Source organism: Monodelphis domestica, chromosome 5 (genome assembly GCF_027887165.1).
Source record: "Monodelphis domestica isolate mMonDom1 chromosome 5, mMonDom1.pri, whole genome shotgun sequence".
Taxonomy (NCBI): Eukaryota; Metazoa; Chordata; class Mammalia; order Didelphimorphia; family Didelphidae; genus Monodelphis; species Monodelphis domestica.
In genome coordinates, this window is record NC_077231.1 from 50,112,322 (window position 1) to 50,256,500 (window position 144,179).

The following is a 144,179-nucleotide window of genomic DNA, read 5'->3' on the forward strand; positions in this document are numbered from 1 at the left end:
GACAATCTTTGGATTTTAAAGGAATAGAAGTTAAACCTTAACAGTGAAGCTACAACTTTACTTCTTCTTCAGCCCTCTGGTTGAATAAAAATGGAGGCAAAGCATTTTGTTTATCTGTAAACAAGCCTTTTAAGATAGTGGGGTAAAGAAAGATGTTCATGAACACTGTGCAGCTATTCTAAAGGTCTTGTGACCTCTCCTATCCAGAAGATCCTTGTCTATTGCCCAGATTCATTATGGTGAACCTATGGTACACATGCCACAAAGGGCATGCAGAGCCCTCTCTGTAGACATGCCTGCTGTCACCTGCCAGAGTTTATTACTAGAAAGCCAGAGGAACTCAGGGCAGAGTTGTTCCCCTTCTCTCCATGTTCCTGAGGACATTCCTCACTTCACCCACCCCTCTGCCCAGCAGCCAATGGGAGTGCTTCCTCTCTCCCCTATTTGGAGTAAGGGGGGGGTCAGAGAGGAGGAGTACAGCACTCATTCTCTTGGGGGGGGGGGCTGGCACTCCATCTCTAAAAGATTCACTATCAGTGGCCTAGAGTGAGATCAAAGTCCTCCAACTGGAGGGGTTCAGAAAGAGTATAAATTGGAGTTCTGAGAGGAAGTAGGGGCCCCTTTTTCCTAGGAATCCAGAGCAAGTAGGTACCTGTGCTATCCTGGCTTTTGTAGGAAGCTATTTAGGGAATGACCAGCCACATGTCACCAGTGCCTTTTCCTTCTCTGGCTTGCTTTTTTATTAAATATATATATATAGTCTCCAGAGAATTTTTTGAGAACAATAACGAAGTTGAATATTTCTAAATATTACAATATCAAAAATATCACCTCTGTGTATAGTTGAAATGGAGAAGAGGAATAAGTCATAGAAATTAAATAGAATGAAGATCTAGTCAGTAGAAAATTTGAGGGAACATGAATTTATATTCATATGTGTATATATATATATATACACACATGTATATGTATTTACATATACTTATACACACAAAGAGAAATAAGCATATGCGCTCACATATCCTTTAGCGTGAGGGCAGGAGATAAGATAGAAGCAAAAATTGTGACAATGGCACAAAGTAGGGTGGTGTGCTATACGGGTATATATGAGACACAATGGCCTAGATTATATGATAAAAGGCAATAATATAGACCTCAAAGTATCAGAAGTTACTTAGAAAAGGTGGTAAAGGGAGAGTCTGAAAGTGACGCTACGGTGTCAAGGAATATTCTGACACTTCTATCATGACCAATGAGTAACTAGCACTTGCAATAGTAGAGAAAGAAGAGGTATCCTATTGGGGAGAGGGTAGCCAGGCCTCAGTGAGAGGAGTAAGGGAAAGGGATAATGTGAAAGTTTGTTCACTGGCATCCCAAAGGCCTTGATGTTGTGGGGTGCAAAGGTGTACCCCTGGGGTTTGGGAAGGATACCTTCTGCAAGAATGCAAGACTCTGACACTTAACTGAAAGGTAAAGAGAGATTTATTAGTAATGTTGAATTTTTGGCAAGTAAGACAGCATGAGTGGAGCAACCTGGGAGGTTGCTCCCAGAATACCTCAGTTCTGGGGTTTTTATATTCTTTTACAGCAATGAGGACTTGACTCTAGGGCAAGGCTTTGGGGAGGAGGTTTCCCTGAAGTCATGGGGGTGGTTCTCATGATTTGGAAGACATGTGTCAACGTGGAATTCAGAAGTCCCCAGTTTATTTAGTGGGGAGGTAGAAACCCCAGGTATTGACCTTGTTCTTAGGAGAATTTTCTCCCAGAGGGAAGGTCCTACTTCATTGGTTTTGGGATAACAATAGACATCATGGTAGTCTGGGTGGAAATGACTACTCCCATCAGATGTTAAGTATCTCTTTTGTCCCAATGGCTTCTCCCCCTAAGCTAAAGTCCTTTACCAAGGTGCTCTGACCCTGGGCTGAGCCTTTCCCTTTTCTGTCCATTGTAAAGCAGCAGCCCTCACTGTTATTCCTGTCTGGAACTCCTCATTTTCCTTTCTTACCATTGTAAAGTCAATCAACTGTTCCTCTCATCCTAAACCCCTAAGTTTCACCTGGAAAGATATTTAAGCTTCCCACTTTAATGGCTCTTTGGAATTGTTATTCTCCTACATTTGGCATTTCCCAGGGGTCAGTGACCAGAGTGGCCAGAGTTCAATTCTCAGACTCTGTGCAGTGTGGCTCGTAGCTCTGTTGTAGAGGTCTACTAGCACTGAACCCCTTTTGCCCTCTATTAAAGAGTGATTTTGACTATTTAATAGTTCTGTGTTTTTTTCCAATCAACAGATGGATGAGATGTGTCTCTTTGTCCATCTCAAATCAATGGGACAATCAAAGGAGGATAATCCTCTCAGGGTCAGATGTTTTGGGTGGGGAGTCAGAGGGTGTAAGGGAGCAAAGGAATTTTCCCTGATAATAGTTTGCCAGAGTTTCTGGGAGTACAATGCCCATGACATTGATATAAAATACAGGGATAACTGGAGAGGAACTTTTGAGGGGGTAAGCCTGAAAGAGATAGGTAGGAAGTAGAAGTGAGTTTAGGGATAAGGATAAATTCAGTCATCTAGTATAATGAAGGGAAGCAAGGTGGCACAGTTGATAGGGAACTAGGAGTCAGGAAGACTTGAATTTAAATCTAACCTCCCCTGGGCAAATCATTTAATCCAATTTCCCTCAGTTTCCTCATTTGTAAAATGAGCTAGAAAAGGAAATGACAAACCACTCCAGTTTCTTTGGAGAAAAATCCCAAATGGAGGCATCAAAAGTCAGACATTACCAAAATGACTGAACAACAACAAAAAATATAGTAAACTCTTTTTTGGCTTACGAAGCCCAATCATTAATACTCTTCTGGATAAATGTTGTCATTCTCTCAGGCAAAAATAATGCAAATTATTAAAATGTGCTAGAGAAAGAGGTGAGGAAGGAGCAGATTCTAGACAAGAACACTTCCAGTGAATAGATGCAATGTCTGAAGAAATGCAAGAAGGCTAATGTCACTGGTCAAGTACATGGTGACTACTCAAATGTAATGAGTGGAAATGGAGGAGGGAATCAGGTTATAAAGGGTTTTGAAAGCCAAATAAAGGATTATATATTTGATCCTGGAGTTAATAGTGTGCCCCTGGAATTTATTTGACAGCTGAGCAGGAGATAGACCAGAGTGGGGAAAGTCTTTGAGAAAGGAGAACAACCAGAAGCCCACTGTAATAGTCCAGATGAGAGGAGAAGCAAGCCTATTTTAGTTTTAGGGTCTAGTTTGCCTTTTTGGTTAGAGATGCTCAGCATCTGACTTAAGAAGATGAAGGAAACAAAGGGCATAAGATGTGATGCCCACTTACTCTGAAATGGAAACTTGTGTTTTTGTGTGTGTGTGTGTGTGTGTGTGTGTGTGTGTTTTTAAGGAAAAAAGATGCTCTACCAGAAGCAGCAGAGTACATAAATTTTTTTTCAGACTCAGAAAACCACCATAAGAAGCCATTCAGTTGTCAACATGGAATCTAGAAGTCCCCAAAATAACTGCCCCCTCCCTTTTACTTAGCTTGAAGGTGAAAGCCCCAGGTTTGACCTTGTCAGAAGAGTTCCTCCCTGAGGGAAAGTCCAACTTCACTAGTCTCAGACTAACAGGAGACCTTAAAGTAGTTTAAGTGGGGAGGGCTAATCCCATCCATTGTTGTTAAGTATCTCTTTTGCCCCAGTGGTCTCTTCCCCCTTGGACCAAAGTCCTTTACCTAGGTGGCCCTTTTGTGTCCATTGTAAAGCATTAGCCTCTCACTGTTATTCCTGTCTGCGACTCCTCATTTTCCTTTGTTACCACTGTAAAGCCAATCAACTCTCCCTCTCATCCTCAGTCCCTCTAGAAAGGTATTTAAGCTTCCCAACTTTAATGGCTCCTTGGAATTGTTCAATCTAGGACATTGGCACTCCCAGGGGTCAGTGACCAGAGCAACCAAAGTTCAATCCTAGGACTCTGCCAGGGTGTGTGGCACGCAGCTCTGTGTGGAGGCCTCTTCTATCACTGTACCCCTCTCCTTAATTCAAGAGTGGCTTTTCTGACTATTTTATACTTCTGTGTATTTGATTTTCCCCGTCAACATAGTCAATAACTATTTAGTAAGTGCCTAACATGTGCCAGACACCTGGGATGTGTAGAAATGCAAAATACTCTCTGCTCTCAAGGATCTCATGTTCTAACTGGAGGAATAAAATACAAACAAATGGTGAATAAATAAGATATGTACAGGACACATTGGAGATAATTAACATGGAAAGTCACTAGTATTAAGAGGGCATAGGGAAAAATTTCTTTTAGAAAGTGTGATTTTAGTTAAGCACTTGAAAGAATCAAGGGAGGGCAAGAGGTGTTAATGAGAAACAGAGAGAATTCTAAGCCTGGGGACTCCAAAGGAAAATGACCTGAGTATGGCAGTTTAGGAAATTATGCTGCATGCCCTCTCATATAGGAAAAAGATTTTTAAAATCACTTAACCCAATCCAGATAGGAGTTCTGGCCTGGGAAGATCTTTGGAGAGTAGTTTAGCAGCTGCCTGAGGGCTCCATTTCCTAAACTATCTAGGGGGAGCTAAGAGACCTGTGTAATAGGAAGAATAAAGAATAAGATGAATAGCCCTTAGGCACAAAGGCCCTAAGGCTTTATTATAACAACAATAAGGGTCCTGGAGTAGTGAATCTAAAAGAATATTGGACAATAGCCCTAAAGCATGCAATCTGGAAGGTCCAAATCTAAACTAGCATTTACCTGCAGCAGAAGGAATTTCCCCCAAAAGGCAACAAAGAAGCCTGAAGCATCAGGTGTGGTAGAGGAGGTAGTGGTGGCAAATGGAATAAGCAAAACTAGGTATCATTAAGTGGCAGAACCAGACCCTTTCCCAGGGACAGCCAAGGAGACAGAGAGCAGGAGAACTACTCCAGTACCAACTGTAGGCATTTTTTCTAGATTCCTTTGAAGTGTAATAGGGCGGAAATAAATGATGTACCCTGAGAAGTGCACCTGCAGGACCACAGGGCAGGCTTCCTTCATTGTCTTTAGAATTTATTTTCCCATTAGCATTAGCATTCCCAACCAATTAGAGAAAAGATGTGTATACATACCCCTATGGACCTGTGTTCCTGCAATGGTAATGGTAGGAGAGTTAAGAATTATTTCATTGCTAAGCAATTAAATATCAGAAGACACAACTAGATTATACCTGTATCAGTAGATACAGTACTATGGCTAGTTGACCCTCAGAAGACACTTGCCCTCTGGCAGCTTTATTTACCTTAAATGTAAAATAGGGATAATAATATCAACAACTTCCTGGGTGGTTGTGAGGATCAGTAAGGCAGTTTTTAAGAAAGTACTTAGTATAATGTCTGAAACATAGTAGGTGCTTAATAAGTACTCCTTTCCCATACATGTTCTGTTTTGGTAGGATGGTTCAGTTAGATGCTTTATTCTTTAATTTCTAATGATTTTCTTGATCTGTGACAATTTGTATTGGATATCTTGAGCTGAGAATTCATTTCATTTCTACTCAATTTGAACCCCCCAAACAGTAAGGGAAAATTTAGGAAAGAGAGGAAAAAGCCCCATTAGAAATATATTATACTAGAGAGGGAATTTAGTGAGAGTTAATAAGGGAAATCAAAAGATGTTGCACCAGGAAGCAGTTTGAAGGAAGGAAGCTGTTTTCAGAGCACCAACTTTACTTCCTGTTCTCTTCACTAAGCAACTTGATGAGGTTTACCTCACAGATGGTAAGTCAGTTCTCTCTAAATACAACCTTCAGGACAGTTTTCTTTAGTTTAAAAGATCTATTTATTTCTCTTGGGGGAAGGAGATAAGGGGGAGAAACTGGGAGAGAAGGAAAAGGTTTCCCTAATTCTAATTTATCACTTGTTGAAGGCATTGAATGTAAGTCTCCTCAAAAGAAAAGTTTCTTCCTCAGAGGGAAAATAGCAGTAACCTGCTGTGGTCTTTTCTGGGCAAGACTAAATTAGAGGTAGAAAGATAATGGCCAGAGAGAAGATGAAGTGGTCTGTCTTCAAACCAACTCCAAGCAGAAGAATCAAGTCCTGCCAGCTGTCTTCTCTCTCAAGATTCCATGGAATTCTCTCTCTCTCCTCCCCCATGGGTCTAAATTCCATCTGTTCTTGAGCTTTTCTTGCTTTGCATTTCATTTCTTGTCTTTGCCCATTTCCCTCATCACAGTATTCAATAAGAGAGTTGGAGCTGTTTGATCTGGCAAACACTAAATAAATTAACAACTGTCAACATGGAATCTAGAATTCCCCAAACTTGGAGTTTGGAAACCCCAGATTTTGACTTTGTCACAGGAGAGTTTTTCTCCCTGAGGGAAGGTCCTACTTCACTGGTCTCAGGCTAACAATAGACCTTGAGTTATAGAGCAGTAGGTAGCCTCAGTCTCATAAGCCACAGGTCAGGAGTTGGATCCTCCAGGATGTGATTCAATGGGAGAAGCTTCTAAGGCAAAAAGAGTCATCTGATGGGATTAGCCATCTCCGCTCAGAACTAACTCAAGGTCTGTTGTTAGCCTGAGACCAGAGGGGAAAACTCTCCAGTGACAAAGTCAAACCCTGAGGTTTCTACCTCCAAACTAAATAAACTGGGGATCACCAAATTCCTCCAAATTACAAGTTTGGGGAATTCTAGTTTCCATGTTGACACAACAAACAAATGCATACATAAACAATAAACATGACAACAATTTCACAGAGAGAAAAAAATGACTATTTACTGTTAAAGGAGTCATTTTAGAATTAGCTGTTTCTATGAAATCATTGATTGGTGTTGAAATCAATACCAAATTAGAAGATAAAAATTAAAATAAGACACTGGGTAAAATTCTAGTGATTCTAACCTGATCTATTCAAATAAACCAACAACTCTAAAAAAGCAGACAGAAATAATACCATATGATATATTACTATTTCAGAGAGAAATTTAAGCAAGACAAAGTAGTAACTCCATCAAAGGGGCCAAAATAGATTAGATACCATCAAAGTCACAAAATATTTGATCTCCTTGTATCATGATAAATCTGAGATCAAGAGAAACTAAGGCACAAAAAATCTGAGCATAGTCTATTGATAAAGCTAGCAGTTACCAAAAATAGAGGTCAATGGATCCTCATGAACAGAGACATCTCTGATAGAGCAGTTTTTTATACAGTTTAGAAAAAAGCAGTGGATTATACAAGGTACCCAAAGAGTTAGTAGGAGTAGGCTACATAGGATGCCAAAATAGTCCAGTATCAAAAACTAAACTTAGACTTTAATTGTTCTATAATTAAAGTTTTTCTAGGAGGGATTTCCCCTAGTCCATGGTGGTTGTGGGACATAGAGTTAGTCATCATCCTCTGGAACATCCTTTGAAAAGTCCCCAAAGTGCTAGCTGAACCCAATGTCAGTGAAAAAAGCATCTTATGACTTTGCTGAATCATCCTTCCTCCATCTTCTTTATATCTCTCAAGTAACATGGTTGCTATTGGTTTGTATTGGTGATTAACAATTATCACAAGGCCCACATTAAATAGCTCTGAATTTTAGACTGGAAAACTTGGTTTAGTTACAATACTTAATATTATGATGAGTAAAACTCTTAAATAGTAATTAATCAACCAACAATCAATTTCTTACTTCCAAAGCAAGAACCGAGGCAGCTAAGGACATATGGACTTTAGAGGTTATTCACAAAACACTTAAAAAAGGAGAATGACAGAAGATTTTGAACACAGGTACCATGCAAGAGAGTTAAAAGACTTAAAGTTAAATTTAAAGGAGAAAATTAATGAGCTAGTGATTCCCAGAGTTTTTCATAGATGTCATTGAGATAAGCAGACAGCTTATGCCAGTATTTTTATGGGAGTTAATTCTTACCAATGGAGACACTGGAACCATTATGTTGCAATTCTGACATCTCTGTATTGTGTTAATGAGTCAGGAAAAAAAGAAGACTACAAATTTAGGAATAGTATCTCAGCCTGACCAAATATATAGAAGAAACATAATCTGTAGATGAAATAATTTTTTAAAATATTTGGGTATTAGTTTTCAAGATATAAAATAAGGGAAGAATCAAAAGAATATAAGGGACTATATTCTTCCAGATGATTCAAAAGTATTGACACTGCTAATTGATAAACCTGCTTTCTCATCCTAATCAAGTCTTCCTGTGAATGCTTTATGAACCTGGGGACTATTTGGTGAAAACACGAGAAGGAAAGAAACAGACGATTATAGATAGTTTCTTCAGCACATTACATCTTCAGAAACACATCAATGATTGAGAGGTATATAGCTATAGACTGCTGTGGTATGTAGAATATGAGACTGCTCTGTCTGTTGTTTATTGATTACAAATTACAAGAACAAAAATGTTTGATGTTGAAGAACAAAATGCATCAATAAACAAGGCATCTGATGCAAATATTATAAACATCTAAGGTTATATTATAGATGCCACCTTGGAGATTCTTTTAATAAACAATCTGCTCCAAGTCAGCTTCAAGCTAGGCATAAAACAAGGAAACCATTGCTCAACAAAGACACTGATTCATTAGCTAATAAAAGTTTATCTTGCAAAAAATCCAAGTAGAAAATTGAATTGGCTGAATCTAAGAAGATGAAGTTTATGATGATGTTTATTTGAATTTATCAGTATGGGTGGACCTTCTACTCATGAATTGAAGGAAACAATTCTTGTTCGTGCCTTTTCATAAACTCTCTAAAAAGAATCTAGATAAATTGGTAGAGATGGTTGTCTGATTCTTGTGATAGTTTCGGGACACTTGGATAGTTCTTCACTCTTTTTTTTTTTAAACATTATTTTATTTGGTCTTTTCCAAACATTATTCATTGGAAACAAAGATCATTTTCTTTTCCTCTCCCCCCCTCCCACCACCTCTCCCATAGCTGACGCATTGTCCGTTACTCTTTATTTCCATTATACTGAGTTTATTTCCATTTGTGGTCATACATGTTTTTGATAATGAGACACAATGATGTAGTAGACAGAATGCTGCCTTTGTATCCAGGATTTAAGTCCTAGCTCTGACCATCTATAGAACTCTGGGCAAGTCACATAGCCTCTAAGGGACCCAGAGAAATCTCCAAATAAAATCCATTCTAACTTCCAATTATATTACCAAGCACATAAACTGATGACATCAAATGTAAATAGAAATAGAGGCTTCTGATCCATACATAATGATTCCTCAAGGTGACCTATTCACTTAATTTGAAAATAAAATGGTATCTTTGTGGTAGTGTATTTTACAAAGTTTGCCAAATATCTGCCAATATTACATTTGTAATCTAACCATATATGGAATAAATTTGATAAGCATACATTATATCCCTTTATTCTCCTCTTCATCACAAGAATAAGTACCATTGATTTAGTGTTTTAGGATTTGCAGAATAAGAATTTTAAATACCCTCTGTATCAAGCCTCCTTTCATGACATATAAATTATTGATCTAAACATTACAACACAGATAAAGAAATCATGTACAAAAAAACAAATTGTCATTAGGCTCAGAGGTTTAACATTTTAACAGCATATGTAGGGGATTGGTGACCAGAAAGTAGTCTTTTATTGAGGGAAAACTCATTTGATCCTTATAAAAACCCTATGGGAATAGGTCATATTTTATCCTGATTTTATAGATGAGACAACAGAGCCTGAAAGGTTAAATACTTGCCTAGGATCACAAAGCTAGAAATACATAAAGTAGCTTTTGAACATTTTCTGTTTCTGAGGCCAGTACTCTTTTGATCCATGGTGTTACTTTCTTTTAAGTTATAAGTAGAAATGTTGGACATAATAGAGGCAAAGGAAGATCTTGTGGCAGTTTAATAGAAACTTCTCAAGATTTACATTCATTGATTACTCTTAAATTTTTGTCTTTCATGCATTTCAGAATTCAACTACTTAAATTTAAATAAAAAATTCAAAAATCACTACTTAAGCACCTACTTTGTGGCAGGTATTATATTTATTAATTAGCTATAGCATATTAGCAAATCAATACATTCTGCCACAGTCTTGAACAAAATAGAATTCACTCAATTTGTTTTATCTCTAAAATGACAGTTATATTAAGTAATATGTAATGTCTCATAGTTTTAATCTGTAAATACATAATATATAATCTTATCACATATCCTCTGCAAAAGCATATCAGGTAATACTGTGCCAGATAACTTTCAGAAATCTAGTTATGCAATATCTATAGCATCCTCTGACTTACCATTTTTTAAATGTATTAAAAATTTTTTCTAAACTTGTCATTAGAAATATGAAAATTTAGTCAAATAAACTGATAGTTGAAAAAATAAATAGTTTAATCAGTTTAAAATTAAAAATGAATTGGTTGTTGATAAATTGCTGTCCACCATATCAATTAATATATATATGTATATATATATATATATATATATATATATATATATATAAATGCAGAGCATGAATCCCTTAAGTCTAACTACTTGTACTTCACTAACCAACATTATGAGTATTAGTTTTAATTAACTGTAAATATAATACACAATGAAGCATGGAGCCAATTTTTGGATGAGCACTTCTAGTAGCTTCTACAAAAAAATCCTAAATCTATCACTTAAAAATGCTGAGACAGGTAGACTTTATCTCTCCAGATCTCTAGGCCAAAGGATGAGGCAAAAAAAGGTGACAAAAATATAGAAAGAAAATACTTATTTGGAATAAACTATCTTGATGAGGCACATAATCTCCATAGAGAATGGGGAACACATTCTATCTGGTTATCATAAAACAACCATTCTATAAGATATCAATGGGCAAAAAACAGTTACTTTATTATGGATGTACATTGAAAGATCATTTGAAAGTACTAGAGAGACTGCCATGTTTAAAAGGACAATGCTACCAATAGCAATTACTATCTTAACTATAATGAGTAGTGTAAATTAATAGGCACTTTAAGTCTTTTTTGAAAATGCCCAGAATTTGAGATAAAGCTCCCATTGTAGCACATATTTTTTCAGTTTATTTCCTTCCCTTTCTTAGAAATGAAATAATTTAATGACAATTAAATGAAGAATCTTTTCATATCAGTATATTAACATATGAGGTTTTATATTTGTACAGTAATAGATATACAATGATTAATATTTTTGTAAACCTTCCAACTTTGGGAACTTTAGGGCATCAGGATCCTTGATTTCATTAGCATAGGAAACTCTCGGTATGGAAATAATCCCCCACTGCAAAATAAGAATTCATGTATAACTTTGAATCTTAAATTTAAAAACTTTTCCATAGCCATGCAGCTAATATGTGTCAGAAACACAACATTAACCTAAGTTTTCCTTGATTCCATTGGTATCCATTATGATTTCTCCCATGGAAATTATTAAAGATAAAATAAAGACATATGTTGTAGAAATCTAATAGACCCTGGCTTTTTATTCAGCAATGGTATAAAGGATTAGTTATGTTCTAAATACTTAAACCCTTAACTCCATCCTTATTTTCTTAGGATACCCTATTTGTCACAAATTTTATCAAATGCTAATCAAGGCAGAATTAATTTCAATTCACTTATAATCAATATGTGCCATAAAGCACCTGAGGGGGGATTATATATTTTTTATTGTTTTAAATTTATTTATGAGTCAATTTAGAACATTATTCCTTGGTTAAAAGAATCATGTTATTTCCCTCCCTTCCTTCTCCACACCCTTCCCATAGCTGACATGCAATTTCACTGGTTATTACTTGAGTTCTTAATCAAAATCTGTTTCCATGCTGTTGATCTTTACACTAGGATGTTCATTTAGAGTCTACATCCCAAGCCATATCCCCTCAACCCATGTAATCAAGCAGTTGTTTTTCTTCTGTGTTTCTACTCCCATAGTTTTTCCTCTGAATGTGGATAGTGGTTTTTCTCCTAGCTACCTCTGGGTTGTTTGGGATCACTGCATTGCCACTAATGGAGAACATTTGATTGTACCACAGTGTGTCAGTCTCTGTGTACAATGTTTTCCTGGTTCTGCTCCTCTTCCTCTGCATCACTTCCTGGAGGTCATTCCAGTCTCCATGGAATTCCTCCACTTTATTATTCCTTTGAGCACAATAGTATTCCATCACCAACAGATACCACAATTTGTTCAGCCATTCCCCAATTGATGGGCATCCCCTCGTTTTCCAATTTTTGGCCACCACAAAGAGTGCAGCTATGAATATTCTTGTACAAGTCTTTTTCCTTATTATCTCTTTGGGGTACAAACCCAGCAGTGCTATGGCGAGATCAAAGGGCAGACAGTTTTTTAGCACCCTTTGGGTATAGTTCCAAATTGCCCTCCAGAATGGTTGGATCAATTCACAACTTTACCAGCAATGCATTAATGTGCTGACTTTGCCACATCCCCTCCAGCATTCATTACTTTCCATAGCTGTCATGTTGGACAATCTGATAGGTGTGAGGTAATACCTCAGAGTTGTTTGGATTTGCATCTCTCTGATTATAAGAGATTTAAAACACTTTTTCATGTACTTATTAATAGTTTTGATTTCTTTGACTGAAAATTGCCTATTCATGTCCCTTGCCCATTTAGAAATTGGAGAATGACTTGATTTTTTTGTATGATTGATTTAGCTCTTTATAAATCTGAGTAATGAGACCATGGTCAGAGGTTTTTGTTATGAAGAATATTTCCCAATTTGTTACTTCCCTTCTAATTTTGGTTACATTGGTTTTGTTTGTACAAAAAAAATTAATTTGATGGAATCAAAAGTATTGATTTTACATTTTGTGATTTTTTTCTAGCTCTTGCTTGGTTTTAAAGTCTTTCCTGTCCCAAAGATCTGACATGTATACTATTCTGTGTTCACCCAATTTGCTTATAGTTTCCTTCTTTATATTCAAGTCATTCACCCATTCACTCATTTACCCCAAGTCTATTCCACTGATCCTCCTTTCTGTCTCTTAGCCAGTACCAAATTGTTTTAATGACCACTGCTTTATAGTATAGTTTGAGATCCGGGACTGCAAGTCCTCCTTCCTTTGCATTTTTTTTTCATGATATCCCTGGATATCCATGGTCTTTTGTTCTTCCAAATGAACTTGGTTATGGTTTCTTCTAATTCAGTAAAAAAGTTTTTTGGTAGTTCAGTGGGTATGCACTAAATAAGTGCATGGGCAGGATTGTCATTTTTATTATGTTAGCTCATCCCACCCATGAGCAATCAATATTTTTCCAATTGTTTAGATCTAGTTTTAACTGTGTGGAAAGTGTTTTGTAGTTGTGTTCATATAGTTCCTGTGTTTGTCTCGGCAGATTGATTCCTACATATTTTATATTATCTAGGGTGACTTTAAATGGAATTTCTCTTTCTAATTCTTGTTGCTGAGATGTGTTGGAAATATATAGATATGTTGATGACTTATGTGAGTTTATTTTGTATTCTGCTAACATTGTTGAATATTTCGACTAGCTTTTTGGTTGATTCTCTGAGGTTCTTTAAGTAGACCATCATATCATCTGCAAAGAGTGATAGCTTGTTTTCATTGCCCATTTTAATACCTTCAATTTCTTTTCCTTCTTTAATTGCAACAGCTAGTGTTTATAGAACAATGTTAAATAATAGTGGTGATAATAGGCATCCTTGTTTCACTCCTGATCTTATTGGGAAGGCTTCTAGTTTGTTCCCATTGCAGATGATGTTTGCTGATGGTTTTAAATATATACTGTTTATTATTTTTAGAAAAGGCCCTTCTATTCCTATGCTTTCTAGTGTTTTCAATAGGAATGAGTGTTGTATTTTGTCAAAGGCTTTTTCTGCATTTATTGAGATAGTCATGTGATTTTTGTTGGTTTGCTTGTTAATATGGTCAATTATGAGGATGGTTTTCCTAATATTGAACCATCCTTGCATTCTTGGTATGAATTCTACCTGGTCATAGTGAATAACCCTTGTGATGACATACTGGAGTCTTTTTGGTAGTATCCTATTTAAGATTTTTGCATTTATATTCATTAGGGAGATTGGTCTGTAGTTTTCTTTCTATGTTTTTGACCTGCCTGTCTTTGGAATCAGTACCATATTTGTGTCATAAAAGGAATTTGGTAGAACTCCTTCTTTGCTTATATAGTTTGTCATAATATTCAAATATTTTGTATAATATTATGATTAGTTGTTCTTTGAATGTTTGATAGAATTCATTTGTGAATCCATCTGTACCTGGGAATTTTTTTTTCTTAGGGAGTTTTTTGATCTTTTTCAATTTCTTTTTCTGATACGAAGTTGTTTAGGTAGTCTATTTCTTCCTCTGTTAGTCTAGGCAATTTATATTTTTGTAAATATTCATCCATAACACATAGATTGCCATATTTATTGCCATATAACTGGACATAATAGTTTTTAATGATTGCCTTAATTTTTTCTTCATTAGAGGTGAGGTCTCCCTTTTCATCTTGGATACTGACAATTTGGTTTTCATCTTTCATTTTTTAAATTAGATTAACCAGTACTTTGTCTATTTTTTCAAAGTACCATTTTCTAGTCTCATTTATTAAATCAATAGTTCTTTGACTTTCAATTTTATTAATTTTTCCTTTGATTTTTAGGATTTCTAATTTAGTCTTCATCTGAGAATTTTTATTTTTTTCACTTTCTAGTTTTTTAATTTGCATGCCCAATTCATTGATCTCTTCTCTCTCTAGTTTATTAATATATGAACTCAAGGATATGAATTTCCCCCTGAGTACTGCTTTGGCTGCATCCTATAGATTCTTGAAAATATGTCTCATTATTGTCAATTTCTTCAATGTAGTTATTATTTCTTTGATTTATTCTTGAACTAACTGATTCTTGAGAATTGTATTGTTTAATTTCCAATTAATTTTTGATTTGTCTCTCCATGTACCCTTACTAATTATTATTTTCATTGCATTATGATCTGAGAAGGTTGCATTCATTATTTCTGCTCTTTTGAACGTGTTTGCAATGTTTTTATGCCCTAATACATGGTCAATATTTGTGAATGTACCATGTGGTCCTGAAAAGGTGTATTCCTTTTTGTCCCTATTTATTTTTCTCCTCATATCTACTAACTCTAATTTTTCTAAGATTTCATTCACTTTTCTTACCTCTTTTTTATTTATTTTTTGGTTGGATTTATCTAGTTCTGATAGAGGAAGGTTCAGGTCTCCCACTAGTATAGTGTTTCTATCTATGTCATCCTTGAGCTCCACTAGTTTCTCCTTTATAAATTTGGATGCTATGCCATTTGGTGCATACCTGTTGAGTACTGATATTTCCTCATTATCTATACTGCCTTTTATTGGGATATAATTACCTTCCCTATTTCTTTTAACTAGATCTATTTTTACTTTGGCTTTGTCAGATATCATGATTGTGACTCCAGCCTTCTTTTTATCAGTTGATGCCCAATAGATTTGGCTCCAACCTCTTACTTTCACCCTATGCATGTCTACCTTCCTCATGTGTATTTCTTGTAGACAACATATGGTAAGGTTTTGGTTTCTAATCCACTCTACTATTAGCTTGCATTTTATGGGTGAGTTCATTCCATTCACATTCAGAGTTATTATTACCAGCTCTGTATTTCTCAGCATTTTGATTTTTACTCCTAGTCCTGCCTTTTCTTCTTTCACTATTTCCTTCTACACCAGTGTTTTGTTTTTGATCAGTGCCCCTAACTCCCAACCTTATTTTACTTCCCTTTCTGCCTGTTTCCCTTCTTATTCCCCTCTTATTTTCTTTACAGTCTTTTTAAAGTACCCCCTGACACCCTCCTTCTCTTTTACTGCTTCCCTCCCCACCAACCCATTTGTTACCCTTCTACTTCCCAATAGGGCTAAAATCAATCCTCTGCCCCAATGTATTTGATTGTTCTTCTCTTTTTGAGCCAATTTCAATGCATGTAAGAATTGAGTATTTCCTATCTGCAAATTCTTTACCCTTCCAGTGCACTGATGTTCTCCCCCCCCCCCACCATGAGCTTCTTTGTGACATATAAATGTACCCATTTTTGTTTATTTTCCCATTTCTTTTAGTATTACACTCTTTTTTATCTCTAGTTGTGTGTATATATATATATATATATTTATATATTTATGCATACATATATCTATATGCATATTTATGTCTTGGCATTTTATCCTATCCAATTTGTCACTGTTCCCTCTAAGTGTAATTCTTCTAGCTGCCCAGATGATAATAACAATTTTTAAGAATTAAACAATGACCTCTTTTCTTGTAGGGATACATATTGTTTTAATTTATTGGGTCTCTTTAAATTTTTTTTTGTTTTTTTCTTTTTTTTCCCTCTTTCTTAATTACTTTTTGATGATTCTCTTGAGTCCTGTGCTTGGGCATCAAAAAATTTTTTTTTTCAGGTCTGATCTTTTCTTTACAAATGCTTGGAATTCTTCTCTTCTGTTAAATGACCATACTTCCCCCTGTAAGAATATAGTCAGTTTTGCTGGGTAGTTGACTTGGTTGTAGACCTAGTTCCCTTGCTTTCTGGAATATCATATTCCATGCCTTTAGGTCCTTCAGTGTAGATGCAGCCTGATCCTGTGTTATCCTCACTGTGGTTCCATGGTATTTGAATGACTTCTTCTTAGCAGCTTGTAATTTTTTTTCCTTGATCTGATAGTTGTTGAATTTGGCTATAACATTCCTGAGTGTTGTCAGTTGGAACCTAAGTACAGGAGGTGATCTGTGGATTCTTTAAATCTCCACTTTTCCCTCTTGTTCTAGAATATCTGGGCAGTTTTCTTGAATAATTTCCTGTAGGATGATGTCCAGGCTTTTTCTTTTGTCATGGTCTTCTGGTAGACCAATGATTCTTAAGTTGTCTCTCCTGGAATGATTTTCTAAATCTTCTATTTTGTGAATGAGGAGCTTCATATTTTCCTCAATTTTTTTCATTCTTTTGGTTTTGTTTTATAGTGTCCTGCTGCCTTGTAAAGTTACTTGCTTCTAATTGTTGTATTATGGTCCTTAAAGACTGGATTTTATCCCTAGCTTTTTGGTAATCCTTCTCCTTCTGGTCTGATTTTCTTTGGAGGTCATCTTTCGTCTTCTTTGCCTCATTTTCAAGCTGATTAAATTTGGATTTCAAGGCACTGTTTTCTGTTTCCCGATAACTTATATTGCTTTTTAAATTCTTTTCCCAGTTGTCTTCAGCCTCTCTTAATTATATTTTGAATTGTATTTTGAGTTCTTCCATAGCCTATATCCAATTTTCTGGGGTTTTCTCATTTTTCTTTTGCTTCATGTTCCATTATTGTTCTCTGTTCCATTTGCTCTTTGTTCATTGCCTGAATAGAAGCTGTTGATTGCAATTTCTTTTTTCTTTTTCTATTGTTTGCTCATATTTACCCCTTCTTTAATCACTGCAGTTGCCTGTGCACTTGCTCCTCTCATTTTTTTATGGGATCTGTGTGCTTTTCTGTCAGCCTTTACCCTTGGGGCTTAGTCAGCTAATCTCTCAGTGCAGTTGGTGGGGGAGAAGTGTTGGAGCTTGAGCTTCCCTGCCTTCTGAAGGCTTTGATGGACATAATGTCCAGCTGGGTTGAGCTCGATGTGGCCTGAGGCCAAAACCTGGGTAAAGGGGAGGCAATATTGAGTGTGCCCACTGCTATAATTAGGCTGTCCTCTCTGTGCTCTGCACTTCTTCTCTAACTGCTTCCCCACCAACTGTGTTTGATGCTCTGAGCCTGGCACAGTTTTGCCCACAAGGTATTCCCTCCAGACCAATACCCTTACCTGCCCAGAGGCTTCAGCTGCCACTGGAGGCTTATCGTTATAGGTGGGGCAGAGGCCTGAGACCTTCCTTCTTCCTCTTAAACCAATGTGTTCTCAAATTCAGGTTTCTGTGGGGGCATACCTTTTAAGGTGAGTCCAGCAGGAGGGTTCCTTGTCTCTGTCTTGTTGTTAGGTTTGATTTTCAGTCCCCCAGGAGCATTTAGTTTGTAATTGGTAAGGAAGGGTTTTCAGAGGTCTGAAAATTTACCACCTCTATGCCGTCATCTTGACTCCCCTAAGTGAGGATTTTAATGAGATATTAGAATTTAAAAAAAAAAATAGTGACCAAAGTCTCAGTTCCAAAAGACTTTGGGAAATGTTGGGATTTTTACCATACAGCAGTGAAGTCTGCCAGAGTGGAGTTATGCTACTGATTGAACCCTCCTTAGCCTGAAGAGGAGGATAGTTGGAGAGGTAGGCTTGTTTCTAAGGAGTTGTTTCACAAGAATATGTCAGTATCACAGAAAGAAGAAGAGATCAAGAGCAGTTGATGAGTAAAGAAAATTAAGAGTGTCAGAGGGTTGTATTTGATGTGAAAGTAGGATGAAGACCAGGAATTACATCAAAATTGTACGAATAAGGGTCACTGTCCTGTGCCCTGCACATGCCTCAGCTATAAGCCACTTTCCCCTATTATTGATAGGAGTAGCCTTCTATGATTGGCCATATCTTTGGAACGGATCATAATGAAATATTGGATTTTTCTTTCCTGTCTATTCTCCTTGTTGCACACTCTTTCTCTGGTGTATCCAGGGAGTAAAGTTCTCACACAAAGTTCACTGATAGCATGGGTGAGACAAACTGAACTGGGAAGAAAAATACTTTCCCCAAAAATCTTTTTTTTTCTTTCTTACTCTGTGGCTTAGGTGTTTGTCTTGTTGAGTTTCATTTGTCCTTCTTAGTTTCAAGGTCAAGTGACAACCCACAGGACTGCTCTTCAAGCCATTGGGATCTTGAAACAAGATTATAGATGTAATATTATAGCTGGACAGCTTGAAAGCCTGATGGGGAATCCTTGAGAAGTCAACATGCCTGGGACTCAAGCCCCAAATAGGTTTTAGACTTTGAAATGGAATTATGCTCTATAGGAAACTGAACTAAGCTATCTGTCTATCTGTCACTCTATCCATCCATCCATCCATTCATCCATCTATCTATCTATCTATCTATCTATCTATCTATCTATCTATCTGTCTGTCTGTCTATCTATCCATCCAACTATTTCTCCCTCTCTCTCTCTCTCTCTCTCGCTCTCTCTCTCTCTCTCTCCCTCTCTCTCTTTTCATAACATTTGGAGTTGTGAAAGCTAATGCAATTGTTAGTAGTGAAATGGAAATGGAGTCAGAGGACCCTGTCCCTCTACACTTGGGAGAACAACAATAATAGGGACTGCAGACATTTGCAGAGAGTTTCAATACCCTCCTGTCCTACCTAAATATAACACAGAAGGCAGGAAAGCAGAGAGATATAAAGTAGTTGGCCTCCAGGCAGTGGAACCAGAGGAGTTCAAGTGTTACATAAGATCTAGATTTATAGTTGAAAAGTGCCTTAGATGCTTTTCTAGTCTAATGGTAATTAAAATATAGTCTGGGGAAGGCTAGGGGTCCCTGAGATCCTATGAGGGTTTTGTGAGATTGAGACTATTTTTAGAATATTTCAAATCATTATTTACTATTTTCACTCTCATTCTGTCATGTGTCATGGACTTTTCAAGAGGATATGTGACCTGTGAATCACAGAATTTGTCACAAACATGAAGACTGAGTTAATATCTTCTCTGTAAAAACAGCCCTTTTGTTTTTCAAATGGATGAATCCTACAATCATTGTAAGACTTGCTGTTTGGCTTATATTCATCTACTATCAGTACCAACTAATCATTAAAGAAGATCTTTTATGTGAATGCTTGGCAACAAACTCAAGTGATATTGAAATGCCATTGAAATGTTGAATAATATTTTTTAATCTCCTGATTTATCATGGAACAAGTGCTGATATTTGCACTGATAGTGCAATAGCTTTTTGAAATTTACATTTGCCCAAATGCAAAATAATTTCATGGTAAATATTTTTGTTTCTTTTACAAAGGCAATTTTATATTAAAATGTGTTATTTATGTTAACATGCAGGGTTTATTGCTATTATCTCCAAAGTAATTAAAAACTAAATATTTTTAAAATTCATCAATTTAATTTCACTACAGTAAATATTGAAAGATATGACTGATGGGAATAAAAGCTTTTTGAGATCTCAAAAGTTTTTAAGAGTGAAGACCAAACATTTATAGTTTGTAATGCTTTCAAAATTTTATTCATAAGCTTCAATCATTTTTATCTGTTTAAGAATGACTCTTGACTACTCAGTAATTCCTGAACTCCATGAAATCTGCTTTCCTTTTTTGCCACTTTACTGAAACTAGTCTCCACGACTACTAATGGCCTCTTAGTTACTAAATCAGATGATATTTTATGAGTTCATTTTTGGGGGGCAGCATTTGATTCTGTTGAACAATTCCCCATTCTCTATATTAGACTCCCTTGGCTTCCATAATAATAATGGTAATTTAAATAGTAACAGATATTTGTATAGTACTGGAAAAATTACAATAATATTGATCTCTCCTGATTCTCCTTAAAAAATGAGTTGTATACCAGAATATACTAGAAACCCAAAATGTTTGAGCATCAGTAATATAATTGGACCTTTTACTTTACGGATGAGGAGTTTGGGTCCAAGTCTTAGTACCAGTTAGTAATAGGTAATGTCTAAGATGTGGACAGACACAGTTTGGTGCTATGGTAGTAGCAGAATGTCAAGAGAAATAGTTATTTCAGTTTTCCCACAGCTGGTTTGAAGGTATATGCTTGATCTGGTTCCTGACTTTCTATAACTGGCCCCCACATCTATTACAATTTTTTTTAAAACTCTTACCTTTGGTCTTAGAATTATTATCTGAGGCAGAAGAGTGGTAAAGGCTAGGCAGTTGGGTTTAAGTGCTTGTCCAGGGACATACAGCTAGGAATTGTCTATGCCCAGATTTGAACCCCTGTCCTCCCACTTCCAAATTTGGCAGTCTATTCTCTGTGGTACCTAGATGCCCCAAACTATTATCTTTTGAATTTGCTTTAGAGTGCCCCTGCCTTCATTGTTCTCCATGAGCGTGGTCTATTTCACAGTTTCAAAAAATAGTATTTTTCACTATCTACGGAACTTAAAAACCCAGTTATATCCTTTACTGAGCTTATATCATATAAAGGTGGATGAATACATTCTCACAACAAGCAACCTGTGCCAAAATTTGACCCTCCTTCTTTTAAGACTCAGCTAAATAGCTTCCTCCTTAAAGGTGCTGCATTTAAGCACTGTCAACTCTCAATTGATCCAGAGGTTGATTTATTAATTCTGATGATTAACCAGGCTTGTGGCTGCTGCTCCTCTTCCCTCTAGCTGAATGTCTATTGACTGCTTTACTCTCACACCTCCACAGAAGGAGGAAAAAGGATGTGGAATTTCAATTAGTAAAATATGGTTACTTGTTAGCTGCTCTCTAAAGATTTGAAGGTTTATTGAGGTGAGAATCTATAGTCAATAGTTGAATAGAAGTGTTTGGATATCTTAGAACTTCATCCTCTCTGCCTGCTCCCAATTCTGTAGTATTTCACATACTTTATTTGTAGAAAAAATGAAGGTTTGGATATATTATCTCAATCAATAAGGAAACCATTATTAGGTGCCTATCAAGTGTCAGACCTGTGCTATCTTTCCTTTAGGCTCGTCTGGAGAAAATAATGGTCCTTTTTAAGGTGCCATCTTCTTTTTTCTTCCATTGGTTATTTTCTCTCACTCTATTTTTTCCTTTTTTTCTTTTTCCTCTATATCTTTATGAGATAGTTGCACTTTAAGACAAAAAGATCTAAGTTTATATCTTGCCTCAAGTTTATGTCCTGGTACCCTCAATAAGCCACTTAACCTCTTCTCTTGAATCTCTTTCACCTTATTGCTGACTTTGCCCTGCCAAGCCTCATTCTTAGATTGTTCCTATTATGCTGTTGTATTTACTCCTACTCATATGATATTGAATGAAGCTAGAGAAAATCAATAGATAAGACTGACTAGAATGTCAAATTTGTTATGTAATCACAATTGGACCCTCACTGCAGGAAGGCAATCCTCCCATATTTGACTAATTGACTTACCATTTCCCTCACCACACAGATTTTTACAAACAAGTTCATATCTCCTCATATCACTTCTCTCTTCCCCTTTCTCCATCTTCTCAGTTAAAATCTTTCCCTCATATTTCAATGAAAATAATTGACTGTTCACTGAGAATATTTTCTTCTTCCCACCTCAGCTCAACATCAATAGCTGACTTCTCCCACTTTCTCTGCCTTCAACTTTCTCATATTCTGAGATATCCCTTTTTCTTGTCCAAGGGAATCTATCATACAAGCACAAGCGATCACATTCTACCCCAACTCCTCTAGAAATTGTATTTCTATTATCCTCACTGTCACTTATTTTCATTCAATCTCTCCTTGTCTCCTGTTTCCCTACTGTCTACAAGACTAGCCATAGTTAACCCCTCCTTCAGAAAAACCCTCACGTAACACTCCAATGTGTCTTCTTGCCTTGTAGGAGAAAGCCTTGTATAATTGAAAATCTGTAACATTTCCAGGGGGCCCATTAACTTCCTGTCATTACGTACTTCCTGTAGACAGGGGATATTAGGCCAGGACATTGAGCATCCCACCTCTTTACTTCCTGTCCTGAGCTTGGTGGTTTAAGGAGGGCATTTAATCTGGCTGATTAGCCATGGGCATGTGGTCTTTATTTTGTATCCTTTTTATTCCTTGATTTCTAATGATCATTAATAAATCCTCAAAAATATAATATTTTTATATTTGAAATTTAATTTGAATTTTTACAGCCTATAATTGATGTCTTTATTTCCTTTCTCTTCACTCTCTTCTTAATTCTTTAAAAATTGCCTTCTGATCTTTTCATTCAACCTTTAAGAGAGTTCTTTTTAGATAAGATACTTACAATCTCTTTTTTTACATTTAATTTTATTTTTTCCCCAATTACATATAAAAAGTTTCCAACATTTAAAAAGTATTTTGAATCTCAAATTCTCTCTCTCTCTTTCTTCTTCTACACCCTGCTGAAATGGTAAACAATATAAAATAGATTTTACGTGTGCAATCATGAAAACATTTTTTCCACATCAATTCTTTTATGGAAGGAAACCAACAATAACAAAAAACAACAACAACAGCAAATAAAGTGAAAAAAGTTTGCTTTTGATTGGATTTAGACTCCATCAGTTTTTGATCTAGATGTAGATGACATTTTTTATGATGAGTCCTTTGGATAAATTTTTGATCATTGTATTGTTGACAATAGCTAAGTTCCTCATAGATGTTCATAATGTAGTATTCTTATCACTATTTTTGTTTGCCTTATTCTGCTTACTTCATTATATTTCAGTTCATTTAAGTTTTTCAAGTTTTTTTGAGCTCCTGCTCATCATTTCTTATATCACAATAGGATTCCATTACAATCATATGCTCTAATTTATTCAGTCATTCCCCAATTTATGGGTATCTTTTCACTTTCCAATTCTTTGCCACCACCAAAAGAACTGCTTTAAATAATTTTGTACATAAAAGCCCTTCCAATCTCCTTTAAAAAATCTCTTTGGAACACAAACCTACTAATGACATTACTGTGTCATTATGTACTGTTTTATAGCGCTATAGACATAGATTCAAATTGGGAGAGTTCACAACTCTCCCAACAGTATATTTGTGTCTCAGTATTTCCACAACCCCTTCTCCAAACCCCGTCATTTTCCTTATCAATCATAATATCCAATCTAATAGGTGTGGAGTAGTACCTCAGAGTTGCTTTAATTTGCATTCTAACTAATAGTGATTTGGAACATTTTTTTTTTGCATAACTAAAAAGAGTTTTAGTTACTTAGTCTGAAAACTGTTCATATCCTTTGACCTTTTATGGACTGGGGAGACTCATATTCTTCTACATTTGACTCATTTCTGTATACATTTGAGAAATGAGGTCTTTATTAGGAAGACTTGTAAATTTTTTTTCTATCATTATGATTACTGTATATTAATCTTCATCCTATTTCCCCCCTGTTAATTTTCTGACTTATTTTCCCTCTTTTTCTATAAACCCCAACCTCTTTTTTATTCTCTTCCCTTGCCACTTTCCTATAGGATAAGATGGATGTTTTTACTCAACTAATTGTACATTTTCTTTCCTCTTTGAGTGAATTCAAATGAGATTAAGGTTTAAGAACTGTCCTCTCCACATCTGTCATCTTCCTCTCTACAGTAAAAGATCTTTCATGACTCTTTTATAAGAGATATTTTACCACATTCTATTTTTCCCTTCCCTCTTCTCCCAGTGCATTTCTTTTTCTCATGCCTTAATTGAATTTTATTTTTAATATCCCATCATATTTAACTCACACCTTTGTCCTGTTTACTCTTTTTTCATGATTTTATTCTATCACTCTCATTTCTTTTCTCAACTTTTCATCTAACTCTCTTATTTGATTTTTAATATCCCTTTTGAATTCCATTAATTCTTTTTGGGCTTGACAACAATTCCTATTATTGTTGGAGCCTTTGGATGCTGTAGTGTTGGCTTTGTTGTCTTCTGAGTTTGTGTTTTGGTCTTTTGTCACCAAAGTCACTTTTTATGTTGCATTTCTTTTTCTGTTGTTTACTCATTTTCTAGCCTTCTTCTTTTCTTTTAATTAAAAAAAATGTGTTAAAAGTGGGTTTTGTAACTGTTGTGATGGTAGCCCTGTTCCAAACTTCAGGTTCTTTGAGCATCTGCATTCAGTGGTAGATCTGGGGATTTATTTGTTTCTAATTCTTCCATAGCGATTCATGTAAGGAGAAGTGGATTTAATATTCTGGTCTGTGTTCTGGTCTATGAATAACTACAAGCATTTTTTTTTTGCCTTAGAACTATGAACAGTGTCACTTCCTACCATGCAACTGCTGGGATGTGCTAGTGCTCCTTTACACCCTGAGGCTGCATCTCAGGATTGTAACCTGGTTCTTTGTGTGGTCAATGAGATAAGACTCTTTTATCCAGAGCCACCAAAGAGACCCATGTAATCTCCTTCTGAGCAATTGTCCAACTTCTATTACCATCTGTGGATGAGAGCTCTGGGAGCTCTGCTGCTGTTTCAACTACCCCCAAGGTCTGTTGCTGAAATGGAAAACCTTCCTTGGTGTGTTGTTTTGTGATCTATCTCCACCCAGGCACAATATATCTTTTGTGCCAGACTTCTAAGTTGTTTGGGCTAAAAATCATTTCCCCCTGCCTTTTTGTAAGTTATGCTGCTCCAAAATTCATTTTGAGGCTTCATAGCATAGTTTTTTGGAGGGTAATTTGGTAGAGATCAGGTGGATCTGTGTCCCTTCCATGCCATCTTTGCTTTGCCCCACTAATGATCTCTTCATAATAAAATCTAGTGGCCTTTTCTTGATTTTCATCCTTCTTGATGGCTTTTGTAGACTTTGTGACTACCAATCACCCTTTTCTCCTTGATATTTTTTTTCTCTCAAGGTTTTACTGATACTATTCTCCCTTGGCTCTCTTCCTGTCAATCTGATCATTCTTTCTTAATCTCATCTTCTGGATCTTCAACCAGGTAATGCTCATTAACCTTAGTTTTCACTCAGGACTATCTCCTGGGCCATCTTCTCTAATCTTTCTATAGAATTTTTCTTTGTAATATGATCCACTTTCCTATATTCAATGATCATTTCTGTGATAACTCTCATATCTGCTTATCCAGTCCTACTCTTTCTTCTGACATCTTCAATGGAGCATTGAACATCTTAAATGGGATCTCCCACAGTTATAAAAATATCATGACTTAAATAGAAATCCTTTTCTACATCACCTCCCAAATGCTCCATTTTTCAGAATTTCCTTAGTATTCTCCAAGGTATCACCATCCTTTTCCAGCTCATTTCCAGATGAGGTAACTGAGAAAAACAAGATTAAGTAACTTGCCCAGGGTCACACAGAGTCTTCCTGATTCGAGGCCCATCAACTCCATAACTGGCCTCTCTCAAAACAACCCGATTTTTTATAATCTCTTCCTTTCAGATCTCAGAAAGTTCAATGTAATATGATTGCCCATTAAGCAAAGATGAATATAATGAGTAAGAAGAAACATGTAAAGATCTACTTGAACTCATGAAGAGTGAAGTTTATTTATATTTCAGGATACACTCATACATACATGCAAATATTTTTGCATATATATGTATATATATGCATATCGGTATATATGTAACATACAATATTCCTTTAAGTGTCAGTTAAAGTTCCACCCTCTACAAAAAATTCCCTTTAATTCTTGTACCAAATATTGTTATTTATTTCAAAATTTTTCCTCCATCTTAAAAAAAAAAATACCCATCATTATATGGGTTGATCCTTTTAGGGTGGTGGGGAAGGATACTGGGTTGAGTTATTTTAAAAAGACAACAATCAAAAGCTATTTAAAAATGCAACAATGCTCCATATGCCAAAACTTAAGAGAAAGAAAAGGCTAGACCTATTATAGAACTGAAAGTACTAGATATAAAAATGGTAACTGTGAAAATTCAAATTCTAACACTGAAGTTCATCATTATATGTACAATTAGGCCTTAAAAGAAAATGATATCATAGAATCCAGAAGTGTGACTAATTCAGTCTCTTTGACTGCTTATTGTGTACATGTTTTAATCTTTTTTGATTATCTCAAAATGGGGATTCTTTAAATAATACCTTAATGAGTGCTATACACAGGGGATAAAATGCAAAGCTTTAAACAATCAGGCATTAAATGCTGCAGTTCTTTGTTGCAGAGAGTGAATCAGATTTGTTATCCAATGAGATAATGTATCTTAAGAACTTTGCATACTTTGTAGATAGTAATTGTTTTTGATGATGACTGTGACCCCTGTTTACTTTAATATGAAATCTAGGATAATTCCTCTTTCTCCTTGACATACATATAATACTCCCTGCTACCATGAGACAGGATCAATGGAGTCCTGTTTTGTTCACCATTATAGAAAAAAAAAATTCTCTTATGTGATATACAAATCCCACCCAAACAGGAAGGACTCAGAGCTGCTGCTGAGTAAGTAGGTGTCCCAGTTATATGAAACTATATTTTTAATTCACGGATTCTAAATATTAGAGATGGAAATAAAGAATACAGAGAGAGAGAAATAGACAAAAATAGAGATTAAAAATAGAAATGATAGAGATACAGACTGTACAGATAGATATAAAGATACACAGAAAGTGATAAAGATATTTATATTCCTATAGGTGCTTTGAAACCTGTAACTGATTTGCTATTTTGATGAGCTTGTTAAAGCGAAATCTTAATTTCACCAAAATATCTGTCATCTGTGGTTCAGCTGCATTTTTCTTATTATTTTGGCTCTTGTAGGATTTGAAATATATTGTCTGAAAGCATACAGTAACACTAAATTAAAGATGAATTGGTGGAAAGTTCATAGAAAAAGAAACAGGAGAAATTCTGCTTTATCCATACTCTCCACCCTGTTCCTCCTCCACTTGATATAAAACGTTAAAGTTTCATTTAAAAATTACTAACACTCCTTATGTGATGTTGAATAGCTGCAAGTCTTAGAATATTGCAGTCTTTGAAGATTTGAAGTTGCAATGCCCCCAAGAGGCACAGGAGAGGTTCGTGGTTGATGTAAACAGGCAGCAACCTACTGCAGATGAAGAATTTCATAGAAAAAGAAATATAAGGTGTATCACTGGGGGGAAATGGATGGGGAAAGATGGTGTTCATCATGTGGAGAGAGCAAGGGGTAACTAACGGCTATAAGTATGTTCAGTTGTTGTTCTTGAGATGGCAGGAGAATTTGAAGAATGCTCTGAGCAAATTAAATAAATCCTTTGGCCTGAACCTATGGGAGGATAGGAAATAGAGTGCCATGGGATGAGATAACAGACAGGTATTTTCCACACAACAGCACATGGATGTTGAAGGGAGTTCCCACACTGATAAGATCACAGATAAACTGAAGGATTGATGTGTAAAATATTAAATACGCATATCACACAGCTCTTAATCACATCTCGGGGAATTCTAGGGGTTCTCAGAACAAAATGTTGGAGTAACACAACAATACAGCTTTTCTTAATTTTTCAAAGGCTCTGTTGTATCCAGGCAGCTGGTTTTAGTTTAGGAGGACAACCTACAAAACCAGGGGAAAAAAAGTGTTTTGTTTTTTTTCTTTTTGAAGCTGTTTTGTTTATCTTGAGGGGAGATAATTGGCTTCTGTTTCCCAGCCCATTCTCTTCACCAATAGACTGGACTTTATATGATGCAGCAAGGTCAATTTCAGCAATTGCATAGTCAAAATTCACTAGGACTTTGCGCCACAACTCCCTCCCCCCCTCCAAGACTCTTCAATGTGCCTAATAAACACACAGATGAGTGATTTGGGAGATAATAGGCAGGGATTTCCAACATAAGCAGCCCCTTTTGGACTTCAGAGTGGGGGGTGGAGAAGCATTACTGTAGTGACTAATTCCCCAAATTGCCTGATTATCTGAGAACACAGGCAATCAAAAAAGAATGGGATTTGAAAAATGTCATTTTTTAAAATGTTGTCAGAGTGTACAGGCAGCCTCTAGGTTGAATTTCTCCGTTGTTTTGAAAGCATTAGTCATGTTAATGTTTTCTTTTCATGAAATAACTGCATTTCAGAAATGTCTTTTATGCACAGAGAAACATAGCCATGGTAGTTGAGGCACGGGTAGGTCCTTGGAAAAATAGAGACTTGCAGGTTCTAGAGCTTAAAAGAAAAACCAGAAAATCATTTGATTTGCTAAATTTACTTATGTATGACTTATTTGGGGAGGGGGGGGAGGTATACATATTGAGGGTCTTTATTTCCCTTTTTTAATTAGAGAATTAGACAACCAGGGGTTATAGTGATAGAAGCCTGGAGTCAGGAAGACCTGAGGTCAAATCTGGCCTCAGACATTTACTAGCTGTGTGACTCTGAGCAAGTCATTGGTCCCTATTTGCCTCATTTTCCTCATCTGTAAAATGAACAGAAGGAAATACAAACCACTCCAGTATCTTTGCCAAGAAAAACCCAAGTGGAGTCAACAAAGGGTCAGATATGACTGGCTAAACAAATTAGACAATTGGGCTGGCTAGCTAGGATAAGTAACCTAAGAAACTATTCATTTTTAGATTGCTCCATGAGAAGTGATCCTTGATCTTCACTAACTAATGGATTCGGATTTTTCAAAGATATCAGTCAGCGGCATAATAAACTTCTACCCGTCTATATTCAATGGATAAGGTATATAACATAGTTACTACTGTCTATTCAACTGCAGTGTCCTTTTACAGGTTCTTAAGGTCACAAAATCATGGATATAAAGTCGAAAGGGATCTGAGAAGGCATTTAGTCAAACCCCCTAATTTTATGGCTGAGTAAACTGAGACTGAGGGAAGTGAAAAAAAATTGCCTTAGATCATACAACTTGCTGCTTTTCTATCTGGGCTCCTTCATCACCCATTTAGAAAGTCCATTTCCACCTCCTCATCCTAGGACAGCTTAACTTTGGAAAAGTCTAGCTTTTAAATGTTGACTAAAGATCTTGCCAACCAGTCTATGGAAGAATAGGAAGGATCCAGTTTACTTATCTTTTTCCTAATTCTCTGTGATGACCTCATGACCTTCAAAGGTCAAAACATTTATCATGTCTACCAGACCTTTTAGAAATCTCTCTTGAGGAACAGTGACTGATCGCTCTGGCATCAGAGGCTTAGAAACACCTGGAAGAAAAACTAGAAACTATATAAAAATGCCTTTTAGATTATACAAATGCACTAATAGTCAGACTCTTTCCTGAGAGCTATATTTAAGAGGAATTTCATAGGGAGTTCATGGAGCAAGAAAAAAATTTCTAATAACCAGGAAGTACTTTATTCCTTTGCTACATGAGTTCTTTACACATTTACCCCACTCTTTATGGAGGGACTTTTTAATGTGAGAGTGGGCACCTGGTTTGTAAGGGCATTTCTGTAACCATCATTCTTGGTAGTAAATATGTCTTCTGAAAGCTGTCGGTCTAATAATCTTTGGGAAGTGCGCCAGTGGGGGCTTGTAAATGACAGGACTAGAAAGCTTACATACCCTCAGGACAGGCTTCTCCTGGAGCCCTTTAGGGGATAAATCATTTAGTCCCTAAGTACCTGATAGAACAATTTGAATAAGAGTTGAGGAATTAGCCCTAGAAAGGGTAAAACTCAATGAAAACTTTCTCCTTCTTACCACACAAGTCACTTCATGATCTACCATTGAAAGTTACAAATTCTAGTCGAGTATAGCTATATAATATAAAAAAAGAGAGACTATTTTTTCTTAACCTCTATGGTCATTAAGACTTTCCTATTAACAAGAACATATCTCTAAGAGGGAGTATGATGGGAAGGGAAAAGATGAGCTAATGATTTATCCGGTCTGATTGTTTTTTGAATTCCTAAATGAAAGCAAGATCATTTAGGAATGGAGCTCAGAGAGAAAGGTGGTTTTGATAGGAAGTCAGGAGATAGGATAAGAACATAGACTATCTGGGAGACATGTGAGAGAAGAGAAGTTAAAATTTAAAAAGCTAAAATAAAAAACCAACAACAAAGAAACATGTCATGAACAGAAGAAAACACATATAAACTCGACTGCTTCAGAATTTTTTCTTAGGTTTTCCTTTTAGCTTTTCTCCACCTCAGTTATGAAGATTATGCTGATAGGGAAGCTAATACAGAAGGATTCCACTAGGAAAATTTGTTCCTGAGCGCCTGGCTGACTTCTCTCCTTTTATGTTTGTTCCCATTATAAGAATGAGTATTCTAAGGTGGACATGACTAGGCTTTGAGGTGACTCTGGGAGTTTGAGAAGTTTAAAAATCTTTGATCCCATAAGAATTGAACTGACTGGTATTAAGGCAAGAATTCCAAGCAAGTATTCTGATGCTTTAATTGAATATGGACACTGGCCACAAGATTAAATCAAGAATAGATATAGGATATGTACCAGGAGTCATTTTGAGAGCAAAAAGCTGAGCAGAAATGTAAAATGTCTAATTAGCAGTCCCCAAAATTGCTATACGAATAAATTAAAAGAGTATTTAAAGTTTTTACTATATCCTTTTTTGTTTCTTTGTTAAAATGTGCTGTTTTTTTTTTAATGTTTAGTATTCTTTGATTTATAGAAATAAACTACATGTCCCTTACTTGGTTCAAATGAATGTCTTTTCACAACCTTTTTTTTTTTGGGAAACCTTAGATGTGATCCATAATTCATTTGTTTATTTATTTTATTTTTATTAAATTTAGTAAATAAAATTAAAAAATTATTAAAATTTTATTAATTTTATTTAATTCATAATTTAAGTAGAAGCGAATTTGTTAAAAGAATGTGTGGGAGGAGTTTAAAATTCTAAAGAGATTGAGTACAGAGAGCCCAGCCTTATTTTCTGTATTAACTATAGTCCATAAGACTGAATTCAGGCTAATCTCATGCCAGTGTCCAGAGCATAAGTCCACTTTCTTTCAAGTCAAAAGATGTGATGCAGTGCCCCAGCCCTGTGACTCCAGCAGGCGTTCCTCAAGCTCAAAAACAAAAATGAGGCAATCGAGGCCCATAGAGAATTTACATCCCATTCTAGAGAAAAATAAAAAATAAAAAAATAAATAATAAATAAAATAAAATAAATAAAAAATTTAAAAAATGGACAAATATAGACAAAAAAATAGACCTTGTTTTATATGATGAAAATATTCCAAGACCCTTTATATAAGCTGAAAATTGTGCATCCTAGAGAACTCCATTATTTAATAAGTATTTCTTATAAGAACATACCTAGGCACTCTGTGACTCTTTTTAGACTTCTTCATGTTCCTTGAGACAATTATTAAGTAAATAATATTAATGAAACAAAGGGAAGTTCAGCCTTCCTGCGGACCTGACCTCTTCCAAATGAAAACTCCGGACAAAGACTGAAGCAGGAGCTGATGTTTGGCACAAAAGAATGTTCTGATTCCCATGAAGGCTTCTCAGAGCAAGAATGAGCATGAGTGGGTGAACTGCTGTGAAACTTGACCTGGCTTAGAAACATGGCACAGATTTAGCATGCAATTCACATGTTTTATTTTATGTATTTTTCTGCCTTTCTTTTTATTGGGTTGTCAATCACATCCAACTGAATACATTTGCATAATCTGAGTAAAATTAGGTCCTCCTGTAATTGCACATGCATGTGGACGTATAATATATACTACATGAATCAAAGGGGCAGGGGTGGCTGGGAGTATCGGGGGAAAGCCTGGAATGTTATCTAAAGACATATATGATGATATGTGATGATGAAAGTTGGATGAGATAAAGGAATCCATTTCAGACCAAAGTACAGAGGTGGCATGTGGAGGATTGGGAATGAGGAACAGCAAAAGGGCTAGTTGAATTAAAACCAAATGAGCATCCATAAATCCATTGATTTGAAGCATAGTGTGATGAAATAGAAAGGGCATATGGAATTTAAGAGTCTTGTTTTCAATACTAAGTATGTTATTTACTGGTGGTAAGAGCTCACTTGCCTTTTAATATTACCTAACTCACAGGATGGTAGGAATCAAAGATGGGGACAACTGGGTAGCTCAGTGGATTGAGAGCCAGGGCTAGAGACAGGAGGATCTAGGTTCAAATCTGGCCTCAGACATTTCCTAGCTGTGTGACCCTGGAAAAGTCATTTGACCCCCATTACTTAGCCCTTACCACTCTTCTGCCATGGGACTAGTACATAGAATTAATTCTAAGACAGAAGGTAAGGGCTTCAAAAAAAAAAAAAAGAATCAGAGAAGATGATGTAGTTAAAACTGTTTTGTAAATTATGAAGTAATTTTATTTAAATTACTTTTAAATAATAAAATTCTTACTTTTAAATTTGAAATTATTTAAATTATTCATATATTTTATATATAATACGAGAATTATATAAATAATAATAATTAATTAATTATATAAATAATTATTAAAATTAAATACTTTAAAAATAAAAAGTAAATTTAAATTTACTTTATTGTTACAAATGATTCAGATTAGTTTAAGCAATAGACTGACTAGCAAAATATATTTAAATATCAGAGAACTTAATAGGTATCCAAATCAGAGAAGGGCATATAGAAAAGAATGATTCAGCTGTTATTCAGATAAATCAAATGAAATAGAGATTTAAATCAATAGAAAATAGAAGGTTAAACAAAGGAAAAAAAGACTAAAACTGTACTTGTACTTGGGATAAAAAAGGTCTAAAGGCTCAGATTATCCACCAATAAACTTAACTGATATAATTTGCCAGACATATTCATTTAATTCTCTATGACATATCTCAATGACAGCAAAGCTTTGTAAATAGACTCTTCCCATCTTTTTAAGGACCAGAAACAAGTTCACTTTTCAAATGTGGAAGTTCATATTTATATTTATAATATTTATTATTTTTTATTTATTTATAATATTTATATTTATAATTTATATATTTATTTATTTTTATAATTTTGTAAATTTATATTTTTTACATACAAAATTTATATTTTTACATTATACATAATGTAAATTTATAATTTTGTAAAGTATATATATGCTTTATAAAGCTTAAAGCATTTTAGGAATTTAAATGTTATCATCACAGGATGATGTGATCTACTTGAGGGCAGGAACTATTTTGCTATGGGCTTTGAGTCCCTAGGAATTGGTCTAATATATTATACATTATTATGTTTAATGGATATCTTCATTGAATAGAATTCTTGGAATCACTTAAAATACCACATTCATATTAAAGTGAGATACAGAACTCTCCCTTTCCAGCCTAGATTTCTTAACTTTGGGCCTATTAAAAAATTCAAAACAAATATATAAAATCCTCATGTTGGGTTTCTAGACATCAGAAAATGCTTTGTGCTATAAAGACCTCGTGGCAACAAACCATTAACATAAAGAGAAGCTATTATTTTCAGATGTAGTAATTAGCAATAACGATAAGCCAGAAATTTTCTAAAAAATAAGTTAAAATAAAGCTCTAATGTTATTGCCAAGTTGTCCCTGGTCTAGGGATTTGAGAAAAGAGGGGAAAAAAAAGAGAAAATAAAAACTGACATAGGACTCCAAACTCATTTTAATAGTCAGTATCTCTATATTAGAAGAAAAAAAATAGAGCTTAGGGACTGGTCTAAGGTAAATAGCAGAGAGTAGTATTTCCCCCAAGGATTTCAGAGACACATTACAGAAATTTGAGCTAGCGGCATACAGAAGAATTCAGTTCCTAGAATGGTGACATTGCCATTTGATGTGAACAGAGCAGATGGGATTGAAGCTTTTAATGTATCTTCTGGGACAGAGATGGTCAAGATTTTGCCTGAGACCACCTTCAGAGAGAATATTACAGAGATAAAAATGAGATTAAAACCTTATTTTTGTTTTATTTCAGAGTAAGAAGAAGGCTGTTCTCTTTTCTTTTATCTACTCTTCCATTAGATTTAACTTAGATAAAAGATAATAAGGAATATAATTTTCTATTGACAGCTCTCCTGTAGGTAGAGCTGTTAACAACCTAAATGCTATGATGTATAATATATTCTCACTCACCCCCTTAGATGTTGTTAATTCCACACTGAAATGAACGTGGAGAAGTAATGCAAGTAATCCAATTGGCTAAGGGAGAACATTAATTGCCTAGAAATTCCCTGTTGAAATTAAATTGAAACTATATTGGCCATAAAAAAAAAAATCTATACAAGAATGCTATGCTGAAGTGTCATTATTGGAACACGGGCTCTTCAGCAAGAAGCAGAACCTGGCTTGTATTTCATGTGACAGGTCTTGCTTCATTTGTCAACACCCAGAGCTTAATGACCTTCCACTGTTGTCAAGCTATCACCTCCTCCCAAATTGCCACTAATTCTTAGGAAATGCTCTTTGGTGTGGTCATTATCACTTAATTGCATAATTAGGTCGGTGCCATGCAGTTTTTCCTGCTGAAGACTGTGAGAGACAAGGGAGAGCTTGCTGAGCCTTGAATGGATGTGATAATCTCCCCATTCTCTGAAAATATATGGGGGATTATGTGCCAGAAGTTATTACTCTGCAAAGCTACCTTGAGAACTGTAGAATTAAGAATTAACCAATCATAGAGAGAAAGAATTCTAGAAATCATCTCTAATCCACCCCCCCAATTTCAATTCAGTTGCATCCATTTCATTCTCTTCCATTTTAGCAATCTTTTACTAGATCTTACTACAAGTTTAGTACTGGGGATAAAAACTCAAATAAGAAATATACTCCAATGGCCAGATGACCAAATAGATAGAGCATTGAATCTGCCAGAGATACTGACCATGTAATCCTGATGAAATAATTTAGCCCTGATTACCTCAGTTTCCTCATCTGTAAAATAAATAGAAAAGGAAATGGCAACCACACCAGTATCTTTGCCAAGAAGACCCAAAGAGTCATGAAGACATGAAGAGTCAGAAATGACTGAAAAGACTGAGTAAGAACAGCAAAAACAACAAGAAATAGTTTCTCCTTTCAGGAGTATACTGTCTGACAAAAAGAAAAAATAACTAATAGTCAAACCATATACACCAGAGGCACTAAACACACCCACATACCACACTTTCAAGTGGCTGAAACAAATTAAAATTTAATTCAGAAATATTTAACAAAATCAATAAAACATGATAAAGCATGGAGAATTTTATATTTTAAAACTGTTACCATGCTACTCATAGGAAGCTTTACATATGGATTAATAGTCTCTATTTCTATTTGCATTTACCACATCTGTTGAACCCAGCAAGTAAATATAAAATAAAAACAAAATAAATAAAAGGGAAGGGTATTAGAAATGTGAAAATTAGGAAAGATGTCTTGTTGTTGGCATTTGAACAGATCTTTGTTGGAAGGTCAAGAAGCAAAAGAAAAGGAGGGAAAACTGGCTTAGGGATCAAAGTGTGCAAAATATTGAATTGAAAGAAATGTAATGCTGAGTATGGGAAGGATGGTTTTTAGAGGAGAAAAAAAGAGAGTCCAGTTTGGCTAGAACATACAGAGGTAATAAAATGAAATAATTTTAGAAAAAAAAAAGTGGAGGTAGATTTCAAAGGGATTCAAGTTTCTTAGAGTTTGCATTTTGCACTGTAACAGGCATCCTTAAATTTTTTTTTCATGTCATTGACCCCTCTGGCAGTCTGTTGGAAACTATGAATCCCTTCTTTGAATAATATTCATAAATACACAAAAGAAATACATAAAATAAAATACATAAAAATAAAAGGAAATTAATGAAATCAAAATACAGTTATCAAAATGTGTTTTGGAGGTCAATTGGCTTCATGTTAACAATTACTATCCTACAGTTTCATGGGAGCCCCTGAAATTTCTTGATCAACAGAGTAGCCTAGTCAGACCTGATCCAATTTAGTAGATATGTGGATGATAGCTTGGATAGGAGACAAACATATGGAGACTCATTTGTAGGGGTTTTTTACTTTCTTTTTTTTTATTCAAAGATATTTTATTTTCCCATTTACATAAAATAACAATTTTCAACATATGTTTTCCAAAATTATAAGATCCAAATTATCTCCTTCTATCTCTTTCCTCCTGCCTCTCGGGAATGGTAGGCAATTGATCTGGGTTATATGTGTATTATCATGCAAAACATATTCCATATTGGTCATTATTTTAAGAAAATTCTCATGTAAAACCAAAACCCCCAATAAATTCATAAATAAACTAATGTGGAAGATAGTATGCTTTTATCTTCATCTGATTCCAATGGTTCTTTCTCTGGAGGTAGATTCCATTCTTTGTCATATCCTTTAGAATTGTCCCAAATCATTGTATTGTTGAAAGTAGGTAAGTCTTTCATAGTTGATTATCATATAATATTGCTATTACTGTGTTCAATGTTCTCCCAGTTCTGCTTATTTGATTCTGCATCAATAATTGTAGATCTTTCTATTTTTTAAAAATAATTTTGTTCATCACTTCTTAGAATATAGTTGTATTCCATCACCAACATATACCACAATTTTTTCAGTAATTCTCGAATTAATGGATATCCTCACAATTTCTAATTCTTTGCTACCATAAAAAGAGCTCCTATAAATATTTTTGTAGTAGGGAATCAAGGTGGCAGTTTAGAAGCAGCAGAAGCTGAATCCTCTGTGACTTTCTTTCCACACCAAAAGCAGAAATAAGTGCTTCAAAATAGATAGATAGCCAAACTCAACAACAAGACAGAGCCACAGGTCTCCCCTACTCAATTTAACCTGAAAGGTACACAGATAAAGTCAAATTCTTGGGTATCAGGGATCTCTATGCAACACCCCTCCCCCACCTACTGCACTAAGACCTGCAGTAGGATATGGGCTGACTGGTATTCCAGGGCAAAGGCTGCAACAGAGATAGAGTACCTTGATACCACTACAGAAAGCCCAGGGCTCTGACCTGAAGGGTGGCAGGGATGCATCTTTCAGAGAGGAGCAAAGGAGCAGGCCTACTATACCTACCTTAAATCTCCACACCTTTACCTTCATCGTCACCTTTAGTCTCTTCCAGCACCAGGGGAAGATTTAGAATCAGGGCACATTAATATGACAGGTCAGCTTGATCAGTCTAATCCAGTTAATCAGCAGAGTAGAGAAGAAGCCCCTTCAGGGCAGAAAAGCCCAAACTCATAGAGCCAGCAAATAAACATAGGAACAGCAAGCAAAAACTCAGAAAATCCAGAACTCAGAAAAGAATTTAAAAAAGATAAGAGAGGTTGAAGACAATTGGGAAAGGAACTTAAAAAGCAAAACAGGTCATCTGGAAACACAGGCACAAGAACTAAAACAAGACAATAGTATCTCAAAAGCCAGAATTGACAAGCTTGAAAACAAAGCAAAGAAAGTGAAAGATGATCTACCAAGAAAAGTAGATCTAAAGGAAAAGTAGGATAAAAAAGCCACAGATGAAATTCAGACTTTAGGAATTAGAATTGAACAACTAGAAGCAAATGACTTCACAAGGCAGCGAGTCTATAAAACAAAATCAAAAGAATGAAAAAATTGAGGAAAATATGAAACACATCATTGATAAAACAACAGACATGGAAAATAGATCCAGGAGAGACAATTTAATAATTTTTAGACTACTTGAAAATCATGACAAAAGAAAAAAACTAAACATCATTCTACAGGAAATTATCCAAGAAAACTGCTCTTATATTCTTTTTTTTAAAATATATTTTATTTGATCATTTCCAAGTATTATTCATTAAAGACATAGATCATTTTCTTTTCCTCCCCCCCCCCACCCCCCATAACCGACGCATAAATCCACTGGGCATTAGATGTTTTCTTGATTTGAACCCATTGCTTTGTTGATAATATTTGCATTAGAGTGTTCATTTAGAGTCTCTCCTCTGTCATGTCCCCTCAACTGCTGTATTCAGGCAGTTGCTTTTCCTCGGTGTTTCCAATCCCATAGTTTATCCTTTGCTTATGAATAGTGTTTTTTTCTCCTAGATCCCTGCAAATTGTTCAGGGACATTACACCGCCACTAATGGAGAAGTCCATTACGTTCGATTATACCACAGTGTATTAGTCTCTGTGTACAATGTTTTCCTGGTTCTACTCCTCTCGCTCTGCATCACTTCCTGGAGGTTGTTCCAGTCTCCATGGAACTCCTCCACTTTATTATTCCTTTTAGCACAATAGTATTCCATCACCAACATATACCACAGTTTGCTCAGCCATTCCCCAATTGATGGGCATCCCCTTGTTTTCCAGTTTTTGGCCACCACAAAGAGCGCAGCTATGAATATTTTTGTACAAGTCTTTTTGTCCATTATCTCTTTGGGGTACAGACCCAGCAGTGCTATGGCTGGATCAAAGGGTAGATATTCTTTTGTTGCCCTTTGGGCATAGTTCCAAATTGCCCTCCAGAATGGTTGGATCAGTTCACAACTCCACCAGCAATGAATTAATGTCCCTACTTTGCCACATCCCCTCCAGCATTCATTACTTTCCTTTGCTGTTATGTTAGCCAATCTGCTAGGTGTGAGGTGATACCTCAGAGTTGTTTTGATTTGCATCTCTCTGATTATAAGAGATTTACAACACTTCTTCATGTGTTTGTTAATAGTTTTGATTTCTTTATCTGAGAACTGCCTATCCATGTCCCTTGCCCATTTATCAGTTGGAGAATGGCTTGATTTTTTGTACAATTGATTTAGCTCTTTATAAATATGAGTAATTAAACCTTTGTCAGAGGTTTCTATGAAGATTTTTTCCCAATTTGTTGTTTCCCTTCTGATTTTAGTTACATTGGTTTTGTTTGTACAAAAGCTTTTTAGTTTGATGTAGTCAAAATTATTTATTTTACATTTTGTGATTCTTTCTATGTCTTGCTTGGTTTTAAAGCCTTTCCCCTCCCAAAGGTCTGACATGTATACTATTCTGTGTTTACCCAATTTACTTATGGTTTCCTTCTTTATGTTTAAGTCACTCACCCATTTTGAATTTTGCCCTTATATTCTTGAGCAAGAGTAGAGATTGAAAGAATCCACATATTACCTCCTTCATTAAATACCCAATCAACAGCATGCAGGAATGTTATAGCCAAATTCAAGAACTTCCAGACCAAGGAAAAGATACTACAAACTGCTAAAAAGAAACAATTCAGATATGGAGCCACAGAACCTGGCTGCATCCACACTGAAGGAACAGAAGATATGGAATATGATATTCTAGAAAGCAAGGGAACTGTGTCTACAGCCAAATATCAACTACCCAACAAAATTGCCTATATTCTTGCAGGGGAAATTATGATCATACAAATATTTTTGTATAAATAGCTAATTTCTACTTTTTTATGATCTCTTTCATATATAGATCTAGTATTGGTCTCACAGGATTGAAGAATATACATAGTTTAATAGCTTTTTGAGTAGGGTGCCAAATTTTCCACCAGAATACTTGGATCAGTTCACAACTCTACCAATACTATATTAGTGTCCCAATTTTACCACATTCCCTCCAGTATTTATCACTTCATGGACCTTTGTAGAAGAGATATAGTGGGGAACAAGGCTATTTTGTTTCTTCTTGCTTCTCTAATTTGATTCGATTTCCCATCCTATTGTTTTGTTTTTAAATGCGAAATCCATCTCCTATTTCAATGACTTTGCACATTTGGACTCCCATGATGAGGGAATGGACTCTCTCCTCACCTCTACCTAATAAAATTCATACTTGTTCAGGGAGGGCTTATACCTTTTGGTTTTCATTCAACTCTCATCTGTGACTCCCAGAAGCTCTAGGATATGTAGTAGATTTACTCTGGAGAAACCATTTGGGTGGACAGACTAAACTTGATTGAAGAAAACCAAAAGGCCTCAAACTAGTCAGTGAGTTAAGGGAGATTCTTACCTCAAGCATGTGAAGCCTTCTCCCAATACATCTTGAATAGATAAGAACAATCTGTTCCATTGGCCACGGAGGCAGCAGAAGCACATACAATGGAGCTCTTAGAGTTTGATCAGATATTGAAGATACCAAGGAGAGAGAATACAGAACTCAAAATTAAAACACAATTAAACAAATATTACACCTTTTTGTGAAAAATAAAATATTAAATAAAAATTGAGTCTAAATTGACTAAGAGACTCTTTTTTTCTAAAACTGCTTATTATGAATGTAGTTCATATTATAAAACTTTTGGCTTTTGGTGAAATAGTTTATCCACTCTGAAAAGAGCTGGCAGAGTGTGTCAGACTATAGGAACTCCATAGTAGGAGAGGAAGGAGTACAGTAAAGAATTGGTCTCCCAGCTTGGTGTCAGTAGAAAATTACCCAGGCAAACAGCAGTCCAGTCTCCTAAAATAAACCAGAGAGTTTTCCGTTTTGGGATTATCAGACTTCCACACAGAACAGAAAACACATTGATTGAAAAATGGAATTTATAAAGAGAAGGTCCTTAATATTAATTTGTAAGAGTTATCCTGACATAAATCCTATTTAGAGCATTTTCAAGTATGTTCTAGGTCAATGATCTATGTTTTAAAGGTTTTCTGACAAGTCAATAATACTACACAGTCTATTATTTCAATAATAAACATATACAAAAGAATTCATAAGTATTCAAGTTTCATCATAGATCATAGTGACAATAGTGTTCAATAGTATATATTAATAGAACAGCAATTACTCCAGATGAGTAAGTAAATTATGCGCACTTTCAAAACCTGATTTTTTAGATTGATGCAATACAAAATAAAATTAGTTAGATGCATATTAAAAATGTTTTCCAGTCATTAAAGAGAAGCTTAACAACTTGGCACATAGTAGGCACTTTTAATTAGTGCCAATTGATGGCTTAACTTCATTTGTATTCATATATTTCAGAGATGTAGGGAGAAAGACATCTTTCCTTATGAAAATTAGTTTTCCTATGACTGTCATTTGTATTAAATTCAATCCATTTTTGAGCCCTGGTAATGGTATTTTCACCCCTTTTAAAAATAACTGAGAAGTCCTTGTAAACTTTATCACATGTTTGTCACATCTATTATATCAAATGCTGTCTACCAGCTCACCAATTAATAACAATATTAACAATAACTGGCATTTATAGTGCACTTTAAGTTTTGCTAAAGCATTTTACAAATATTATCTCATTTGATATTCATAAGAATATTGGGAGTTAAGTGGGATACTATTCTCATTTTATAGGTGAGGAAGTCGAGGCAGATAGAGTTTAACTGACTTACCCAAGATCACCTTGGTCAAGTTTTTAAATCTCTTTCAAGCCTTAATTTCTACATATATAAAATGGAGATAATAATTTCATCTCCACAGGTTTGTTCTGAGCTTTAAATGACATGATATTTCTAAAGAATTTTGTAAATTTTTAAAAAAAAGTTGAGTCAGTGACAATAAACATTTGTTAAATATCTACTATGTGACAATTGTTGTTCAGATATTTCAGTCACATCCTACTCTTAATGACCCCATTTGGACTTTCTTGGTAAAGATACTGAAATGGTTTGTCATTTTCTTCCCAAGTTCCCTTTAAAGATGAGGAAACTGAGGCAAACTGATTTAAATGACTTACCCAGGGTTGTACAACTAATAAGCATCTGACACTGTATTTGAACTCAGGGAGATGACTTCCTGACTATGTGGTAGACAATATGCTAAGTTCTGGGAATACAAAGAAAAGACTTAATAGTACCTGCCCTCAAAGACCTCATAATTCAATGGAGGATGATAGAATAAAGAAAGAAATTGAAAGTTGGAGAGGAGCATGAAGTCCAGTAACTTTTAGGAAATACTGAAGTGACTCTTCTCTGTCACTCTATCCCTTTTAAATGGAGGATTTTGGAAGAACTCTCCAATGCCCATCTTCTACCTGCTCCAACCAGAGAGGGGGAGCATCCTCAGGAGGAAGAGATTGAGAAGTGAGTTTCAGAATTGATTTTATCTTTCCAAATGATAAGATTCTGGAAATCATGAAGATTCTGGAGAGCAGAGTGCAAAATGATAAGTTGGATACTCTAGATAAGCAATGGTGAACCTTTTACAGACAGAGTGCTCCCACTTCACTCCCCCACCCCCGACTGAATGCTGTGAATGCTTGCCTAAGACAACATGCCATGCCACCACATGCTTGGTGTACCCCATCTCCTGTTTACCCCACACAGGGAAGGAAGAAAGAGCTCCCATTGGGCTTCTGGGAGGAGTGGCAGGTGAAGTGAAGAATATCCTCAGCAAGTGTAGAGAGGGGGAGCAGAGTGGCCTAGGCACCCTCCTCCCCTCTAGCTCTGAAGCCTGTGAGCTGCCCACCTTACACCCAGTATGCTCCCATTGGGCTGCTGGGCAGAGTGGTAAGTGATGTGAAAAAATGTCTTCAGGTAAGGTGGAGAGGGAGAGAAGAGCAGCTCCTACTGAGTCTCTTTGCCTTTCTAGTAACAAACTCTAGGGGTGGAGGGTGGGGAGAGAGAGTAGCCTAGTGCCAACAGAGATCTCTCTGCATGCCATCTTTGGCACCTGTGCCATGAGTTCACCATCACTGCTCTACTCACTCTCCTGAAATGGAGTATATGAAAGGAGCTCTCCAACCAGAGAGAGAGAAGAGCTCCAGGAAATAAGGAATATAGAGAAAATGTGAGTTTGTGATTTGGTTTCATCTTGCAGATTTATGAAATTCTAGAGATTATGAAGTCTATGAAAAAGTTTATGTGGGGAATAGTGAGTAGAATAATTTTGGTTAAGCACTTGACATTATTATCTCATTTGATCCTTTCAACAACCCTCTTGAAGTGACATTATTACAATCCCCATTTTACAGATGAGAAAGTAAGGTTTTTTTAAGAGGTTATATAACTTGCCTAGTAGGATCACATCACTAGCAATTGTTTGAGTCAGCAATATTTACCATTCAGCTGCTTCATATTTCCTAAGAATCACTTTCTAAAGTTCATTCAAGGGACACCAAAAAGTTACATTTTTAAAAAATGAGATATTCCTATATAGTTCAAGAAGCTGATGCTAAAGGGTTATGAATCACCATCTATCTTGAATCTTTCAAAAAAGTTTCACATTTGTGACTATAGGCTTGTACTAACCATAAGTATACTTTCCAGAATTCTCTAGCATATGTGGTATGATATTAACAAATAGTACATAAGATCTTAAAAAGCCATCATTGCAAATCATGTATATGGCAGCAGGAAATAGACTTTGGGGAATCATTTTGCAATGGTAGGAATAGAGGCTAGGAAAGGGTAAGGCAATTTCATTTTTCTTACTTAAATTTAAATTTGACAAGTTCTTCATGGTGCACATATTTACCACCATTTCCATTTCTTTCTTTACCTGCCAAACTTAGATCATTTTCCCACCCAAATTAAATGGAAATAAGGAGTCACAATCTTGAAGATGTATTTTAAATAATGCTATAAAAACCATAATGGATTTTTAGCCTTCCAAGTATCTTTTTTTTTTTTTTTAACTTTCAGTGGTACTAAAATGCTGTTGCATAGCCATTTTCTCTATTATACTTTAGTGGCCATAACTAGATTCAGTATACTAATGGCAGTAGCTAATATTTGCACCAAATTGAAGATTAGACTTATACAGTGTTTTATTTATTTAAAATAAATAAAAATCTTCATCTCTCAAGGGCAGAACACTAGAAAAAGCACATAAAATCTTGTTAGCTGATAAACTTAGCAGATCATAAAAGAATATTAGCTTCATAAAATTTTTAAAAGTGTAAATGAGATAATTTGAGGTGGGATTTACTGATCAAAGAGAAAGAAGCTAATGTCAGTCGTCTTATTTCCTCCCATAATACACTAAGGATAAAAATGCAAATCTTATTTTTAATAAAAACAAAAACAAAAAAACAAAAACAAAAACAAAGCACTGGTTGCCATCAACTTTTTTATCTCAAGAGGTAAAAATTTAAAATTGCTAAAAGTATATGGAACCACTACAGCCACTATTTAAGTGGTTCTGAATTTAAACATATTTTTTATTAATACTGCTGAGCAACGGGAATAATTAGAATGGTTTTCAGAAAGGCTGGAGGTTTGAATAATTAAAGAAACAAGATTAATTTCAGGAGAGACATCATTATCCTACACCAAATATTAGATTTTATTTTATTTTTTAAAGATAGAGGGTTAGTGGTGTAGTCATAACCAAAGATTTTAGTGAGAAGGCTCATTAAATCTCATAGTTTGTATTTTTCTTTATGTGTAAGATTTCTTTGAATAAATGTTAAATTTGAGTGTATTGACCTGAAGCCAGAAAATCATGTAATATTGTTCTTCAGTTTTTTCGTCATGTCTAACTCTTCATGAACCACATGGACCATAGCACTCCAATACTGTACGAGGGATTTTCTTGGGAAACAGACTGGGATAATTTACCATTTCCTTCTCCTATGAATTAAGGCAAAAGAAGTTAAATGACTTGCTAGAGTTAGACAGCTAGTAAGTGTTTGAAGTTGGATTAAACTCTGGTCTTCCTGACCACAGGTACAGTGCTCTATTCACTGAGATACTGGGCTGTCTTAATTTTTTTCCTTGAAAATATTAATTGAATAATATTGGTCATGTTAAATAGGGTAACTGGTAGTCACTTAGTAGATATAGGCTATATTAATTTTAAAGAGAGATAAATTAAAACAAAAATCACGTCTTGGTGAAAAACCAAGTACTTGGGTTGATGGTAAATAGACTTTTCCTGCTTGTTGAGGCAAAGAATTAATTCGGTTCAGTGTTTAGGGGGGATCCTTTTGGGAAATGTAGATATTATCACAGGGCTAAATTTCTCCAGTAAGGAAATTTAGACAGGCTCTTGTCTATTTGTCTGCTTGTTTCGTTAAGTGTTTTTTCATTCACTTATCTACCCACAGATCAATTAATTGATTGGAATATGCTAGTGATGCTGCATGCTGTAGTGAAATTCTAAGATAGAATGGCATCAAAATATTTTCATGGTAGTTAATCAATTACACAGAAGCAAGCCTATGTGATTAGTAAACACTTCAAGTCTTCTTTTCCTTTCCGAAATGCTAGTTTTTATAAATATTTGAATTTGATCATGATAATCATAACTATTACATATCTTTGTTTAGTGCGAGTGAAGGAGATTAAATTTAATTGATACCCCCTGAGGACTAAATGGTAAAGGTGCATGACATAGGTGTGGCTTCTAAATTAGAAAAGCTTCTCATGAATAATAAGAATATAATTTGCTTATTAACACTAGGAAAACTTTACACCACCTGCAATCAGCCTGCAGTTTTAGGTTTGGACCCCTATTAATGCGGTAAAAAAAAGTATGTTATCTTTAATGATTGGGTTATATAGTTTCTCAGTGGGTTCTAGAAATTCTTAATTTGATTGTCCTATGCTTTCTTAAGTAAGATTTATAAGGAGATGAGTAACAAATCCCAAAAATAATCTTTAGGCTTTAAATAACCTTTTCCATTCTCAATGATTCCAGAATTCTTGGAATTGAGAGGAGTTCAGTATCCAACTTTTCTAACATACATTCTTTCAATGACACTGTAGCCAAGTGACTGTCTGGTATTTGCATGAAAAGTATTCTGTGAAGGTAAATCTACTACATTTTCTGGGAGCCCATTCCCCATTCCACTGAGGAATTGCTATAATTATTGTGTAAATTTCTTTAATTCAAATTTAAATTAGACTCTCAGTACCTGGCAAGTGGAAGTACTCTAAACCCTCATTTCATGTCAGAATCAGGGAAATACCAATTCTCAGTATTAGATGGTCCCTAAGTTAACTTACAGATGAACCATAGCTGAAAAAGAATGACTTCTACAAAAATCCAAATGAATTCCCTTCAAATGCAGGAATGAATCTACTGTCTTTCCCCTAAATCTTTTCTTCTCCCTACTAAACAATAGAATCTTCTTCAATGATCCTCAAATGTCACAATCTCGAGGTCCTTCACCTTCTTCCAGGACAAAACAGCACCCTAGTTTCAGTGGGATGTGAATGTCAAGTAAGCTATCACCTATCTATTCATATTGGGTATAACCAATTTTAGCACATTACCAACAATTTCATCATCGTCAACATATATGGTTAGAAAAGTAGGAGAGTTAATCATGCCATTAGAATAAAATGAACTGAATGTGAGACTGAAGCACATCCTGTGAAGCTGAGCATGTGCTTAACCTTTTCCAGTCAAAGATATGTTTTGGCGACTAGCTAAAGTACATGTATTACTAGGGATTCATCCCTTGATACTGTTTTCTTGATTCCTAGAGAACATCAAAGAATACTGGAAATTGAGCTGTCAGTATGCACCTACTTGATGGGATTTAAGTGGAATTGAGGCAAAACTCTCTCATCTTTATAGTTATATTTTTATATTTCAAATATATTTTTATATTTCAAATACATAACATAACATACTTAATACAAGACAGTTGTTAGCATGTCTTCCCCATTAGACTGAATTCCTTGAGAACAGAGACTGTTTTTTCACTTTTCTTTGAGTGTGTGTATTTATATATGTGTCTGTTTATGGGTATACATTTATATAATACATACATACTATATATGCATATATATGTAATGTATAAATAAATACTGGGACAGAGAGTCAGAGAGGGATTAAGAATTAAAGAAAATAAACAGAGAGAAGAGACTTGCTTTAGGTCTCCTGAGCTCCATTTTCACTCTTCCAATTGTCTGTTGGACATATCCTATTGATTGTCTCAAAGACATTTGAAATTCAATGTGTCCAAAATTGGACTCATTATTTTTCCTACATCCCCACCAATCTTTTTAACTTCCTTATTTTTATTGACAGATTCACTCTCCTAGTCAACTCAGTTCAAAGACTTGTAGTCTAGTCACAGCTTACTTCATTCTCTCTCATCTTCATAAAGCAATCATTTGCTGAGTGGATTCTTCCCTTCAATGGATGTCTCATATTCATTCCCTTCCTTCTCCTAAAAGCTATCACTCTAGTTCAGAGTCTCAGTGCTTCTTACCTGGATTACTTCAATATTACACCAATTTATAACATGCGACTCCTCTTTATGTTTTCTACCTCCTGTTTAAACTGATCTATGGCTATTGCACAAAATTTTATCTTCTTCCTCCTTGACTTTTCATTATTTGGATTCAATGCTTGACTCCCCCTCTTCTCTGCTCTTTTGAATCCCTAGTAACCATCCAAACTCATTTCAAGTGCATTCATTTATGTTAGAACTTTTCTGCCTGCACCCCCTGCCATTACTGGTAGCTCCAACCTCCTAAATAACTTTGTGTTTACTGAGGGATTATGGGGAAAGAACATACACTTATATGGGTGCTTATTTTTCCCCTAATAGAATGTAAATTCCTTGAGGGTAGAAAATACATTATTTTTATCTTCATATCCTCAGTGCCTAATACATTACCTGTATATGAGACATTAAATGTTTACTTGCTTAATTAACTGATTCTGTGTATCCTCCTCTATATGAGCTCCAGTTTATCAATGTCCTTTCTTAAATAGAGTGCTCCAAATTCAGCATGAAACCTCAGATATGATCTGACCAAGGTTGAATAGATTTCTTATTGTCCAGAACTATTATACTAATTTAATCATTTATAACTTTAATTCTTTGCTCATGAAGCTTTTATAAGAGAAAAAATATATACAGCATAAAATAGCCAGGGTATCTTTGGATATTTCCTTTCTTTCTTTACAACAGCAGTCAGCTTACTTAAAAAAGAAGTTGGGATGTAAAAATTGAAATAAAAAAAATGGGTTTGTGCTTGAATTTTTGTTGATTAGCTTCATCACTATTATATACTAAGAAAAATTAAATGCAACCCTAGGGTAGAACCCTGAGCACTACTGGCTCTTCCTGACACTATACCTTGCTCAAAACAATGTGTTCCCATTAGGTTGCTTTATCTGGTAATCCCACTTTGAACAATTTTGACTGGCATACTACAAATTTTTGTTATATATCCTTAATTTGGTCCTCAATGATTCTAGGAAATCATACTTAAATTTCTCCTACAACTCACCATCCCACATTCTATTGTGGATGTTCTAAACTTTTTCATCTATCCAATAAACTCATCTTTCCTTCTCTCCTACCCTCTCACCTGAGAAGCTTGCTTTATATTTAGTAGATAAAATTGATGTCCTTCAGCATGAGTTGTCTCTTGCTCATATCCTATCACTCCTGCCTTCTGCCACTATCTTTTCCATCATCCCTGTCTTACATGAAAAAGTAGCCTTACTTTTTACTGAAGCTGATTTCTACACCTGTATTACTAATCCCATTCCATCCTATTTCCTCCAATGGATTACCCCATCTCTCATCCACACTCTACCTATTATTTTCAATTTCTATGTCCTGGCTCCTATCCTAGTATCAATGGCTTCTCCATTCTAAAAAGCAAAACAAAACAAAACAAAAATCCTTACTTGATCTTTCCATTCCAAATCCAATATCCTACATCTCTTCTGCTCTTTGTGACTAAACTCCACGAGAAGGCTATGTATAATGTGTCTCCATGCTCTCTCCTCCCACTTTCTTTTTAACCACTAATATTCTAGTTTCTAACTTCATCATTCCATTGACAATCCTCCCTTCAAAGTTATCAGTGATTTATTTTCTACCTGTTACTCCATACTACATTTACAAATTATAAAAATGATCTCTGGAAGTCCTCTTTCATGGTCTTTTAATTACCAAATCAATTGGCCTTTTCTCAATCTTCATTTTCCATATATACAAAGTAACAGCAATAGTGTATGATGATCAACTGTGATTTAATGAACTATTTCATTTCCTTCATGATATTTTCCTACTTTAAGTGATATGTGTCTTCTTTCGCAATGTGACAATTTATTCCAAGTTTTACAATACCAAATTTTACAAAACATGGAACTGTGTATTGCATGATAGCACAAGTACAAGCTGTATCATATTTCCTGCCATTTTGTGGGGTGGAGACAGGAGGGCAAGAGGGAGAGAACATAGATTGTAAAGTATCAGAAATTATTATTAAAAATTATATCTACATGTAACCTGTAAAATATGATAGTAATAAAAATCTTCATTGCTCTATACTTCTCCTATCCTTTGAAACTGCTGATTGCCCTCTTCTTTATATTCTCTTCTCTCTAGGTTGTCAGGTAACTTCCTTCTCTTGGTTCTTCTTCTACCTACAACACTTCTCAATCTCTTCCGATAGACTCTCATACAGATCATACCTTTTCACTATAATCATTCCACAGAAGTCTGTGGAGGTCCAAGAGGTCTATCTTGAGCCCTCTTATGCTATGAACTCAATAATTTCCATGAATCTAATCATTTTTAAGCTTATTCTTTTTAAATTTACTTATATAGTTATAACCTCTCTGCTAATATGATATCATACATCTCCACCTGCCTTTTAAACATCTCACACTGGATATCCAGTAGACAACTGTGAAAGAAAATTCTTTACTCTATTGTCCATCCTGAGTTAAGGCTAACTTACATATCTCACTAGATTGTGAAGACAGGATTAACTCTCCTTTGTCTACCTTTTGATTGAATCAATACAAGCTTGAACTAGGTTGAAGAGCTCCCAAACCACCTGGTGAATTCACACTCTAGTTATTGCTAGGTGAGAAGCCAGCAAGATACTTGGAGAGGTCCACCCTTTTTTCTAACTCAAATAGTCAGAAACTTGAGAATTCTTTTAGAGTTCACACCCACAGAAACTGAGAACCCTTTTTATGAGTATTCACCCCTCCAGACAGTGCAAACTGGTTCCCACTAACACTGCCCTCTGGGCAGTGCTAGACAATTTGGAAGCTATGATTGGCCCCTGTGAAGAGGGGAGGAGACAAGAAACAACTATAAAAGGCCCTGAATTTCTGAGACTAAAAGGAAGTCAACTCCAAGAAGGAGGTCAGCTTCAAGAAGGAATTGGACTTCAAGAAGGAAGTCAGCTTCAAGAAGGTCGGCTCAAGGAAGGAAGTTGGCCTCAGGAATCACCTTCAGCTTGAGTCATTGTTTTGACCTGCCTCTTGGAGGGAACTTGGATGAGTGGATAACTGGTTTTCCCTTCCTGTCTTCTGGAGAGAGTTTAATTCCAGTTATAGGTCAACAAGTCCTGGCTGAGTAGGTTAATGTCTTCTCTACCCTTTTGTATTTCTCTACTTTCACTCTTTCCACCTCTTTTATAAATAAAACTATTGAAGGTCGCTTAGACTTTGAGCAATAATATTTTGAATCATATCAAACCCTTAATTTTAACGCTTATACAATTTAAAATCAATATCTCTAAAATTTAACTCATGTTCTTTCCCCCTAGATCCTATTTCTATTCTCCTCCATTTCCTATTAGTGATTAAAAAAAAAAGTTTCAAATTTTACAAAACAAGTATTTCCATATGTAAAGAAAAAGAAGATAGTACACAGATGAAATCACAAATCTCCTGTATGTTTATCTTGGAAAAGTATCTATATAATAATCTTGTCCACTAGTGTCCCAGTCCCTCCCTGCATAACAAAAGATTCAAGGTGGCCAACACATGCATATAAATTAAATCTTTTATATTTTACCTATCTGGAGGTAGCATTCACAGTTTATTTTTCTAGAATCAAATACAGAAATTCACATTATTCAAATTCTTTCAAACCTAACCCCACCTACTTTTCTCATACTTTAATTCCTGATGCATACTCTTCAATCAAGTGACACTGGCCTCCAAACCATTCCAAGAACAAGACATTTTATTTCTTGCCTCAAGGCATTTTCTCTGGTTGTCTTCCACCTTCCACTTCCACTCCCTCTCCTCCTCATCCCCATGCCTAAACACGCTCTTCTGCCTCATTTTTACATACTGGCTTCTGTGGTTTCCTTCATGTTTCAACTAAAATAGCCCCTTTTAACAAGGAGCCTTTCTAACTCCTCTCCATTCTAGTATCTTTACTCTTTTATTTCCTATTTATCCCATATAAAGAGTATATAATTTGTATGTATTTGTTTGATTATTCTTTCCTCCATTACATTATGAACTCACTAAGGATAGGAAATATCTTTGGCCTCTTTATATCCCCAGAGATTAGTACAATGCTTGCCACATAATGAATCCTGAATAAATATGTATTGACTAATTAAGTGACCAACTAACCCCTTTCACTTTTTGATTCATTCTATATTATCCTTTCTCTTCCTCTTTCTTTTTCCTCCTTTCTTCATCCTATCATGCTTTTCTCCTTCTCCTCCTTTCCCTTTCTCTTTTCTTCCCTCTCTTATTTTAATTTTTCTCCTCCAGCCTCTACTAGACTCTCCTTTCCTTCAAAAAGTATATGAACTCAAGGAACATGTAAGCCTATTTTGCACAAACCTGGGACAGTTTTGGGTAGAGGGTAGCCTTATCATCTATCTGTTGGATACATAACTCCAGGTTGAATCCCAGTGCTCCCTTTGAAGAGAAGGGACTTATTTCAGTCTGTTTTAGAGACTTTGTGGGAGAAGACTATGGAGATATAAAGGGAAAGGGGAAGCTCCAGGGAAGGAGTCAAAAGGGTTATAGAATTCTGAATGATGGACTGGAACAAATGACATATATGCTGTTGTTGTTCATTTGTTTCAGTCATATCTGATTTACCTCATTTGGGAATTTTTTGGTAAAGTTAATGGAGTGGTTTGCCATTTCTTTATTATTTTACAGCTTATTTTACAGATGATAAAACTGAAATAAAGTTGTGACTTGCCCAAGATCACATATAGCTAGTATATGTCTGAGACCAGATTTGAACTCAGGAAGATAAGTCTTCCTGACACGTCTTAGCTACCTGACTTCCCCCTTATACATACATACATACATATGTAAGTATTTGCCTTTGTTGAAGAAAGGCATAGGTTTGAATTTTTTTTTTTTAAACCCTTACCTTCCGTCTTGGAGCCAATATTGGCTCCAAGGCAGAAGAGTGGTAAGGGCTAGGCAATGGGGGTCAAGTGACTTGCCCAGGGTCACACAGCTGGGAAGTGTCTCAGGCCAGATTTGAACCTAGGACCTCCCGTCTCTAGGACTGGCTCTCAATCCACTGAGCTACCCAGCTGCCCCCAGGTTTGAATTTTTTAACCCTTGCCTTCTATCTTGGAATCAATATTGTGTTTTGATTCCAAGGCTAGGCAATGGAGGATTAAGTGACTTGCCCAGGATCACACAGCTAGGACTTGTCTGAAGCCAGATTTGAAGCCAGGACCCTCTGTGTCTAGGTCTGGTTCTCAATCCACAGAGCCACCCAGCTGTGTCCCTGGGTTTGAATCTTACCTCTGACACTCATCTTATGATTAAAAGTGAGTCATGTTGACAGTGTCCTCAGTTGTACAGTGGGGTTAGGAGCACCTGCCAGAACAGTTGCGTTACCTCTTTGAAGGAGTCATTGTGAGGATCAAATATATGCCAAGTGCTATGCCAATTTTAAATGGTTGATAGATTCTAATTATGACTTTCTATCCCTTAAAGGCTCACTCCAGGTGACACTTTCTCTGAGTATGGTAAAATCCAAATATACCTGAATTTTTATTCAAAGAATCTAGATTCTAATCCAGCCTTTGACATATTAACTATATAATGCTGAGAAACTCTTATCAGCTTCTCTCTGGTAAAATGGTTGGAGCTAGATAGCTAGCCTTTAAAATTCTCTTCTAGTTCCAAACTTATGATCCCCAAATTGTCTAAGCTAAAACAATTCTCTTTTCATATCTTCCTTGAATACTTTATCCCAATCTTTTTCACTTCCATTATTCACTACTATTCTATTCTATTCTAGTTCCCTATAGACATGTCATATTCCCCTTCTTTTAATACATGAATTCTTAGTCCTCTACCCTCTCTCTCTCAGAGAACTGTATGGATTTGAATGGAAAAAAATACATCACTATTTTCATTAACCTCTAACTGATATTCAGCATTTCATCCAATTATTCAAAACCATTTTTTTTTGAGAGCAGGGTCCTTCAGCTTCACCATATGGCCCAAGGGATCCGTGGTCATTAAAGAACAAATAAATAAAAAGGATAAGACCCCCTTGCCTAGTAAAGGCAAACTTTTTTTTTTAACCCTTAACTTCTGTCTTGGAGTCAATACTATGTATTGGCTACAAGGAAGAAGAGTGGTTAGGGCTAGGCAATAGGGGTGAAATGACTTGCCCAGGGTCACACAGCTCGGAAGTGTCTGAGATCAGTTTTGAACCCAGGACCTCCCATCTCTAGGCCTGACTCAATCCACTGAGCCACCCAGCTGCCCCAAAGGCAAACTTCTTGAACAAAGGAGAGGGCCATTTTTATTTATATGTACTACATATCTAGCATAGAACTTCATGGATTGTAAACATTTAATAAATATTTGTTGAATTAAGTGGAATCAAATTAGAATTCTAACTTACCTTTTTGTTCGAAAGAATTAAAAGTTATTGCTTTGGTTTTTCATAATTTTTATAGTATTAAGTACATGGCAACCAACTTTAAATCAATTCTTTTCACTATATTCATTTCATTTGTTCCTCCTGCCTGCTTCATTTAAAGAGTAAGCTAGGAAAATGCCTTATAATGCCAGAGTAAAAAGCATTAAGTTTTCCAATAAAGCCAGATTGCTCTCTGGTTTTGTCTAGGCCCATATAATGAAAAACTAGCAGGAAAAGTGAGTGTGGCTCGCATAGGCACATTCATCAGGGAGAGGGGGGAAATCTAAAGTCCCACTAATAGATTTGCAAGCAGCAAAGAGAAAATGAAATAGAAAACAGAAAAGAAACATGAGGAAATTAACTCCACTACATGGGAGTAACTATTCATTTTAAAAGTACCTCTTGGTATAGATTTCTACAGAGTAACCCCTTTGAATATTTAATCGAGTTTCCCCGCGGGGCACTCCAGGGAATGGACAAGATCTACAAACGTTTCCAAACCGCGGGATGGTTGCGCTCTAATCTAGCCGGACAGAAAGTCAGCCAAGCTCTCCTACTGGAGCACTACTTAAGGGGACTTGAAATGACCAGGAAGGGACCCTCCGAAGTGGCTCTCAGCGGCTAAATGCACATCACTTCAGAAGTGAAAAAAGGCTGCAGGAGGGGAATGATGAGCGAGGGAGGCGAAGGGGGAATAGAAAGGAGCGCAGCAATAAGGGAGTCCGAGGCGACCTGGTGTGCAGGGAATGGGCTGTGGGCTCTTCCTGCTGAGCTACTATTAGCAAACTAATTAGAGTTGGACCCAAGTTACCAGACTGGAATGGGAAAGACGGATCAGGATTGGAAGGAAAGGAGATACAGTAAGGAAATGCATTCAGGAGTCACAGATAATAGCATCTGATTGGCTATGACAAGACCGCCGTGATGCCAAAAGGAGGGAGAATCGCTCAGGTTCAAAAATATTCTTGGGATACTAGAAGGATGAAAGGCAGAGAATTAATGGAAGGGTCAATGCCTGGGGGACTTCCGTGGTTGCTGATATTTGTTAGCATTTTCTTTCATCTCAACCTCTCTCCTCCATGGATGCCTATTTGGATTCGAAGCTCTTGACCACCTGTTTCTTACAACATCCTTGAACTGGGGGGAGTCAAAAAGGTGGTCTTTCTGTAGGGAAGTGCCATGATTTTTTAATAATGCTAGTAGTACTAATAACTAGCAATTACTTGGCTCTTTCAGGTTTTGCAAAGTCTATCACATACCTCATTCCTTTTGATCCTCACAGTCTGTGGGAGAGGTGCTATTATTATCCCCATTTTATTTTACAGATGAGGAAAATGAATCTGAGAGAGAGTAAATAACTTTTCCAGAGTCATATTTCAGTGAAAGTAGGATATGAAAGGGGGCAGTTGGGTAGCTCAGTGGATTGAGAGTCAGTACTAGAGATGGGAGATCCTAGGTTCAAATCTGGCCTCAGACACTTCCTAGCTGTGTGACCCTGGGCAAGTCACTTAACCACCACTCTTCTGCCTTGGAACCAATCCACAGTATTGATTCCAAAATGAAAGGTAAGGGTTTAAAAAAAAAGAAAGTAGGATATGAATACAGAATTTCCCTAATCTAGTCCTAGAACTCAATAATTTTGCCATTTAACTTCCTTAAATTTAATTTGTCTTGTTTCCATTCTTTGTGACCGCAAAAAATATGGTTTTCAAGACTGTGAATTGCCAAAACTGTAAAGATAATTTTAGTGTCTTGATTTTTATAAGAAATAAGTGGTCGCCATGGGAAAAATTCCCAAATATGAAATACCCAAGTCAGCTGGGTTTTATGGAGATTTTAATTAATATGGATGAAAGAATTTAGGGAAGGGAGAGAGACAGAGTAAGAGGAAATAGAAGGAAAGCCTTAAGGGAGACTAGTCAGTCTTTTATCCACTCACCACAGGATTTTGTCCCAAGCAAAACTCCAACTAAGTTCAGAGAGCCAGCTGCTTCACACTAACTCCCAAACTCCAACTACCCCATCCCACCTCAAGCTCCTTCCTTTGAAAGAAAATTTTCTCTTATGCCACCTCCCCATAATTTTCACATCTACCAATCACAGTAGACGTTTTCCCCAGGACTGACCACTCTTAGTTCACATCTTCTTTTGTTATCACCTTTTCTGATTAGATTATATCTTCTGAGTATTTCACATCTCTTTGCTAAGCTTGCCCTTTGTAAATTGCTTGACCTTTTAGTGATTAATTTAACCTTTATAGGTACTTAGCACCCTTTTGTATTAGATCTAAAAATAGACCTAGCTTAGGGTTTTTGCTCCACTATAAGTATGAGTTGGGGACTTTTCGTTGTTCAGTAAGGAATGTACAACTTTTTTTTTTTTTAAATTTTATAGTATTTTATTTGATCATTTCCATGCATTTTTCATTAAAGACAAAGATCATTTTCTTTTCCTCCCTCCCACCCCCCGTGGCCGACGTGTGATTCCACTGGTATCATATGTGTTCTTGACTTGAACCCATTGCCATGTTGTTAGTATTTGCATCAGAGTGTTCGCTCAGAGTCTTTCCTCTGTCATGTCCCCTCAGCCATTGTAGTCAGGCAGTTGCTTTTCCTTGGTGTTTCTAAGGAATGTACAACTTTATCTTCCCCTAAGGTACTGTCTGAGCAGGGTGGAGTAATTTTAAAAGTTCCAAATACATTCCTGATCAAGTACCTCTATTTGTTACAATAAGGGAATAGTCTTAACCAAATGCTCTAAGGTAGAGTCTGAGCAGTTTTAAGATTCACTTCTTCATTTCCTAAAAACCAGATCTTAGATGACTTTATTGAAGTTATAATAAATACTCAGAACATAGAGGTGAGAAAAAAATCTAAAAATCTTGCCTTGACTCTGTAGGTATCTGTGAATCAAGATTTTCCCACTGTATGCCAGTTGCTTTATTAGCATATTGATAATGAAGTTTGCTTTCATCTCTTTGGGAATGATTTATTTTCCCCAAAAGATTTTATGATTCTAGGAATCAGAATTTCATGCAAGAGGCTGAACTGTTTTTACCAGCAATGGTAGAGATGAAAGTGACAAGAATAGTGTAGAACTAACTTGAATCTATAATATAAAGGTATGTAATAGGAGGCCCATGATACAAAGCAGAGTGGGGTAGAATTAGAGCCATAAAGAGCTGCCTTCACATCCTCTTCCTAGAATGCAACTGCATGACCATATTATTTCATGTTTCCCTGTCACAGGGAACTCTAAGACTAAAAATTATAGATAAGTCAGAAAGTTTAAGTGACTTCCAGACCTCTCACCAATTCCTCTCATTTTCCTGCTCATTTCCCTCAGAATGTTCTCAATTTAGTCAATGTCTCACTTGAATGTACAACCCACAATCCAATAATTTATTTCAGATATGTTCTAACAAGAACTGTGGGGTCTATAACTTTCTATTACCTAGATATATTTATGTTAAAGTCTGAAGTTGCATTAGTTTGTATTTTTTTTTTGGCAGCTGCCTCATAAAATTCCTCATCTTAAATTTGTGGTAAACTAATACCCCTAGATTGTTTTCATGTGAATTATTATATTATGATTCTATGCCCCACAGAATGTTAAGTGAGAAAGCATTTTACTTAATTCAACCAATTTATTTTATATACAAAGAAATTAATTAAAAAGGCTAATAAAATAGATGATTTTTCCTAAAACATACCTTGGGTTTGTGTTGTCAAAGGCATGGCACAGGTGCTCTGACATGCAGGAGGGTACTGCTCTGCTCTCCCTCTCCACATAACCCAAGGACATTTTTCACAAGGTCCTCCTCTTTGGCCAGCAGCTGAATGCAAGCACTTCCTCCCTCTGCTGCCTAGGATAATGCAAGAGTCTCACAGGCAGCTTGAAAGTGCAGTTTGGGCACAGGCTCTCAAAAATGTTCACCAATGCTACCTTAGGCAGAAGTACATGACACAGTTTAAAACTTATTCCAAGTTCAATGGTCTTCCTGTAAACCAGCCAGACCGTAGCACTTTAATGGATTAAAAAAAAAAAACTCAATGAAATACATATTTCTATTTCTAGAATTTAATGGGTGTAGAAGATACCTTCTGTGATTATCAGGAAAACTAATTACTTCCTTTTGACTGGTCACTTTCCCCCACCCCCATTTTCAAATCCTCTTAAGAGGAAGAAATGAGAAGAGTTTTTTTTCTCAGGGACTCAATTGACAAAAATAGACATCAGTCTTCCAATATCTCTTTACATTTCCATTAAATTTTATCTTGGTTTCTGCAAAGCTTATTGAAATTATTTTGAGTCTTAATTCTGTCATTCAATGATTCAGTGATTTCTATCACTTTTGGATCATCTGTCAATTTTTGAACCATCCCTTCCATAATAATAATTAATAATATTATTTATATAATGCACTTTTAGGTTTTGCCAAGTGTGTTATGCTTTTTTTCTCATACAGGGGGATGGCCATTCAAAATAATGTGTGTTCATTTATTCTGGAAAGTTGGCTTTATATCATATATTATTTAATTAGCTTCACATAAGAGTCCTTTGATGGAAGTACTATGATTATCATCAACTGACAGGTGGGGAAACTTAGATAGCTTAGTTAGATGATGCCACAAGTGAAATTCAACAAAAACTGGTTTGAGGCACATTTTTCCTAGCAAAATATCAGTTTATTAATAAGAAGCCTACTGGTAAAATGGTCAATGGCTGCTTTAGTTTAACCATAAGTGCAGATAGGAAGACAACTCATTTTTATAAGGCTAGAATGAAAAACAGAATAGGTTAAGTGAGGAAATAATATAATTGATGATAGGATTGGTGAAATAATGGAATTGAGGACAACATAATTGTTGCATAGCTGAGGCTTAAGGGAACAATATGATTGGTTGGAATTTGGAAATAAGGTGGCAAGCAACATCCCCTTTTCCCTCCTGAGACTAAAAAAAAAAAAAGCCATCATCTGAGTCTACCTTCAAGGTTAGAGATAGTGAAACAGACTTCGTTAAAAAAAGTTTTTTTTTAATTTTAGAATATTTTTCCATGGTTACATAATTCATGATCCCCCTCCTTGACTTAGTACTTTATTGGTAGGGATCTTTTTTTTTTCTTTCCATTGGTAGCATTGCCAGAATTATTGGTATCTTCAAAACACTGAGTTAGCCCTAGCTGCAGCTTTATTGTTCTTCACCTCTTGGTTTTCAGTTGTACTCAGGTAGTGTAAAGGTGGCCAGTGACAGGCCATCCTGTAAGGGAAAAGTTCATGTTGAGGTCTTTAAGAGTGCCCAAATTGGTCTCCTTGGCATTATTTTCTGTTCTGGAGATCTTGGGAATTTCAAAGGTTTAGAAATTAACCATGTGAATCTGGGAGTCTTGACCCACATGAGTTTTTGTAGCCACATCGATATCCATTTCCCATGAGTAATCTTTGGGAATAACCTTACCCTAGTCCAGTGGAAGGATTCTCCCATGAGCAATGATGCCTTTAGGTGTGAACTTGCTTGGACCAATACTATGTAGGAATTGAGTCAAGTTATTCATATATAATAAGGTGATATAATTGTCAAATACTTTGCCAAAAACAAAAGTTAAAGGTAGGCAGAAAAGAGGAGACAGTTCATGGAAGAACAATAATTTAAACAAGGTATAGAAAAAGTGAGGAATGGTCAATTGAAAAGCATAAGGCTGAAAACAGTCCTACATTCCATTTGTTTTCCATTTGTGTCCCCCCAAGACAGATGCCTGTGGATGAGGCCAGAGTTTTAGCCAAGTCTTTATATTCTACTCGTAGCACTGACTGAGATGGCTAAGGGCTTTTCTCTACCTGCCTCACGTGGATTTTGAGAGGATTGATCAAGTTGAATAAAATTCTGTTAGTTGTCTTGAATACTTTGGAGATAGGCCATGATTTTTACAAGATTTTGTTTTGTTTTTCTTGTTTTTCTTTTTTGTCTTGAAGAAATCCTCATGTCTGTTCAACTTTCCACAGAGAATTTCGCAACTTTGCCACAGATGAAACTTGGGGGTTTTGTGCTTGTTATCTTTCTGCACAGCTTGTCCAAGCACAAAGGCTCCCACTCCTTGCACAAAATTATACAACCATGGCAACTGCCCTTTGAAAAGGAAATCTTGCCATGGGGGGAGGCAGACAACTCACCCAGGCTCCACTAGCCTAGAAGTGCTAAGAAGCTACAGAAAGCATTGGAGGGGGTCTGCTAGAGGCTTGGGGCACTTTCAGAAATTAATTTGAGAGCCTTTTCCTTTCTTCAAGAACCCCTCCAGTTGAACACCACTTTTCAATGCATGCTGTTCCTGCCTGTGGAATTGATGGTATCAGGAGGTCAGCAGGTATGCCAGGGTGGCCAGCTTTCAAACAGTCTGATGATAGACATTGCCTGGTAATAACCCTTCTGCTTGTTCACCAGGGTAGGAAAGCATCTGGCATGAAGGGGTTTAAATGTGTTCTCTGTGGGTGTTGGGACGGGTTATTTTCTCTCCACCTAGAGAGCTAGTCCTTGAAAATATTGGAAGTGTTCACTTTATTCTGGAGTTAGCTTTAGGCCACTTTTAGGAGTGGAACATCAGCTAGAATACATAAATTGTGTGATTGTGAAACTCTCAGAGAAAGAGTGCTTGAACTTATTTACAGCTGCCATGGATTTTGCCTTGAACTTCGACAAAAACAAGATCTGAAGGCTATGGGACAGGCTTATTTTCTTTCCCCTAAATAGCAGTGATTTCATACATTTTGGTATAACTCTCTATAGATCTTATTCCGTGTGAATATGTTTGTATGTGCATGATGTCTCCCCTTGACAGTCTGGTGGAGACGTCCTCAAAATTATGCCTTTAAATGATCAAGCCTAAAGACAAGAAGACCTGAGTTAAAGGCACTTACTAGCTGTGTGAGCCTAGGCAAGTCACTTATGTTTACTTCAGTTTCCTTATCTGTAAAATGGGAAGAGTAATAATACCTACCTTACAGGGTTTTGGGAGGATCAAATGAGATAATTATAACACAGCACAGTCTGATGCATTATAAACACCAAATGAATGTTAATTATTATTTATATTAGTATGTGCATAAAATAATGTAAAATATACAGATATAAAAGAAACTAATTATATTCCAAATTGGTCACTAAAATATAATTTAAAAAGCAAGTTCCTGGGTCCTTTGTGAGAAGTCCCTCTTTGGAAATATTGGATATATGCATATTTCATATTGGGAAATAGATGCTTCCCTCTGCTAAATTTTTTAAATAAACTGAATCATAATTTGCAGCATTTCTCTTAAATTTATATTTTGTGTTCACTTAGATATTCAGTTAGATCAAAATCTTAATTAACTGAACCCTTCCCAATTATTTGGAATCCTCATTTAGCCAGAGTGCTTTTTATTTTTCCCTTTTCTTCTGTTTTCAGGACTCATTCAATACATCTTTTATACATACCTATGGTACTGTGTTGTCATAATTTCAGTGGATTGCAATCACCCTGGGGCGCTGTAAGATCTTCATATTCAAAAGCATGACCACTGACAATACCGATTCCTGTGTTAGACTTTCCACTATTAGCAGAATTTATACTCAAGGCTTTTTCGGTGATGTTGCCTCATCTATCATTAGGACTGCCTTTAAAATGAAATAGATAGCAGTGTACATGTTCCTTTTGGGAAAACAGATGTGCACAAAGAAATGAATAAAATTAGAAAAGGGTAAAAGTTTCCAAATGGGAAAAAATAGCATTTCTCCCATCATTGTGCCAAGAGTTCTGAGATGCATTTTAGAACTAGCTCCCATGGGGAGGTTAGAGAATCCTATTTTTTTCCATTCATATTTACAAATAGACTGCAGAGATGGCTCTTTGGCACATTATCTGAGAGAGAGAAATTATAATCTGGCAGATAGAGAGCTGACCTTAAAGACAAGGAGACATGGGTTCAAATTCCATATCTGACATACATTGGGTGGATGATCTAAGACATTAAGGAAGTTCTTTAACTTCTTTGTATCCTAGGTAAAATAAGACTATAAGTTTTGAAAAGTGCCAACTCGTATCAGAAGAAGATGACCCCTAATTTGGGAGTTTCACAAATAATGACATAACAAGTCTGATCCTTATTTTAGTTGTTATCCATCCATTCCCAGGCTCTATCTGTTGAGTAGCCCCTCTGTATTTTGCATGAATGAAATGGAGAGAATCAATCTTTAAGAGGACAACAACAACAAATTGAGTCATATGCTCACACATTTAGATGTTCATTTTAATATATAACAACAGGGGTGTAGATGAGTAACTATTTTAAGGAGATTCAGTCTATAGAGTGGATAGAAGGCTGGTCTTGGATTCAAGAATACTTGTGTTCAAGTCCTGTATTTGACATTCTCTGAGTGACTATAGAAAAGTCTCTTAATTTTTCATTGCCCCAGATGATTCCTTAAGACTAAAAGTTAAGGATAAGTTGCTGTACTGCCTTGGTGGAGAGAGTTTCCACACTAGGAAATCTCATACTATAACAGATCAACAAAAAAATCAGTTAAAAACCCCAAACAAACAGAACATGCTACATTATTATATTGAAGGAAGTGAAATTAGGCATGACTAGGTATGATCTACTAGTGCATTTTTAGATTGTGTCTAAATATGGAATTTGCAAATTCAAAGAACATAAATTGATAACATTCAACTATTGCTTGTTTTATTGAAAACTATGCCTTTTGAGGTCTTATGGGGTTGTTTTCTCTATAAGTAAAACTAATTATCACAGTATCTTAATAATTTCACATAATTAGATAAGAAGATCAAAAGGAACTTAATTCTTTAAAGGGTTTAGCAAAGGACCAAAGCACAGAGACAAGTACAAAGACAAAAGTTGTTTGAGAGTATTTTTCTTCCTCTTAAATGGTTTTACTGGCAAGTTAAATATTATACCCATCTCATGGTAAGGGCCCAGTAACTGCCTGAATGTCACTTGTCATGTTACAGAACACTAAATTTACATCATAAAAGAGATTTGTTATAAAAATCTATTTTGTCTTTAAGGGAAAGTAGGATGGAATTTTATTATAAAAGAGTGTAATGAATGATTACAAATTATGAGAAAAAAAGGTTGATGTTTAATGGGGCGTAGTTTAGGGGGGTGATTGTGAGTGAGTGTATGGACTTTTGTAAACCTCCTGAAACATGTAAAATTTTTCATGTACTTAATATAACCCTTTTTCCACCCAAGCCCGGGGCCATTTCATAGGTGGATAGTCTTATACTGCATGTGTGGAAAGAGACATCATACTTGATTGATTGATTGATTGAGAGTGATGCTATAGACCTGCTTAAGGAATTTATTTCAGTTTATTGCAGAAACTTTGGAGATATATATGGAAAGGGAGTTCCAAGGAGTTGAGTAAGATAGTGAGCCTTTTGAATGGCAGATGAAAACCCTTGGATCTATGGATATTTATGGAGGTCAGACCCATTATACATTTTACTTCCAGGACTTCCAGCTTTGGCTGATGAAAGGGAACCTTTCCTGGGTCAGCTCTATCTCCTAGTTTGAGCTCAGATCTTATCTCATTTCTAACTAAAGCCCTTATTTATTTTTGCAAATTTTTCAGTATTTTCTAATCTGTAGAGTTCTGATTGCTGGTTATTATTTTGCTTGGACAAATAGGTTTACTCACTTTTCTATATTTGTGATGTGATGTGTGTGTGTGTGTGTGTGTGTGTGTGTGTGTGTATGTGTGTAACTAGTATCTGGGGATAAGATGATGAGCTGGAGAATATAATCTAAGGACTACCCTCTCTCACTTTAAGGGTGATCAGGGAAGCAACTTTCTTTCTAAACCCTTTCACATTATACACTTAGACTAGAGATATTTGAAGGGTGGCAGATAGATATGAGCTTTGGGAATAGTGGAACTTGCCTACCCTTTCCCTAATGGTCAGGTTGGTAGCATCCATGTGGACTGACTCTTGCTTTCTAAGAAGGTGTCAGAGCTCAGATCATTACTAACAATATTAACAATGACCTCTCTCTCTCTCTCTCTCTCTCTCTCTCTCTCTCTCTCTCTCTCTCTCTCTAGCTCCTTCTCTCTCTCTCTCTCTCTCTTGCTCCTTCTCTCTCTCACTCTGTCTCTGTCTCTCTACTATACATACATACCTTTCACTAGTGAAAAACTAGTTTTTCTTCATTTAAATTATGTATATAATAAGTTTTCTTGCCCAATTGTAAGTACAAATAAAAGAACCATGTTGTCTTTGGAATAGAAGTACATTTAAACACGCATACACAAAGAATAATAAATCCAGATAAAACAGCAATAGCAATGGCCTGATCAAGACTTGAATAATTAAGAATTATTTACTTTAATGAATTGGTTAATTCTTTTGGACTGATATTATACACAGATGCTATGCCTATATAACTCCAAAGGCAATTGGTTCATTTAGTCAACTGATTAGATGAAATTGGTTGTGAAGTGAAGCTTCAAAACTGTGTGTACCCTCTTATTGAGTGGTAGTACTACTACAATCATATTTTTAATGGAGCAATCTACAGGAAAAAGAAAGACAACAAATATTTGTTAAAAATATTCATTGCAGCATTATTCAAAATAACAAAAAGCCTGAAATTAACCCCATGACTAAGCAAATTGCAGTACATGAATGTAATAAAATTTTACCAAGATCTAAGAAATATGTAAAATAAATAAATATAGTGAGGATTTTTTTATTATTTAAAATATTTTTTCTACTGGATCTGTGACTTCACTGATTTGGGGGAACTCCCAAGAAGCATTTTCCTCTATCTATTTCCTCTTTTGTCTTCTGCAATTTATAGTCTTGAGAGTTAACTGAGTCACTAAGAAGTTCAGTGACTCACCCAGGGTAACAATCATTATGTGCTGAGGCAGAGTGAACTCAGGTCTTCTAGACTCTGCTCTCTATTAAATATTCTATACTATTCTAGTTAGAAGACTTATGTGAAGTCATTCAGAGTGAAGAAAAATGAATCAGACAATATTCATGCTGAATATAACTTCTTACTGTCTGTGTAACATGTCAGATGCTCTCATATAACATGAAGGGCTGGAAAGATACTTTTGGGAATTTCTCACTTTTTTGGCTCACTGCCCCAGTACAGCTAATATGGAAATGACAGTTTATGACAGTACCTTGGGTGGTATCTTGTCCTCAACTCCTTTTATACATTTAACAAAGGAAAAAAATAGTCTAATCCTTCTGTCACATCATAGTCTTTCAAATAACTGAAGACAGCTGTCATCCTTCCCTTCTCCCTATTCACTACAAAACTTTTTTCCAGACTAAACATGCTTGGACAGAAAAATGACATAATGGCTAGAGTGCTGAGCCTGGAATTAGAACGACCTGAGTTCAAATACTAGCTTTGTTATCCTGGGAAAATGAATTAATCCTGTTTGCCTGCATTTCCTCATCTGTAAAATGAGCTGGGGAAGGTAATTCCAATATCTTTGCCAAGAAAACCCCAAATAGGATCATGGAGAAACAGACATGGCTGAAAAATGTCTAAAACAACAACAAAGCATGCATATTTTTTATTAGAAATTCTACTGTGGTTTGATCTTAAGACTTTTCACAATAACTTTAAAATTCAGAAGCTTAGATGATATTCTTTTGTGAAAGAAGGAAAAAGGAAACAGGATTATCCTTTCCCTGGCATTGAACAATGGGATTCTTTTCATGTATCCTAAGATCACATTAGCCTTTTTCTCTAAGATTGCTTTAATTTTTTTAGGTGAAGATATTTGATCGGGTGATTTTATGTGTAGTTAATGTCAACAAGATGAGTAGTCTTGGTACTAAAAGCAGTCACAATATAGGACGCAAATAGACATCAATCACTTAAACTTTGTCCCAATGGCTGTATCAGGGTTACAGTCTAGATTCTTATCGGAGAATGATTCATTCAACCTCTGGTTCAATACACACACACACACACACACACACACACACACACACACACACATATACACACTTTCTTTTCTTTTCCCTTCAAATTGTTTCATTATAATATTTTAAATGATCATAGTTTAAACAGTTTTATTAGCTTAATAAATGCTTAGTAAAAGAAAAAAGCATAATTCTTATGTTAAACAGCTATTTCCTTCTGTTTACTAACAGGGACCAAAAGCACTTTTAGATGAAATTCTGTTTCCTTGTGTTCAGTTTTCTAGCCTTACTTAACAGGGGTGGGAGAGAGCCAGTCAGGAGTTCAACGTCTCTCCAGTGAGTGGGGTAGACAACTATCTTGTGAAAGAAGGATTAGATGTGCTCTGCTTGACCTCAAGTGAAACTTAGAAGCAAAGAGTGGAAGTTGTGGAGACAATTTGAGGATCAGTATAAATAGAAACTTTCTAACAAGTAGGAGAATACATGAGGAAAACAGATTGTCATGAGAGGTAGTGGGTGCCCCCTTCTGGAGACCTTTAAGAAAAGGAGAGATGATCAAAGAAGAGATTCTTATTCAAGTAGAGGGTGAACTAGCTTGCTCTCTGAGGTCATTTCTAACTTTGTGAATTTGGTTATAAAAAATAATATTTGAAACTTGCTAACTGTCAACAAAAAAAAGGCAAGCACATAATCATAATTTTAGAAATCATATATAAAATCATAAAATGTTTCTTATGGTTTAAAAACAGAAGTGTGTATTATCTCTACAAATAGATCAAACAAATCCTCTATTCAATTTTTATATCTTCTCTCTCCTTTATTTTCCTATAGAGTTCTTCTATTTCTAGGTCTTTTATGATCCTATGAAATTAGCACACATTCATTTACTTATTCATTTTTTTTTGTCAATATTCAAGCTTTATTAAGCACTAAGTGCTATCCTCTGTTATTTGGTGGGAATACAGAGAAAAAAGCAAAAACAATCCCCACCAATCAATGAGCTTATCTTCAAAATAGGGAGACAACAGAAAGAAATTAGAATATAGAAGGTACATACACAGTAAGTGCAAGGAAATTTTAGAGGGTGAAGAAAATATTTTGTAATGAAAATTGATCTTTTAAAAATACTGTTGTCCTTTAGATGGTTCCTGATTCCCTGCAAAAGGAAAATATACTTTGGATTTCACCATTAAGAATTATAGGTACTATTTAATCAGGAAACATTCAGAAATTTTACCAAGATTAGTGCATAAGTAAATGGATGAATCAATGCATTAATAATTATATTTTAAAAAGCTACAATTTTAGTGATTTAAAGGAAATGAGTCAATTCAGTATAGATGAAAAGAAGAGTACTGGACTAGGAGTCATAAGACTCAGGTTCAAGTCCTCATACTATCATTAAATAGTTGAATGAACTATAGCAATCAAATTAAACGTTTTTTGGATCTTAGATTAATCATATGGAAAATGTTAGACTAGGTGATTCTATAGCTATCTGTCTATAATCATTTATATAATATTTTTATGATATAGAAGATGAAGAATCACTTATTGGCCATTAAAAAAAAAAACCTGATAGTAGATGGAGCATACCACCATTACCATAATCATATCACATTTATGCCATTCCTCAAGATTTAAAAAACTCTACATATCATATCAACTACTTTCATAGGTTTAATAGAGATATTAGATGCATTTAAGAAAATTTATTGATGTCATACTTTTTAATTTATTTTAAAATTAATTAATTTAGATAATAAATAATATAAGTAATATTATATTATATATAATAAATAATATAAATAAATACATTAAAATAAAAAAATTACTTTAAAAATTCACATTTATTTATTTTCTAATATTCATTTCTTTTAAAAATTTGAGTTACAAAACCTCTCCACCACATTTATTTATTCAACAAAGATTTATTAAGTTTATGTTATCTGCTAATCACTGTACTGTGCTCTTAGAATATATAAAGAAAAAATAAAATAGTACCTGCCTTCAAGTTTACATTTCACTAGTAAGGGGGAAGTAAAGCATATATGCATAAGTAAATTTTAAAATAACTAAAACCAGATAAATACAATAAATCAGCTTCTTACAACTGGGATTGATTTTTCAGGGATCAGAAAAGTCCTTTTATCATAAGCGAGGGATTCAAACAAGTATGGATAAAGTTGTATGTTTCATGCATGGGGAAGAATAGTTTTGGGATATAATAGGAATTTTAGGTAGCATGATGGTTCATAGACAGACAATTAAATAGGAATAGAGGGTTGCTTCTCCAAATTCCCAATCCCTTCTTGAATATTATCAACTTACTTTTTTAAGTCATATGCATCATGGGAAATGCCAGGCTGGAGGAATTAAAAGCCAGAATTAAGGATGCCCAGGGAACTTCATGGCAAATAGAAGAAGGCATTAAAGTTGTGCCAGATTTATATTTTGGGGCTCAAAGATCACTGTGGATAACAACTGTAGCCATGAGATTTGAACATGCTTGCTCCTTGGAAGGAAAGTTATGGAAAATCCAGACAGTGTACTAAAAAGTAGCAACATCATCTTACCCAAAAACACAAAAGAACAGAAAATAAACCCTCCATATAGACAAAATTATGGCTTTTCCAGTTGCAATATATGGCTATAAGTGTTAGACTATAAGGAAAGCTGAACACTGCAGAACTGATGCTTTTGAATTACAGAGAAGACTTTAGACTCTCTGGGAAAGCAAGGAGATGGATAATTTATGAAGATTATTCAATGGAAGGTCAAATTTTGAGACTGAAGCTTATTACTTTGACAACATAATGAGAACGCAGGACTCAGTGGAAAAGATTCTATTGGTAAAAACTGAAGGTGAAAGGAAGAGGGGACAGCAGAAGATGAGATGGGTAGCATCATGGAAGCAATGGACATGAGATAGGGCAGACTTTGAGAGATAATGGAGGACAGAAGGATCTAGCATGCTATGGTTCATGGGATCACAAAGAATTATACATGACCAAATGACTGACCACTACAAATGTTCTGTCTCTGTCTGTCTGTCTGTCTCTCCTCCCCCTCTTTCCCTCTCTTATTTATTGACCTACCTATACAGACCTATATACTGACAAAAATTCACATACATACAAATTATTTATAATATATGTTTATAAGTGCATGTGTATATTCATTTATATGAATATGCACATGATATCTTTTTTCTTTTCAGAGATGTTCTTAAATAAGTAGAAGAAAATAGAGGAGAAAAAAGACATAATAAACAGAGTAGAGGGTTTGTTTTTAATGATGCAGTTACAACATTGAAATTCTACTCAATAAACACTAGCCCCTGGAGTTTCATTATTTCTCCCATTGTAGTAAGTGCTACATAAATATATGTGTATTTTTATGTTGATCCATGAATAATGAATACACTTATGGTTCCAGGTTCTATTAGAGCCTGAAATATTTTCTAATTGTTACATGTAAATACTGATCTAATTTCTGCCTTCTTCATATGAAGCTGAATGATGTAATGGAATGAAAGCTCAACATGGAATGATGAAACTGGACCACTTCAGATTTGGCTCTGCCTCTTCCCCTCCATGTGACCTTGAGAAAACTGCTTACCCTCTCTGGTCCTTGGTTTTCTTACGGGTAAAATGAGAGGGTTGAACTACAGCATCTCTAATGTACTTTTCCAATTAAGATAATACTAGATACAATAAAACAATTTTAGTTATAGAAAAAAGTCTTAATGTCCCCAAAACTTAAAATGCCATATTCAGAGTGTACCAAAAATCTTGGTGCCATTTTCATACTTTAAGAACTTAGATAAATTAATAATATTCATTAAGCTTACAATGAAATATAAATGGCTTGATAATCACTGATTCAGCATCTCCCAAAAATCTTAGTGTTGTCTTAAGTTATTAAAGCTTCAAATAATTTAAAATATTTTTCAGCTACTAAGACTTTAAAAGTATATTAAGACTTTTGGGACAATCTGAATATAGCATTTTCAGTGTCACAAAAAGAAATGAAATTTTTGCATATGTTTTATCCTCATAACAACTCTGTGTAATAGGAATTTTTATCCTCCTCATTTGACATGGGAAGCATATTTACATTTTTGACAGGGAAATTGGGGTTTGGGGAGATTAACTTGGTCATACAGCTGATAACTCTCGGAGTCAGGATTTGAAGACTGCAACCTAATAATCAACTCTAAGACATTATCCATTTGGCCATGCTGCTTCTTTAGATTGGTGATGCTGTGTCAGATATACTCTTGGTCCTCTGGTATCAGGGAGCATAAATCAATGGACTGCTGAGGCTTTTGTTCAAGTTGGAACTAAAACTTGTAGCATCATTTCTGGTGGCAATGTAGACATAGGCAGTAAAAATTATTCCATTCTTGATAAATTGTCTGCTCTGGCATGAATGGTGTTAACATCTTTGACTTCCTGTTGACCTTGCCCGGAATTCACTTCCATTATCCCCTGCCTTTCAGATTTACTTGTTTCCTTCAATACTTTGCTCAAGCAGCATGGTTTTTATGAAGCCTTTTCTGTTCTACCACCTCCCTGAACCTGATAGTAGTACTCTCCTCACCAAAAAAATAAAATTCTTTGTGTATAGACTTATTTATATATAGATCATAATATGTAATAATGCATAATATGTAACATAACAATAATTATATAGTCATAAATATATAATGAATTATTATAAATATGCTTATCCAAGAGTAACATATTCTCACATTAGCTATGTCCAAAAATCTAAATCTCACAAAAAATGTTCCTCTCTCTTTCATCTCTTCCCACCTCTTAAGAAGACAGGTAACATTAGATAGGTGATACATATATTTTCATATAATATATATTTCTCGGTTCATCATGTTGTATAATAGGACATAGATGCTTATATTAGAGTAAGATTCATGGAGAGAATAAAGTGAAGAATTATATGTTTCAATCTACATTCTGACTCCATCTGTTCCTTCTGTGGTATTACATTTTTTTTTCATGAGTCCCTTTGAATTGTATTGGATCCTTTCTTTGTTAAAAATAGTAGTCATTCACACTTGATTATCATACATTATTGTTACTGTGTATGTGTACTCTTCTAGTGTGCACTCTTCTCATTCTGCTCACTTAACTTTGCATCACATCTGGTCCTAATGCTTTGTGCTTAAGGAAGTTTATTTATGGCCTTATTTTTCTAAAGTAAGTTTATTTACTTTATAGCTGCACTTTTTGTGGTGGCAAAAAAATTGGAAAATGAGGAGGAGTCCCTCGACTGGGAAATGGCTGAAAAAATTGTGGTATATGATGGCAATGGAATACTATTGTGCTATAAGGAATGATGAACTGCTTGATTTCTGTATGAACTCCTCCATGAACTGATGCAGAGTGAAATGAACAGAACCAGGAGAACATTGTAAACAGTAACCGAAACATTGTTGGATGATCAAATATAATAGACTTTGCCACTAATAGCAATAAGATGATGAAGGACAATCCCTTGGAACTTATGAAAAAGAATCCTATCCATATCTAGAGAAAGAACTCTGGAAATAGAAATGCAGAAAAAATAGGATTTATTACTTGGTTATGTGGGCATATGATTTGAAGTTGTGGTTTTAAAAGATTACTCTTACAAATATGAATAATATGGTTTTGAATAATGAGACACTTATAAACCAGTGGAATTGCTTGTCAGCTTTAGGAGAAGGAAGGGAGAGAACATGAATCATGTGACTATGGAAAAATATTCTAAAAAATAAATAAAATAATGTGAAAAAATAAAATGGTCAGATCAATTCACAGTTCTACCAATAATGTATTAGTGTCCCTATTTTTCCACAGTCCCCCAACATTTGTCATTTTGCCCTTTTATCATTTTAATCAGTCTGAAAGGTGAGATATTATCACATTTTTTGATTAACATTTCTCTAACAATACTGATTTAGAACATTTTTTCATTTAGTTTTACATGGCTGTCTGTTCCTATCTTTGACCATTTATTAATTAGGGAATGACATATTTTAATATATTTGAAAATATTCATTTTAGGTGTGAGACCTGTATTTGAGAAACTGTCCACATTTTTTTCTTTAACTTACTGCTTTCCTTCTAATCTTGGTTGTATTTTTCTTATTTGTGTGAAAACTTTTTCAACCCAATATATTCAAAATTATTCATTTTACATTTCATAATGTTTTCCTCCTTTTGTTCATTCATAAATTCTTCCCCTATCTATAAATCTGACAGGTAATGTGTTCCTCATTCTTCTAATTTTTAATAATATCTCTCATTATATCTAGATGTTTTATCTTTTTTGATACTATCTGGATATATGGTGTAAGACAGTGGTATGTATCTAGTTTCTTCAAACCACCTTCCATTTTTTCCCAACAAATTTAAACAAAGAGTGAATTCTTAATCAAAAACTTGGATCTTTAACTTTTTCAAACACAAGTTACCATCCTTAACAATAATGTGTTATTCTCTTCTACTGATCTACTTTTCTGTTTCTTAGCTGGTACCATATAGTTTTGATATTTACTACTTTATAATAGAGTTTGAAATCTGATTCTGGTAGACCTCTTTCATTTACATACTTTTGCATTCTTAACCTTTTGCTTTTCCTAATAATTTTTTCCTAATTCAATAAAATATTTTTCAATAATTTAATCTGATAAATAGATTAGGTAGGATTGTCAATTTAATTATACTGGCTTATTCATTTATCTACAATTATTTAAATCTCATTTTGTGTGAAAAGCATTTTCATATAGTTTCTGGATTTGTTTTGGAAGATACACTTCTGATATTTTGTTCTATCTATGGTTATTTTAAATGGCTATCTTTTACTAGCTCTTTTTGCAGAACATTATTAGTGATGTATAGAAATGTTAATGAACTGTATAGTTCTATATTGTCGAAATTACTGATATTTTGATCATTTTTAGTTGAATCGCCAGGATTTTCTATATATGTATATATTTATATCTATCATCATATCATCTCTGAAAAGAAGTAGTTTTATAATATTTGTCCATTCAGATACCTTTAATTTATTTTTCTTTTATTACTATTATTGACTTATCTAATACAATATTAAAGAATATTGTTAATAATGAGCATCCTTGTTTTACTCTTGATCTTATGAGGAATACCTCAAAGTTACTCCCATTGTGGATGATTCTGGCTGATGGTTTTAAATAGAGATTTCTTTTTAATCTAAGGAAAATCTATACCTTTGCTTTCAAGTGTTTTTAATAGCACTGAGTATTATATTTTGTCAAAAGCTTTTTCTGCATTTATTGATATAATCACATGATTTTTGTTGATGTAATCAATTATAATAATTTTCTTTATATTAAGCCATCCCTGAATACCTGGTATAAATCTTGTTTGTCCATAATTTTTGTGAAATATTATAGTCTCATAGCTAACATTTTGTTTACAACTTTTGCATTTATAATCTTGAATGAAATTTGGTATTTAGAGTCTTTTAAAATTCCTTTAAGAACTCTTTTTAGGTTTTGTACATTTACATTTTACAGGCTGATGCTTTAATTTCCATATCTTGAACTTTGACCATCTTTATTTTCTTACCCATTGTTTCATTTTTATTTTTTAGCAGCCCATTTCTTAATTGTCAATTTTCTGTGTGTCAGGGGCTTTCTCCCTGTGTGTGGTAATAATGGCTTGAGGTTTAGTTTTTTGTTGTTTTTTTCTGAGTTTTTTGGGGGGTATTTGATCTTGCGGTTCTTTTAATTTCTACATTGCAATGTTATCACTTTCAAGATTCTTACTCTCTGTGGTTTCTCCAGAGGCTGATAGGTATCCTCTTACCCCTCTGTCCTGGAGCAGCAATCAGGAAATCTATTTTCCCAGGGCTCACTGACTTGTGTATTTATTCCTCCTCTTTTGTTGTCACAGTTTGATAAAATGGCTAGTCAGCTCACGTAGGCCTCACAGTGCTCTTTCAATCAGCTACCTACAGTTAGTTGATTGAAGCTGAGGCTTCAGCCTACACAGCTGCCTCAAGGCCCTGTCATCTGTTCATTTGGTCATTAGACAGTCATCTAGAGCCCTCCCAGCTTTTTCTCAAGTTGTCTCATGTTGGACAATTATTTCTTCCTGACTCTTAACTACTTTTGCTGCTTTAAAGTTCATTTAGAGGCATTATTTTCAAATATTTGTGGGGGACTTTGGAGACTATAATAATCGTTTGACCTATTCTGCTATCTTCCCACAATGTAATACTATAGTCTTAAGAAGTATTTGTTAACAGAGTGATTATTTTCTAACAGTGTGTGGTACTGATTGAAAATACTCTTTAGATTTCATTTTCTTGAAGGTGGATATTATATACTAAGAAATACATTTATAAAAGGTCTTTGGTATGGTTGCTTATATAGGATAATGTGGCAGTCATTCATAGAATATTTTCTACCTTCTTTTATTTCTCTTCCAAATATGAGAAGTCTATCCAAGCAAGGTACTCAAATTAGTATTGCCTTCCTAAGAATATGACTGGCACAAGATGATCTCTGTCTCTGTCTCTGTGTCTCTGTGTCTCTGTGTCTCTGTCTCTCTGTCTCCCTGTCTCTCTCTCTCTCTTTCTCTCTGTCTGTCTGTCTGTCTGTCTATCTATCTATCCATCCATCAAACTATCTATCTATCTATTCATCCATCCAACTATCTATCTATCTATCTATCTATCTATCTATCTATCTATCTATCTATCTATCTATCTTTCCATGTATTGATGGTATTATGCTGGCTTCTTGCTATTAATTGTCAAGGAAAAATAGCACAAGTGATACAGAATTGATCTGAAGTCTGTGCATCTCTGCCTCACTTGCTACATTGATTGCACAATTATCTGTGAACAAAATGTTGTTCACTAACTCTCCTCCCACTTTAGTCTTGGCTTGTCATCTTTTCAAGCTAAATAATTTACCATCTTAGTGCAGTAGCTGACCTTGATATCATTTCCACCCTTATTGAAGGTATCCAACAACATCCCTGAAAACATCATGTTAAAAAATGCAAGAGAGCAAACACACAACCTTGCTTCATTCCATTGATGGCTGAGAAAGAGATAGTTCATTTTTCTTGGCAGTAATCTTTCTAGAGATGTTCATACTGATGATGAGGTTGATACAGTCATTATCAGAGCTAATTCAGTGTTTGGGAGGCTTTGAAGCTACATGTGGTAGAGAAGAGGTATTAGGCTACCTACAAAACTGAAGGTCCATGGGGCCATTGTGTAGACCTCATTTCTGTATTCTTGCAATACTTGTACAGTATGCCAGTGCTATGGCAGGAAATTGAATCATTCCCATTTAAGTTATTTTAGCAAGTTTCTGAAGGTCACTTGATAAAATAAAGTCCTGGACACTGAGGTCCTTTCTCAAACTGAACTGTCAGGCATTTAAACCCTTCTGCAGTGTGCAACTCCAAAGGACTGATCAACTTATTTAAATGTGTAAAAGGTTATGGAGAACTCACACAAGACAAGCTTTCACATGGAGTTCATAAGAAGTGATAAAAGGACTCTCTAGAGCAAAGCCTCTCTGATGAACTTTGATATCAGTCACAAGACATTGGAGACACTTGCACATGACTCTCCAGCACTGCATGCTCACAAGGTACTGTGCATTATATGCAAAACAGAATTACAGTAGCTAAAAAGAAACATGATATGTACAAATTTAGAGACATCTGCATCCCATATTTTGCTTGACCTGTTTAAGAGTCTTCGGAGCTTGTCTGATCTGACATAGTTATGATGAGTGACATAATTGTATCATTTTAGTCCTCTTTGAGTGTGAAGGATAAGAACCAACTTTTCTTCCTTCCTTCCTTCCTTCCTTCCTTCCTTCCTTCCTTCCTTCCTTCCTTCCTTCCTTCCTTCCTTCCTTCCTTCCTTCCTTCCTTCCTTCCTTCCTTCCTTCCTTCCTTCCTTCCTTCCTTCCTTCCTTCCTTCCTTTACCTAGTGAAAGAAAATAGAAACATTTGAGGACAGGATGAGATAATGTTATCCTGGTTATCTTTTTGCTAATAGAGTTGTCTCAAAGATGCTTTCAGCAAAATCTATAAAAGATGAGATTACATCCTAATGTCCTTATTCAACTACAAAAACTAGTCATTTTAATCACCAGTAAGATTTTTTTAAAAGCATTAAATGTAAAATAATACTAGAAGTCTATTTACTTGTTCCTTTATTATTAGAGATAGCTAAATGTAGATAGATAGAAAACTGAACCTGGAGTCAGGGAGATCTGAGTTCAAATTTGGTCTCAGTTACTTCCTTATTTGATGACAATGGGCATCACTTAACCTCTTTCTCCCTCACTTCAATGGTAAAATGGGGATAATAGCACTAACCTCCCAGGTTTTTATGAGTATCAAAAGGGATAATATTTTGAAAGGATTTAGCATATTGCCCTAAATATAGTAGCATTTAGTAAAACTCTTCTTCCTTTGTTCCTTCCTTCCCTTGTTCCTTCCTTACTTTATTTGTTCCTTTATTCCTTCATTTGTTCATTCGTTCATTCATTCATTCATTCATTTGTTCCTTCCATCCTTCCTTCTTTCCTAATCTTTACTTCATTCCCTCCCTCCCCTTTCTCTTTCCTGTCTTTCCTTCTTTCCAAATCTTTTCCTCCTTCCATCCCTCTCCCCTTCAATACTTCCCTCTTTTGTTTTCTTCTCTGAAACAGAAATTCTTTGACATTGCTCCAAATTCAATCAGTAAACAACTTCTAAATGGTGACTATGTGCTAGGCAATCTGTTAAATGTTGGGGATACAAAGGAAATAAAAGACAGTCGTTGTTCTTGAGGAACTCATAATCTAATAAAGGAAAGAACATACAAGTGTTATATAACAAAGCTATATAGGGTATAAACTATGTACAAAGGGAAGTCATTGGAATCAAGGATTCTGTAGAAGGTGAGATTTTAGCTGGTATTTGGAATCCAAGGAAGTCAGAAAGCATTGATGATTAAGGAACATATTCCAGATTTGGGGGTCTAGCCAGTGAAAATGTCCAGAATCAGGAAATAGAATGTCTTATCTCTAAAACAGCAAGAAGGGCAATTCCACTGAAAAAGCAAGAGTGGAGGTAGCATAAAGTATAAGAAAATAGGAATGATAATGTAGATGATATTATATCTGATCTTAGAAATAACAGTGAACCACCACAGGTTTACTGAGTAGGGAGGTGACATGATCAGTCCTTTATTTTAGGAAATTACTTTCATAGCTGAATGGAGGATTAACTGGGGAACAAGGAAAGACTTGTAGCAGACTGACCAACCAGCAGTTGGTCATGTTCTGGCATGAAATAATAAGGACCTATACCAATAAAATGAAAAGTTCCATCTGAATATCTTAAACATTTTCTCTACTCATCTTTTATCACTTTATCAACTTTACCCTTTGACCTATTTTCCTGGAAGTTTTACATATGATATCAAACCAAATAGAAGTGAACGGGGCTTTATATTTGTGGTAGCTTCTATTCTTGGTACCGTTGCTGTTTCCCATGTCTTTCACTGACTATTGCTTTGCTTACTAACAGTGATTGTTTTTCTTCTTTTACTAACCAGTGAAATTCCCACTGATAACAAAAGACCACTACTACCTTTCATTCTCTTTTCTTGCATTTCCAGTGCTTGGTCTCTGGCAATAAAGCCTCCCCCAGGTCCTTCAAGTTCTGTACTTGTTTGATTCAGTTTTCTCTTCCTAGTCACCAAGACTGTTTGGTTTTCCCTGACATTTCACTCTGACTTCTTGTCTTCTATTCTTCCATGATCCATTTATCAATTGCTAATGGGAATATACTGCTTGGGGGAGCTTGGAGTTGCTGCAGTGGTAAAGTTGTCATCTAAGACATTTAAAGGTTCACTTTAGTGAACTTAATATGACACATGTGCTCCAGGATCAATTCTACTTCAAACACTTTTGTAAATATTTTTGTTAATATTTTGTTAATATTTTTCTCCATCTTTTTATAGACTTGGGTACATTTTAACATGCCTTTTTTGTTATAGTTGAAAGTTTGGCATGGAAGACCCCAGTGCTCTAACATGATAATCTAGTGTCCTCCAGCAATCATGTAGTGTAAGAGAAGAGCTATCTATTTTTTAAGATATGGAATACTTGATGCACTCCTAAGGCTCCCTAGCCATCATTGTCTGTTGCTCATGGAATTTTGGAAGCATATACAAACTAGGATTCAACTTTCTCTTCTTTTAGCATGATTTAGTTTTTTTTTAATTTTATCTTCGATGTTTGCTGACTGTGTGACCATTGTCAAGTCTTTGAACCTTCATTTCCTCTTCTGTAAGGATTTTACAGGAGGGATTTAAAATAATACCTGTCATACCACTCTCATGGAGTTTCTAATTAAACCCCTGGATCTATGATCTAAAGCATTTAACAAACTCAAAGTGAAATAAAATATCAGCTATTAATACCTGTCTAAGTTCTTGTCCAAGCTGAAATTTGAACCCATTGTCAATTTATATTTTCCCTTTTAAAATATCTTCAAATTAGGTTTGGCTTATTGATCTAGTTTGCTAAGATCTTTTTCAGTCCTGACTTTGTTTTCCAGAGTGTCCTCTACCTCTCACATATTTAAATTTAATAATAAATATGCCATCTATGTTTTTATTTAAAGCAGTGAAAAAACAAACAATATATACCTGAGAACAGATACCTGTGGCATTTCATCACTTACCTCCCTCTACGTCAATATTGATCCATTACCGACTACTACTTTGGTACAGTCATTCAATGAGCTAAATCCATATAAACGTACTATTATTGAACCCACATATTTTCACTTTGTCTATATGGGATAATATGTGAAATTTAGTTAAATCCTTTGCTGAGTTCTAGTAAACAGCACCTATAAGGAGAAATTAAGAAAGGGCCTACTATAACCTCTTCTTGATGAAGATTTGGATGGCTATTAATGATCACCCTCATCCTTCTTAAATGGTTAGAAATTATCATTTCATTAATATCTATTATTTTCCCTGGAATTGAAGCTTCATTCGCAATTTTTACTCCCTGATGAAAATTGGAATAATGTTGGAAATCATCTAATGAGATAATTGAGTATCATCAAACATATTTCCTTGTTCTTTTGCTATTCTGGAATAAATTTCAGCTAACAAGGTGACTTTAATTCAGGTACCTTTTCTTCACTCATGTTACATTTTAACCATGCCTTTTCTCTTTCAATCTAAATATTTTTTTTTTTGTAAAGGAGACAGAAAATAAAAGATGGGATTTGAGTAGTTTCACATCCTATCTTTTTTCATTAGTTATCATTGCCCTTCTACCTGGACTGATTGAAACATGCCCAGTTTGACTAATATGGAGGGAACTTTGGTAAGTTTTTAGATTGCTTAACTTGGAGGCCATTTCATCCTTTACAGCATGGATAGGGATAGTCTCCCTTTTTTGGCTGCTTATGTCTTTAAAATTGGCAAGACTGAGCCACTCACTTTCTTTTCCATTGTACCCTTTCTTCTCTCCTTCTAGCCACTCTTTGCTATTTAGATGTGTATATCTGAGTTCACCAACAGCAAGAATGCCATGAATTGAAAATGAGAAGGTGAAAACTTTTTACTCCTGGCTCTGAAAAGTGGGTCTAAAGGTATTTGTTTCTGTCTGTTGTTGTTTGCCCTCAGGTTCAGGTACCAGAGGGTACGTCCATGGGACCTGGTAGTAATAGCCCTGTTGACCTTAAAGCCAATATTGCATTCAGGATATTACAGTCAGCCAGATTGGCATGACTTGGAACTGGAATTGTGCTCTATGGAAACCTGAGCTAAGCTATGAACCTAATCCCCTTCTCTTCCTCAGAGACTGAATTAGTGTAAGGGAAGAAGTAGGATTAAACAGATGATGTTCCAGAGCATGAAAAATTCATGATAAATGAATGTATTGAAGCCAAAAAATGTGTTTTGTTAATCAAAGCAATAAAAAATTAGTGATATTAAGCATAAAAAGTAGATACATTCAAATTGAGTCAAATTAAGTAACAATATACTAAATAGAGGGTCACATAACAAATCATAATAATTAGGGTTATGAGCTCTTTTAATATATATAGAATTCAATTAAAGTAGTCTTTGGGGGGAAAATTGAGTTCCCAAAACATCAAAAAACCAAGAGAAAATAGGATTAATCAACTGAACATTCAATACATAAAATTAGAAATTAAAAAACAATTCAAAAGGAAAATACATAAAACTGAAGGGAAAATACTTTTGAACTGATAAATGTACTATTTTTGAAAAGATTCTACAACTTTAGAAATCATGTTATTTGGAATTTTTTAAAATGAAGAGACCAAATAAAAATGATTATGATTAATTCATATTTGAAAGAGAAAAAATAAAGAAAATAATAATAAATGCAATACTTAATTCTAACAAAAGGGAGAATCTAAAGAAAATAAATGACTATATAGAAATATTTTAAAAATGTTAATTAAGAATTTAGAAGATAAAATTCTAAATAAAATAATTTCAGATGCAAATAAATCTACTTATAATTCAGCTTCTGAATGAGATAGGTTTATAAATAAATTCAATCATATACTTAAATAGAAATGAATATTTCTTTTCATAATTTTTTCAAACATATAGTAAAAAGAAACTTAAATAATTTTAAGAAGCAAATTAAAAAACAAACACACAAATACCAGGGAGGGAACAGGGAGGTACAAAAAATTATAAGTTAATATCACTGACTATTATAAATGCATACATTTCAAATATACATCTATTAAAGATAAACCAGTAATAAAATTAAAACAATCTCATTTTAATCAACACATATTTACATGTTGGATGCACTGAAAGCTTAACATCAGAAAAACTATGTCCATATTTAGACATTCTTCACAATGACTTCAATAAGGTAAATCAAAACAGAAATTAAGACTTTCAGAGTTCAGGAAAAGAAAAATGGCCAAAGTTTGATTAAAATACTGGTTAAAAATATTTTTCTTTTAAAAACAGATAGGCACTTCAATATAATTTTATATGTGTTTTTAGTCACAATCATTGCATTAGTTGATTTTTATTTAGTTGCTCTTTATTGGCAGAAACTATACAAGGGAATATTCATTGAGAAGTGATTATATTTTCAAAACAAAATTGTTAATCTATTACCTTACATATCTGTATCTATGATGCTATGAATTCCCTACCTTATGTTCCCCAAAGTAAAAATTTCTTCCTAATTTCTTCTAGTTCAAAAAATCCATTTCAGTGTGTCTAGAATTGAATGGCATCTACTTTAGCTCAGTCACTGCGTCTTAAAATGAGTTATGAAATCTAAAAAATATAGTACTAAACAGTCAAATATTTGGCTGTTCTATGCAACATGGAAAATATATATCTAGAAGGGTCTGCCAAGTGGATAAGTCACCTTGATCAAAATTCTAGTAACAGAGTTTTGATATGCTTTACAAGTGACCTGTGAGTTCAGCAAAATGGAATAAAGTTGAAGCAGTGTATGTCATCTTATAAACTCTGAACTTATGATTCTGTAGCTAGTGCATAGTAAAATTTTACATATGATTTTTAGGAGATTCTTTCCATTTTAAAAAGAATTATTATTGTTACATGAACAGGGGATTAAATTGAAGGGAATAGAAATTCTACCTAGATCAGAGTTGTCAGGATATCAGTGGATAAATCTAAACATCTTAGAGAAAAATGATTTAAAAGGTTTTGAGAATTGCAATCTGTGTTGTCACAGTGCATTTTCTCAATTACATTGCCAATCTAGTCTCTTGGTTTGCAGAGGAAGAATTTAGAGAATGATGAAATAAGTGACTGCATATTCTCTACTAAATTTCAACCTGGTTCCTTTGGATTTAGTCACTGTCACCTTTATTATCTTGATAGATGTATTCTAGGAAAGTGGTTCTTTTAAATAAATATCTAGCTATCCAGATGTAACTTCTTTAGTACTTTGAGAATTCATGATTTTGTTGATATGATAAGTATCCATCAGTTTAGGTGAAGTCTTCAAGGAGCAATGACCATCACATTCACTTCTACAACTAATGACAAGGCTTAATATTGTATAAACTAGTGATAGAATAACCATTACCAAAAAAAAAAAAAGAAATAAAAAAAAGAAAACATGTTTCTCTATTCATTACTACTTTAGGGTTGTAGTCTGTCGTAGTTGTGAGAATTTAAGACTGGCATATTATCCCAACCAAGGAAGCTGGCTGATAAATAGATTGATATAGAATGGCCTGAGGTAGAATATGATTGTGAACTTTTATAATGAGGTATAGTTAGGTGACTCAGTATATAGAACACTGGGCTTAGAATCAGAGAGACTCATTTTCCTCAGTTCAAATTTGACCTCTGACACATTAAAAATTGTGTGACTCTGGACAATTCATTTAACCCTCTTTGCCCAGTTCCTCAACTGTTAAATGAGCTAAAGAAGAAAATGGTACACATTCTAGTGTCTTTGCCAAGAAAACTCCAAAATGCAGACACAAAGAGTTGAACATGATTGAAATGACTCAACAACTATAAAAATAGACAAAAAGAGACTAATATACTGTTCAAGGCATCACTCTATTACAAATAAATTTCTGTGCTGACAAAAGCATAAAAATTACATTCAAGTCAAGAAGTACATTCTATTTGGTCTAATTTCTCTGGTTCTATGTTTCCCCTCTGTGAATACACTATTCACATCTGATGGGCTCCATTCTCTGGTCCCTCTAAGGGGAGTGGAAACATAGAAACATCTATGGAATTGGAAACAAATTCCTCCATAAATATCTCTACTCTAATAATAAAAATAAGTTTGAGGTAATAATACCAAAAAAACATAACCATGGCTATAACAATAATAGCCTCCTCAACATACAACCTACTACATGTATAACATGAATGAAAAAGACAATGTCAAAATAGGGAAATGCCAGCCAGACTGATGTACCAGTTGACTTTTCCTGAGTCCTTCAAAGGGGTCTTGCAGGAATCTTTTAGTGCTATTGAATTTGTTCATAGAAATAACAGTGAATAGGTTAGCACTTGGATTTTCATTACATAAGCTACTCATAAATCAAAGAAATAAAATGGTATAGTGATGTAAGCATGTCCTACTCAATATGATTATAATGATCAAGTTGACAGGGCAAGTCAAGAAATAGCAGAAAAACTCTGAAATATCATACCTCATCTTTTTGTTTGGCATCAATGTTTGTTTCCCTGACAATTACAGTTGACAAACTGTGACGATGCATAAAATTAATTGAAAAAATTAATTTATTTCATATGCACTGGTACTATATAATAACTAGAAACTGATCCAGTTATAGTTCAGGGTGCTGTACGGCTTTTTATAACAATAGTTTCAGCTACAAAAACCAGTTATCTTATCAACCTATGCAATAGTTCATATGTTACATATAAAATAACAATGGGAGAATTATTTGTCCCATATTGGTTTCTATCCAAACTTTATTGAACAAGAAGAATATAAAATTTAATTCCCCCCAGGCTTCACTCTTCTGTACTTCTCAATTATTGCCTCTCCCAAAAACTTTCTCTACTTCACTGTCTTTTCAATTTTCTTTTAAGTATTGTTTCCCAAAATACAGGCATATAGTTGGTTTGGGTCCATTTATTGCATAAATGGTTCTAGACCACCACAATAAAGTGAATATTACAATGAAACAAATTACATGAATTTTTTGGTTTCTCAATGTGTGTAAAAGTTAAGTTTATACTATAGTATATTAAGTCTGAAAAGAAGGTATTATGGAATGCTTAGAACTTGGTCAGACATTGAAGACATTAAGGTCACCCAATTCATCTTGGTCCATTACCAGTTGTCTTAACATTTGTGTTGCCACTGCACTTTGATGCCTGGGAAGGAGAGTGAGACCAGTGACTGCATAACTGTGCCTTCCTTAAAGTCAACTAATGCAAAAGGCAAGACATCACCCTCATGATATCAGTGGTCCTCTTCAAAAATGATGGATGAAGGAGACTTCCAGGTAAACATGGTGGCAGTCTAGACACAGGACGTTACCTCTCCTCAGCACCTACTGATATAGACTACCTTAAAAGACCAAAAAACCCAAATTCATATGAATGAAGGGACTCTACAGTAGAGTGCAGCAGTGAAGGTACATGAGATTTGGGCATTTCCACACCATAAGGGAGTGAAAAAGCTCCCACCAAAACTCAAGCTGATCTACCCTTCCCTATCCCACCTATGGAGCCAGAGTCAGAGCCAGCACATGCCAGAATCAGTGAGTGAACAAGGGGAACCTCTAGAGTGAGTGAGGGGCATATTTAGGTCCTTGGCAGCTGACTAAGACCACCAAAGACCTACCCCTGAGAGCAGCTACACCTGAAACCCCAGTAGGCTGAAGAGAGCAGACTGTGGGTCCTCGTGGGAAGATAGCACAGAGAAGGGAAGCAAACAGCAGAATCTATGGAGATTTGAGAGCTTACCTCAGGCAAAATCCTTGCTCCTTAACTCCATACACAGAGAGCCTGCCCATCTCACTCAGATTTCTGACTAAAAAGAGAAGGAAAAACCTCCACAGTGATGGCAAATAGTGCCCAGGAGCAATAACCTCATTCCAGCAAGAAAAACAAGAAGAAGGGGCTGATCATGGAAAATTTTTACAGAGGAAAGACTCAGGTTACAGAGGAAGTAGAAGAGGAAATTCAAATAAATGCACCAAAACCTTCCCAAAAAAATGGAAATTGTTCACAAGCTCTGGAAGAATTTAAATTAGAGCTTATCAAAAAGATGGAAGCCTTATGGCAAGAAAATTGGGAAATAGTTCAAAGAGAAAATAATGGTTTAAAGGACTAGAACTCCCAACTGGAGAAACAGCTAGAAGCCACAAAAAGCAGGATAGGCCAAACTGAAAAGGAAATTCAAAAGATTATAACAGAAAATCAAAAGATTAAAGCAGAAAACCAAAAGATTATAACAGACAACCAGGCCTTAAGGACCACAATTGGGTAATTGGAAACCAATGATGTTGCAACACAACAAGAATTAATAAAGCAAAGTCAAAAGACTGACAAAATAGAAAAAAAAACCCATAAAATATCTCACTGAAAAGATGATGGATCAGGAAAACAGAGTACAAAGAGACAATTTGAGAATCATTGGTCTACCTGAAAAGCCCAAAATAAACAGAAATCCTGACATAATACTACAAGAAATTATCCAAGAAAACTTCCCTGATGTTCTTGAACAAAGGGGAAAAATAGACATTGAAAGAGTTCATAGAACACCCTCTACACTAAATCCTCAAAAGACAACTCCCAGGAATGTAATTGCCAAATTCAAGAGCTTCCAAGCTAAGGAGAAAATTTTACAAGAAGCCAAAAAGAGACAATTCAGATAACAAGGAGCACCAATCAGGATTACACAAGATCTAGCAGCTTCTGCCCTAAATGACCACAAGGCTTGGAATATGATATTCAGAAAGGCAAGAGAATTGGGTCTTCAACCAAAGATCATCTATCCATCAAAACTTTCCAGGGGAAAGTATGGGCATTCAACAAAATAGAAGATTTCCAAGTATTTGTAAAGAAAAGACCAGAACTAAGTGGAAAGTTTAATATCCAAACACAAAAATCAAGAGAAAAATGAAAACACATATAATAAAGAGAGGGAAAAGGGGGGGGGTTTACTCAAACTTTCTTCTTTAAGAGCTACAACAAGATCAAATTATTTATATTAATATATGGGGGAAATGTTATTTGTAACTTTCAAAAATATATTCACTATTATAGTAATTAGAAGAATCATTCACAGGAAAAGATTGGGGTAATAAGTGCTATAAGATGATATGCATAAAAAAAGAAAAAGGAATGGGGGAATCGAAGATGGCATCAAGAGATACTTGAAGAAATAAAATAAATAGGATAATCTTTATCACACAAAGATACACATGGGAAGGGGGGGAATAATACTCTTATAATAATGAGAGGAAGAGAGTGCTAATAGGTAATACTTAAACCTTACTCTCAGTGACATCAATTCTGAGAGGAAAGAGCATCTAGATCCATTGGGATCTTGAATTCTAGCTTATCCTACAGGGAAAGTGAGAAGGGAAAACTAAGGGAGGTAGGGGCCTGGGGAGTACAAAAAGGGAGGGAAAGAGAGGGGGAAGGGAACTTAACAGACCCTAAAAAAATAAGAAGGGAACAAAAAGGGAGGGACCAGAAAGGGAAGCATATTAATGGAGTGGATTAGGGGGATTGATTAAAAGCAAACCACTGGTTTAAAAGGATATAGTGAAAGAAGAAAGAACAGAACCAGAAGAGAGTATCAAAATGCTGGGTAATACACAAGTGACAATCATAACTTTGAACGTGAATGGGAAGAACTCACCCATAAAACAAAAACAAATAGGAGAGTGGATTAGAATCCAAAATCCTACCATATGTTGTCTACAAGAAACATACCAGAGGCGGGTAGCCACTAAAAAGGTTAGAATTGAAGGTTGGAGTAAAACTTATTGGGACATAACTGAGAGAAAGAAGGCAGGAGTGGTAAACACGATATCTGACAAAGCCAAAGTAAAAATAGATCTTATTAAAAGGGATAGGGAAGGTAAATACATCCTGATAAAAGGGATTATAGACAATGAGGGAATATCAGTAACCAACATGTATTCACCAAATGGTATAGCATACAAATTTATAAAGGAGAAACTAGTGGAACTGAAGGAGGAAATAGATAGTAAAACTATACTAGTGGGAGACGTGAACCTACTACTATCAAATATAGATAAATAGAATAAAAAAATAAATGATAAAGAGGTAAGAGATGTGAATGAAATCTTAGAAAAATTAGAGTTAATAGATATATGGAGAAAAATAAATAGGGATAAATAGGAATATACCTTCTTTTCAGGAGCACATGGTATAAAGATTGGCCATGAACAAATGCAGAAAAGTAGAAATAATAAATTCAAACTTTTCAGATCATAACTATGTCAAGGAAGCTCATCACCTCCCCTTTCCTGATTAACTTTACCTGTCCATCAAACATTCCTGACATACCACAGTTGCACTAAGTTTGTGTCAGCTTGTGTTGGCATACATTCTAGACATCAATAAAAGTTAAGGTTTGGGGCAGGATAGGAGAGACCAACAAGAGAAAGGGAGAGATGGATGAGAAGACCATGAGGGAAGCCTGAGGAGAAGGGACAGTGCAGGAGGTAAGGGGGAAATGAGAGAGAAACTGGCAGTCTAGGCCCCACATGGTCAGGTTACTTAGGAATGATTGTTTACCCTTAATAATAAACTTTATAAAATATATACCTCTGGGTAGCAAGAAATATTATTTAATTTTAATTATTACATAACTCAATAAAAATAATGATCAGTAAGGGTACATGGAGAGCCAAATAAAAATTAATTGAAAATTAAATAACATGATTCTCCAAAATCAGTTAGTTAGAGAACAAATCATAGAAACAATTAATAATTTCATTGAAGAAAATAACAATGATGAGACATCCTTTGTGGAAAGGAAACTAGACTGACAGTTAGTGGGGGAAGGGGCATCTGGGAGTGGCAGTTGGGTCTTGTGACTAGCACTTCCTTCCTGCAGGGTTGGACTTCCTTCCTGGTGTTAGAGGAGAGAGGAGCTTGTTCAGCCCAGTCTGATGTGGTGGTGTGGCTCTTTTTGGTTCAGCCCAAGGATTCAAGCCCAATCACTTCTGAAGGTCAGTCCTGTCCTTGTTTGCTTTCTGTCTACTGCTAAAATTCTGAATTAGACAAATCAAGGACTGATATAGAGTAGATGGGAGTGGGAGAACCCCCCACCAGCCTCTGGGGCCTGGCATCAACTCTGAAGCTCAGAAAAACTCCAATCTCAACTGGTTATTAAACTTTATATTACTTGAATTCGTAGTCAGATAAGTGGATTATCTTTTCTGGGCATAGAGGGAGCTGAATACCAGTTCAGTCATTCAACAACAAAGAGTCCTTATTGGACCCCTGCTGCTTCCTCTTGGCAGGGGGCATCTCTCTCCTTTGCTTCATCGAGCAATATTCCCTCTCTCCCCTCAACTCCTCCATACCCCATACAAACCTCACTTTATCCCCATTTTTCCAATCTTCCATTTCCTTTCCCAATAAATATTACACCTTTCAAAATCTATGGGATGCAGCCAAAGCAGTATTCAGGTGAAAATTTATATCCTTGAGTTCATATATTAACAAATTATGGAGGGCAGAGGCAATGAATTGGACATGCAAATCAAAAAACTTGAAAGAGAACAAATTAAAAATCCCCAGAAGAAAACCAAATCAGAGTTTCTAAAAATTAAGGGAGAAATTAATAAAATCTAAGTGAAAGAAATATTGAACTAATAAATAAGACTTGAAGCTGGTATTTTGAAAAAAAAACAAACAAAACAAAGTACTGGTCAATCTAATAAAAAAAAGGAAAGAAGGAAACAAAATTAACAGTATCATAGATGAAAAGGGAGACCTCACCTCCAATGAAGAAGAAATTAAGGCAATCATTAAAAATGAATTTGCCCAATTATATGGCAATAAATATGCCAATCTAGGTGATAAGGTTGAATATTTAAAAACATATAAATTGGCTAGATTAACAGAAGAAGAAATGGAATTCTTAAATCATCCCATATCAGAAAAAGAAATTGAACGAGCCATCAAAGAACTCCCTAAGAAAAAATCTCCAGGGCCTGATGGATTCAAAATAGAATTCTATCAAACATTCAAAGAACAGCTAATCCCAATACTATATAAACTATTTGACATAATAAGCAAAGAGGGAGCTCTACAAAATTCCTTTTATGACATAAATATGGTACTGATTCCAAAGCCAGGCAGGTCAAAAACAGAGAAAGAAAACTATAGGCCAATCTCCCTAATGAATATAGATGCAAAAATCTTAAACAGGATACTAGCAAGAAGACTCTAGCAAGTCATCCTGAGAGTTATTCACTATCATCAGGTGGGATTTGTACCAGGAGTGCAAGGATGGTTCAATATCAGGAAAACCATCCCCATAATTGACCCTATAAACAAGCAAACCAACAAAAATCACATGATTATCTCAATAGATGCAGAAAAAGCCTTTGACAAAATACAACACCCATTCCTATTGAAAACACCAGAAAGTATAGGAATAGAAGAGCCTTTCCTAAAAATAATAAACAGTATTTATCTAAAACCATTAGCCAACATCATCTGCAATGGGGTTAAACTAGAAGCCTTCCCAATAAGATCAAGAGTGAAACAAGGATGCCCATTATCACTGCTATTATTTAACATTGTACTTGAAACACTAGCAGTAGCAATTAGAGAAGAAAAAGAAATTGAAGGTATTAAAATTGGCAATGAAGAGAGTAAGCTATCACTCTTTGGGGATGATATGATGGTCTTAAAGAATTCTAGAGAATCAACTAAAAAGCTCATTGAAATAATAAACAACTTTAGCAAAGTTGCAGGATATAAAATAAACTCACCTAAGTCATCAACATTTCTATATATCTCTGACATATCTCAGCAGTAAGAATAAGAAAGAGAAATTCCATTTAAAATCACCCTAGAAAATACTTGGAAATCTATATTCTGAGACAAACATAGGAACTATATGAACACAACCACAAAACACTTTCTACACAATTAAAACTAGATCTAAACAATTGGAAAAACATTGATTGCTCATTGGTAGGATGAGCTGTCATAAAAAAATGACCATCCTAACCAAACTGATTTGCTTATTTAGTGCCATACCCATTGAACTGCCAAAATATAATCAATTTATATATCTTTCTTACTGAATTAGAAAAAAAAACATAACAAAGTTCATTTGGAAGAACAAAAGATCAAGGATCTCCAAGGAAATAATGAAAAAAAAATGTGAAGGAAGGTGGCATTGCAGTATCAGATCTCAAACTGTACTATAAAGCAGTGGTCATCAAAACAATATGGTACTGGCTAAGACAGAGAAAGGAGGATCAGTGAAATAGATTTGGGGTAAGTGACCTCAGCAAGACAGTCTATGATAAGCCCAAAGATCCGAGCTTTTGGGACCAAAATCTTGTATTTGATAAAAAACTGCTGGGAAAATAGGAAAACAGTGTGGGAGAGATTTGGTTTGGATCAACATCTCACACCGTACACCAAGATAAACTCAGAATGGGTGAATGACTTGAACATAAAGAAGGAAACCATAAGTAAATTAGATGAACACAGAATAGTATACATGTCAGACCTTTGGGAAAGGAAAGATTTTAAAACCAAACAAGACAGAAAAAAATCACAAAATGTAAAATCAATAATTTTGATTATATCAAATTAAAAAGTTTTTGTACAAACAAAACCAATGTAATTAAAATTAGAAGGGAGGCAACAAATTGGGAAACAAAATTCATAATTAAAACCTCTGACAAAGGTCCAATTACTCAAATTTACAAAGAGCTAAACCAATTGTACAAAAAATCAAGCCGTTCTCCAATTGATAAATGGGCAAGGGACATGAATAGGCAATTTTCAGTCAAAGAAATCAAAACCATTAATAAGCACATGAAAAAGTGTTCTAAATCTCTTATAATCAGAGAGATGCAAATCAAAACAACTCTGAGGAATCACCTCACACCTAGCAGATTGGCAAACATGACAGCAAAGGAAAGTAATGAATGTTGGAGGGGATGTGACAAAGTTGGGACATTAATGCATTGCTGGTGGAGTTGTAAACTGATCCAACCATTCTGGAGGGCAATTTGGAACTATGCCCAAAGGACGCTAAAAGACTGTCTGCCCTTTGATCCAGCCATAGCACTGCTGGGTTTGTACCCCAAAGAAATTTTAGGGAAAAAGACTTGTACAAGAATATTCATAGCTGCATTCTTTGTGGTGGCAAAAAATTGGAAAATGAGGGGATGCCCTTCAAATGGGGAATGGCTGAACAAATTGTGGTATATGTTGATGATGGAATACTATTGTGCTAAAAGGAATAATAAAGTGGAGAAGTTCCATGGAGACTGGAACAACCTCCAGGAAGTGATGCAGAGTGAAAGGAGCAGAACCAGGAGAACATTTTACACAGAGATTGATACACTGTGGTACAATCGAATATAATTGACTTCTCCATTAGTGGCAATGCAGTGATCCTGAACAATTCAGAGGGATATACAAGAAAGATCACTATCCAGATTCAGAGGGAAAGCTGTGGAAGTAGAAATACCAAAGAAAAACATCTGCTTGATTACATGGGTCCAGGGGGGTATGATTGGCTATATAGACTCTAAATGAACATCCTAGTGCAAACATCAACAACATGAAAATACGTTCTGATCAAGGTCACATGTAATCCCAGTGGAATTGCACATTGGTTATGGGTAGGGCGGGGGGAGGGGAGGAAGGAATGGAATATGATTTTTATAACCAAGAAATAATGTTTGAAATTGACCAAATAAAAAATAAATTAATTTTAAAAATGATGGATGAAGAATAACAAGTGTAAAACAGTATTATGTCCAAAAGGACCAAATGTGTATAGCTTAATAAAACAAATACATTATTACGCAGAAGTAATGGATTGATGGTCACCCTTCTAATGATATTTTTAGAATATAGTTAGGCTGGTCCTTATATGACTGTGTTATGTCAATAAGAAACCCTCTTAGCTTATCCTTTGCTAGTATAGCCTTTGAGAAAGCAAGCTCACATCCTTGCCATTTTAAGGTAATGTTATAAAAATCTATAAATTATAAATTATTGAAGAAGTAGAAGACAAAATATTTGTACCTTTACATGACTTCCCCCTCCTTTTGGTTTTAGTTTTGCTATTTTATTTCTAGACTGAAGAAAGTCAAATAAATAGTATTAAAAATAAATGCGGTTAAGTATTATATTGGCAGCTACTACTCATAAAAAACAAAAAAGGAAATCACATTGTTAACATTCCTTAATTGATTATAAAGATTTTCAAATGGATCCCAAATTGAATTTTTTTGTCTCTCTAGGTTTTAGCATTAAAATATTGTTCAATCATATTTTAACCAAACATATCAATGCAATTGCATTTGAAAGAATTTGGATAGGCAATAAAATCGGCTAATCTCAGTCAAACATGCTACCCTAAATTAGTTTGAGACAAATTTGTAAGATCCTACAGCAATGTCAACATAGAGGACCTTTAATTGTATCCTCCTATAACCTCCCTCCCAATTTCCCTTGAAATGCTAAAAATTGGAAAGAACTGAGAGTGACTTAGAATCTTATAACTTTAAATCTGTGAAAGATTTTAAAGTAAGAATGGCATATATCACTTAATAGATATATTAATATTGTATATCACATATGTACAATATTTTTATCTTGACATTTCCAATTAAATTTTCCCTTGACGATTACTAACAGCTCACAGTTCAGATTCTGAACTCACAGTTCAGATTACTAGCTTTTCACAGTTCAGATTCTGCTTGGAAATATCTATATTTGTAATTTCCAGCTCTTTTTAAATATAAGAAGTCAATTCACTCCTATAATGACTTATTAAACTGACAGATCAATTTAAATATAGAAGTGGTCTCACTCTTTTTGTTTTTTGCTATATTGGCAGAATTCAGACTATCACAAAATACCATAATCCCAAAAGAATCTCTTCCCCGTCTATGTTTATACTAACTGATTTTTTTGTTGTGTCATGGCGATTGATATTACAAATATAATGTGACAAAATATGTTGACATAATCAGCACTGCAGGTTTTTATGAACAAGAGAAAATAGGGAAAGATGTTAAAAGAAATAGGTTAAAAGAAAGCAAAAGTCTAATAATATAAAAACAATTTCAGAAAGCTAAGGAAGATAAAAGACTGATTATGGGAAAGTTAGAAAGTTGGAAGCTATGCATCTCAAGAATGTGCAGAATGTGGTACAGAAACATTGCAAAGAAGGGGTCATAACTGAGGGAAATTGATAAAAGCAAAAGTATGATGTTGAAAGTCAGAAGATTGTTTTAGAGATTATATGTACCTCCACATTTTGCTCTCCCCATTAAATACTACTGCATATTCCCCTAAATCAAAAGATAATATGAAACACTCCCTAGAAGATTATGAAGAGAAGAAAAGGTCAAGTGATGTGAGGGTAATAGCCAAGATAAAAACTAATCATATGCAACAACTATTTAATTCAAAATAATAGTTATATTGAAAATACTGACTTCATTATATATTTCATTATAAAATGAACATAAAATTGGACAATTTGTTGAATTTTTTTCACCATTGCTACTTTTCATAATGGGAGGCAAAAAGTTACTTTGTTCCATTATAAATTTATAGTTTATTTGATGTACTGGAGCTGCATGACTCTATTGACTTTATCATTCTTGAAGTGACAAGATTCTCTTAAAAGTGAAATATATTTTTCAGGCATTCTTCCAGGATATTTGCACTGGATTTGATTGAGTCCTTGACCAAAGCATACAGTAGGACTAAGTAAAGTAGAGGATGGTGATAGAAAACATAAAACATTAAATGTTAAACCTATAAACATTTTTAGTAGATTCTAGACAGATGTCAAATATTCTGCCAAGTGAAGAACTTGAATAAACCTATTTTGGAAAGATAATCCTTGCCAGGTTCATTGTAGTTGATCCTCTTAATTAAATAGTTGTCCTTATTTGCAAAGTTTGTTTTGCTCTTTTAAAAATTTTCCTTCATATGTGAAATTTTACTTTTTAACACTTTATTAACTTTTATTAAGCTTTAACACTAAATTCTTTGAGGATCTGTCATTTTATTTGTGTGGGTATTTCCTCCACTGAGCCAAATCAGCTTCTTGATATGCATTAGTAGAGTATTACAACACTCCAAGGAGTTCTGTTAAAATGGCTACTAAATTCATTTGGCATATATTTTTTTTACTTTTTAAACATTATTTTATTTGGTTATTTACAAACATTATTCATTGGAAACTGATCATTATCTTTTCCTCCCCTCACCCCCCTCCCACCACTTCTCCCATAGCTGGCGCACAATTCCACTGAGTTTCACATTTGTTCTTGGTTCAAACCCATTTCCATATTGTTGGTATTTGCAATAGAGTGTTCATTTAGAGTCTCTCCTCAGTCATTTCCTCTCAGCCCCTGTAGTCAAGCAGTTGCTTTTCATCGGTGTTTTTACTCCCACAGTTTATCCTCTGCTTGTGGATAGTGTTTTTCTCCTAGATCCCTGCAGATTGTTCAGAGACATTACACCGCCACTAATGGAGAAGTCCATTACATTCGATTTTACCACAGTGTATTAGTCTCTGTGTACAATGTTCTCCTGGTTCTGCTCCTCTCGCTCTGCATCACTTCCTGGAGGTTGTTCCAGTCTCCATGGAATTCCTCCACTTTATTATTCCTTTTAGCACAATAGTATTCCATCACCAATGTATACCACAATTTGTTCAGCCATTCCCCAATTGATGGGCATCCCCTCATTTTCCAATTTTTTTGCCACCACAAAGAGCGCAGCTATGAATATTCTTGTACAAGTCTTTTTCCTTATTCTCTCTTTGGGGTACAAACCCAGCAGTGCTATGGCTGGATCAAAGGGCAGACAGTCTTTTATCGCCCTTTGGGCATAGTTCCAAATTGCCCTCCAGAATGGTTGGATCAGTTCACAACTCCACCAGCAATGAATTAATGTCCCTACTTTGCCGCATCCCCTACAGCATTCATTACTTTCCATAGCTGTCATGTTAGCCAATCTGCTAGGTGTGAGGTGATACCTCAGAGTTGTTTTGATTTGCATCTCTCTGATTATAAGAGATGTAGAACACTTTTGCATGTGCTTATTAATAGTTTTGATTTCTTTGGCTGAGAACTGCCTGTTCATGTCCCTTGCCCATTTATCAATTGGAGAATGGCTTGATTTTTTTGTACAATTGATTTAGCTCTTTGTAAATTTGAGTAATTAAACATTTGTCAGAGGTTTTTATGAAGATTGCTTTCCAATTTGTTGTTTTCCTTCTGATTTTAGTTATATTGGTTTTGTTTGTACAAAAGCTTTTTAATTTGATGTAGTCGAAATTATTTATTTTACATTTTGTGACTCTTTCTATGTCTTGCTTGGTTTTAAAGTCTTTCCCTTCCCAAAGGTCTGACATGTATACTATTCTGTGTTCACCTAATTTACTTATAGTTTCCGTCTTTTTGTCTCTGTTGCCTTACTTCTATGCTTTGTGCCTGGCTTGACACTCTTAGATGTATTTCAATGCCTTTGCTGGCCAGAGGAGCCTGTACTCTGAGGGGGAGGGGCTGTGGCTTCCAGGAGCTCCAAGGGCAGGTGATAGGATTAACCTCAGACTGAGTATGCCCTGAGGCAGGGACCTTCGGTGAGACTCAGATGGAAGGATCTGGTCAGGGGGCTACAGGCTTCCCCCCCCTCCCGTCTCTCTCTGTTTCCCTGCTGTCTGGGTGCCCCCTTGACTGGCTCAGGTTGTTTTCAGGATGTGGCCTTCAGAATAGCCGGCTCCCGAGGTCCTTTTGCCTGCCCTGAGGTTCCTCCTGCTGCCTCAGATTCAGTGCTCTGGGTTGGGGGGGATGGGTCCTGGGACCTTCCTTTTGCCTACCCCTTAGATCCGAGTGATCTCAGGTTCTGACTTTTGGGGGGCTGTACCTTTTGATCCAGGTCCAGGAGGAGTGTTCCAGGGGTCTATTCTGTTGTTTATTTTGAATTTCGGTGCCCTAGGAGCATTCAGTTTGAGATCAGTAAGGAAAGGTTTCTGGAGCTCTGAACTTTAGCCTTCTCTAAGCTGCCATCTTCACCAGAAGTCCATTTGGCATATTTTGATGACTAACATCGAGTAATTGAATAGAGTAGATACAGTTTGGTACATATTAAGTGCTTAATAGATGCTTGTTAATAGAGATAGGCTATTGTCTATGTATTAAAATTATATATAATCTATTTATGTATAGTTGGTTGTCTCTCGAACCGAGGATGACGATTGTCTTTGTGCGTTTTTGTGCACAAAGACACCTGTGCATGAAGATTTAAGTGGAAAAGTCGATGGACAGAGACAGTCCCACTCTCTCGGCGTTGGAAGCCTGGGTCCAGTGGCATGAAAAGTCGTTACACCTGGAGACTTCCTCAGCTGCATTGGATGGCCGTGTTGTCTTTTGTGCTCCATCACACCCTAAGCACTCCACAGTGCCTTGCTGCAAAGCCATCTCAGCCGTTGAACCTTCTTGTTGGTTTCTTCCACCTGTTCAGCCGAAACAGTCTTCACATGCTGGGTGAGCAAAGCCCTGGTTCACCAGGGGTCGACGACCCGATGGCTACTCTCACAAGGTTTAGCTGGCCTGTCGAAGCCGTTGCCCGGGGTGTGGCCGCTGCCGCATGCTAGCAGCTACTGGGAGCCACAAGTGAGAGCTGGGTGTCAGGTGAGGGTCAGTGGCTGGAGAGCTGCCCTAGGAGGGCACGACAAGCCCTCCATACCAGAGATATTACCCCTCCCTGAGCACCCCATATATATATATATATACATATCCAGCAACTTCTTTCCCCATCCATCTTTAAGGGACACTTTAATTCCAACAAGAAGACCAAGTATGAGGTTAGGTCCAAAAGAAACTTAGCCACTTTCTTCTCAGAGAGATGATGTACCAGTTTAGAATTATTGTTATTTGAGAAAAGGGACTAAGTTCAATATAGTTTGTGAATACTTTTTTCTTTACTGGGGTGAAGTAGAACCTTAAACTTTATATCCAAGTCCTGACCACTTTCCCATCAAATACCAAGATCCAAAGTGAACACAACTTACTTTCAGTCAAGAAAAATAATTTATCCAAATTAGTAGCAAAATAGAAATTGGAGAAAGTGTATCTAGGAGAATACATAGCAGACAATAGAAAGTGAATGAACTCCCTCACTAGGAATGAGGAATCTCAGCTAACAAAGTGTCTTAGATTTTACCCAATGGGAACTTCACCAAAGTCTAGTGAAGCAAGCTGGGAACAGAAACATGATAGGGACAGGGAGTTCCTCCCATGTCTTCCTAGAGTCTTTTTATTTAAGAACCTGAAGTGGGATTATTCTTGCCTGTCTTCCATCTTGAGACTGGATGCCAAAAGTGACTAAAAGCTTGAACAGAACTTGAAGCCCCAAGACCATATCAAGAAAAAAAAAAAAAGCTTGAGGCTTTCTTTCACCAACTCCCCATCACCTCACATAGAGAAGGGTATCATCTCCACCAGTGAGGAGAAAGCCCCATACCTATGGGCTTTGAAACAGGTGTTACTCTTGGGACGATTAAATTAATTAAAAATATCTTTTAATAACTTTCAATGTAATTGAGTGATAATCCTATGCATTTCATTTGATATGATCAAAAACATTATTCCAAGAGGGAGTCCATAGACTTTACTTGATTACCAATGGATCTAAGATCAATTCAAAAACAGAGGGTTTAGTACTGCTACTGGAAAGTTATTAACAAGGAAGAAGTTCAAGTGTCATAATTAGTTTGGAAACAGTAGGCAAGACTTGAAGCTTCACAAATCTAAAAGTTCCTTCTTGTCAGGTCCTAGATGACAGTATCATACAGCACCATTAGAAACTCTTCACTTTCTTTTAAGTATTTTTGTTGTTGTTTTAATAATATGGCTAGTGTGGTGTTCCTTTAGTAGGTAGAGGATTGCCAAAAAAAAGCTTTTTTTCCCTTTTGGAATTGGGATACCAGCATAGAATCAGAAGGCTCATGAGGGGAAACAGCATTCAATCCTATTTTCAAGAACAACAGTAAGGCTTTTGTCTTTAAGATGATTGCTAGGAATTGCCTTCTTGACTTTATAGAAGTCATTTTTGATGGATTGCATATGTGTGTATGATTGTACAGATCCAGAATTTTCCCAAAGTTCTGCATTGGCTAATTCTCACTAAAACTTAATTTTTCTCTATTTCTCTTGTACAAAACTACTTGTTTACACAGCAGGGCCTATCTGTTAAATATCATATTGCTTAAAAGGCCCCGTGTTAGTGAGAACCATAGGTGATAACTTCTTTCAATCCCTCTTAAAATAGTGGCTTTAACATAAATATTGGAGAAAGCAGGTATAAACTTTTAATGAGCAGTCACCTTAACATGAGGCAAAATTTCTACAAGATGTCATAGCAAATAGATAAACAGAAAATTCCATCTTCTATATCATTTATTTTTATACTATTTTGATTTTGTATTCATCAGTGTAAAAAATAGTAAGCAGGGGCAGTTAGGTGGCCCAGTGGATAGAGTGCCAGACCTAAAGTAGTTGGGTTCAAATCTGGTCTCAGACACTTTCTAGCAGTATTACCCTGGACAATTAACTTAACTACTCTTGTCTAGCCCTTGATCTTTTGTCTTAGAGTTGTTACTAGGATATAAAGTAAAGGGTTATAAAACAAACCAAAAATTTAGAGTACACACCTTGTACTATAAATTAAATATATACATATATGTAGATAGTTCTAAGTTGTTTATTTAAATATTTCTTTCAATGACTGAAATATACATCTTGCAAAAGCATGTAGCTAAATGAAGTGCATTATTGGCCTTGTTTATTAAATATTGATCCTCATTTTTCATTCCTCTTCACCAATTATGCAAAGGTATTTGCTGAAATTCAGTTAGTAAATGTCAGTCTTTTGGAAGGTCAATCAGTTATTCTTGCAAACAGATCTGAAGGTGTTGCATTTATATTGTTAACAAATGGGTTAAAACTAGCTCAATCATTTCATTTGCAAGATTTATAAGAGGCTAGAAATTCTGTTTCCAAGTTTTCAAGGTGTGAAGACATGTGAGTCTTTACAGGTGACAAACTTCATTTTTGACAACAAAATCAAGAGGAAACATTTCCAAACATCTGTTCTCATAACACTCATGACATTCTTTCAAAAAGCACCTTTTTTTCACTCATGGTTAAAATATCACCTTTATCCAATATCCAAGATGTACAAGGAACATTTAATCCAAGTACATGCCACCAAAAAGTAACAATAATGAGAACAACTACAATGGCTCCCATGGGTTAACTATTGGAAGAATGGGAACACATATTTCATAAAGTATTGAAAATGTTGAACAGTGATATGGAAAGTAGGCAAAGATTACCTGACTTCAAATAAGTCTTAGATATTTATTAGCTAGTGTGATTTTGGGCACATTATTTAACTTCCATCTGCCTCAATTTCCCCAATAGGGCTGTTGAAAGGATAAAATGACATATTTTTTAAGTGCTTAGGATAGATCTTGGTACAGAATAGGCATCTAATAAATGCTTATTCTTTTCCTCCATAGACATGATTACTACTAATCAATAATAAAAAGATAAATAAAAATATAAATTTCTCTGAGGTCTTATCTCACACTCAGAGAAAATCAGAAATGACGAAACTGTTGATGTCAGAGGGATTATGTAAAGACAATCTTGCTAGTGAAATTTTTTTGGTGAAACTAAATTGTGTCAAAGATTCTAGAAAGCAATTTGGAACTATGCAAAATTAGTGACTAAAGTATCCATGGACCTTTTGATCCAGAAATCCTGCCACGAGGCATAAAATCCAAAAAAGTAAAAAAGTGAAAAAAATATTGAACACATTTTAAAATATTTATGGTAGTGGTTTTTTTTTTTACCATATCAAAGAACTAGAAATAAATAGAATCTTAAAAACAGATTACAGTACAGAAATGTGATGGAATAATATCATGCCATATGAAATTATGATTTAAAAAATACAAGGAATCATGGGAATTCTCATGTGAATTGATGCAAAGTGAAGTAACAGATCTGGGAAAACAACTTTCACTATATCTGAGGCAGCCAGGTAATGCAGTAGATAAAGGACTAAATTTGGAATCAGGAAGATATGAGTTCAAATGTGACCTCAGACACTTAATTATTTTAAATAAAAATGGCCCATATATGTGGGAAAGAGGGAAGGATAAGAGAATGACAGACATGGAAAGATTTCAGAGGCTATTTAGACCTACATGTATTTTTTACAGATGAGAGAACTGAAGCCAAAGAAGTTAAATGAGTTACCCAAAATCACACAGGTATTGAAGATCAGAGATTGTACTGGAAACTAGATCACCTGACTCCAGAAACAATGCTTTCCCTACCATACCAAATTGCCTTCCTGGGATACATCTAGAAAAGAAGGAGATATAAAACCCAAATTAAATAACAAAATAGACTGTCACTTTTACTTCTAAGGGATACATTCTGTGTTTATTTTAAAAACATATATGTTAGGCATTATTGTATTATTATCCATTTATCATAGGAAAAGCCATAAAATATGGATAAATTATATTTTTGCAAAAGAATTCATAACTTATATAAGTTCAACATTCCCTTTAATCATTTTTTTCAGTAGAAAACCAGCAAAAAGTTTCTTTTATTTACAGATTATACTCTGAGATCACTTCCAACTCTTAAAATTCTGTGATTCTGTGAATCTCTGTGTGGGAAAACTATATATGTAATTATCTTTCTTAATAAAATTTTAGGAAGGCTTTTTTTGCTTGCTCTGAGAACACTTCCTAAGTAAATGCTTCATGGAGAAATATTTCTATTTTCCCACAACTTGAGTCTAGACCTCTTCAAATGTTTGCTTGTTTGTTTTTATATTTTATTGAAAATCTCTTCTCATTTCTCTCTCGCACCTTTCTCAATCTCTCTTTTCCTTCTCTCCCTTCAAATACATATCTCCTTCTTCCTGTGACTTCTGTCATAATTTTGAGGATTCAATCAAGCTTATGGATGTTGAATTCAACTAGGTGAATTTCTCAAATAATGAAATATATCTGTGATTTCACTGATTTAGTTGGAAGTGTCCTCCAATCAATCAATCTGTCAATCAATCATAAAGCATTTGTTAAGCTCCTACTACGGGCAAAAGATGGTGCTGAGTACTGGAGATACAGATACAAATACAAAAAAAAATAGTCCCTGCCCAACAAAAATCCCCATTTTCTGCTTTTTTTTTTTTTAGAAACATGTAAATGAATATATAACACAAGAGAAGTGCTAGGCAATTTGGTTAGGGAAACAGGAGGTAGAGAGGTCAACAAGAAGATCATGGAGAAGGTAATTCTTGAAGTGAATATTAAATGAAATATTCATTTTATGAGGCAGGGATAAAGAATGAGTTCATGACAAATATGGAAGGACATCTAGAATTGGGGCACAGAGAAGGGAGAAGTAGTGATGCATTTAAAGAACAGCAAGAAGGTCAATTCCACTGGACCATAGAATACCAGAATGGAATACAGATAGGGGATGAAGTGCAGAGAGGGCTAGAACGTGAGTCAGGAAAACCTGCATTCAAAGCAGCTCTCAGACCCCTAGTAGCAAAGTGATGCAGCAGAAATCACTTTATTTCTTTCTGACCCAATATATATAGTTTGTTTGTACATGGTTGTTTCCATGTTGTATCACACATTAGACTTTGAACTCCTTGAGAGTAGAGACTGACCCTTTTTCTTTGTATCTCCAGTGGTTGGCATAGTACTTAGTCTTGATCAGGCTCTTAATAAATGTTTGTTGATTTATTGACTGGAAAGTTAATTAGCAGCCAGGTTGGGAAGGGATTAAAATGAAAATAATATATATTTCAACCTAAAGTAATTTATTAGAGTGACTATTAAATACATGTTCCACTCCTGAGGTCACCCATGTTCACAAAGAACTTTGTGTCAGCAAATTGGGTAAATTCAGATGGGGTATGAGTCTCTGCATTTATTTTCTGGGCAAAGTTGGTCATTTCAATTTTGAAATATTTGGGTTTGATTGTTTTTTATTGTTCCATTTAAATTGCTGCCATTTGTAAATATCATTTTACTAATCAGTTAATTTCTTTTTTGAAAAATCCTTACCTTCCATCTTAGAATCAATATTGTGTATTGGTTCCAAGGCAGAAGAGTAAGGGGTGAGTAATGGGGGTTAAGTGACTTGCCCAAAGTCACATAGCTATGAAGTATCTGAGACCAAATTTGAACTCAGGACCTTCCATCTCTAACTCAGACTCTCAATACACTGATCCACCTAGCTGCTCTATCAGCTGATTTCTTTTTGTATCAGTTTTTAAATCTTTTTATTTTTTCTATATTTGTAATACCATTTCTTATAACAAAAATATTCCATTTAAATATCACAATTTCTTTAGTTCTCAATTGTGGACATCTATTTTGCTTCTCATTTTTTGTTAACACACTCAAAATAGTGAGCTGCAAATATTTTGGTGTATACTGGACATTTCTGTCATAATCTCCTTTGGCCATATTACTAGCAGTGGGATCTACAAGCAAAAATGTATGAATATTTTAGTTACTCTCTGTAATATTCTAAATTGCCTTGTATAATCATTAGATCATTTCATAGCTCCACCAATAATGGACCATTATGACTATCTGTCTGTCTACTAACTCTCCAACAGTTGAGGTAAAATCTATAGATTATTTTGATTTGCATTTCTCTATTTATTAGATATTTGAAGCATTCCTTCAGGTGGTTGTTAATAGCTTGTGGTTTTTTTTTCTTTTAAGGACTTTTCCTTCATATCCTCTAGCTACTTATTTATTGATAAATAGCTCTTCAATTTAAATATTTATCTTAATTAGTTTTATATATCATATATGAGGTCCTTGTAGCTTTTTGTGCTAAGCCAGTGCTCAGCAAAATGCCTGGCACATAGTAGATATTTGATATATTTTTTTCTCAGTTAACTAATTCCCTTTTAATCCCAGTTATATTAGTTTTCTTCATAAAAAGGTTTTCAATTTAATTTGAAATAATCTATTTTCCTTCTATAGTTGGCTCTATCTATAATTTTGCATTAAAAATTCTATTTCTGTTAATAATTCATCTAATAGCCACAATGTGAAAAGTATGATTTGAAACACTTTTAATTTTTAGTCTATGATATTATATAATCATCATATTTGCATTTGAATTTATTGTTATAAATATGGTTTAAGTTAAACAACTAAATTTAGATATATTCATCCAAACTGAATTTCTTTCAGACTGCCTTCAAATTTTCTCAGAATTTTTTTTTTTATCAAATACGAAGTTCTTTCCTAAGTAATTTATGCTTGGGGTATTATCCAAAACTGTGCTATTGAATTTAGTTTTATCTGACTCTTCTAGGATTTTATGTTGATATACTTTTCAATTTTTAAACAGTACTACATGGTTTTAATGATTACTGCTTTATAATATACTTTAAGGTTTGAATGTTATCTACCCTTTATTCTTTTCAGTATTTCCTTTGAAATTTTATACCTATTTTTCTGTAAATGAATTTGTTATTTCAGTTCTATAAAACATTGTTGATAATTGAATATATATCTTTGAAGTCAAGTGTTTTAGCTTGCATAGAGATCTTATGTTCTTTCATCAGTTTCCTCTTGCTTCTCTTCTGTCAGATGTTTTATTCAATATTTTCATATTTTGTGTATTAATTTCTCATTTGCTGTTTCTTTGGAGAAACAACAGTAGATTTCATTTTTCTTGATCTGATAACTGGGTTTTAAATTTCTTCAATAAAATATATAATTTCTTAACAGATATCCATCACTAATTTATTCTCTTATGGATATTACTTCATCTTGCAATAGCTAAGACAACTTGGCAATCTCTTTGATGATTTAGTAGTCAACAACAACAACAACAACAAAAAAACATGCCTTAGATTTTAGTTCCATGATTTATGTGTTTGTGCCCTGAATTTCCATTTTTTTCCTCTTGAACTCTTAAAAGCATTTTTCTTAATAATCCAATTTCAATTACTTTCTTATTCATTCACACTTGGTAGTCTGTATGTCGTCAGAGCTTGATTGCAAAGCTGATTTGGCCTGGTTCTTTGATATTAGTAATCTTTAGGGAGGCAAGAGTAGATGATCTGGATTTCAGTAACTTTTCCTTTAGGACCCAAATAATTATGCAAGTTTGACTCCTACTTTACTTGTCTTCTTTGTTTCTGTTCCTTTTCTTTTTGTGACTGGCCTATATTTTTTTGAGCAGCGAGAGGTAGAAGAATTATTATTGGCAGAATAGTTGAGTCCTATAACATAGGAGCCATCAGAGTCTTAAGATAGCAATATGTGCTAATATCTCCCTCCCTCAATCCCTCCCCCCCACATAGATTTCATGCTGTGTCCACAAAGAATCAATGTATGCCACTTATTGCTGCTGAGGGTGGGCAAAAGGTGCCATATACCAGAAAATCTGCATTCTGAGAGGGAATCTCAATAAGCTTCCCAGAAAAGGTTCATGTATCACCATGAATCCATGACAAGAACAGAATGTAAAGGCTAGTGAGTGTTAATTGCTCTCTAGCATTAATTAATAAAAGTATTACCTTATTCAATTTCTCTCTTATTTCTCCTTTCTATTCATCCATAATTGTTTTAATTAATATTTGTAATTTGTTTTCTTGTGAGTATTTGATAGTTTATATGTCTGGGAAATGTGTATATTTCTTCATTGTGTTATTTCGGTCTTTTTATATGCTTCTAAATGTTACATTATATCAAAATTATATGTGAAATGTAAAAATAAAGGGCCCAAATTTTATAAGCCTTATTATATACTTCAGCTACCAATTAGGTGGAATTGTTTGCCAGTAAAATGTGGTTGGAAATTGTCATTTATCTTATATAAGCAATCAGAGTTATGACATTTTCATGAACTGAGTCCTCAATAAAGATCTTGTTCCAATTAGCAACTTAGTAGTTAGCGGCTAAAACTATCTACTATAGAAACTTTTAAAAAAGTCTAGGTATTTAATAGTTTCAAAAACGCTAATCTTTCAAAAACAAAAGGAAAACCCTACATATTTATGTGAAATTCAGTTTTTCTTTACTGAAAATCATGATGTCTGTTATCAAATTCTCTTCTCATTAAAATGGTAATGACTAGCTAGAAGACACATATACCAAGTATAAAATTGTGTGGCATTATTCAATTTAAGACCCATCATGGTGATAATACAATCTTTAGACACATTATTTTAGGCTTATAAGATGTTTAGAGACTAACTTTCCTACTCATTTTTCCATTTTATTAACTGTGTAATACAGTAATATGGCATTTTTATAATCAATGCAACTTTAAGGCTATTATGTCAGCAATGTCAATTAAAAATATAAAAATATAAAAATAAAAAAAAAAAGATTCATTAGATCCATGTTCCCATATTCTCCACAAAGACAATAACTATAATTTGTTCCTGGCAGCTACTCCTGGCAAAATCACTTTTGACCATAGTAACTCAAAAGCAGTTGGGACATAGTGCTAATGAACCATATGATATTAAACCATTTTTCTTGAATTATAACCTTACAAGTATCTCAAACTATCAGATACTATTCAGATGAGTTTTCTCTCTCTCTCTCCCTCTCCTTCTCTCTCTGTCTCTCTGTCTCTGTCTCTGTCTCTGTCTCTGTCTCTGTCTCTGTCTCTGTCTCTGTCTCTGTCTCTGTCTCTGTCTCTCTCTCTCTCTCTCTCTCTCTTTAGAAAAGACCCGAGGCAACTCCTTTTAATGTTATTACCATTTAAACACAAAAAGGATCTGTGACTTTATCAGTGGGCGGGAATTTGATGAACACGGAATCACATAAAGGAACTTTTCAAAACACACAAAATCGACTACTGCTTCAGGACAATGGACAACGCTGATAGGAGAATAATGTAAGAAAATAAAATCGGTGTATTTTTGCATAATATGGTAGAATAAGAAAACCTGAGTTCCAATCCTCCCTCAATAACTTACTGCGGCAGGACCCCGTATAGCAATTCCCTCTCTTGGTCCCTTAAACAAAGTCATAGGATTTAGCTACTAAAACCCAGAAGGGTGATCTCAGCCAACAGGAATCTAATGCACTTGGAGGGTAGGATGAACTCCTGAGATCCAAACCCACAGAGGATTTGGTTGTCAAATAAACAATTTGAAGAGTATCCCCAACAATATAGACTCTAAATGATCATCCTAGTGCAAACATCAACAACTGAAAATAGGTTCTGATCCAGGACTCACGTAACACCTAGTGGAATTGCGCCTCAGCTACTGTAGAGGAGGGAGGGAAAGAATATGATTCTTGTAATCAAGAAATAATGTTCTAAATTGAGGAAATAAAATTAAAATAAAAAAGTAAAAAGAGTATCAACAACTTCCATTTTTGTCTTGTGATAATGCTTGAATGATTTGCTTACTTCCAAAGGCTCCAGGACTCTATGTCTACCGCGGCTGTCACTCCATTACAGCAGAACTTTGTCAAATGGAGTGACAGATTGGGTTATCTCAATTGAAGGCTATTTTTTCTTTATCTTTTAAATTGTGAGCCATTCTTAAGGTGTTTTACGATAATCCTGCACAGCCTACATTGCTTTATTGATTAACGGGCCTCTGAGAAGCTTTTGGTGAAAGGCTGGTGTTGCCCAGATGACACAGATATTTTAGGTTATTGTTATACTTGTAGTCAGATGGATGCAGAGGGGAAGTTGCTGTGAATAAAAAAAAAAAACAGATGAAATGCTTTGAAAACTATAATAATATTTGCCTTGACATATTGTTATGTACCCTTAGGTAGCTGCTAACCCATTTCAACCTTTGGAAAGGAACAGCAAGGAAAAAAAAAAAGATTTCTTCATAGGTTTAGAGAAAAAAGATGTCTTAGTTTATCATTAAATGAGGAAACTGCCATGAAATGAGACTGAATGTGAGTCATTTGATCATTGAACAAACATCTATTGATTACTATTTTATATAATCCACTGAAATAACACATGTGAAGTGGTTTGCAAACATGTAAGTACTTTATTGTTACAGAATGTGAGAGAGCAGCCAGAGACACGTCTGTGTGTGGTCTGTAGGACAATGATCAAGGGATTTAAACTTCGAGGGGGCCAGGAATGTCTCGGTTATTGAAAGTTGCAGAGAAGGTGTGGATAGAGGAAGGTTGGATTTTTTTTTTTTATTCTGCAGTTCTTAAAGCCAGTGGGAGCTCTGTACTGAGAATAGTCCCTGTTCTCTTATAGGGAATAAATGACAAATATGTAATGATACTTCATGCAGTGAAAGCCATTTAAATGTAAGACTTACTACCTTGTGTTCATGTTCAATATTACCTTTAGTTTTTCTAATAAATTATTTCATTATAAATTTTAAAAGCAAAACAAAAAAGTCATGTCAGATTAAACTACGTCTCCCCCACCTTTTTATAGTAAACTAGATTGTTTTATCAGCGAATTCTGAAGATATAATGTATTTAGATTTTAGGGAAGTATTTGACAAACACTCCCTTGCTATCCATGCAGAGGAGATGGACAATCAAGAGGTAGATGATAGGGTCATTTTAGGATCTAGAATCAGCTGGAAAACCAAAGCTAAAGAATAGACCATAAAGACTTGATGTCCCTTTAAAGTATCTATCTAACATATAAGAGATTAAATTTTTTGTAATATGCTTTTGGTCCTGTGCAACTTAAAATTTTTGTCAGTGACTGTTGAAATACACACACATAAAATACTTATTAAATTGGCATGTGAAGATTAGAAGAATAAGCTGAATGATAGAACTGGGATTCTAAATGTTCTTATTAAGCTAAAACAGTAAACAAGAGTTAAATTATTATTGATGTGTATGAAATTCTGCACATTCATTCAAGAAACCAACTTCACAAATACAGTTACAGAAAGGTCTGGCAAGACAATAGTTCATATAAAATTTTTTTGGAGCTTTCATTGCTTTTCAGACTCAATATGAGTCAGCATTATCTGGCAAATATTGTGCTGTCTACCTATTGAGTAATAGCTAAACAAATTATAGTATATAAATGCAATAGAAAAAAATATAAGGGATAAAGAAATGGACATCTCCAGGGGAAACAGAACTCCATGAGATAAAGGAAAATGAAAAAAGAATTAGGGGGAAATGGGTACAATGGCAACATTATAAATAAAAGAAAAGTGAAGGATGTTAGAACTTTTATCAATGTAATGATCAATCAAAATATTAGAAGGTGGAAGGTGAAGCATGCTACTCACCTCTTCCCAGAGAAGTGATAGACTTAACTTGAAGAACAAGAGATGCATTTTTAGACATGGCTGATGTGGGAATTTGTGTTATCTTATCCTGGTACTTGTGATAAGGTTTTTATTTTATTTTTTTATCTTGATTATTTCTTGTTGTTTAATTTGGAATTGAAAGTGGGAGGGACACAATAAATTGCATAAATACATGCAATGGAAACTATTTTAAAATAATATTAATAGCATTGAAAATAAATTTTGGACACAAACTAAATCAGATTACCTTAAAACAACAACAACAAAACCATTTATTATTAAAACTGGAAAGAATCCAAGAAAGAGTTAAGAAATTGGGTAGATTTTCCAGTTTTTCTATAAATATCTGCAGATATTTGTGCTTTGGCTCAGTACCTGATGTGCCATACAAAGAAACACATGTGGGACATAAGTTGGTAACTTTGATTGGCTTGAATCAAATATACTCAAATAATTCTTTGCTGAAGGTGGCATGGTTTTGGAGAAAAATAGGGGAATGATTTTCAAGATATATAAAATGGGGAAAGATAACAAAATAGAAAAAAACAACCTAGCATTATGATCAATATAGGTAAATCAAGAAGAAATTGATTACTACACTACACATGCCTAGAGTGTTTTGATGAAATGTGAAAAGGAACTAAAGCAGGCTCTTATAGATTTTTTTTCCTATGACAAACAATACAGTCACAGTATATTCTCAATTTCTTCTTCAGAACTTTCTTGGACTATTTATAGATAGAGAGAATATAAGATTCCTCTCTGTTGATAATTAACAGATTTTTTAAAAAAATAACTCAGTAAAAATAATAACAATTACAAGATCTAGCATTTGGTCCTTTAAGATGTGTGAGGTGCTACATATAAACTTATTTGATTTTCATACAAAAACCTTGTGAAGTAAGTGCTACTATTTTCTGATTTTCCAAACGGATGCACAGAGAGGTTAAATAACTTACTCGGACTCACACAGCCAGCAAGCTCTACTCCATGAGCAAAGAGTTTATATATTACCTAAACTTTCCCTCTCTCTCAGAGTCTACTCCATTTCTCTATAAATTGAAGGGAATTAACATACAAATTGCTGTGATCCATTTATAAGATATGAAAAATAAAATATGATTAAAATGTTATCCTTTTTATTAGAAGAAAAAACTAAGAAAATTTGGCTCATAATGACTATCTTTGTGTGATCATAAAACTATAATCTTTGATGGATATAAATAGAATGACATTTAAAAACTCTGATCATGGATGGACCTCAGATGTGTGTCAAACATTGTTATTTTTTTAACACTGTGTTATGATGTAAACTCAAGATACTAATTGCTATTCCTTTCTATATAGACACCATCAAAATTTGTTTTTTGACCAGTAGCTGGATCCTGAGTGAAACCTTTAAATAGTTAAAATATTGGCAACTTAATGCAGGAAGAGAAAAAAAATGCCAAGTGAAAAAAACATTAATTAAGTCAATGGATAGTAGCCCTTGTGCATATGAATTGTATGCTTTTAAAATAAACATTCAACTAAGTCAAGATAGTTGATGAATATGTCCCAGCTGAGGCTGGTTGGTATTTTCTTAGAAATTGATGTTGCAATTTGCTTTGCATTCAGGAGTTGTGTGTAAGCAACACAAAACTGCTTTTTACAGCCCATTACATGTGCAAGAGCATACACATAGTCAATTCTAAAAGATATATGTATGCATGAATTTATGTAATATGAAAGCATTTCTGTGTGTATCAAGCACACACATATCTTTGCACCAAATCTGTAGATAAGCTGGTTAAGGATGAGGTCTGATAGGCATTAATTATTGGGCCACAGTAACATCAATATTCAATTTTCCAAAGTAAGAACTCTTCTTTGGAATAAAATAGCCATAATTTATCCCTCTGAGTTTTTTTTTTAAGTTGAATGGTATTAACCGATATACATAATTCATTGTAATTAAATGCATATTCCTGAATGGTTTTTTAATGGTGATCCACTGCCTCATTAATCTTAAGTGGACCAACCTAAAAACCCTAGGGAGGCCATGTGTTCACTTAATATTCAACACACCCAATGTATAGTATAGAAATAAACTGATTCACCACAAGGTGTTCATGGTACTTTGGACATAAGATCTAAAGGACACATTATGGAGAAAGTTAACTTTGTGGTTTAGAATAGAATCCCAGTGAGGCCAAGGTCTCCTTATGAAACATATAGGTCTTCTTTTTTCCCCATTGTGGGTCAACTGGGATAGGCCAGTGTCATGTCTGGAGTGATGAATGATATTGAATTGGGTGCCATCCATCCCCTCTGCCAAGAATCAGTCCATAAAGTTGCTTCTGGTAAATACATAAAGCTAAAGTTTCACCAATTTGATTTCATGGCATTTGGCTGGAGGATCATTATTTTCATGTGCCAAAAGACATAGGGCAACTCTTAAGTAAAGGTGATGGGAAATTGTCTTGACCATGAATTGCCTTGACCTAAGGGCAAGTCAGTTAAGTGAGAGTCAGAATATATTAGGCATTAATAGATAGAATGTGGGAGATCATGGAGCTTTTGTTCTATGAACCGAGAGATTTTTCAACCCAATTCTCTCTATGCAGAGATGACTTGTCCATGAGTGTCAGCTAGAACCAGGAATTTAATGTCCCCTGACTGCACCTAACAGTTTGTTTGTTTTTCCCCACAAGAATGGAACTGATAATGGCAGAAAGGTAGCTTCAGGTTTATCCCATTATCCAATTACTACCCTCCCCATCTCCTACCCTTATACTACCTCTCCAGAAGTGATTAACTCCCCATGGAAGAGGGTTTTTTACCAACCAAGGAAGTAGATGTGGCAGTGACAGAAGTTTAAACCTAAGTGTTTCTATCCAAGTTTGAGAAACTTGGCATGCCTTTCCCTCTGGTAAGAGCTGAGTACTCCACTCTTGCAATCTTTTAACTCTAGGACACCATGGGAATGAGAAAGTAAAAACGTAAGTCATTGTGGTTTAGGAGTGGGGAGGGAAAACTGAATGTAAGGGGCCATTAGATTTCAGTTGCCAGTTTACTCTTATGCTAGGAGACTTTCAACAAATCCTGAAGGTACACCAGTTTAGGATTTGAGGGAAGATCAATGAGATGAGGAACTTCTTCCTTTGGTGAATTTGTGTGGAAAAACACTATTTGTCCTCAGCCATGGTAGCTAGTCAGGTCCTGTATGTTCTGGCCATTGATGTTATAAGTTTGGGAGACTTAGTACCTGTATTGGAGCTTCTATACTACTTATCATGGAGAGATGACATAAATAACAATAACAATAGGTCTAATTTAGAGAGTGTTTTAATGTTTGAAAAGTTCTCCACATATTTTATTTCAGTTGATCACTATAAAACAATGCTGATAAGTAGATGCTATTATTATTTCTCCTATATTTAAAGTTGAGAAAAAATAGGCAAACAGATGTTAAGTGACTTATCCAAACAGATAGGAAGTATCTGAATCAGGATTTGAATTCAGTTCTGGTTGACTCCAGGTCAGGGGAGAGGGATAAACACCATATCATATAACTGTTTAGGTAGGGCTTAATGGAAGCTCTTTGAGTTTCTTGAATTATTAAGTATAATTAATATTAAATAGTATTGGGTCTAGAACAGTGAGAGTGGGAGATATTTCCTCCATAATTTAGAGATATAGATTGGAGCACTTCATCTTAATAGTAATCTTGTATGTCCAGGACATACATGATGACTTAGATTATTAGGAGTGGAATAAAGTTGTAATACAATGCATGACCACTCCTGACATTGACATCATATTGGTCGTCTTGTCTAGGATGAGTGGAATGGGGTTATCAATCTAACCAATGGCTTTTGTCTGTTCTTGTGACTGACTAGTCAGTACCCATTTGCTTCTACCTGGGAAGGAGTTCATTATGCTGTCACTATCATTTCTTTGGGTAACTTGATCTCTGTTTCATAGTGTCACAATTTGGTGAGCAGAGACCTGAAAGAGACCTTACTTCATGAAAGCATCAATGTCTACCACAATTCTGATGGCATAATGATGAATGAACCTAATGTAGCCATGGTGGAAGAGGCCCTAGATGAAATGTTTGTGCTAATAAGAGGCAACAGATGGGAGGTCCACCTGAAGAAAAAGTCAAGATCTAGCTTACTCAGTTAAATTTTTTTGAGAACATATTGGATGGGGTAAACAAAGTCCTTAATAAGCTACTCATCCTCTAATGTCTTAAAAGGCAGCCCAGAAACTTCACTCTTTGAACTATGAATAAACTATAATCTCCATCTGACTGTTTTGATGGTTCCATTGAACTAGTTCCTCACAAAAGTTTGACCCTTTTGGATGGCTCTCTATAGTCTCTATCCTTCAAAGATACAGAAACTTCCCCTGGGTTCTTATTTTAGGAACTTGTGTTATTAACCAGTATAGACTAAAATGAATAGAACAAAAATAAAAATTTCCTTGATAACAAACATTATAAAAGCAAACAACTTGAGAAGACCTACAAATTCTGATTAATTCAATGACCAACCATAATTCTATTGATGATGATGCGTAGTAGACCCAAGATAGAAGATATATTTTTTTGACATGGCTGATGTGGAAATATGTTTTTATTGACTGCATATTTGTTCTGAAGAATTTTGGTTTTCTTCTTTTTCTGGTTGGGAAGAAGTAGAGAAAAATAAATACTTATTTATTGAAAAATAACTTTAACCAATCAAAATAAAAGTATCATTAGGAATGTCATTTAGAACATGTGTGAATAGAAATGACTCTCTGTCAGGGATTTAGGAAGAGTTTAGGATGAGAGAGTCTGAAGAATGAATCATAGAATCTTGAGAGGTCTCAAGGAAGCATTAGAAATGTTGGATGGATAACATAGACATGTTTTATAGAAGTGCTTGGAAAAGAAAGTCAGAGAGTCAGAACATCTGGATAGGTGCTGTACCATGTTATCAGAGTTATTATGTAAATCTTTTGATTGAGCTTAAGTCAATGAACACTTATTAAGTATCTACGATGTGTATAGCACTGCATTTGGGTACTGAGTACAAAAAAGACAAAAATGAATCAGTTTCCTTCCTTCAAGGAGAACAGTGTCTACTGGAACAAAGATTCATAACCTGGGGTCCCTGATCATTAAAAAATTGTATGATTTCTTTTGTAATTTTACACATTTTAATTTGAGCATTTGAAAATGTTGTTCAGAAAAGAAGACTATGCGTTTCACCAGACTCCCAAAGGGAGGGTCAGCACACACACACACCCCTACCTATTCTCAAAGATTAAGGACCCCATAAACTGGGAAAATATAATCAAGAAACAGAGAAATAAATGCTGAGTCATGGGGCAGTTAGGTGGCTCAGTGGATAGAAATAGAGGATTCTCAAAGATCACTAAGGGTATCTGGAAGCATTTAAATGGGAGCCGTGTGTCAAAATTGTGTTGAGGAGCACAGTAATTCAGTTTTGTGCAGCTGCCTCTGCCTCACATTAAATACTGCATCTAAAGAATATATTTACACATTTTCCAATAACACACTGAGCAATAGCAATACTGGCTAACATTTACATATACCTTTAAGATATACAAAGCATTTTACATCTATTATCTCCTCTATTTTCCACAAAATCTATCATGTCAGTGCTAGTGTTATCCCCACTGTGCATGTAAAAGAGAGGTTAAAGAATTTCCTTGTTATCACATGGCTAGTAAATGTCCTGAGTTGGGATTTGAACTCATATCTTCCTATTTCTAAATCCTGCATTTTATCCATTCTGCCACAACAATAGCATTTTCTATGAAATAGTTGCCTAATTAGAGAGCCAGACTCTGACCTCAGACATTTTCAAACTGTGTGAATTTGGGCAAGTCTCTTAATCCCAATTTCCAGTCCCTTACTGTTCTTCTGTCTCAGAACAGTAAGGGTTTAAAACAATACTGAATCACTGGTGTAAAGGTAGAATACTAAAAGCTGGTTAAATAAGGAAAGAGTGAGTCAGAAATGGTGTTGGAAATGAACCCTCAGGAATATATTTTGGGTATGGTGATTTCCCTGTGCAAAGGTGTATAGAGGAGCATTGGATTATGAACGTTAGGGTTTTGAATGGAATGGAGAGCATATAAAAAGAATTAATATGGAATAAGGTTAGGTAGGAACCAGATTTGGAAAACAGATTGTGGAAGACTTCATGTGGCATGCTGAGGAGTTTGTATGTTGTTCTGATGGCCACAAAGTTTTTTGAATAAGGGATGTAAATGATCAAACTTCTGCTTTTATGTTAGTTTGGGAAGAATGAACTGGAGAAATGGGAACTTGGCAGCCCATTTAGAGCCAATTTTGATAGTCTAGGTGGGAAATAATGAGGATCTGAGATATTTTGAGGATTATACAATTGACATTGGTACAAATATGAAAAATATCATGGAGGTGAACCAACAAGGGTCACCAATTGATCATATAAGGGAAGGATGAGTTAAAATGGAGACTCAAGAATGACCCTGAGGTTGCAAATGTGATTGATCAGAGAGATGGTGCTGTCTTCAACAAAAATAGGAATGTGTGGCAGAGGGAGGACATAAAGAAGGAAAAGAATGAGTTTTATTTTGGAAATGTTGAATTTGAGATATTATTGGGATGCCTAAGCAGAGATATCCAACAGGAAGTTAATAATCACTTAGTACCTAGAGGGTGTTTGCAAAATTTACTCCTCAGATATACTTGGAAACCTAAAAACAAAGATCCAAGAGAGTTGCAATTTTAACTCCTTTAGCTTTATCATTCCAAGCCTTCCACACCTTTAAGATGATATCTTCTAAATCCTGTATGGTCCTGACTATGGTTTCACAATATTTGTTGTTTTTTTCTTCTTTTTTTTGTTGCCACTTGCAGTATATTCTTTACCTAGAGCTTTGATCTTGGCTATAATAATTTAGAGAGTTTTTTTTTATTTTGAGATTTCTTTTCAGGAGATTAATATTAGATTCTCTCACTTTTTTATTTTTCTTCTGGTTTTAAGATATTTGGGTAGTTTTCCTTTATAATTTCTTGAAATATAAAGTCTAGTTTCTATTTTTTTAAATCATGGCTTTTAGGTAGTCTAATAACTCTTTTTTTTTTTTGAATTTTTAACATTATTTTATTTGGTCATTTTCAAACATTATTCATTAGAAACAAAGATCATTTTCTTTTTTCTCCCCCCCCCTCCCACCACCCCTCCCAATGGTGATATGTGATTCCTCTGTGTATCACATGTGTCCTCGGTCTAGTCTAATGATTCTTAAATTATCTCTCCTTTATCTCTTTTCCAGACTGGTTGTTTTTCCTTTGAGATATTTCACATTTTCTACTATTTTTATTATTTTGACTTTTTTTTTCTTACATGTCATGGAATCATTAATTTCCACCTGTCCAATTCTAATTTTTAAGGAATTTTTTCCTTCATTGAGGTTTTGTTCTTATTTAACAATTTGGCCAATTCTAATTTTTTTAGGAGCTATTTTCTTTTTAAAATTTTTAAACCCTTTCTTCTATCTTAGAATCAATACTATTTATTGGTTCTAAGGCAGAAGATTAGTAAGGTCTGGGCAAAGGGGGTGAAGTGACTTGCCTAGGGTCACACAGCTAGGAAGTGTCTAAGGCTACTTATTCATTTTTATGCTTTTATTAAACACGTTTTTAATTTTTTATATAGATTTCATTTTTCTCAACTTCCCCTATACTCTTATTTGATTTTTAAAATATTTTTTTTTGCTTTTTTCTAATCCTTCTTTAGCTCTTCTAGGAATTCTTAGGCTTAGGCTTAGGTTCAATCTGTTATCTTTCAAAACAATATATACAACTGGACAAACCAAATGGTTTAACTGAAATAGGGAATTTCCAGATGAGGCAATTTTCCCTATCAATGAAAATTACCACCTTCTCTTCAACTTAAAGTCTTAGGAGATACCTAGATGACTCAAATTAAGTGACTTGCCTAGCATCATGCAGCCAGGATATGTTAGAGTCCAAATTTGAACCATGTTCTTTTTATACTCTACTACATAATACTGTCTCTTGTCATCTCTCAACACACATATTTTAACTTATTAGAATTTATTATATTTGTAGGCTATTGTTGTGTCTAACACTAAAATTTTTAAGTAAAAAATATCAGTTACTTAGATGTTTCCCTTGCCCCAATAATTTTAAGCAGTCAGCTATTTGCCAAGATCTAATTTATTGAAATTCTATTGCTTCTTGGAATGTATCACAGCACCTAGGTTAATCAAATAATCAAAATAAAAAGCACCACCCCTGACACCTGACTATTGAAAGTGAATATGTAATAATAATCTGAAGAAAGTTGATCAGGAAACCTTTAATAGTAAAAGAGAAAAAGAAAGAAAGTTATGGAAGAGATAAGTCAAACACTTTCCACATTGAGGTAACTTGCAAGAACTTGGATGAAAATAGTTTCTGCAATTCCTCATTAGAAGTCCAGATGCTGCCAAAGGTTGACTTCACGACATGAGGGTGTGCATGTTAATGCATACATATACATACACAACTACACACAAACTCGTATATCATAATGAGTGATTAGAAATGAAAATAAAAAGTGAAGGAAATCTGAGTGGAGAGCATACCCTAAGGACATGAAAGTTAATGGGTCCCAAATAAAAACTATTAGAATCTAAAAATCTGGAAAAGAAGGACAGAATTCTAATGCCCTCATCTCCCTTACAAATGAAAAAAGTGGCCACATCTGGAGGAGAATTTTGTATGGTAAAGTGAATTTCTGGGATTTGATTACTTGGTTTTAGTGAGGAGGTAGGGAGAAAAGAAATCTTTCATTTTGGGGGGATTAATGAAGGATAGCTTTTAGAGTTTTCCATCCAATTTTATCTGATACAATGTGCTTTAGACGAAACTCCAGCATTCAATGATTTACCAAGGATCTGTGGGGGTTTTTATGGCATTCTGAGAACTGTCTCAAATTAAATAGACTTTATTTCCTATCTCTCCAGGTTTAGTTGAATCTGATGTTAGCAGAAGGGCAAGCAAGATGATGTCTTTTGAGGCAACACTGATAACTTATAAAGCACAGAACTACTCATTTAAAACATAGGCAATTTTCTCAAATAAAAACAAAAACAAAAACAAAATATATAAACTACCTTACTGTACTAGGGGAATTAAAAAGTTCCCTCCAGCCTACATAAGTAAATATTCCCAATTTTCCTTTTTAGAGTGAAGATTTTATTTCCTTTTTTCTCTTTTATCTGTCTTTTCTTCTTCATCCCTTATCATAAATCATGTTAGGAGTAATAAATGTAGTATTTCCAGTGGAAACAATATCAATTGCTGGGAAAGAAACAATTAGTTATTAAAGCTGACAAAATATACAGACAGGTGGTTTATAGTTCTTATCTTTATTTTTCTTCTGTAGTTGAATAAAACACTGATCAACTATATCTCTTTACCTAATGTAACTTCAAAGGGAGGATCACATAAAATTACTCATTGATAGCACAAAAAATAATTTTCATCTTGATTATTTTTCAGGATGTTTAAAGAAAAGAATAAAGCCTGGGATGTTCTTTATGGAAACCAATATCCCGGATTGGTTCCAACCTTCCCACAATCTTTTTACATAAGGAGAGTTTCTTTTAGGTTGGCTCAAAAGGTCTCTTGATAAAACTTGAAAAATTATATAGATATAGATAAAATATATATTTTATAAATAAATTATATAGAATCCTTTTGAAAATGACATAAGGGGGAATCACAAAGTGATGATACCTAATCTTAAAAACCCTTTAAAGTCTCAGTTGTTTATTTGCTGACAATTATATTTTTCTCTGTAGATTTTCCAACTTATCTTCTGTGTAATTAATGAATGTCTTTCTGTAGAAGAATTCTATGATGAATATAACATAATTTTGAAACATTTTTGATCATTTTGCATATTTCCTGTGAAAATAGACATCAGGTTATAAAATTTAATTAGAGTTCCTTGTCTAGATGTTAATATCCTCAGATGCGATGTAGTAACTAGTGAAATCATGTGCTAGGGATCTCACTTTCCTTCTTTGGACATGGTATCTTCTTTGTTTCTGAGCTGAGCCCCAATTAAGGATGCTGCAGTTTGAATCCAGGTGAATATATTTGGCTTTCAGTTTGAATAGTCAAGGGTGCTTTTGAAACACCTCCTCTAAGCAGCCTAGAAAATGAAGTTAGCTTATATATATATATATATATATATATAGGACAGGACAAGCCCTGGAGTCAGGAAGATCCAAGTTAAAAATCCAGCCTCAGACACTTCATGTATGACCCTGGTTGTTTTTCATCATTCATTTTCTAAGAGAATCAATGACATCATGTGATAATATCTTGACTTGTGAGTGAATTGGATATAAGGGAGATAGAGTTACACAAAATTGTCAACTTCACGCTCTCATCCAGATTCATCCAAGACCAGTAGCAAGACAAAAGTCCAGATGATGGGGATGAAGTGGGTGACTTTGGCTTCTTTCAAAATCTAACTAGACTCTAAGATTTCCACAGTGCTTGCATCTACCCTGCCTTCGTGGCCATTAGAAAAAAACATTCTCATTCACCCCTTCCTTCTTCATTTTTTTATTTTTATTTGGTCATTTCCAAATATTATTCATTGGAAACAAAGATCATTTTCTTTTCTTCCCTCCCCCCCCCCCCCCACCTTTCCCATAGCCCACACGCAATTCCACTGGGTATTACATGTGTTCTTGATTCAAACCCATTTCCATGTTGTTGGTATTTGCATTAGAGTGTTCATTTAGAGTCTCTCCTCAGTCATATCCCCGCATTCCCTGTAGTCAAGCAGTTGCTTTTCCTCAGTGTTTTTACTCCCACAGTTTATCTTCTGCTTGTGGTTGGTGTTTTTTAGATCCCTGAAGATTGTTCAGGGACATTGCATTGCCACTAATGGAGAAGTCCATTACCTTCGATTGTACCACAGTGTATCAGTCCCTGTGTATAATGTTTTCCTGGTTCTGCTCCTTTCACTCTGCATCACTTCCTGGAGGTTGTTCCAGTCTCCATGGAATTCCTCCACTTTATTATTCCTTTTAGCACAATAGTATTCTATCACCAACATATACCATAATTTGTTCAGCCATTCCCCAATTGAAGGGCATCCCCTCATTTTCCAATTTTTGGCCACCACAAAGAGGGCAGCTATGAATATTTTTGTACAAGTCTTTTTCCTTATTATCTCTTTGGGGTACAAGTCCAGTAGTGCTATGGCTGGATCAAAGGGCAGACAGTCTTTTATCGCCCTTTGGGCATAGTTCCAAATTGCCCTCCAGAATGGATGGATTAATTCACAACTCCACCAGCAATGAATTAGTGTCCCTACTTTGCAACATCCTCTCCAGCATTCATTACTTTCCATAGCTGTCACGTTAGCCAATCTGCTAGGTGTGAGGTGATACCTCAGAGTTGTTTTGATTTGCATCTCTCTGATTATAAGAGATGTAGAATACTTTTGCATGTGCTTATTAATAGTTTTGATTTCTTTGGCTGAGAACTGCCAGTTCATGTCCCTTGCCCATTTATCAATTGGAGAATGGCTTGATTTTTTGTACAATTGATTTAGCTGTTTGTAAATTTGAGTAATTAAACCTTTGTCACAGGTTTTTATGAAGATTGTTTCCCAGTTTGTTGCTACCCTTCTGATTTTAGTTACATTGGTTTTGTTTGTACAAAAACTTTTTAATTTGATGTAGTCAAAATTATTTATTTTACATTTTGTGACTCTTTCTAAGTCTTGCTTGGTTTTAAAATCTTTCCCTTCCCAAAGGTCTAACAAGTATACTATTTTGTGTTCACCTAATTTACTTATAGTTTCCTTCTTTATTTTCAAGTCATTCACCCATTCTGAATTTATCTTGGTGTAGGGTATGAGGTGTTGATCCAAACCTAATCTCTCCCACACTGTCTTCCAGTTTTCCCAGCAGTTTTTATCAAATAATGAATTTTTGTCCCAAAAGCTGGGGTCTTTGGGTTTGTCATAAACTGTCTTGCTGAGATCATTTACGCCAAGTCTATTCCACTGATCCTCCTTTCTGTCTCTTAGCCAGTACAAAATTGTTTTGATAACCACTGCTTTATAGTATAGTTTGAGATCTGGGACTGCAAGTCCTCCTTCCTTTGCATTTTTTTTTCATGATTTCCTTGGATATCCTTGATTTTTTGTTCTTCCAAATGAACTTAGTTAGGTTTTTTTCTAATTCAGTAAAGAAGTTTTTTGGTAGTTCAATGGGTATGGCACTAAATAAATAAATTAATTTGGGTAGGATTGCCATTTTTATTATGTTAGCTCATTCCACCCATGAGCAATCAATGTTTTTCCAATTGTTTAGATCTAGTTTTAGCTGTGTGGAAAGCGTTTTGTAGTTGTGTTCATATAGTTCCTGTGTTTGTCTCCGCAGATAGATTCCTAAGTATTTTATATTGTCTAGGGTGATTTTGAATGGTATTTCGCTTTCTAATTCTTGCTGCTGAAATGGGTTAGAGATATATAGAAATGCTGATGACTTATGCGGGTTTATTTTGTATCCTGCAACTTTGCTAAAGTTGTTTATTATTTCGAGTAACTTTTTGGTTGATTCTCTAGGATCCCTTAAGTAAACCATCATATCATCTGCAAAGAGTGATAGCTTGCTCTCCTCATTGCCAATTTTAATACCTTCAATTTCTTTTTCTTCTCTAATTGCTACTGCTAGTGTTTCTAGTACAATGTTAAATTATAGAGGTGATAATGGGCATCCTTGTTTTACTCCTGATCTTATTGGAAAGGCTTTTAGTTTATCCCCATTGCAGATGATGTTTGATGATGGTTTTAGATATATACTGTTTATTATTTTTAGGAAAGGCCCTTCTATTCCTATACTTTCTAGTGTTTTCAATAGGAATTGGTGTTGTATTTTATCAAAGGCTTTTTCTGCATCTATTGAGATAATCATGTGATTTTTGTCAGTTTGCTTGTTAATATGGTCAATTATGTGGATGGTTTTCCTAATATTGAACCATCCTTGCATTCCTGGTATGAATCCTGCCTGGTCATAGTGGATGACCCTTGTGATGACTTGCTGGAGTCTTTTTGCTAGTATCCTATTTAGGATTTTTGCGTCTATATTCATTAGGGAGATTGGTCTATAGTTTTCTCTCTCTGTTTTTGACCTGCCTGGCTTTGGGATCAGTACCATGTTTGTGTTGTAGAATGAATTTGGTAGAACTCCTTCTTGGCCTATTCTGTCAAATAGTTTGTTTAATATTGGGATTAGTTGTTCTTTGAATGTTTGATAGAATTCATTTGTGAATCCAGCTGGACCTGGGGATTTTTTCTTAGGGAGTTCTTTAATGGCTTGTTCAATTTCTTTTTCTGAAATGGGGTTGTTAAGGTAATTTATTTCTTCCTCTTTTAGTCTAGGCAATTTGTATTTTTGTAAGTATTCATCCATATCACCTAGATTGCCATATTTGTTGCCATATAATTGGGCATAGTAGTTTTTAATGATTGCCTTAATTTCCTCTTCATTAAAGGTGAGGTCTCCTTTTTCATCTTGGATACTGTCAATTTGGTTTATTTCTTTCCTTTTTTTAATTAGACTGACTAGTACTTTGTCTATTTTATTTGTTTTTTCAAAGTATCAGCTTCTAGTCTTATTTATTAAATCAATAGTTCTTTGACTTTCAATTTTATTAATTTCTCCTTTGAGTTTTAGGATCTCTAATTTAGTCTTCATCTGAGGATTTTTAATTTGTTCATTTTCTAATTTTTTAATTTGCATGCCCAATTCATTGAACTCTTCCCTTCTTAATTTGTTAATATATGAACTCAAGGATATAAATTTCCCCCTGAGGACTGCTTTGGCTGCATCCCATAGGTATTGAAAGGATGTCTCATCATTGTCATTTTCTTCAATGAAGTTATTAATTGTTTCTATGATTTGTTCTTTAACTAACTGGTTTTGGAGAATCGTATTGTTTAATTTCCAATTAATTTTTGATTTACCTCTCCATGTTCCCTTACTAATTATTAATTTCATTGCATTGTGATTGGAGAAAGTTACATTTATTATTTCTGCTCTTTTGCACTTGTTTGCAATGTTTTTATGCCCTAATACATGGTCAATTTTTGTAAATGTACCATGTGCTGCATAAAAGAAGGTATATTCCTTTTTGTCCCTGTTTATTTTTCTCCACATGTCTACTAACTCTAATTTTTCTAAGATTTTATTCAGTTCTCTTACCTCTTATTCATTTTTTGATTTGATTTATCTAGTTCACATAGAGGAAGGTTCAGATCTCCCACTAGTATAGTTTTTCTATCTATTTTGTCCTTGAGTTCCTCTAGTTTCTCCTTTAGAAATTTGGATGCTATGCCATTTGGTGCATACATGTTGAGTACAGATATTTCCTCCCTGTCTATACTGCCTTTTATCAGGATGTAATTACCTTCCCTATCTCTTTTAACTAGATTTATTTTTACTTTGGCTTTGTCGGATATCATGATTGCGACTCCCACCTTCTTTTTGTCAGTTGATGCCCAATAGATTTGGCTCCACCCTCTCTTACTTTCACCCTATGTGTATCTACCTTTCTCATATGTGTTTCTTGTAGACAGCATATGGTAGGGTTTTGGATTCTAATCCACTCTGCTATTCGTTTGTGTTTTATGGGTGAGTTCATTCGATTCACATTCAGAGTTATGATTACTAGCTGTGTATTTCCCAGCATTTTGATTTCTGCTCCTTTACCTGCCTTTTCTTCTTTCACTATTTCCTTCTACACCAATGTTTGCTTTTGAACAGTCCCCCTTGTTCCCACCCTTATTTTAATTCCCTTTCTACCCCCCTCCCTATTTTCCCCCCTTATTTTCCCTGTAGTCTTTCTAAAATTAACCCCCCGCTCCCTCCCTCTCTTTTACTGCTTCCCTCCCCACCATCCCATTTGTTACCCTTCTACTCCCCTATAGGGTGCAAATCTATTCTCTGCCTCCAATGGATTGGATTGTTTTTCCCTCTTTGAGTCACTTTCAAAGCATGTAAAAGTTGAGTATTTCCTGTCTCTGACCTCTTTACCCTTCCAGTGTACTAATGTTCTCCCCCCTCCCACCATGAGCTACTTTATGACATATAAATTTACCCTATATATGCATACTCATGCGTATGTATTTTTGCATGCATATATCTATATACCTATTTATGTCTTGTCCTTTCATCCTATACAGTTTGTTGCTGTTCCCTCTAAGTATACTTCTTTTTGCTGCCTAGGTAATAACAACACTTTTAAAGAGTTACCAATGACCTCTTTTTTTATAGGGATACATATCATTTTAACTTATTGAGTCTCTTAAAAATATTTTTTTTGTTTTTCTTTTTTCTCCTTTTTTTTAATTACCTTTTGATGATTCTCTTGAGTTTTGTGCTTGGACATCAAATTTTCTGTTCAGGTCTGGTCTTTTCTTTAAGAATTCTTGAAATTCTTCTATTTTGTTGAATGACCATACTTTCCCCTGTAAGAATATAGTCAGTTTTGCTGGGTAGTTGATTCTTGGTTGTAGACCTAGTTCCCTTGCTTTCCAGAATATCTTTTCCATGCCTTTCTTTTTTTCAGTGTGGATGCAGCCAGATCCTGAGTTATCCTCACTGTGGTTCCTTGGTATCTGAATGACTTCTTCTTGGCAGCTTGTAATATCTTTTCTTTGGTCTGATAGTTCTTGAATTTGGCTATAACATACCTGGGTGTTGTCAGTTGGGGATTAAGTACAGGAGGTGATCTGTGGATTCTATAAATCTCCACTTTTCCCTCTTGTTCAAGGATTTTGGGGCAGTTTTCTTTAATAATTTCCTGTAATATAATGTCCAGGCTTTTTCTTTTGTCATGGTCTTCTGGTAAGCCAATAATTCTTAAACTGTCTCTCCTTGAACAATTTTCTAAATCCTCTGTTTTGTGAATGAGATGCTTCATATTTTCCTCAATTTTTTCATTCTTTTGTTTTGTTTTATAGTGTCCTGCTGCCTTGTGAGGTCACTCGATTCTAGTTGTTGTTCTTAAGACTCATCCTTAGTTTTTTGGTCGTCCTTTTCCTTTTGGTCAGATTTTCTTTGGAGGTCATCTTTCATCTTCTTCACCTCATCTTTCATCTGCTTTGCCTCATCTTTCATCTCCTTTGCCTCATATTCCAGCTTGTTGATTTTGGCTTTCAAGACACTATTTTCTGTTTCCAGATGACTTATCTTAGTTTTTAAGTTCTTTTCCCAATTGTCTTCAGCCTCTCTTAATTGTGTTTTGAATTGCATTTTGAGTTCTTCCAAATCCTGTATCCAATTCGCTGGGATTTCTGATTTTTTCTTTGCTGGGTCCTCCCTCTCTGTTTCATTTGCTCTTTGCTCATTACCTGTGCAGAAGCTGTCTATTGTAATTTCTTTCTTCTTTTTCTGTTGTTTGCTCAAGTTTACTCCTTCTTTGTTCCCTGTATTTAGCTGTGCTCTTGTTCCTCTCATTTTGTTTTGGTTTTGGGGCTATCAGTCTCCCCTCTTGGAGCTTTGTCAGATCTCTTGGTACAGTCTCTAGGGGAGGAATGTTAGCTTCCCTGTCCTCTGGAGGCTTTTGATTGGATTGAGTTCAATTGGGTTGGACTGTATGTGGTATGAAGCACTGAGGCTCTGAAGACTCCTGGAAGGCTGGGCCGCCCAGGCTCTCTGCAGTTCTCTCCAGCTGCTTCTTCGATGTTCGCAAGTGCCTTTGCCCAACTCCCTAATCTCTGAGGAGTTCTGATGGGATTAGTTCAACTGGATTGGTCTGGATGTGCCTGAGGCAAGGGTGAGACTGGAGCCCAATGGAGGGACCCAGCCACAGCCCGTTTCTCCCTGGCTTCCTCCCTGCTGTCCAAGATGGATGCTCTGAGCCCAGTGCCCCACTGCTCCCAAGGTAGACCCTGCAAACCAGCACCTTTGCCTGCTCAGAGGTTCCCGCTGCTGCTGGGGGCTCAGCCCTCTGGGTTGTGGGGGAGGGGTCCTGGGACCTTCGCTTTGCCTTCCCCTTAGCCCTGAGTATTCTCGGATTCCGGCTTTTGGGGGGGTGTACCTTTTGATTTGAGTCCAGAAGGAGGGTTCCCCGCTTCTGTCCTGTTGTTCAGCTTGAATTTCGGTGCCCTAGGAGCATTCAGTCTGTATTGGTAAGGAAGGGTCTTCCACGAGGTCTGAAATTTTGCTGCTGCCATCTTGACTCTGCCCCCTCCACCCCTTCCTTCTTAAGGGGGATTTCACATAGACACCCACTCACCCTGGTTAAATAATTTACTGTACTGCTCTTTGTCTCAGTTTCCTTCTCTATATAATGATGATAATGGTAGCATCTACTTCCCAGGTGCTCTGAGGATCAAAAGTGATAGTAGTAGTCTCTCCGTAACCAAGAATGATAATTGTCTTTGTGTGTTTTCATCTATGGAGGATAGATGAGTGTGCACAAAGATACTTGTGCGTGAAGGAGATTTAAGTGGAAAAGTTGATGTACAAAGACAGTCCCACTCTCTCGGCGTTGGAAGCCTGGGTCCATTGGCACGAAAGGTCGTTACACCTGGAGACTTCCTCAGCTGCATTGGATGGCTATGTTGTCTTTTGTGCTCCAACACGCCCTAAGCACTCCACAGTGCTTTGCTGCGTCGCCATTTCAGCCGTTAAACCTTCTTATTGGATAAGACTAGTAAATTTGTAACACAGTGACATACAGTAGGCACTAAACAAAAGTCTATTCTCCTCTCTCCCCCCTTTTAGTCTGTATGAAAGAACAAGATCAGAAAAGCAATAGTCCTAGATTCTTATCTGGCCAGAGAATGCCCAGGATGTTATCCTCGGTCCTGGGTTGCACATTTTATGAAAGGGACAATTCTGGTTCTTGTTAAGGAGTGGAAAGAACTGCCATGCAAACCTTTGGCAACTTATGTTGAAGTGTTACAAATATAGTAATAACAATATATAACAGTTGCAAAGCATTGTGCATGTGCTATATTTCATTTGATTCTCACAACAGTCCTAAATACCCATTTTTGCAGAGGAATACTTGGAGAAGTTAATTCACTGGAACAGTCAGTTCTTGGTAATGGCAGGAGTCAAGCCACATCCTCTTGTTTTTAAGTCCAGCAAGTCTTCTACCATGCCATACTTCATTGTGCTACATAAGTAGAGGGTAAAAGAAACAAGGATGAATAGTTTGAGGAAAATATAATTTAGCTGGAATGTAATCTCTGTATTTTATTTGTCTGGGTGTCTTTCATATGGAATAGGGAATGATTAATAGTTGGGAGTAGTAGAGGCAGATTTCAGCCTGATGATGATGCAATCAAGGGCATAGTGGCTTTTATCACATTGGTCCCCTGTTTGTTTTTATATGTGTGCAGAGGATTCCAGTGAGTTGCCCAAGGTCACACAGCTAGTAAGTGACAGAACCAGGTTTGGATGTCAGTTCTTTCCACTTCTTGATAAAAACTGGAACTGTCCAAAATGATTTCAAAGCGCTTTGACCTCATATAATGTACTCAAAAGGAGATCAGATGGACCATTGGTCAGCAATGTTTTAGAGAGGACTTCATCCAGCAATGGGTTTAAAATACAACATCCTGATTTCTTCTAACTGAAATTCTGGGAATTATAGGGTCATTGTTACAAGCACCAACTAAGGTATTCTGAAGAGGATGGGTTGAGTTTATTTAGGATAGAGGCACTTGAGACATTTTCAATGTTGTCCCCTTTTTAAAATGGAAAAAATTCATAATGCTAAAGTAGCCCCTAGTGTTGCTGTTTATCTAATAAAAATAAAACTTAGAGGTTTCTGGTATTACCCTTCCCTCCTTCTACTTTCTCTTTATTCTTGCTGCTTTATAGTAGAACACTAAGCTGCTTATCGTACCACAATGAAACTATTGCTACAATAAGAGCTTTTTAGACTGTTAGTGATACTCAAGTAACTCTACAATTAAAAAAAAGAGAAATATAATCACTTTTTTCTGGCTTTTAGACATGGTCTGTATTTTCTATACAGATTCCATGAAATAAATGAGCCAATAGAAACTTAAAGCTGAAAATACGAGTTTTTTATTCAACTACAGAATGTTAGAGCTAGCAAAGTTCATCTGGTCCAGCCCTATTATCTTACACAATAGAAAATTGAGATCTGGAGAGGCTACTTGACTGGCAAAATCTCAAACAGTGGTAATTCTGACCTGTATCTGCAAACTTACACCATGCCAACTTTACAATTTTTATTTGTGCTGCCAGTAAGAAGGTATAGACTTGCCTTTTTTGTCTTTTATTCATTTTTATTCCTATTGAAATTTATTGGACCCAAGTCAGTAGTAGTATATTTTTATTTATTAATTTTGATGTGGAATATATGGGAGGTTCGCCTTTTTTTTTATCATAAGCAACTTTTTGGAACTGTAATCTCACTGATTACTGATGCATTACTGATTGAATTTTTACTGATTACTGATTGTAGTTTTATTACTGATGCAGTTTTATTTTTATTTTAAATAATCTTTTCTTTTAAATTTGTTAGAAATTCCCTCCCTCTCTCCCACCCCTCCTCACTGACAGAAATGGCAAGCAATATATCAATTATAAACATGAAATGATGAAAAACTGATTTCCATATTAGCCATGTTGCCATAAAAATCCAGAAAATAAATTGAGAAAATTAGACTTTAATTTGTACTCATAATTCATCAGGTCTCTATCAAAGTGAATAGCAATTTTTCATCATTATTCCTTTGAAATTGTCTTAGATCATTTTATTGATCAGAGTAGACAGGTGTTTCACAGCTAATCATCACATTACTGCTACCATATACAGATCACTTGGTTCTACTTCATTTGCACTAGTTTGTATGGGCTTTGTCATGTTTTTCTGAAATCACACCCCATCATTTCTTAAACAAAATAGTGTTCTATCACAGTCATATGCCACAGGATCCAAGGAAAGAGTCTGCTCCAGTATGACTCACTAATGCAGAGAGAAAATGGTTGAATCCTTCAGCTGGCCTTTTTAAAGCAGTTCTCTCCATGTCACTTCCTGTCGCTCCCCCCACCCCCCACTTTACAGTAACCAATCACAGTCTTTTTATTTGCCTAGCACTGCCCAGGGATGGAGTAGTGGCTTCTGGAGATGTCATCCACTCTAGCAAGTGACTTGTGAACTCTCATACTTGGTGACTGGTAAGGTACTAAGTAGGGGTACTTCAGTTTTTGATTGATTAACTTAAAAGTTGCTGATTGATAGACAAAGAGAGTTTGATTCACTCTTCACAGCACCAACAGTTCATTACTATACCTACTTTCTCCTCATTCTCTCCAGCATTTGTCATTTCCCATAGATGTGAGGGGTAACTCAACATTGTTTTCATTTGTATGTCTTTAATTGATAGTGATTTAGAGCATCTTTTCATATGATTATAGATAGCTTTGATGCTTCTTCTGAAAACTGCCTCTGGCCTTTACCCAGGAAATACCCCTGTTCTCCTGCTGCAACTATTAGGGCTCCTTTTGACCCTAGAATTGTGGACATGTCCCCACTCCAGAAGTGTCCTTCTAGGACCTTGAACAGTAACTCAGAACTCTAAATTAGTAATAGAGATGTCCATCAGCACTAGCCCCACCCTGTGTCAGCAGAGAGCCCTCTGTAATCTCTTTCTGACCAGTTTCTTGATCTTCTTACTGTCTCTGGGCTGAGGTCCTAAAACCACTGTTGCTATTGAGGTCACTACTTCATGGAAGCACTCCAGACAGGCTTCCACATTAGTGTCATGGGCTTTTATGAACCTTCTAAGTTTCATTGGGCCAGAAAAATGTCTCATCTTGACCCTTTATTGGTTTTGTTGCCCCAGCATTTGATTTGAAATTCTTTTAAAGTTATTTAGAGGGAAATGGAGAGTGCAGCTGGGTTACTCTACCATCTTGGCCCAATCAGATGCAATGTTTTAAAAATTATTCATATGAATATTCTTCTCCATGGTATAATAGAATATTGCCTAATATGCTCACTTGCCAATGTGGAAAACCTATCTTCAGAGGAAGAAGGTAGAAACTAATGGGTTTATAAACAACAATTTCAAAATTATATATAATTGGCATAAAAATGCCTATCCAAAGTGGAATATTTTTATATGTATTGGATTATATTTTTATAGAGATATGAAAATATGATTAATGAACACCCATGTTAGCTATTAGTAGTATTAAATGAAGTTACCTGATATATATCTATGCATTAATGTAAAAACCAAAATTAATTACAATAATAAAATTATCATATTTTAGGAGATTTATTAATGATCATTAGAAATAAAAGAATAAAAGGGATACAAATAAAAGCCACATGCCCATGACTGATCAATCAGTTCAAAACACCCACCCTACCACCACCATGCTCACTATCATCAAGCCAAATAGTGACCAGGACTGTCCACTGAATATTTATTTATTTATTTATTTATTCATTCATTTATTTATTTATTTATTATTTTTTTTTTAAACACTTCTGTCTTGGAGTCACTACTGTGTATTGGTTCCAAGGCAGAAGAGTGGAAAGGGCTAGGCAATGGGGGTTAAGTGACTTGCCCAGGGTCACACAGCTGGGAAGTGTCTGAGGGCAGATTTGAATCCAGGACTTCCCATCTCTAGGCCTGACTCTCAATCCACTGAGCCACCCAGCTGCCCCCCCACTGAATATTTATTTAGAGAATTATGATGGGATCTCAAATTTGGTACATTCAGTTAACAAGACTCAGAATTGAAGGCAGACTCATCAAGTCTATGGATGAACTTGTAAAGCATATGAATATTGGATAATATAATTGGGATTAAAAAAAATCTTAACTCCTAATCTTCTTGTGTCTCTAGTTGTATTTATGTAGAAACTGTGCTTCAAGATTTTTGGTGGCAAGTTGAATTGACATTTACTCCTTAGATTTTGCAATACCACATGTGAATAGATTCAGGAGCCAGGGAGAAGTGGAATAGGCAATATGCTATATTTCCAGGGAGAGAATTTGAAACTCAAAAAGCTGAATTTTAAAAATAAGTTTTTTAATTTTAATATTATTTTTAAAAGAAAAGTAGAATATCTAGCTTATCCTGTTAATAAATAAAAATGATAGTTTAGTTTAGTGGGTAAAAACACAATAAAAGTGTCTAAGGATGAAATTGTCCTTCATAAACCAATTGACCTTACTCAGTTCATATGCTATATGTGCAATACCCCATAAACCCGAGCAGCTTCTTTGGAATCAAACTGAAAAAGCGTCTCCATTATTAGAGAACAATTTGAAGTAACTGCACTATTAAGAGCAGTTCAGCATTCATTTTCATCAATTCTTTCAGCACACAGTGCCTGATATGTGTCACACATTGTGAAAGGTGCTGGCAATACATAGATAAAACCATGACAGCTCTTGCCCTGGAGAAATTCAGAGACCATAGATCATATAATTTCCTTGGCCCCTCAACCCTAATTTCAAATCTGGACATGAAAGAGCCTTTAGATGGGTTTCAGTGATGAATAATATTCTTCCAAAGATATCCAATACAGCGACCATGTGATATTCCTCAAACACCAATATTTATTCTTTCCACTTAACAACATTCATTCTACATTCAATAAGCATTTATTAAGTGTCCAGGAAAACTTTATGCATCAGCACTAAAGGAAGTATAATAAATAAAACAAGATCCCTGACCATGGTCTTGACATACTTAGTGCTGCTCTGCCATGCCATCTATCTAATAGGCTTCTTTTGAATACTTACACCTTTTTATTTCAAGCATAAGTTACATCCAATCAAGTTTCTTTCAAGATTTGGAGGACATCATCATTTTTCTCCTTAAATTAAGATCTCCCGTTCCCTTTGTTTATTGCTTATAATCCATACAAAACTATGGAGAGATGAGTTAATAAGTTCTTTTTTATATGGCCTTTTCAATATTTTTCAAGTGAATTAAGGGATGCTTCTCTTGCATTTATTCTTTCTGTTATACCTGATGTTCTCTATCATGTACGATTTGGCACTTTCATTACCCAGCTTCCTAAGTCTTATCTTATTAGTTTAAATCATTCTGAGAAAAACAAAGTTTCCATAACAAAACCATATGTACCCCCAAATCCTCAATCATTTTTTGCCCATGACTTCAGAATGTTTGGAAATTCTGGGTATCAGTGGCAAGAACTGCCTCTTTGACGTGAATGGGGAGTAAGTCTTGAGATGTGTAGTAATGAAAACTTCATTGTTATATTTCAGGAACACAACATGCCTTCCAACTTACCATGTTAAGTGGACCCTGGACCTTGTTAGTGATCATTTAAATCCCTTGGACCTCAGTTTCTTTATCTGTTGTGGATTATTATTTACCATTTATTATTAGTGTTTAGCTGTAACTATACATGAGTAGATATTACCTGAAATCAAAATGTTTCCCTGACTTCAGTTACTCTCCAAGAATACCAAAAATTGCTATGAAGAATTTTGGGTTCCCTTTACTCATAAATTCACCCAAAGCATTCAGGGTTTGGGTCTCCATACACAGGTCTAGTTTTGGTTGGGATTTTGCTTGGGATTTTGGTTCCTACAAATAGGTTGGCTTATCTGCTGATATACATCTCATATATATATATGCATATATATATATATATATATATAAGTATCCCCTTATATTGTAAACCTTCTACTATCTACACGAGGCAAATCAGAGAAAAGTCTTTATATCTTTCTTTATATCCAATCAAGGTAAACCTTTCATAGCTTTCATGAGCAGGAGCCACATTTGCCCTTCCAGTTCAACCTTCTCTACCAAATTACCTAATTAATTTATTTCTGAAACTATTTCAGGTTTTGAGATTTGTTTTCTTGAACAATATTATAAAATGGAGGTTAGACTAGATGACCTCTGAGGTCCCTTCCAGCTCTAGAGTGACAATCTTATGACAATTTTCTACTCAGTATTCCTCAGAAGAAAGGTACCACTATGAATTTCTTCTATTTGAGACCAGTAAATAATTTTTCAATTCACTAATTTAAATTCACTAAATTCACCAACTTTTATTCTTTAATGAGTCTATAGTCTCACTGGTGAATTTGTTCCAAGGATACAAATTACAGTTTCTCTAAACATCCACATTCTGTGTGACAACTGTTTTTGTCAAATTATAATTCTTTCACTGGGCATTTACAGAACATGGTGAATGGGCCTTCTTATAGGTCTCATGAAGTGCAGATGTCATTAGAGTATATGTGTGCCATAAGTCATCCCTTGCTCTTTCTACATGAGCAGTTCATCTCCTTTTATCATTGATTTATAGTAGAGCTAGTTTGGTATCATGGATAGGAAGTTAGCATTAAAACATAAAAGATGAGTTCAAGGCTCTTCTCTGACACCCACTAACAGTGTGGTCCTGGGAAAGTCACTTCTCCTTTCAATGTTTTAGTGAATTCCATTAGACTATAAATTGCCAAAAAAAAAAAAAAAGGGCAAAATTCCTTAGAATTTTCTCTCTTGGAGTTCCTTTACTGATGAAAGGCTAGTACCTACCCTTTGTTTTATTTCTTCTACATAAGTCTTTTCTGGCTATATATATACATATATATATATACACATACATATATATGTCTGTGTGTGTATCTATAGTATCTATATATATGTGTGTGTGTGAATTCAAATTTAAGATTGAGGTCTTCTGTGGTCAAGAAAAACCATCCATTTTCACTGGCAAAATATTAATATTTAAAAAGGATCTTTGTTTAAGATGATTATAGTCTATGCAAAAGTATTTGTTCTAGAGGAAGAGGAATTCTATAAAAAAACTCAATAAGAAACTTAAAATGGCAAACAGATGAATGACTGGATGTAATTCCTTCCTTCCTTCCTTCCTTCCTTCCTTCCTTCCTTCCTTCCTTCCTTCCTTCCTTCCTTCCTTCCTTCCTTCCTTCCAATGCTAATTCCATTTCCCTTGGTCCTGGAAAATTCACTTAACAGTTGCCTGCTTTAGTTTCCTCCTCTGTAAAATGGGGATAATAATAGCAACTCTCTCACAGGGTTGTGGTGAGGATCCAAGGAGATAATACATGTAAAGAACTTTGCAAACTTTCAAACATAGAAATGCTTGCTATTAATTTTATTTCATAGGCCATCCAGTTTCTTCTAGTTTTCAGAGATCTGGGTCCAGGACTCTGTATCCTGTTGCAAAAGATGATTTAATATTTATGACATTGACTCTTGAATATCTATTCAGATCTAGAGTACCATAAGTATAGGGTAATTTTAGTGAGGGCACTAAGATATAGAACTTTTCATCTTAGAGGACTGCCTCAGGTTGTGACTTGCCCAGAGTCTCGTAATTAGCGTGTGTCAGAAGCAAAGTTTGAACTCAGATCTTCCTATTCATCTCCCACACTACACAGGCTCTTGCTGAGATAGCATTTTCTCTTCCTTTCTAAGTTTTTCCTGATCTCTATACAAATTCCCCAGTATATAATAGTGAAAGAAATCATTGCTGAGACTAAAAAATAGATAATTATTTTAAAAATGTTTTCCTGAAATCCGAGCTTTCACAAGCAAGAAAACTACCGGACCCATGCTATGCATTGTGATAGCTTTTGAGAGGCAATATTACTAGGCAATGTGACACACAATCTTATTCTTGCTTAGAATGCTGTCCTTGCAAGAGGTTTTTCTATTGAAATGAAATGCAGGCACATAACAATTTCCTCTTCATTAAAAAAAAAAGGAGACCATTTTGCTTCATTTTTATTTCCTCTCAATCCCATCTGTACTTAGAGATCCCACTGACTTACAAAAAAATTAATCCATAGGGTGCCCTGGTGAATGAAAATCACAAAAACTGTCCTTTGAACCTTAAAGTCAATGCCTGCAATATCCTAGTTGTCTTCCCATTCTTACTCTTCTCTGAGGTTATATTAACCTAATGATGTTTACAAGAAAGATACAACCAGACCCGAGCACACCTTTGTCTAAAAATGAATTTTTAGAGTTTATTGGTTTGTTTTGTAATGCTGTCTCTCAGAATACTTTCCCATATTCTATAGTTCTCTTCTCCCCACCTGGATTCCTCATAGTTCAGATTTGATTTCCAGAGAGCATGTCTTCACTACCAAAGGAGAGTTAATTTACTTTACTTTGTAATTCTACTCAGGGATAGAGCTGTTCTGATTGATGGAGGAACCCTTCTATACTGACCTAATATTCTATATCTAGCTCACCCCAGACCTTGCTTCACATCTTATCTGTTCTATATTTGGGCAACCAGGATTCTTTATCCAGAAATCTTACCAGTTTTCCCAGGACAATACATATACTCTAGCTTTTGCTCTGATCAGTAATCAGTTTTACTCTTTTTAGTGGAAGAAGTCTAACAATCAATTGCCCTATCACTCTACTCATAATACATGGGACTACTCAGAATTTCCTGTCTTAGTCACTATCCTTTTATATAAGATGTCTTCTATTAGCATGTAATTTTGAGGCATGTGTGGGAAGGGTTCAACAGTGCCTAGAATATATTAGGAACTTATTCAATTATTTTTTTCCACTCATTTGTTTAAAAAAATTAGATACAGGTCTTTCTATCGATAACTGTGATGATTATGGTTTTGAAACATAGTTTTTGATATTGTAGTTATAATGAGAGGGCTCCCATATGGAGTGATTTAGATTAGGCGGACCTATTATAGCCCATAAAATAATGAAATAAAATTTGTACATTTCCATTGTCTTGAACCTTTCTGAAACTGTGTTAAGGAGCTGAATTATGAAAGCTCATAATTAGACAGGACTTCTGGCTCACTGCAGTGCCTGTGAGTCTCACCCACCCCTCTCACAGCCAATTCAAATATTAGCCAATTTTTGTTTCTTATTAGGTAACTCCCCACTTGAGCGGTTTTTTCACAAGTGAACCAAGAAATTTCCCCAGTTTATATTATCTCAGTTTATATATGTTGCCCACATCTGGAATGATTTCCTATTCTCAGCTAAGTCCATTTTCAGGGTATAAAACTCCCCTCTTCAAACCCCTACACCCAATGGGTACTCCCTCTGAATCTTTGCCATGTTATATGCCATTCCTTCTTCCCAAGCTGTGTGTTTCTTTGCACTTCAGGGGCCAGACATTTATACGTTTATGTTATAATGTAATGTATGGATGTATTTTTTCATATTCTTGCTTGTTGCATAATAGGAAAGCTGATATTTGTATTAGCTTTAGAAGTGCCAGTTTCCTGTGGATCCCAGAATCCTTGCTCTAACTTCCCTTAAGGCCAAATAAAGCATTGACTCAGATAAAACTGGCTAATTTGGTCAGTTTAGTGAAACCACAACCACATCAATGATTTGAAAAGATTGGTTAATTTTATAAAAGGGTTTTACACATGATGTTCTGCAAACCCAGCCCAATCTGTTTATTTTCAAAAGATTGAATGAGTTTGCAAAATATTGTCATTAGTTGAAAATCATAGTTTTGCTCAAAATGAAAATAAAACAAAAACAACAGTGACAACAGAAAAATAGAACCATGTCACTCATTCATCCTGATCTCCTAAAATTATTTTTATGATCTCAAAAATAGTTTTAATCACTCAAGGGAATTAAGTAGAGAGAAAAGGTCACTGAACCAAGAGCTCTAATTATTAAAAATAATAGTGGGAATTGCAAACTAAAAAAAAATTTAAAACTCACCACTTCCAAAATACAATGAAGTATTTTTTTTAATTTGATGAAAATGACCACTAAACCAAAATAAATAACTGGAAAAACAGTGCAGTTTTTTTTATTATTACTGTTATTATTTAAACCCTTACCTTTCACCTTAGAATTAATACTGTGTATTGATCCCAAGACAAAAGAGCAGTAAGGGCTGGGCAATTTGGTATTAAGTGACTTGTCTAGGGTCACATAGTGTTGTGTAATTTCTAAGCACAGAAACACAAATAAGAGAATCAAAGTCTCTAAACCAAAAAGAAATAGGTTTATTGGGAGAGGTCCAGTCTCATAATAAAGCCGGACTTCTGATCAAGACCAAAAGACACAGAGCCTTGTGAGAATACTTCTTTTATGCTCAAAGAATTAGACAAATTATATTCCCGTTTAAAAATGATTCAGGACAATAATTATATTCATCTAAAAATAGAGACACATGGAAGCAATGTTCATTGGTTGAGGCAACTAGGAAACACTTTTTATTGGCAAAAGAAGTAATTTAATGATGACATGAAAGTCACTTGCTAGTCAAGGAGGCCTCAGAGGAGCCTGAACTGATGATATAAATGATATGAGTAGTTGGTGCTGAGTGGTACCAGGCCTTAAACCCAGGGTTAGGCCTAATGATATGTACTGGATCACAAGTTCAAGACCATAATTATTGCTAAGCGTGTGTGATATAGCAATTTTGAAGGCTAAGACCCAAAACTGAGGCCTATACTAACAATAATTAATTATGCTAAAGCAGCTATCTACTTAAATCTAAAACCTTAGAACTTATACTAAAATAATCACCAACTGCCTACTAACATCATCACTTATTCTAACATCATTTAACTATCCTAGAATTATAATTATGATTAACTCAATACTTCTGCTAACATTAAAAATCTAATCCTCATATAAGGGAGTAGAGGATTTTTCATTCACATTATCTAGGAAGTGTCTGAGGTCAGATTTGAACATAGGACCTCCCATCTAGGCTTGGCTCTCAATCCACTGAGCTACCCTTCTGCCCCCAACAGTGCAGTTTTAAAAAATAATTCAACATAAATTAAGAGTCATGGATTTGATCTGTGATTTAATTAATGAAGGAAATCCCCATTACCAATGCAGATCAATACTTTCTCTACCATTTAGAGTTTTCAAATGTTATCTAAAGTAGTGAGAGAGGCTAGAAGACTTGCCCAGTATCATCCAGACAGAATGTGTCAGAGATAGGATTTCAAATGTCAATGCCATTGTGGTTGACAAGATGGCCAACAAAAATGGCAGACATACATTTTAAAGTTTTTCAGTCAATTTGCTAATCACAAATTCCTACTTCAAAATGTTAGAAGATAGAAAGGGAATGGGATGTGGAATAATTATTAGAGGAATCTGTACTGTTCTTTATTGAAAAAAATTGTGTTCTGCTTCTTTGAGGAAAAAGAGATTTTCTTTCAGGAAATCGGCATATGAAGCTAATAAGTCTTTATTGTGATAATGTTAGATAACAAAAAGAGAGACAAGAACTGTAATAATGGGGAATGAATGGATATTTTCCATCTGATGGCATGAATGATATTCAAGTATAGCTATGATTTTCCAAACGTTTGGATATTTCATTTAGTAATAAATAGTAATAATGTGGTGATGGTGATAGGTGATAGTAGTAGTAGTAATAGAAGTAGCATTAGTCATAACAGTAGTAATGGAGGCAGTAATAGTTATATCTTTATATTTCATATTCAATTCCCACTAATTGTACTGCTTAGTTTCAATTCCATCATCACCAGGAAGCTCATCATCTCAGAGACTACATGAACTTTGGTACTCTCAGGAAAACCTGGAGGATGGAGCAAAATGCTCCCAAAAAAGGTTTAGAAGTTCAGCCAATTTTTCATTTCCCACCAGCTATAATGCTTGGTTTTAACCTCACCACCATCATTCCTGCAAAACTTTCTAGCTTCTTTTTATGTGTTGTGTTCCCACATCAGATTTTAAGTCCTTTGGGGGAAGGAATTGCATATCTTTTTCTTTTTTTGTATCCCTAATGCTTAGCACAATGCCTGGCATATAGTAGGTGCTTAATAAATGTTTATTGTGTTGAATTGTAGTGTTGTATATTACATCTCCAGAATAAAACTAATTGTCTAATGTTGGTCTGGCACACTTTGAAGGGGAAGGGCATCAGAGACTTTTTCTAATATGTTAGTGTGAGAGATTCAATTTTTGAGTCATTATTACCTCGAAGCATGCATATAATGGCTCATTTGCTATAATACATTGGAGAAATTCAAAAATCCTGTCTCATCAGATAGTTATTAGTCCAAACTAGCTTTTTCTTAGGAGAAATCTGAAAAAGATTGACAGAAGGGACTGACAGGAAGCAATTTCTAAAAATAACTTTTGTCCATGAAAACCTAATCCTGGGTGGAAGCAGAGGACAGGCTATCCTAACGAATAGACTTTGGCTAAATGATGCAAGACTGTCAAGTCGCACTAACCCTTAGAAGTGGGACAGTAAACTAAGAAGCATTTAAATAAACTTCTCCAAATTGTTTAAGATCATCAACATTTTCAGAGGATTCATTCAAACTTTGCAACTCTAACTTATTCTAACAATTGATCAGCTCTGATTCTAGTGGAGGAAAAGAGAATGAAATATGAAGCCAGTATTATATTGCAGCAGTCTATGCATGTAAAGTCAAAAAGTAGAAAATTAATTAATATTTTCCCCTGTATTGCACAATCTTTCTATGATAAATATGAAATATCTCATAAGAAAATTAAATGATGCTTTTTTGTTTAATGATGATAACATGTAATATTAGGTCATTGTTTAAAAAAGAACTTATTAATAATATTAATGTGGTGCAATACCCAGTTGAATTGCACATCAGCTATGGGAAGGGTGGGGGGAGGGAAGAGAGGGAAAGAATATGATTCCTGTAACCAAGGAATAATGTTCTAAATTGATTAAATTAATTAATTAATTAAAAAATATTAATGTGGGAACTATGAGTATTACATATTCAAAAACACAATATGGGCATAGGGACATTATCTCAAATAAATATAAAATCTCAGATTTAGGCAAGACTTCAGTGGCCTTCTTTATTGTCTTATACCTGAACATGAAACAACCCTAGGACATAGGTGACAAGTGGTCATCTAGCACTTATTGAAAGAATTCTAGTGAGGAGGAAGCCATTGTCCCCTGTAGGATCCCTTTAGGCTTTTGCATTATTTTAATTGTGATAAATCTTTTTCATGTGCCAATCTTAATTTTGAAACTATCTACTTTGTCCCCCAGGGCCAAGCTGAACAAGACTAATCACTCTTTTTTTTTTTTTTTTAATATATTTTATTTGATCATTTCCAAGCATTATTCGTTAAAGACATAGATCATTTTCTTTTCCTCCCCCCCACCCCCCATAGGGACTAATCACTCTTAATGTGACCAGATCTTCACATATTTGAAGGTAGTGATGATGTTCTCTTTAAATATTTTTTAGTTTAAAAAAACAATATTTTTATTTAAATTAAATGAAAATCTATTTCAACTGATTCTCATATGATCTTTTAAAAATATTTAAGTGTTTTTCCGTGGTTACATGGTTCATATCCCCTTTTCCTCCCCCCACCCAGAGCTGACAAGCAATTTCAATTGGTTATACATGTATTATCACTTAATACTTATTTCCATATTATTCATTTTTGTAATAATCTTTTAAAAATCAAAACCCCACATTCAATACTTATGTAAACAAGTGAAAAATCAAATATTTTCCTTCTGCATTTCTACTCCCAAACTTGTTTCTCTGGATGTGGATAGAATTCTTTTTCATAAGTCCCTTGGAATTGGGGATCATCACATTATAAGTAGCAAAGTTGATTACATACAATCATCCCACAATGTTTCAGTCTCTGTGTGCAATGTTCTCCTGGTTCTGCTCATTTCACTCAGTATCAGTTCATGAAGGTCTTTCCAGCTTGTATGTAAATCAAGCAATTTATTGTCCCTTATTGCATAATAGTATTCCATCACTATTATATACCACAATTTGTTTAGATACCCCCCATTTTATAATTTTTGGCCACCACAAAAAGGGCAGCTATGAATATTTTTGTACAAATATTTTTCATTATTACCTGTTTGGGTTACAAACCTAGTCTTGTTATTGCTGGGTGAAAGGGTATGAATTTTTTTAAGCCCTAGGGACATAATTCCAAATTCCCTTCCAGAATGGTTGAATCAATTCACAACTCCACCAGCAGTGTATTAATGTCCCAATTTTTTCACATCCCTTCCAACATTTATTAAATTGGTCTACCTGCTAGGTGTGAGGTGGTACCCCCTGCATTGTTTAGATTTGCATTTCTCTAATTAGGAGGGATTTAGAATAGTTTTTTTATATGATTATTGTTAGTTTTGATTTCTTAATCTGATAACTTACTATTCATATCTTTTGATCATTTGTAAATTGGGGAATGGTTTGATTTCTTGTACATTTGATTTAGTTCCTTATATAAGAGACTTTCACAGGCAGAGCCAAGATGATGGAATAGAGCAGAGAAGCTCAAGGTTACCATGAAAATCCCCTCCAACAAATATTAAAGTAATGCCACAAAAAGAATACAGGAGTGAAAGAACCAACAAGGAGGCAGAGAGAAACAAATTGCAAGAAAAGAAAGGCTTAAAAGATAGGCAGAGTATATCTGGGGCACTGGGGTGAAGAGGGAAGAACAGTCAGCACGATTATAACAAGGAGAAAAGAGCATGCCATTAGGAAGGCTCACAACTGCACCCCACAAATTTCTGTACCAGGTTCTGAACAACATTCAAATCCTCAGACCCTGCCTGTGTAAACAGAGGTTCAAGCCAATGCACACCCCTTGAGGCTTCAAATCTGTGGTGAACCTGGCATCCCTGCCAGGGCAGTCTAAGTTGAAGTGGGCTGATCTCTGTGGGCTCAGAGGAAGTCAAAAGCTCCAATCTGGGCCTGTGGTGAGATCCCAGCTTGGTATATTTAATTGACACGATGGGGGGAGGTGTTTGGAGTTTTTTGCCAGGGTCTTAGGGTGGAGCTCCAGGACAGTTCAATCAACTATGTGTCTGTCTGGATCAAGTACACAGTTAAACCAAAAACTTGTGCCTAAGCCTGGGGCTAGAATCTGAGCAGCCCCTGACCTGATCAAATTCAAAGTGAGATCAAAAGCTTACACCCAATGATGAGGCAAGTTCTTAAGCTATTGACATCTGAAGGGTTAATTCAACTAGAACTGGGAGGAGGCCCTCAGAGCTCCCAGCCCTCAAGCCACCATACTACCTTAGAAGAACTAAAACTGGCAAAAACCCAAAAGTAAGCTAAGAGTAGGATCAAGGAAGGACTGAAGTTTAAAAGGGTACCCCAACCTCCCAGAAAACAGAGCCTATCTACAAAAAATGGTAGGAAACACAAGCAAACAACAACAACAACAACAACAACAACAACAACAACAACAACAAACACCTAACTCCAAAGAATTTTTATGGAGACTAAGAGAGAGGTACAGACACAGAAGGGGACAGTGAATGCAAAGCAAACAAAGTTCAAAAGTAAAATAGATTGGACACAGATTCTAGAAGAGCTCAAAAAAAAAAGACTTCAAAAACCAATTAAGAGATGAAAATTAAGAGAGGTAGAGGAAAAGTGGGGAAGAGAAATTGAAGAACACAATGAAAAAATAGACCCAAAAGCTGTTGGAGGAAAATTAGAATTGAGCCTCTATGAATGATTCCATGAGAAACCAAGAGACAATAAAACAAAATCAAAAGAATGAAAAAAGAGAAGAAAACATGAGGTTGCTTATTGAATAAAAAACAAGTGACCTGGAAAATAGATGTAGGAGATATAATTTAAGAATAATTGAACTACCTGAAAGCCATGATTGCACTGAGAAAAAAGGGAAGAGAGAGATAGAATGAGATAATTATATAACATAAAGAGGTAAGAAAAATCATTATATAGAGGGGAGTATAAGGGTGGTGATAGGCAATGCTTAAACTTTTCTGTCATTATAACTGTTTCAGAGAGGGAAAAACAAATATTGTAATTGGGGTATAGCATTCTATCTTACCCTATAGAGAAGTAGAAGGGGAATAAGACAAGGGAATGAGGAGGTAATTGTAGGGAGAGGGAAGTGAAGGAAAGATGATAAAAAGCAAAATACTGGTCAGGAGGAACATAGTGAAAGGGAATAGAGCAGGATCTAAAGGGGAAACTAAGATGGAGGGCAATACACAGTTAATAATCCTAACTCTGAATGAGAATGAGATGAACTCACCTATAAAATGGAAGTGGATTGCAGAGTAGATTAAAAATCAGAAGCCTATTATATGTGGTTTACAAGAAACACATTTGAGTCAGGGTAACACATACAGATTAAAGGAGAAGACTGGAGCAGAATTTATTATGCAACATCTAAAGTAAAAATAAAAAAGCAGGAGTAGCGATCATGATATCAGACAAAGCTAAAGTAAAAATTGAATTAATTAAAAGAGATAAGGAAGGAAATTACATCTTGCTAAAAGGTACCATAAACAATGAAGAAATAGCAACACTAAACATTTATGCACCAAATGGTTTAGCACCCAAATTTCTAAAGGAGCTAATGAAGGAAATAGATAGTAAAACAATACTAGTGGGAGACCTCAACCTTCCCCTTTCATAACTAGATTAATTGAACCAAAAAATAAGAAAGAAGAAAGGGAAGTGAATCAAATGATAATCATATTATCTTAAGATTTTTTTGCCATTCTGTTTGTTCACTATTAAGATACTCTATAACTTATCAATATCCTTCTTAAAATGAATACACCCATATTTTGACCATTCTCATAGTTCTTTAGACTTTATTTTCATGACTCAGTTTCCATCTTCCCCTAGACCTTCCCTCAATGTTTTCAGCATTTTTATCTTGGAGAGTCCTTTTGAATTATAACTTCCTTCTTTCATTTATGATTTCCTCCCAGATCCCCCACTAATGAAAATGCCCAGGACAGCCTTCCTTTACTACTCAGCTGTATTCCTTTGGACTTTAACATCATGCCCTTTACTGGAGTAGCTTCATACTGTACTTTCTCCTCACTTTTCAGCTTATCTTTATGTTATCTACTCCCATTAAAATGTAAGCTCTTGAAGGCTGAATGTGATTCTTTTGGTTTATATTTGTATATTCATCACTTCATATAGTGCAGGGTACTTAAATATTTGTAAATGGACTAATTTTCATGGAGACAAATTATCAGAATAAACAGATATGGAAGCTCTAATGATGAAGCCTGGGTAGTAGATACATATTACTTACACTTAGTATTGAGTCTCCAACAGTATTCGCAATGCAAAAGAAAAATTTGGTAAGAAGTCAATGGACCCATCATCTGAGTTTTCCATTAATTAGTAGATAGTAGAAATGCTTGTAACATTATGTGTCCATGACAACTTCCAGGAAGTTTATATTCTAATAGGTATATAATATGTGTACACAGACAGCTATAGTACAAGAAAGAATTTACAAGAAGCCGATGTGGTCAAGAATGGTATAATGAAAGTATAATAAAGTTTAATGATGAAAAAAGATTTTTTTTTGTGCTGTGCAAGAAGATTTTTCTTTATGGAAGGTGTGGCTATTGCAAAAGACATTATATTAATATGATTAAAGAATTCTTAATAGAGTATGGAGGCAAAACTTGGCCTGAACATTTATTGATCCATGAACTCCTCTTTTGGATTGATTGGGTTAATTTTTTAGGTAAGAGTCCTCACTTTTGGACTCAGACATATAGCAGTCAGACTTACCAGAGAGATAGATAAAGATACTAGTAGAAGACTAGTGAATAAATATGTGGGCAGTGGTTTAAGAAAAAAATGGAATAAGAAATGCTATCATTGCAAGTGATCACAAACTTTCTTAAACATCCTTTTGAACATCTGTAATCAGCACAAATATTTTTAATGTCTATGCTTTCTGATGATATGTTTCATGAGAGAAAATTAATCGAATCAAAGACTGAGATAGATAAGGAATTTCTGCCACTATCTAGTCCAATCCCTTCTTTTATAAATGAAAAAAAAAACTGGGCTCTATATTGGCTGAATGACTTGCCAAAGGATATTATGGAGGCATTATCAGAGGTGAAACATAAATGCAGGTCCTCTACTACCTCCAAGGCAATGGTCTCTCTATTGAACCACAATGGCTTCTAAAAAGACCAAATTTTGATATTTTCTTACATATGCAATAGTTAATGCTGGTAGTTTTAAT